Source organism: Pecten maximus, chromosome 11 (genome assembly GCF_902652985.1).
Source record: "Pecten maximus chromosome 11, xPecMax1.1, whole genome shotgun sequence".
Taxonomy (NCBI): Eukaryota; Metazoa; Mollusca; class Bivalvia; order Pectinida; family Pectinidae; genus Pecten; species Pecten maximus.
The window spans coordinates 3910861-4041629 of NC_047025.1; the positions used below are offsets into that span (position 1 = coordinate 3910861).

At 37.4% G+C, this 130769-nt stretch overlaps 5 protein-coding genes, 2 long non-coding RNA genes and 1 other non-coding gene across 10 annotated transcripts in view; 2 read left to right on the forward strand and 6 right to left on the reverse strand.

Moving 5' to 3' along the window:
* Positions 1 to 1663, reverse strand: part of LOC117337237 — a 2688-nt gene extending 1025 nt beyond the window's left edge. The window contains exons 1-2 of the long non-coding RNA XR_004534773.1: positions 918 to 1663; positions 1 to 165 (exon numbers count right to left, since the gene is read on the reverse strand). The exon at positions 1 to 165 is cut by the window's left edge and continues 1025 nt beyond it. This is a non-coding gene — a long non-coding RNA (uncharacterized LOC117337237). The remainder of the gene's footprint in view (positions 166 to 917) is intronic.
* A 2782-nt stretch (positions 1664 to 4445) lies between these two features.
* Positions 4446 to 56952, reverse strand: LOC117337236 (enhancer of mRNA-decapping protein 4-like). 2 transcript variants are annotated; one of them, XM_033898110.1, is made up of 29 exons: positions 56708 to 56952; positions 55970 to 56015; positions 54913 to 55011; positions 54404 to 54539; positions 52759 to 52864; positions 52088 to 52274; positions 51449 to 51614; positions 49401 to 49505; positions 48287 to 48396; positions 47168 to 47251; positions 44770 to 44865; positions 43455 to 43563; positions 42963 to 43140; positions 41818 to 41917; positions 40215 to 40309; positions 38753 to 38770; positions 35930 to 36068; positions 34703 to 35482; positions 33462 to 33656; positions 33012 to 33068; positions 32478 to 32553; positions 29826 to 30078; positions 29148 to 29303; positions 28405 to 28520; positions 27533 to 27698; positions 26716 to 26902; positions 24533 to 24749; positions 23066 to 23229; positions 4446 to 7316 (listed from the first exon to the last, which is right to left on the reverse strand). In XM_033898110.1, the coding sequence occupies exons 1-29, from the start codon at positions 56799 to 56801 to the stop codon at positions 7136 to 7138; spliced, it is 4416 nt and encodes a 1471-aa protein (XP_033754001.1). In that variant the 5' UTR covers positions 56802 to 56952; the 3' UTR covers positions 4446 to 7135. The 2 variants fall into 2 exon arrangements, with proteins under 2 accessions (XP_033754001.1, XP_033754002.1); XM_033898111.1 differs by lacking the exon at positions 38753 to 38770.
* Positions 56953 to 57134: 182 nt separating this feature from the next.
* Positions 57135 to 77484, forward strand: LOC117338213 (DNA repair-scaffolding protein-like). Of its 2 annotated transcripts, none has more exons than XM_033899469.1 (19): positions 57135 to 57231; positions 58267 to 58471; positions 59410 to 59663; positions 59865 to 59954; positions 60824 to 61020; positions 61509 to 61609; positions 62773 to 62962; positions 65346 to 65518; positions 66296 to 66366; positions 66982 to 67199; positions 67391 to 67543; positions 70845 to 71343; positions 72136 to 72189; positions 72588 to 72786; positions 73112 to 73291; positions 74843 to 74930; positions 75668 to 75776; positions 76409 to 76459; positions 77256 to 77484. In XM_033899469.1, the coding sequence occupies exons 1-19, from the start codon at positions 57205 to 57207 to the stop codon at positions 77376 to 77378; spliced, it is 2982 nt and encodes a 993-aa protein (XP_033755360.1). In that variant the 5' UTR covers positions 57135 to 57204; the 3' UTR covers positions 77379 to 77484. The 2 variants fall into 2 exon arrangements, with proteins under 2 accessions (XP_033755360.1, XP_033755362.1); XM_033899471.1 differs by having other exon boundaries at positions 62776 to 62962.
* On the forward strand, positions 61102 to 61173 carry Trnas-aga. Its single transcript has one exon. It is a non-coding gene; the product is annotated as a tRNA-Ser (tRNA).
* Positions 77485 to 80805: 3321 nt separating the features above from the next.
* LOC117337613 (ankyrin and armadillo repeat-containing protein-like) lies at positions 80806 to 111885 on the reverse strand. The gene is made up of 7 exons (XM_033898677.1): positions 111687 to 111885; positions 106537 to 108178; positions 92799 to 93043; positions 91846 to 92002; positions 85724 to 85871; positions 85058 to 85177; positions 80806 to 83933 (listed from the first exon to the last, which is right to left on the reverse strand). The coding sequence occupies exons 2-7, from the start codon at positions 108119 to 108121 to the stop codon at positions 83636 to 83638; spliced, it is 2553 nt and encodes an 850-aa protein (XP_033754568.1). The 5' UTR covers positions 108122 to 108178; positions 111687 to 111885; the 3' UTR covers positions 80806 to 83635.
* On the reverse strand, positions 95281 to 96971 carry LOC117337614. The gene is made up of 2 exons (XR_004534875.1): positions 96050 to 96971; positions 95281 to 95435 (listed from the first exon to the last, which is right to left on the reverse strand). It is a non-coding gene; the product is annotated as an uncharacterized LOC117337614 (long non-coding RNA).
* A 13270-nt stretch (positions 111886 to 125155) lies between the features above and the next one.
* LOC117337750 lies at positions 125156 to 126679 on the reverse strand (the record flags this gene model as incomplete). The annotated part of the gene is made up of 1 exon (XM_033898856.1): positions 125156 to 126679. A coding segment is annotated over one exon (1497 nt), but the record flags the coding sequence as incomplete, so codon positions are not given.
* A 3547-nt stretch (positions 126680 to 130226) lies between these two features.
* Positions 130227 to 130769, reverse strand: part of LOC117337652 — an 8381-nt gene continuing 7838 nt past the window's right edge. The window contains exon 2 of the mRNA XM_033898742.1: positions 130227 to 130769. This exon is cut by the window's right edge and continues 4530 nt beyond it. The gene's annotated coding sequence lies outside the window, so the exon portion shown is untranslated.

Consider the following 130769-nt stretch of genomic DNA (forward strand, 5'->3'; position numbering starts at 1 on the left):
ATTTTATTACAACGTGTTACAAAGGCTTCAACATCTATCAACAGTTGTACATTGAATTGTCGAGAAAGGCAGTAAGTTGGGAAAGCAGTAAGCCAATAGATATCTTGACCCTTAACTTCCGACCAAAGTGTGAACAAATATCTGTGTCAGCCACTGCAGTCCAGCCTGAGTGCCACCAACATTACTCTCTCTGAGTAACACAGCGGTCAAGCCAGAGTGGCACCGACATTACTCTCTCTGAGTAACACAGCGGTCCGGTTAGAGTGCCACCTACATGACTCTCTCTGAGTAACACAGCGGTCAAGCCAGAGTGGCACTGACATTACTCTCTCTGAGTAACACAGCGGTCAAGCCAGAGTGGCACTGACATTACTCTCTCTGAGTAACACAGCGGTCAAGCCAGAGTGGCACTGACATTACTCTCTCTGAGTAATACAGCGGTCAAGCCAGAGTGCCACCAACATTACTCTCTCTGAGTAACACAGCAGTCCGGTTAGAGTGCCACCTACATGACTCTCTCTGAGTAACACAGCGGTCAAGCCAGAGTGCCACCAACGTTACTCTCTCTGAGTACCACAGCGGTCCAACCAGAGTGGCACTGACATTACTCTCTCTGAGTAACACAGCGGTCCAACCAGAGTGCCACCTACATTACTCTCTCTGAGTAACACAGCGGTCAAGCCAGAGTGCCACCAACATTACTCTCTCTGAGTAACACAGCGGTCCGGCCAGAGTGGCACTGACATTACTCTCTCTGAGTAACACAGCGGTCCGGCCAGAGTGCCACCAACATTACTCTCTCTGAGTAACACAGCGGTCCAACCAGAGTGCCACTAACATTACTCTCTCTGAGTAACACAGCGGTCAAGCCAGAGTGCCACCAACATTACTCTCTCCGAGTAACACAGTGGTCCAACCAGAGTGCCACCAACATTACTCTCTCTGAGTAACACAGCGGTCCGGCCAGAGTGCCACTGACATTACTCTCTCTGAGTAACACAGCGGTCCGGCCAGAGTGGCACCAACATTACTCTCTCTGAGTAACACAGCGGTCAAGCCAGAGTGCCACCGACATTACTCTCTCTGAGTAACACAGCGGTCAAGCCAGAGTGCCACCGACATTACTCTCTCTGAGTAACACAGCGGTCAAGCCAGAGTGCCACCAACATTACTCTCTCTGAGTAACACAGCGGTCCGGCCAGAGTGGCACTGACATTACTCTCTCTGAGTAACACAGCGGTCCGGCCAGATTGGCACCTACATTACTCTCTCTGAGTAACACAGCGGTCCAACCAGAGTGCCACCAACATTACTCTCTCTGAGTAACACAGCGGTTCAACCAGAGTGCCACCGACATTACTCTCTCTGAGTAACACAGCGGTCCGGCCAGAGTGGCACCTACATTACTCTCTCCGAGTAACACAGCGGTCCGGCCAGAGTGGCACCGACATTACTCTCTCTGAGTAACACAGCGGTTCAACCAGAGTGCCACCAACATTACTCTCTCTGAGTAACACAGCGGTCCGGCCAGAGTGCCACCGACATTACTCTCTCTGAGTAACACAGCGGTCAAACCAGAGTGCCACCGACATTACTCTCTCTGAGTAACACAGCGGTCCGGCCAGAGTGCCACTGACATTACTCTCTCTGAGTAACACAGCAGTCAAGCCAGAGTGCCACCAACATTACTCTCTCCGAGTAACACAGCAGTCAAGCCAGAGTGCCACCGACATTACTCTCTCTGAGTAACACAGCGGTCAAGCCAGAGTGCCACCGACATCACTCTCTCTGAGTAACACAGCGGTCCAACCAGAGTGGCACCGACATTACTCTCTCTGAGTAACACAGCGGTCAAGCCAGAGTGCCACCAACATTACTCTCTGAGTAACACAGCGGTCCAACCAGAGTGCCACCGACATTACTCTCTCTGAGTAACACAGCGGTCCAACCAGAGTGGCACCAACATTACTCTCTCTGAGTAACACAGCGGTCCAACCAGAGTGGCACCTACATTACTCTCTCTGAGTAACACAGCGGTTCAACCAGAGTGCCACCAACATTACTCTCCCTGAGTAACACAGCGGTCCGGCCAGAGTGCCACCAACATTACTCTCTCTGAGTAACACAGCGGTCCGGCCAGAGTGCCACCAACATTACTCTCTCCGAGTAACACAGCGGTCCGGCCAGAGTGCCACCAACATTACTCTCTCTGAGTAACACAGCGGTCAAGCCAGAGTGCCACCGACATTACTCTCTCTGAGTAACACAGCGGTCCAACCAGAGTGCCACCAACATTACTCTCTCTGAGTAACACAGCGGTCAAGCCAGAGTGGCACCGACATTACTCTCTCTGAGTAACACAGCGGTCCAACCAGAGTGCCACCAACATTACTCTCTCTGAGTAACACAGCGGTCAAGCCAGAGTGCCACCGACATTACTCTCTCTGAGTAACACAGCGGTCAAGCCAGAGTGCCACCGACATTACTCTCTCTGAGTAACACAGCGGTCAAGCCAGAGTGCCACCGACATTACTCTCTCTGAGTAACACAGCGGTCCGGCCAGAGTGCCACCGACATTACTCTCTCTGAGTAACACAGCGGTCCAACCAGAGTGCCACCAACATTACTCTCTCTGAGTAACACAGCGGTCAAGCCAGAGTGCCACCGACATTACTCTTTCTGAGTAACACAGCGGTCCGGCCAGAGTGGCACTGACATTACTCTCTCTGAGTAACACAGCGGTCAAACCAGAGTGCCACCAACATTACTCTCTCTGAGTAACACAGCGGTCAAGCCAGAGTGGCACTGACATTACTCTCTCTGAGTAACACAGCGGTCCAACCAGAGTGTCACCTACATTACTCTCTCTGAGTAACACAGCGGTCCGGCCAGAGTGCCACCAACATTACTCTCTCTGAGTAATACAGCGGTCCGGCCAGAGTGGCACCTACATTACTCTCTCTGAGTAACACAGCGGTCCGGCCAGAGTGGCACCGACATGACTCTCTCTGAGTAACACAGCGGTCAAGCCAGAGTGCCACCTACATTACTCTCTGATCATGAGTAACACAGCGGTCCAACCAGAGTGCCACCTACATTACTCTCTCTGAGTAACACAGCGGTCAAACCAGAGTGCCACCAACATTACTCTCTCTGAGTAACACAGCGGTCAAACCAGAGTGCCACCAACATTACTCTCTCTGAGTAACACAGCGGTCCGGCCAGAGTGCCACTGACATTACTCTCTCTTAGTAACACAGCGGTCCAACCAGAGTGCCACCAACATTACTCTCTCCGAGTAACACAGCAGTCAAGCCAGAGTGCCACTGACATTACTCTCTCTGAGTAACACAGCGGTCCGGCCAGAGTGCCACCAACATAACTCTCTCCGAGTAACACAGCAGTCAAGCCAGAGTGCCACCGACATTACTCTCTCTGAGTAACACAGCGGTCAAGCCAGAGTGCCACCTACATTACTCTCTCTGAGTAACACAGCGGTCAAGCCAGAGTGGCACCGACATGACTCTCTCTGAGTAACACAGCGGTCAAGCCAGAGTGCCACCGACATTACTCTCTCTGAGTAACACAGCGGTCAAGCCAGAGTGCCACCAACATTACTCTCTCTGAGTAACACAGTGGTCCGGCCAGAGTGGCACCTACATTACTCTCTCTGAGTAACACAGCGGTCCGGCCAGAGTGCCACCAACATTACTCTCTCTGAGTAACACAGCGGTCCGGCCAGAGTGGCACCTACATTACTCTCTCTGAGTAACACAGTGGTCCGGCCAGAGTGGCACTGACATTACTCTCTCTGAGTAACACAGCGGTTCAACCAGAGTGCCACCAACATTACTCTCTCTGAGTAACACAGCGGTCCAAACAGAGTGGCACCAACATTACTCTCTCTGAGTAACACAGCGGTCCAACCAGAGTGGCACCAACATTACTCTCTCCGAGTAACACAGCGGTCCAACCAGAGTGGCACCAACATTACTCTCTCTGAGTAACACAGCGGTCCAAACAGAGTGGCACCAACATTACTCTCTCTGAGTAACACAGCGGTCCAACCAGAGTGGCACCAACATTACTCTCTCTGAGTAACACAGCGGTCCAACCAGAGTGCCACCAACATTACTCTCTCTGAGTAACACAGCGGTCCGGCCAGAGTGCCACCGACATCACTCTCTGAGTAACACAATGTATACAATTCAAAGCATCAATTAAAAGTGGGTTTGATTCGAATTCTCTCCTCTGATTTCCAAACAGCAACAAAATTGCAAGAACCAGTAGATTACATATGTGACATGAAAAATGGTCCTCGTGACGAGATCTAACAAATGAATCCAACTATATTTTGTTATTTATATAGTAGCAAGCTTAAGGAAATAGAGTCTGATCCAACTCTGTGATACTAGACAATATTTGTTTTTCCTTTCCAAATTAAATTTTTTTTTTTTTTTTTTTCAAAGAATATAATTTTTAGGATCGTGATATATACATCAACTTATATCAAACTTTACGGAGCTTACAACAAAAACATTTGCCATGAAGATCAGGTTTGCACTTAAATTTCTTTTTGCTTTGAATTCCTGGCAATCACACATTTAGTTTTCCTTTGCCATATGAAGGACACCCCCCTCCCCTTCCCAGGTTTCATGGCCTACAAACACATGCCCAATAACTGTCTCATAACTTCTTGTACATATCAATCAAAATTCCTATACAACAAGCTCATTGCTTATGGACGTTGTATCAAGATGGTACTACTCGTGTAATAACTCAATAATGATCTTCGTCATGCAATTATCAAAAGTGCACAGAGTTTAATTATGTATTTGAAACCTAATTTCTTATTTGAAAGCCTATGAAACACTTAAGTTACTACATTTTGTATCTTTCGGCTTCTTGTAAGCAACAGAGAAACCTAGCAGGGATTCGCTTTAGAGCAGTATTTTCTACATAATGAATATTAACATGTTACTGAAGTCGAGATATTGTTGTATGGTAATCATGAGTCATATATATAGTATATTAGAGTGCAACATGCTCATGTTTGAATTTTGAGTGCTGGAATTTGTAGTGCATTACCTAATTTGAATGGATATGAGCAATAACGAATTAGCACACATAAAAATATCTGCCACAGAAATCAATATTGTAGAAAGTTTAATTTTTTAGCACCATTAGAATTAAGCGTGATGCCTTCAGCAAAAAAAATAAGATTACCACTAAAAATATCTGTTTACAGTATTCTGGTACAATGATCAAATCTATTTTAGGACTAATCTGTATGTTTTATGATAGAAAATGCACATGCTGAAATTCCAGTGAATCACAAAATCAGATTTTTTTTTGTGTAGCTCGAATTGTGGTTTTCATGAAAAATCCATTTTGTGTATATTTGGCTTCTATTTGATACATGGATGTAACTAAAATCCCCATATCATTCTAAAGCACTTTAGCATGAAATCCTAACTCATAGTATACAATAGATTAAACCTATCATTTTACATGTGTTTATTATTGATATTTTAATATTTTCTATTCTAAATGCCATTATCAGGACTTGTGCATATTACAATTATGAAAACAATGCTTTAATGTTAAATCTTCAACATATTTTAGAGTATAACTCATGAAAAAATGAAAATAAAGGTCCCCTTCCCCTAAAAAATAAAAAAATAAATGCCCCCTTCCCCTAAAAATGAATATAAATGCCACCTTTTAAGCTTCCCCTAAAAAAAGTTATTTCACACTTCTCTTCTCTTTCATCTTGTACATCAATCTTTACAAAGATGACTCAAAACCTGTTAAAAAAGTTGGCAAAAAATTAAATAAATTTTTCTGTGCCAGGTGAAGAAAACTCAGTATAACTTTACTTTTGTTTTCAATATACAGTGTATATATATACAAGCTGTTCAGATATGTGACAATTTTCATAATTGTGACGAAATGATGTGATTTTACATTATAACATGGGGTAGCTATATATGGCAACTAGTTTACACATTTTCCGGTGGAATTAATTAACTCTTGATTAATCCACCCAATATCTGACAGCATTATATAATCTACAATACATAAAATTGCTGTCAATTTGACACATTTTGCAACCTCTATAAGCAGTGGAAAGTTAATAGGAAACTTATATATAGCAGCATTGTTGGATTTGTAACAGGATTTGATCGAGCCAAGGTTCAAATCACACCGATGGAGCACGATTTTTACAGGTGGTAAGCTAATAGCTGTAATGAAAACAGAGGTCATGAACTGGGTGTACATTATATAAGTCCGCTCTACTGACAAATAACCGTACATAGATACATGGTGGGCTTAAAATCAGACTTAACCTAAAACAGTTCAAAACTCGATAATTTGTTTAGAAATAGACAAATCTATAAACAGACTTGTTTTGAGTCTGTCACCACCAGGGGTTGTGTTAATGGTGTTATCAACGAGGCACCCGGCTGTGCTGGTATTTGATTCTCCATAAATAATTACAATAACATCTTATCATCGAGACATGGAGAGGGTGTGATTTATACTGTATCCAGTTAGGGAGACAACCCCATTTCTGTGTATATGTTCTTATTTGAAGACAATCCCTAGTCTACATCTCAGATGACCGAGTACACACATTTCAATGGGAGGTGAGCACACTATGTGATGACATGATACACACATTTTCAGTGATCACCATGTGATGACAAAGTGTATGCACACACTTCCCAGTGAGAGGACAACACCTTTCGATGACATAGTCCACACATCTCCAAATGAGAGGACCACACCTTTTGATGACATAGTCCACACATCTCCAAATGAGAGGACCACACATTTTGATGACATAGTCCACACATCTTCCAGTGAGAGGACTACACATTTTTTTATGACAAATTCCACACAGCTCCAAGTGAGAGGACCACACATTTTGATGACATAGTCCACACATCTTCCAAGTGAGAGGACCACACATTTTGATGACATAGTCCACACATCTCCCAGCAGTGAGAGACCACACATGACAAATTCCACACCACCAAGGTGGATGACCATACTGTGAGAAGACTTTCCTAATTAGAGTTGATCATATTTGTTACAACCCAGACACATTTCTTATCCCTAACAATGTCTTCTATTTCAACAGAGATTCTGAAGCCATCTGCAGCATCTTGAGTGAGCGAGTAGTTTTTGCGTTTGGGTGACTGGCGATGTAGGTCTTGAGTTTTTGTATCAGTCCATATAACACTCCCTTCAGATGCTCCCTGGTGACATTGTTGGACATGTCCAAGTTCATCACTGCTTCCTCTAGGTACCTGAAACATTACAAATATACATGACCGTTATATATATAACCAGCTCATGGAGATTTTCCATCTGTCCAATCAAAACCATCCGGCAACCACTTTAAGGAATCTGTCGTTTAATAAGGATATACACCATAAACATGTACCTTAATTAAATTTTTCTTTTTTTCTAATAGTATGTTTTAATTTTTAAAAAAGAGGATCTGCTCACATGCTTGGCTACGTTAGGATGACATTATAAAAAGAGTTGCCAGAAGACAACATAGCTTGCCAAGTGGGTTGAAATTCAGTATTAGTTGTTTAAAAGTAGGTCAAAGGTCACAGTCAAAGTCAGCAGGTCTGTAAATTAAATACACCAATAGAAAGGTCTTGCCACAAGGAACACAAATATGAAAGCCCTACCTCATACAGATAACATACTTATGGTGACCAAAGTTAAGTTGTTGTTTTTTTTTAAACAAGGTCAAAGGTCACAGTCACAAGGTCAGCAGATTTGCAAATGTAAAGCTAATGGAAAGTCCTTGTATGACACAAGGAAAAAATATGTCAAATATCTAAGCTGTGTCCTCATTAGTATTGACACAACACTGCTCTATAAATACTTTAATCTTATAAGAGCTGTCTATGGATGTCTATAAAATCTGTGTTCACAATCTTAAAAAGTAAAATATGACATCACTCAGGTTATATTTCAATCTATCTCTAAAGCATGCTGGAGTTAAATTTGGAATTGATATGAATGGCATATTATAAGGAATTTTACCAGAATTTGCAGAAAGGAAAAATCCAAGATGGCTGACTATAAGCCATATTGAATTTTTAATCCAAACGGAAAATGACGAAATCTAGACATGGTCTGATAGAAAATATTCATTTTTAAAAAATACTCTGGCAGTCGCATAGATGAAAAAATAATCCATCTCACAAGAGTAATAACTTTGTATTTCTGCTGTTTTGATTTTATGACAAGTTAATTTTCATTTAACTTTTCTGTCATTCAAACAAATCACTTTAACAAATCAGATTCTTTTTCCATAATCGTGATAATTACATCTGTAAATTCGATCCTCTTTCCGTAATTGTAGCAATTTCATCAGAGCCAGTAACTTATACATCACATGATAACCTTTCTCTCAAGGTCTGTTCATATTTACTGGTGAAATTTTAAGCAATAATCAAGCTGAAAAAAAACAAAAATTTACTTGTAAAATAATATAAGACATTCCATACTTAAGGTCATGTCATTTCAAGGTCATTTCACATCTCATTTCCTCTTTAACGTCTCACCCCTTACTAGACTACTGTAAAAACTTAAGACAAATGAACTGCCTCATATTATTCCTGAAATAGGATTTCATCAAATTACTGGTAATTTTTAATACCCTGACTACAAATTTATTATATTTCCTGATTTTCTGCAGAGAAAACGCATGGTTAAAACAAATGTCTCTGTATTTCTACTTTTGAAGATGTCCCGCCAGTAATCTTCTGAGAGAAATCATTTAATATAGACTTTTCCAGGCCAACACGACTAATAAGGAGTTAAACGTGACATTTCCTGATTGAAATAATTCTTAAATGAAACATGACATTTCCTGATTGAAATAATTCTTAAATATGATATTTCCTGAATGAAATATTTCTTAAATATGACATTTCTTGAATGAAATATTTCTTACAACATGACATTTCCTGAATGAAATATTTCTTAAACATGACATTTCTTGAATGAAATATTTCTAACAACATGACATTTCCTGAATGAAATATTTCTTAAACATGACATTTCCTGAATGAAATATTTCTTATGTATGACATTTCCTGAATAAAATATTTCTTAAATATGAAATTTCCTGAATGAAATATTTCTTAAAAATGACATTTCCTCAATGAAATATTTCTTAAATATGACATTTCCTGAAATTTCTTGATTTGGTTTATTCAGTTTAACGTGCTATTAACAGCCAGGGTCATTTAAGGACCACTGTACCTGGAGAAAAACCATCGACCTACGGTCAGTACCTGGTCAGTACCTGGCAACTGCCCCTTGATGGTTTCAAACTCACAACCCAGAGGTGGAGGGCTAGTGATTAAGTGTTGGGTTGGGACACCTTAACCACTCGGCCACTGCTGCCCACGACATTTCTCGAATACGATATTTCCTGAACAAAATATTTCTTGAATGACATTTCCTGAATGAAATATTTTTAAATTGAAAATTTCAATAAAACATTTTTAAATTGAAAAAAGGTAAGGTTTAACCTGTAATCCATTGTCATTTTCCACGTGATATGTATTCACATGCATGTAGCTTTGATTTATCCTGTGGGGGCACTGGCCTAAAGTCTTGTGTCTATGAATTATTTATGAACCAAATCGAGTAATCTGATTGGTTCCATAGAAAACGGTCACAGATAATCTGACCAATCAGAAACATGGTTTATATTTTCTTTGATTTGTTTGGCAAGATGTTGGATAACATGCATACCATTTCCATTTTCTAGTCGAAGAAGAGCTTCATCTATAACAATCATTTTGATTGGTTGATAAAAATATGAATATTCATGCCAAAACTAAGATTTTCAAGCCAACTTTTCTGATCAGTCAGATTTTCCCATAGCCATTATCTGATCCTGGCATATTGTTATGATAGAGAGCTTCATCAGAGCATAAAGTCGAAAGGTCTCTATCTATCTGTTATGTCAGTTAAAATAATACAATAGCACACTGTTTAGATTGTAAATGCTGCATCAGCAGAAACTGTTGCAAGGTTGTGCATATGCTGATTCTGAGGTAACGACATTCTCTCAATCATTGTTTTACTGATTATCTGCTTCTAATGCATAATACATTGGGGGAACTTAAGATTCCTTTTCTTCCACACTAATTAGACAAATCACTGAGAAAGCCCAGTAGCACTCCATTTCAACTTCCAAACAAAACTCAAACAACTGAAAACGGTCGCAATACTACTAGATACACCAACCATTTACCATGACACCACTAGGGAGCAACGTCCAAGGGTAATTATTGTATCCTACTAGATACACCAACCATTTACCATGACACCACTAGCTGGGGAGCAACGTCCAAGGGTAATTGTTGTATCCTACTAGATACACCAACTCTTTACCATGACACCACTAGGGAGCAATGTCCAAGGGTAATTGTTGTATATAACTAGATACACCAACTCTTTACCATGACACCACTAGGGAGCAATGTCCAAGGGTAACTGTTGTATCCTACTAGATACACCAACTCTTTACCATGACACCACTAGGGAGCAATGTCCAAGGGTAACTGTTGTATCCTACTAGATACACCAACCCTTTACCATGACACCACTAGGGAAAATGTCCAAGGGTAATTGTTGTATCCTACTAGATACACCCACTCTTTACCATGACACCACTAGGGAGCAATGTCCAAGGGTAATTGTTGTATCCTACTAGATACACCCACTCTTTACCATGACACCACTAGGGAGCAATGTCAAAGGGTAACTGTTGTATCCTACTAGATACACCAACTCTTTACCATGACACCACTAGGGAGCAATGTCCAAGGGTAATTGTTGTATCCTACTAGATACACCAACTCTTTACCATGACACCACTAGGGAGCAATATCAAAGGGTAATTGTTGTATCCTACTAGATACACCAACTCTTTACCATGACACCACTAGGGAGACATGTCCAAGGGTAATAGTATCCTACTAGATACACCAACTCTTTACCATGACACCACTAGGGAGCAATGTCCAAGGGTAATTGTTGTATATAACTAGATACACCAACTCTTTACCATGACACCACTAGGGAGCAATGTCCAAGGGTAATTGTTGTATCCTACTAGACACACCAACTCTTTACCATGACACCACCAGGGAGTAATGTCCAAGGGTAATTGTTGTATCCTACTAGATACACCAACTCTTTACCATGGCCATGACACCACTAGGGAGCAATGTCCAAGGGTAATTGTTGTATCCTACTAGATACACCGACCATTTACTATGACACCACTAGGGAGCAATGTCCAAGGGTAATTGTTGTATCCTACTAGATACACCAACTCTTTACCATGACACCACTAGGGAGCAATGTCCAAGGGTAATAGTATCCTACTAGATACACCAACTCTTTACCATGACACCACTAGGGAGACATGTCCAAGGGTAATTGTTGTATCCTACTAGATACACCAACTCTTTACCATGACACCACTAGGGAGCAATGTCCAAGGGTAATTGTTGTATCCTACTAGATACACCGACCATTTACCATGACACCACTAGGGAGCAATGTCCAAGGGTAATTGTTGTATCCTACTAGATACACCAACTCTTTACCATGACACCACTAGGGAGCAACGTCCAAGGGTAATTGTTGTATCCAAATAGATACACCAACTCTTTACCATGACACCACTAGGGAGCAATGTCCAAGGGTAATTTTTGTATCCTACTAGATACACCCACTCTTTACCATGACACCACTAGGGAGCAATGTCCAAGGGTAATTGTTGTATATAACTAGATACACCAACTCTTTACCATGACACCACTAGGGAGTAATGTCCAAGGGTAATTGTTGTATCCTACTAGATACACCAACTCTTTACCATGACACCACTAGGGAGCAATGTCCAAGGGTAATTGTTGTATCCTACTAGATACACCAACTCTTTACCATGACACCAATAGGGAGCCATGTCCAAGGGTAATTGTTGTATCCTAAGTCGGTCATATTATCATTTATTTATCCTATGCACATTTACCACTTGGACTGAACACTGCTAAGCACTCGTGAAAAAAATACTCGTGAAAAATATCAAAAAATTATCCTCATGCACTTGTGAAATACTTTTTGTATCACTGAAGACACTGTCAGATATATCCTCTATTTATCCCACCCCCTTACTATGTACAGGTATAATCATGCTTAATTCAAACAAGAAATATATATAATTTTATGTCTTGTGTGCTCCAGCTTCTCAAAGTCCAATAAACGATAAACTGTAGAGGAAATTCAGAGTCTGAAATGTGTATTGGGATATATATATATAAATCCATGTATAAAATATCAGTGTATTCCAGGCATGGTTATGACAGCACATGCACTTTAACAGAAATTAAGCCCAACCCCATCCAGCTAATTGGAAAATTTTGACACTGTACAATTAATTAACGAAGTCCAATTAACCATCGAGTGTGGGCTAAAATATTTTCAGAAACCCTATGCTGAGATGCTCTTATTTGTGACTTACACATATAACTAGAGAAAAGGTTTATTGATAAAAATACAAGCAATTATTGAACAACTTGGGAGTTTAACACAAATGTTGATGCTGCTGCTGCTGCTGGAAAAGGATACAAAAATAAAAGGCAATATATTGCCTGCTTATAACAGGTACCAACAACCCCGGATAACAGTTTAAAACTGCCATGCTATATCCATCAGAGACTCGATCTAGATCCATGTGGCCACCAAAGCTTCCTAATAGCCATTATATATATACAAAATCAAAACACATTTTATCCGACAGCTTTATCATTAAGGATTGTAGTAGTGGGTCCCCCTTATTGTAAGTTTATCCCGCTAATTACAACATTTTTTCCATGTACTAAATTTTCTCTACGTAAAATAAGTAAAAATATCCCAATAATTATGATATCTTTTTCTGTCCTGAATGATTTTTGTTAGCTGTAACCCCAGGTAAGCGGTTGTATTTGACGTCCCTAGCGTCCCTAATTATCGCAAAAAGATTACATGCCGAGGCCCAATCCCCAAATTTCACACCTCCCTAACAGAAAACAATACAGGTCAAGCCAACTTATTACGTGCTTGCAATTGTCATAGCTCGGGTGACAGCTAACAGCTTGTAGATGAAACTTATTAGTCCAGTTAGAATATGGAGTCAGTTTAAAATGTTTTTAGGACTAGAATCTGATGTTAGATGTGGCCTTTCTACAGTGAAGTACCAATATATTGAACATTTTTGAGGACCAAACATTACATTGACGGCTGTACTTTTCTCCATACGTATGTATTCGCCATAATGATGACTCCAGTTTAACGTAATTTCTGACAGATCTAGATTGAAAGTGAAAGTAGAAATATGCTGCAACATTGTGTCGAGGTTTTGATGACAATTGACATTATTTCTATATCCGTTGTTACATCAGTTTTGTATAATGTTATTTCTGTGTTTTTCATCTCTTTCTACGCTTAGCTGTATGTCTTACGATTGTAATGGGCCAAACTTCTGGTTCAGGGGGCTTATAATTGGTTTCTATAGCACTAGTACTTGTGTCTTGTGGTAAGGAAGGTCTGCATGAAGTTTGATTTTGAAAAGGCCTGAGGGAACTTGAGTTATAAATGCACAGAAAAAAATATTGCATTTTTAGTAACTGACCTTGACCCTTGACCTGCAGACCTGAAAAGCAATCCCTAGCAAGCACTTTTGGTAAAGAAGATCTGCAATATGTTTGAGCTTGATCTGTTGAACTGAACTTGAGTTATTGCAAGGAAACCTCTGTGTGGACATAGCCGCTGCCGCTAACATAGTGATACCAATTTAGGTCGCCATTTTGCAGGCGACATGTTAAAGATCAGCTGTTCAATTATGTCCGACCATCATCCCATCACTATACAGTAAACATTTCATTATTTTGCATTGATTTACTTTTTGAATATGTCTCAAAAATCACCGTTAGTAAAAATCACTGTTAGTAAAAGAATTTATTAGAATGAAATCTAGAAAATGTCTGCAAGACATAAATGTCTCTGCTGTAACTTGACACCCTGAAACAGTTTGGTGAGGATTGCATCAGCAGTTCATGAGATTAGCTAGTTATGTTGCATCAGGATGTGACGGGATGTGACGGGACGGGACGGGACGGACATTGATAACACTACATGTCCCCCTCCCTCATTTAATGGCGGGGACATAAAAAATAAGATTTAATTAAAAGTAACGACCACCACAATTTTTTTTTGTCAAGAATTTCGGGGTTACAATTCAATAAGGGAGGGTCAAATGATGACAGGAACCATAATCAAATACATGAACATTAAATTAGAAATAAAAAGATTTACTAGATTCTTGAAACATGGTCAAGCATTAACATCCTAACATCACCTTAAAATTAAATGACTGATTTCCCATTAAATGGGAATAAGAAAAACTAATAAGTTTTTTCCTAGCTTTATTTATTACTTGGTTGAATACGAAGAGCCGTACATTTGATGTTCACCAGTGAACTTGACCTACATCAATAACATTCCTAGATGAGTGAAGTCTATGAAAACTTCATCTGTAAACAGAATCCCCAGTTTATTTGTAACCCGAATCTGCAACCAACAAGTAATCTGAATTAATTTAAACTGGCTGGTTTTTATTACGTAATCTAAATCTGAGGCCAAGTTTTTCTGAAACATTTACTCAGCCAGGCAAGTTTTTATTCTGTATTAATCTAAATCTGAAGGTAAATTTTAACAGACAAGACTTTTTTTATAACCTAAATCTGATGCCCAGTTTTTCTGTTTATTCTGTAACCGTAATCTGAGGCCTGTAGTTTTTCTGAATCAATTTAAACAGCAAGTCTTTAATCTGTAACCTAAATCTGAGACCTTCAGTTTTTTCTGAATTAATTTAAATAGCCAAATTTTTTTTATTATGTAATCAAAATCTGAGGCCCAGTTTTTCTGAAACAATAAAAAACACATAATACACTATTACTTGATTTTGTAACCTTAATTTTAAGGCCCATTTTCCGAAAAATAAGTTATTAAAGCATTAGTTTGTACACTAAATCACGACCAGATCATGAACCAATGAACAGCATGAATTGTGTAATAATTACTAATCACCATTTTAGAATATCCAGTTACATATCAAAGTGCTGGAAGTACTTGAACCACAGTTTTTTCTTAATACAGTCAAACCTCGATGATTCGAACTTTGTTGATTCAAATTTCTCGCTGTATCGAACTTTTTGCTTGGTCCCGAATTTCCTTACTATATAACGCTATTAATGAACCTATGCGTGATTCAAATTTTTATAAATCGAAGTTTTCGATGTATCAAACTTTTTTCATGGCCCGTTAGCTATGATGTCATAGGTAATTGACATCTCATGATTCGAACAAAAATTTACCTCTACTGACCACTGGACAGGTGTTGGTCGTGACCCCCGCAACAAGATTTCACACTTCTCCCCTAGATGCCCTGACTGACAATAGGAATAACGATAGTGTGTGTTGTCACTCCCGATCATGGGGTTAATTAATAATCAGACCAAATTGATAGATAAAAGGTGTATTTAGAAGCCATGACATTTAATCACTCCGGTAAAACATTTCGGTAGCCGTCTCTGATAATCTTCGCCGCCATTGAAATCAGCGGTCGGTGAGCAAAATTTACGGAATTATAAAACAAGCGGACCAATTTTAAACACAAACAATTCTTCACTCATATTCAAAAAGTCACGTTTCAAACTTATACATAAATATCCAAGTTAATTGATTATTTGTCATTCAATCATGCATTCTCCAACCGATCGGCATTCCATATTTTATATGCACATAACATAAACGCATTGTACTTCTTTTGCTTTATCTGTTAAACGTGATATAAGTGTTTTGTAACCGATACATAGTTTGTTTAATTAATAAAATGCTTAGGTATAATTAATGAAATGTATTTTTATTTTGTTGTGTTTGAGGTATAAATTAACTAAACTTTTCGATGTGAGCCTGACAGGCGACGATCAACACAAAGACACCGAGGACATGTAACGTTAACATATATGGTCATTATCAAAAAAACATCGATCTATTGTCAACCATGAATAATTCGAAGTCCCGCTGTTTCAAAGTTTTTCTGTAAGTCCCTTGAACTTCGAAACATCAAAGTTTGACTGTATGTAGCAAAATAAGCAAGCTGGTAGTATCATTAAAGCAATAGAAGTCCCCTACCAGCCCCCACTAGAAATAGTAACAGTGACCTTGACCTTGACCCAAAAACCCTGAAACTCGACCTTGATCTGTAGCTACTCTCACGATTATACCTTGAAGCATGGCTGAGGAAAGTCTCATCGGTAGGGGTCTTAATAAAGACTTTTTTCTTGGAAGAACATGTCCATTAAGTAACATCTAGAGAATATAATTCAGAAAGTCTTTTAATATTTCCATGTTACTTAGAGTGGAGCTGACAGTTAAGCTATGTAAATCTGTAATTTTCACTTCTCACATGTTTTATATAGGAAACTGATTTTAGTTTGTAATAATTAGATATTGAAGCAATAAAACTTATTTGAATTGAAGTAACAAACAAAACTTTAAAATGTCCCAGTAAGACATAAATGTTGCTGCAGCCACTTGACATCCCGAAACACAGTTTGGTGAGGATTGGATAAGCAGTAACAGAGATTTAAGCTAGTTACATTGCATTGGGATGAGACCCCGGGACGGGATGGGACGGGATAAAATGGGATAGAATGGGATAGGATGGGACAGGACATTTTTTGGTTTATTTTGTTTAACGTCCTATTAACAGCCAGGGTCATTTAAGGACATGCCAGGTTTGGAGGTGGAGGAAAGCCGGAGTACCGGAGAAAAACCACCAGCCTACGGTCAGTACCTGGCAACTGCCCCACGTAGGTTTCGAACTCGCAAGCAACCCAGAGGTGGAGGGCTAGTGATAAAGTGTCGGACACCTTAACCACTCGGCCAACGCGGCCCCCTGGGACAGGACAAGACAGGACAGGAGAGGATGAGACATCGGTAACACTATATATCCCCAATTTCATGGCTCGAGCGTAAAAAAAATCTCCAGTTAAGAATTAGTCATTCAAAATTGTTTAACTGATAAAATGTGTCATCAAAACAAATTACAATGATGATCAAAGTCTATAGTTCGTAATTATGTACCAAAATACTGATGACGTACGAGTACCAACGCAGGTGTTTTTGATTTTAAACTCATGAGCACTAATGCAGGTGTTTTTGATCTTCAACTCATGAGTACTAACAACAGTGTTTTTGATTTCAAACTCATGAGTACTAACGCAGGTGTTTTTTTTATTTCAAACTCATGAGTACTAATCCAGGTGTTTTTTTTATTTCAAACTCATGAGTACTAATCCAGGTGTTTTTTTTATTTCAAACTCATGAGTACTAATCCAGGTGTTTTTTTTATTTCAAACTCATGAGTACTAATGCCAGTGTTTTTGATTTTAAACTCATGAGTACTAACGCAGGTGTTTTTTTTATTTCAAACTCATGAGTACTAATCCAGGTGTTTTTTTTATTTCAAACTCATGAGTACTAATGCCAGTGTTTTTTATTTTAAACTCATGAGTACTAACGCAGGTGTTTTTTTTATTTCAAACTCATGAGTACTAAATCCAGGTGTTTTTTTTATTTCAAACTCATGAGTACTAATCCAGGTGTTTTTTTTATTTTAAAATCATGAGTACTAATCCAGGTGTTTTTTTTATTTTAAACTCATGAGTACTAACACAGGTGTTTTTGATTTTAAACTCATCACATTTAGACAACACTTTGTTTAGTTCAGTGTTATGACACAACCATAGTGTATGGCACCCTAATAAGGACAAATTAATCAAACCAGCTCCAAGGAAAAGTCTCCATGTGAAATCAGGATCAGATAGAAAGGATGAAGATAATCGAGTGTTTTTCTGCTTTTCTCTGGATCACTGTATTTAGCTACACGGTATTAATCTAGTTCTCACATCGTATTTAATAAACAGATAAAGCAGGGTAGTGTTTCTTGGAAACAACATAAACAAACTAATTATTGGTACGCATGACCTCAGCCGAGTTGTTGCCCAGGTGTCAGATGAACTAACTAATTATTGGTACGCATGACCTCAGCCAAGTTGTTGCCCAGGTGTCAGATGAACTAACTAATTATTGGTACGCATGACCTCAGCCGAGTTGTTGCCCAGGTGTCAGATGAACTAACTAATTATTGGTACGCATGACCTCAGCCGAGTTGTTGACCGGGTGTCAGATGAACTGACTAATCATTGGTACGCATGACCTCAGCCAAGTTGTTGACGGATGTCAGATGAACTGACAAAGTATCCATGGTAACATGGCAGGTATTACTGTTGTTTGGCACAGCCTTTAATTAATTTTAACATATCAAATATCAGTATACATAGCTAGGTCCTGAGTTCCTCATTTATTGACTAGAAACTAACAGTATGTTAAATAACAAGAGATCCCAGAGGGATCTTGGCGCCCACCATTGAATGATCTTCATAGGTTCCATGTCAGATTGATCTTTTCTCTTTTTTTCCCTTCCTCTTACTAATCTGTATAAATTGAGAAACATCCCTCCAGTGCTTTTTAAACAAGGGAAACTTATATATGAAATTTGAGATTATGGTTGTCTGTCGACAATGTTTTCAGATTGGCAGTGATGGATACAGAAAATTGTGTAACTGAGGGCATGCCCCCATCAAATTGAAAAAAATGGGGGCTCTTGACTAACCTTATGGTAAAAGTTAAAATTTTGAAATTGGATCTGTTTTTAAGTTACTTCTTTACATGAATGACATAAAGTACTATTACATTTTAAGAATTGACTTATTGCATCATTTCCATTTAATAATTGCTATTCATAGCTGCTGAAAACAAATTATTTGGTACAATAAAACTTGGCAATAACAGTTTCTTTAAATGCAGAACATTTAAGACAAAGACTGAATATCATATGCTAACAGATTTTTTTTTTTTATTCTGAAAATGATCAAACAAAAATCAATGTTATTAAATGTATAATGAACATCAAACTAGATCTAGATTTTTTTCTGTATCAACATGGAAATCGTGTTTTCGCTTTTTTTTTTTTTTTTTTGCAGAATGTTCCTTATTTGTATCATTTCTTGTTGTGTCCGCTGCTGTGTCTTTATTAGGTTCGGTGTTTTCATCAGGCCTACTCTCTACATGATGATGATGATGACGAGTCCTAAAGAAACGCGACATTTTTTTTCTGTGTAGAGTTGGCTTCCGCCATGTTTGTTTGAGTCATTAAAGGTCACATAAGCGCTTGGATTTTCGTCAAATGTTAAAGCGTTCTTGCGACTCAAGGGGAGTAACTCTAATTACGACTTCCGCCTAAACCATGTTTGTTGTAAAGACGACACCAATACGGTATTGTACTTGCTATAATTTCGTTTGATTGATAAAAACATGTTTAAAAATAGTATTAAACACATCTTGTACCCGCGTTATGTTGATACATATGCGGGTCACACAAATATTTGTGCGTGAATTGGCCCCCACATATTTTCTGCAAGTGGGGGCAAAACGTAAATTTTGGGGGATTTTAACGATCCCGCGCCCTGGATCTTTCACTGGATTGGTCCAAAAATGCAATACGACGGACCAAGGAGAACCTACATATGAAAATTGACAAAGATCCCATCAGTACTTTCTCAGAAATAGCGATAACAAACTTCAATGGTCAAAATCCAAGATGGCTGCCTGTACTTTCAGTACTTTCTCAGAAATAGCGATAACAAAACTTCAATTGTCAAAATCCAAGATGGCTGCCTGTTGGCCATGTTGTTTTCTGATCGGTCCCAAAATGCAATATGCATAACTAGGGACCAAGGGCAACCTAAATATGAAATTTGAGAAGGATCCCTTCAATACTTTCTTAGAAATAGCGATAACAAACTTCAATTGTCAAAATCCAAGATGGCTGTCTGTCGGCCATGTTGTTTTCTGATCAGTCCCAAAATGCAATATGCATAACTAGGGACCAAGGAGAACCTACATATTGAATTTGAGAAAGATCCCTTCAGTACTTTCTCAGAAATAGCGATAACAAACTTCAATGGTCAAAATCCAAGATGGCTGCCTGTCGGCCATGTTGTTTTCCGATTGGTCCCAAAATGCAATATGCATAACTAGGCACCAAGGGGAACATTCATATGAAATTTGAGAAAGATCCCTTCAGTACTTTCTCAGAAATAGCGATAACAAGAATTGTTTACGGACGGAGGGACGGACGGAGGGACTGATGGACGGAAGGCGATTTGAATAGCCCACCATCTGCTAAAAACTGACTGGGAAAAGACACTAACGTGCTGTCCGTGTTGTGTAGGGAACCATGTCTTCCACTTCGTATAATACCTAACGGTTACGTTACTAAGGCGTAACTCATCAGAGGGTAAAATGGGCGGAGTCTGCAGTCCTTAATATAGAGTTGGATAGGGCGGCACAGAGTGGAGCAATATGTCTGAGGGTGGTGGAGGGTGGCGCAATATGTCTGAGGATGGTGGAGGGTGGCGCAATATGTCGGAGGGTGGAGGAGGGTGGCCCAATATGTCTGAGGCTGGTGTAGGGTGGCACAATATGTCTGAGGCTGGTGGATGGTGGCGCAATATGTCTGAGGGTGGTGTAGGGTGGCGCAATATGTCTGAGGGTGGTGGAGGGTGGCGCAATATGTCGGAGGGTGGTGCAATATGTCGGAGGGTGGTGGAGGGTGGCGCAATATGTCGGAGGGTGGTGTAGGGTGGCACAATATGTCGGAGGGTGGTGTAGTGTGGCGCAATATGTCTGAGGGTGGTGGAGGGTGGTGCAATATGTCGGAGGGTGGTGGAGGGTGGCGCAATATGTCGGAGGGTGGTGTAGGATGGTGGAGGGTGGCGCAATATGTCGGAGGGTGGTGTAGGATGGTGGAGGGTGGCGCAATATGTCGGAGGGTGGTGTAGGGTGGCACAATATGTCGGAGGGTGGTGTAGTGTGGCGCAATATGTCTGAGGGTGGTAGAGGGTGGCGCAATATGTCGGAGGGTGGTGGAGGGTGGCGCAATATGTCGGAGGGTGGTGTAGGATGGTGGAGGGTGGCGCAATATGTCGGAGGGTGGTGTAGGATGGTGGAGGGTGGCGCAATATGTCTGAGGGTGGTAGAGGGTGGCGCAATATGTCGGAGGGTGGAGGAGGGTGGCGCAATATGTCGGAGGGTGGTGTAGTGTGGCGCAATATGTCGGAGGGTGGTGTAGTGTGGCGCAATATGTCGGAGGGTGGTGTAGTGTGGCGCAATATGTCGGAGGGTGGTGGAGGGTGGCGCAATATGTCTGAGGGTGGTAGAGGGTGGCGCAATATGACAGAGGGTGGTGTAGTGTGGCGCAATATGTCTGAGGGTGGTGGAGGGTGGCGCAATATGTCGGAGGGTGGTGTAAGGTGGTGCTATATGTCCGAGGTGGTAAGCAGGAATCGACACTAACAGTAGTCCCTCAGCCCTGGGCTGTCTGCAATCTGGTCGGGAAGCCAGAATGTCTAGTTCAGTCAAATGTATAATGTCCAGCTTAAGTTTTCTTCATTTACTTCAATAACTTTATTTTCAAAACTTTTTTTTTATAAAACCGTTAGGGTGTAATATCTAACATTTTTATGCTCAGAATAAACTAAAATGCAGGAAACTGCATATAGTATTTTTATGTAAGGAGAGGACTTATATAGGCTCTGCCAGATGTCCAATCCTATATTGATATTACATCAGTCAAATAAATATGTTTAAATTGAAATCTAGTATTCAATTTTTTCCTCAGTGGTAGGGTTAGGGGCTGTAGGGATCCGGACATGCCCCCCCCATATCCCTCAAGAGGGGTTTCACCTTTGGCAGCCCGGGCTGCCTTATTTCAAAACCTGGCAGCCCGGCAGTCTGTCAAGGTGTTTACATTAGTGTCAACCCCTGGTAAGTCATTACTATCATCAGCTATGTATACAGCCTCCCGACTGTTTGTAATATAAACATAGTAAAGGGGAGACAACTCCCAGAAGAAATAAACTCCTCTTGATTTTTCTCCCTTTCTCTCTTCTGAAGAACTTGAAATAACCCCGGGTCTGTTTCATACAGTCTGATTAATTAGGAACCAATCATTTATCATCACAATTAAAAGCCATACTTTGACTTGGGTGATGGGGGCTTGGACACATCTTTTTGACCTTTTTTTCTGAGGGAGTAGGCCTGCCTTTACCTGACATGTACAGTCATTCTTGATCACTTTAATCATCTGATGATATTTACATATCACTGAAAAATATATTTTCCTGCCTGAAATTTTTTTGTAACAAATACACGTACGCCATTTTAGCAGACAAAACTAGCACAAGACAAGTCAGCAAGGGCCAGTTGTGTGGCTATATATTCCCCATAACCATCAACAGGTTCTCTGTGCATATCATTGATATTGACCTTTGGCATGTGGACTTCAAACACAATTGCCAGGAAGCAAAATTTATGTAGATTTCTCGTTTCATATTAAGTCCTCATAATTGTGTCTCTACATTTTTCCTACAATCTGAAAAATGTTAATTTTTAGTATAAGTTCTAAAAGCGTTCTCACTATGCCGTTCAAAATTTGTCCAGGACGTGGTCAGACGTAGTGGAAAAATGGCCGAGTGTGATGGGGTTTTTAGTTCCCACTAACTTTGCTTCATCAGGTCATAACAAATGTCAATCAGTGAAAAGATTCAAAGTTTTGGCCTTGACCTTTGGGACTAATGACCTTCACAAGGCTTGTGCTGGCAGTCAACATCAGCGCCAATGGCGAAAACAAAAAGCGTTCGGAGATTTTACAACTGCTTTGACAGGTGAGCAAAAAATAAAACATTTTCTACTTAGACATTTCGCAGTGGAAACACAATAATTTCTATTATTTTCTTTAGCCTTAAGATTAAGATCGAAGATTGTCGCTTATACTTACTTATGCTTGAGCTCTGTACTGTTGGCCAAGTCCGCTGACAACTGTTGTATGAGTGAGAGAAGGACGGGCTGCTGTAGAGGGCAGGGCGTCTGGTTGAATACTTGTTGGGGGTTTACTGTTTCACAAACAAACATTACTAGGTCCAGGTTGGATGCTGACAATGCCTGAAAATAATTAAAACAAGAAATAGTTTTGATGCTGGTGGTTATAATGTAAAACTGCTGGTGAAATAAATTAACAAACTAATGCGTTTCAGCACAAATAACAAAATTATATCAGTTTGAATCATTTTTGGTGATAATAAGACTGCATTTTAATCAGGAATATAATTTTATTAATGTGTCATTTGAAAAGATGCATCCACTTATTCAGCATGCATTCAATCTTAACTTTGTTTCGTTTTTAACTGCATATCTGCATTTTGTATTTACCGCTACATTAACCAATCACATACTTCATCTTGACCAGTTACGCCATCTGTCGCGTCATATCCGGGGCCAAAAGAATATTATACGCTTTGCCGAAAAACATAAGATTAAACTATGTTTGGCCTTAACTAATGATTTTATTTCTCAGCGCACTCCTAGATGCTTATTCTATTTTTACATTCATTTATCTATCTAATAAAACTATGGTGTGCATCAATAAAATTTTGATATCAAGACACAAACTCTTTATTTATTATTCTTAGAAATATTGAAATTCACTTTGGAGAGAGACACTCATTTCTAAATAAGATGATTTTTACTGATTTGGTAGAATGTCACTCTGGAGAGACATGGTAATTTCTCATTCCACAACAAGAAGATTTTTAGTGATTTGATAGGATATCATTTTGGAGAAAGACATTGATTTCTAAATAAGAAGATTTTTAGTGATTCGATAGGATAAGTCCAGAAGCATTCCTAAATACTGTAACAGTTAATATCTGTGCCAGATATAGGATGAGTCTAGAAACATTCCGAATTACAGCTAGTCTTATTTACATATAGATGAGATATATTAAGAATTCCTCCAGGATTATAGTATTAAGTGGACCTACTGTTATTAGTCCCCTAACAGGGAATCCAGTAGACCCCTGAGAATATGTTTTTGACTCCCCGAAATCAGATTTGACTCAAGTTTAAAGGGACATGTCTATCTAACAAATGTTTTGCCCCTTCAGATTTCTGACAAATAATTATTTGACTTCTGAAATTGCTGAAAGTCAAGGGTCAACTGGATGCCCTGTCCTACCAGTGAAACCAAACCGAGCGGACTACAGTTTTCTTCTCTGTCCGTCTTGTTCGTACATGTATGTAAGTAAAGCCAAAGTTTTTCAACAGTTTCATTCCTTGAGGGATTAAGGTTAAACTTTACACCACGATAAAGGACCATTATATCTCGGACACGAATCGTACATTAATTAATGATCAGCATGTAGTACATATATGTTCGTTTCAAAATCTATAATGTTGTATCCCTTACCTCTTGGAAAGCTGCGTTGAGTTGACCTTGACGAAGCAGCTGTAGAATCTGTGCCTGGGCCTGGTGGGGGTCAGGGGTCACCTGTATAGGGGTCACGGCGCCTGACCTCATTGCTGATAGCACACTATCGCTGATACTAGCACCCTGCTCTCGTACTGCTATACTGACCTCCTCTTTCACAGCCTGTCGTACGAACTGGACGACTCGATCCTGCAAACTGTATACAACATGGATTTGTGATTTAAATTCCAAAGCCACATCCAACCTCATAATTAGCAAAATATACACTGAACCATTTAAAGGTATGTTAACAAACTACTGTAATGTAACAGCAGATTCTTATAATTTTGGTATTCTGAACTCATATTAAACATATATATTCAAAGTATTGAGTAGGTTGATACAAATAAATCTGACAGTTATTACTAAACGACCATGATAAAAATTTAACAAGAGGCCCAGAGGGCCTGTATCGCTCACCTGGATTTCAAGAGATATGAAACAAGAATGATGATTAAGTATATTTGTCACTAGTATTGCTATGTCAATATATCATAGGCATTTTATATGGGTATGTGAGGTTTTTATGCCAAAAAATGCATTAATCCATGAAATGAAATTGACTTTTGGCACAACCCCATGCTACCACACAAATGTGAGTGATATCCATTGTTAAGTTTCAGAAAACAAGTTGTTTAAACCAATTGACCCCTTTTGACCCCGCCCTCTGCCCCCCGGGGGATCAATTCCTTCCTTATATAATTTTGAATCCTTACCCAAAAGGATGCTACAAGTCAAATATGAGCTGTTTCAGAGAAGAAGTTGTTCATATCCATTTAGTCAAATTGACCCCTTTTGGCCCCCCACCCTCAGCTCCCTGGTGGGGTCAACCCTAAAGTTTGTACAATTTTGAATCCCCTTCCCATGACCATGCTACCATACAAATGTGAGTGATATCCATTGCTTAGTTTCAGAGAAGAAGTTGTTTATATCAATTTAACCAAAATGACCCCTTTTGGCCCCGCCTCTCAACCCCAGGGGAGGTCGGCCCCACTATTTGTACAATTTTGAATCCTAACCCCAAAGGGATGCTCACAGTCAAATATGAGCAATATCTATTGCTTGGTTTCAGAGGAGAAGTTGTTCATATCAATTTGGCCAAATTGACCCCTCTTGGCCCCGCCCCTCAGGCCCCCATGGGGTCAGCCTCACCATTTGTACAATTTTGAATCCCCACCCCATAGTGATGCTACCAGGCAAATACAAGCGATATCCATTGCTCGGTTTCAGAGAAGAAGTCGTTTAAATCAATATAGCCTAATTGACCCCTCGTGGCCCCGCCCCTCAGGCCCTTGGGGGGTCAGCCTCATTATTTATACAATTTTGAATCCCCACACAATAGTGATGCTACCAGGCAAATATGAGCAATATCCATTGCTCGGTTTCAGAGAAGAAGTCGTTTATATCAATATAGCCCAATTGACCACATTTGGCCCCGCCCCTCAGGCCCTTGGGGGTCAGCCCCATCATTTGTACAATTTTGAATCCCCACCTAATAGTGATGCTACCAGGCAAATATGAGCAATATCCATTGCTCGGTTTCAGAGAAGAAGTCGTTTATATCAATATAGCCCAATTGACCACATTTGGCCCCGCCCCTCAGGCCCTTGGGGGTCAGCCCCATCATTTGTACAATTTTGAATCCCCACCTAATAGTGATGCTACCAGGCAAATATGAGCAATATCCATTGTTCAATTTCAGAGAAGAAGTCGTTTATATCAATATAGCCCAATTGACCACATTTGGCCCCGCCCCTCAAGCCCCTGGGGGGTCAGCCCCTTCATTTGTACAATTTTGAATCCCCACTCCATAGTAAAGCTACCAGGCAAATATGAGCGATATACATCGCTCGGTTTCAGAGAAGAAGTCGTTAATATTAATAGAGCCAAATTGACCCCTTTTGGCCCCACCCTGCAGACCCCTGGGGGGTCAGTCCCACCATTTGTACAATTTTGAGTCCCCACCCCACAGGGATGCTTCTGACCAAATTTGGTCAAATTCTGATCACTGGTTATGAAGAAGAAGTCAATTGTTGACGGAAGGACGGACGACGGACGGACGACGGACGCCACGGTATGGCATAAGCTTCGGACCAGGTGAGCTAATAAAATACAATCTATACCTAGTCATTGATTTTTCCATATCTGTGTGAATTTGACCCTGTAGAGTTGACATCACAGCAGTTTGCATGGAATCCGCGGACGTCCTGAACGAGTCTGTCAACTGTTTCAGCTGTCCCACCACGGGGTCCCGTGCCTCCAAGTGTTTCTGCTTAATCTGGTCTAAGTGTGTGTCCAAATGTTTGATGTCTGAAATAAAACCACATACCTATATCAATGCTGTTGTATGTGGTATCAGTTTTTGTCTAAATGTTTAATGTATGAAATAGAAACCAACAATCTTTATATCTAAACACTGCCAATCTAGGGAAGGTTAGTTTTGATATCAGATATTTTGCTAAATATACCTTTCTTTCAACTTAAACCTGTCACTGAATTACAGAATTGATCAAAAGTTCAAGAAACATATCTTAACTCTAGGAATGCAGACAGAAAAGGAAACCCTAAGTCTCCTTTAAGTTTCATCGTTACGAAACTTATCTAAGTTTCATTGTTACGGAACAAATTTAAGTTTCATCGTTATATAAAGTTATATAAATAACTAATTTAAGATTCATCGTTACGAAACTTATCTAAGTTTAATCGTTACGGAACAAATTTAAGTTTCATCGTTATAGAAATAACTAATTCAAGATTCATCGTTACGGAACTAATTTAAGTTTCATCATTACGGAACTAATTTAAGTTTCATCGTTACGGAACAAATTTAAGTTTCATCGTTATAGAAATAACTAATTCAAAATTCATCATTACGGAACTAATTTAAGATTCATCGTTACGGAACTAATTTAAGTTTCATCATTAGGAACGAAGACTTACATTCTCTCGATCCTTTCGTAAATGTTTCGTTTATCTGCTGGAACATGTTTTGTGTGCTACGCTCGAAGTTTGGTATTACGATATTTTGGAAAGCCTCTCTATAAGCCACTTGTATTGGAGTCTGTAGGGCGTTACCCGCTGCCATACCTATAGCATCCACAGTTTGCTGCAAGAAAAAAAAAATTAAAAAAATTAAAATTTGAAGATCTTACAAAAGTTTCATATGAGATTCATATGACACAAACCTTTTTGCTATTTTTGCACGTCTGACAAGTTCATTTAACGAGGAATATTTTGGAAAAACAGAACCGAATTCAAGATTTTCTCACGTATTAACTAGAAGCAAAATTTTTTTAAAGAACATCATTCAGTGAAAAAGCACTCTATCAACAGAAAACTTAAAATGGTGATATTTTCACAGCATTTCACTTTCTTTGGTGACATCATAATGCTAAGAACATCAGTCTGTTAAAACAGTATTCCAATGTCAATGTTCTCGACCTATGGCTCTGTCATCATTACAATGCATATGACACCATAAAGTTTTAACCACATCCAGACACTTACCCTAGATCGCACCATTTTTGCGCATGACGTCATAAATTCATGACCCCAGAAAGACACTTACCCTAGATCGCACCATCTTTGCATATGACGCCATAAATCTATGACCCCAGAAAGACACCTACCCTAGATTGCACCATCTTTGCATATGACGCCATAAATCTATGACCCCAGAAAGACACTTACCCTAGATTGCACCATCTTTGCATATGACGCCACAAATCTATGACCCCAGAAAGACATTTACCTTAGATTGCACCATCTTTGCATATGACGCCATAAAGTTGTGACCCAAGAGAGACACCTACCCTAGATCGCACCATCTTGCTGATGTTGTCCTTAAGAAGAGCATCGGTGGCCGTTAGTTTCTGAGCCATATCCTGGTGAAACTGATCCTTAATTGGTTCTAAGATTTTGCTCACATCTACAAGATATCAAAGAGTTGTAATAAAGATACTCTTAATTAACCTTAAGAGAGTATTGTGAAAATTATTAACTCCGTATATACATGGGCAGATTTGGATTTGAGAGAAATGCATGTACAGGAAGCAAAATTTAATGAAACAAAAAACCTTTCTTTTCTTGTTATCTTTTACAAGAACTTTTATTATTATTTTTTTATTTTCTTTAAATCTAAGCAAGCATTACAATTAAGTTTTAATCAAGATATCCTACTTATTTAAGCAAGTATTCAAATGGTAACAGATAAGTGCAATTTAATATGTTGATTGAACATGTGCACTCTAAACACTTACAGTAGAAACAGGGCTTTTTCAAAAGTTTTTTTCAGGTCATTAATGAGCCCCATTCCCAATTGAAATTATTTTATAAATTCAAGCCATATTCACAAAATTCAGTCTACTCCTGAAAAAAGCCTTCTCAATTCAACAATTTTCCTCCTAAAATGAAACAAAAAGGCCTGATCCAATTTTGGACTACCTTAGAAAAGTTCAAGTTTGCAACAATGTCCAGAACCTAAAATTTTCTGTAAATTTTTTTAATTTCTGGCAGGACCTCGAAAATAATTTGTTTATATACGAAGCAGTCTTACTAGGCACCACATTGTTCCTCATCTCGGCCTTGACCTGCTTTTCCAGGTTGTGTTGAACCGCTTGGTTGACCGTCTGTGTGATAGCTTGCTGTAACTTGTCCTGCCGATGCTGGTCGCGGCGTTCTGTCTGCTGTAATAAATCCTGTATCCGCTGGTCTAGCACACGATTAAGGATCGTAATGTCATGTAATCAATTCTGCAGCACTTTAATAATGCTGAATTACTGTAATTCACTTAGATTTTATGAGTACTTTATTTTGCGAACTTATTTCTTAAGACAAATTTACGAATGCATAATTTCGCAAATGCTTAACTGTTAGAGTCATTGACTATGCAAAACTGCTTTATCGGTAACCAATAGCTTTGCTTCCATGCAAAGTTATTATTTTTATACAGATAATCGCAAAGAATTTGAATTCATGATTGACTCTCTGTGCGTATTTTCACAAAAATAAATCCCATGCGAAATATAAGTGATTTACAGTATATGTCTTGTTGTTCCGGCTTTCGACCTAAAAAAATGTCAAACCCCGAAAATGCTGAAATTGACCCTATTCTAGATATAGTACTTATTTCACATTAAAACCGAATTCCCCAAAAAATTTGCAGATTATATAAATGAGTGAAAATACACAGAATATCATTACAAGATAGAATCTACATCGTCACAGAGGATACTTTCTTTCATGGCATGTTGACTGAACATTCGCTCCACGCGCGAGGTAACTATGGACTCAAGCTTGCCCAGATGTTCCTCTATGTTTGGCTGAGGCTGCTGTCTGTCTATCTGTCGGAGCTGTTCCATCTCGATCTGCTGTCGCTGTAACTCGGCCTGTTGTTCTTGCTGTTCTGCCAGCTGATCCTGTAACCGCTGTATCTGGCTGTTCTGAGCCTCCAGGGCCACCAGCACACTTTGTAGGTTGTCCTGCAGCTGTAGACATAGGTATATGTTAGTTACACAGGTAAAATAGCTATTCAGTATTAGGCCATTCTTAAAAACATCTTGGTTTGCTGTAACCCGACCAGGGTTTTTTACATATGGGTAGGTATAGGTAGTGTGGAACTTTTTTTTATTCAGTTCTGAAAACAGATTTTCAACCTTCAATACAAAAACAAACCAGGATATAAACTGTTTGGAAATCATTATTTATTTAGAAACACACACCAAGCTTATTTGGGTTTGCGAGACTTTTTTTTTTTTGCTTTGCAAGTTTTATTTTTCATTTGTTTCTTACCCCGATGAAACTAAAAAAAAATTGACATCAACGCTTATAATTAATTTTTGAAAATGATTTTCTAATCTAAGACATGTTTTATGTACAATTTTACTGGTTTTATATGGGATTCTTTTTCTCAAATCAATACGCAACGTCAATTGTCGTATTGTGACGTCACATTTTTCGCGCCATTCTCGGAATTTCTTTCATAGAAGAATGAAAAGAATTTTTCGACCATTTCTTTCATAGAAGAATGAAAAGAATTTTTCGACCAATCACATTTGAGTATTTACCATGAAAACAAAGTCTAAGAAAAATTAATTATAAAAAAATATTCTGAGTAGGCGCAATTTTTCTGGGTCGAGCAGGTTACGCCAAACCAACTATATTTTTATTTCAGCCTTACATAATTTAAAAATTACTACTGTTACAGTAAGCACAACTGTGTCACTGTTCGACTTTCCACAAGTAAGTACTGTAAACTTGACCTTGAATACATGTACTAAACCACTTATAGTCCAGGCTTTGACATGTGTCAGGGGTCATTTAAGGATCAACCCAGACCCCCGTCTTTCTTACTCTAGATTTACTGAAAAAGCTGGAGACATTTTCCCTTGCCGAGATTGTTTGTTTGTTTGTTTGTTTGTGTTTTACGGTTATTCGACAACTAGGGTCATTTAGGGCCAAACAATATACTACCGTTTTGATTTTTTACGTTAAAATAAGATAAAATAGGTCATTTTTAAAAGCATTTGTATGTTTTTTTTAGATCATTATGATAAAAAAAGTTGGTTAAAAATGGTAATATATATTTATATATATATACGAATCGATTATGTGAACTTTGTGATATATATAGAATGTCAAAGAGAGTAAGGTAAAAGACATCGAAGTCTATAGAATAGATCGATTTCTTTCAAGTAGCTAAATATTGTTTTTGAGTCCACAGAACTGAAAAGGGTTTTCATATCCGGGACTCGCCGAGTCAATAGGAGGCAGAGAGTATTCACTAGAGTTACATTGAACTTCAGTCTCGACTTTTCCATGAAATTTTGATAATCGAATCCCCCAAAAAACAAGAGAAGTGGGTAGAGTGGGGACACAATTTTAGGACAGAATGGCTATTGGTACCTATATATCCCTTCCCTCTACAAAAAATGACAGAGGTGTAAAGTTAATTTTGGTTTGGTTTATTTAAGGTCCTATTAACAGCCAGGGTCATTAAAGGACATGCCTGGCTTGGAGGTGGAGGAAAGCCGGAGTACACAGAGAAAAACCACCGGCCTACAGTCAGTACCTGGCAACTGCCCCACGTAGGTTTCGAACTCACAACCCAGAGGTGGAGGGCTAGTGATGAAGTGTCGAGACACATTAACCACTCGGCCACCACGTAAAGTTAATAAAAGCTGAAAGGCTATTCCATTAAATTTTGGAGGGGACTCCACAAAATCAAGAAATTCTATACATGGCAATTGTTTAGTAATTGCAGCTTATTGTATTTTTGGAGAAGTCGTTCATAATTTTGGTCCAAGTAATATAACATTATGAAATAAAATTGCTTTGTTTGAAATTCCTTCTATTTAAATTAAGGGACCTCCTTAACTTACAATTCTCCATAGGAAAGAATTATTATATATAAGGGGAAAAAATCTTAGCTAACAAAAGGAACTTTTCTTAAAGCTGACAGTGCAGATTAAAAAGCTTCCAATTAAAATTTTAAAAAATATATAGAAAGTTTCTGAATTCAGAAAAAGCGTTGAGATATTCTCCTATGATTACAGTATGTTCCAGCCATCATATCCACGGAAGTGCTGACATCTTAGTTTGTGCTCTGCTGTAAGATGCATACTCGGATCTGACCCCCATAAACGCATGTGAAATTGTTACACTTGCTTATTATCATTATATTATTGCTTGCTTACTGAAACTTTGTATTAAATTTTTTTTTTAAATCTCAATTTTAAACTTTTTATCTTGCATTGTCAGCTTTAAATTCTAAAATAAGGGGTTTCCTTATTGACAGATTCAAAAATATTGATGAAATGGACCTCAAATCCTCCCTACTATCTTACTGGTAGACTAGCCTGAAGATGTCCAGAACATTCAAGCTTACCTGGGACAAAGATTTCTTGTCGATGACTTCCCGGATAATCTCTCTGTGTATTTCTCGGACAGGTACAGGAACCTCTCTGGAATGATAACAAAGTAAGATATCGCATGACAAACAAATATTGTATATGTCTTTGTGGTTATTAGTCTACTCAAAGAACTTTGGTTTATCTTAAAAGTGAAACTGCCTTATTAATGTAAAGATTATAACTTTTACTACTTGGAAAAAATACATATCTTCCAGTAAGTTTAATTTTAACTACCTAAACTTTATTCAAACGAAGGAATGGCCCTTTATATTTGTGACCTATGTTATTGATATAGACCTTCTGAACAAACAAACATTTTTTTTGTTTTATTTTAACGTATGTGTTTTATGTGGTCCACAAATTTTTTACACTTCAAAATTTGTTACAAACAGTATCAACCAAACCACATCCAGAACATCAAAAATTATAAGCATGTTATAATTTGTCATTCGAATATGTTTGTGGCATAAAACAATTTAATTTTCAGCAAGAAATAACAATGATGTTACCTTGGAGATGAAATGCTATGTCTTTCTGCAGCTTTCAACACAGGAGCTTCCTTTGGACTACAAAAAATAAAATTCAAATCTCTATAACAACATTCTTAACATACTTCCATGTATAACATTTACGGATCACATAATTATACAAATTTTAAAATTCTTTTTAAAATTAAGTAATAACATACCTCATCTTAATTTTTGAACTTTTGAAACTTTGAACTTTAATAATAATTGTGAAACAAGATATAACAACTTCTATTAATCATGTTTGTTGTCCCAGATGGAAGTGAACAACGGCTCTCAGTGTGGGAGGAAACCAGAGTACATGGAGAAAACCCTCATGGTCGGGCAGGTGACTCAGTACCTTTCCAAGTTTGAAAATATTATCAGTGTCATCATACCAGTCTGGTACAATGATTGGATTGTAATAACTGTAATACAGACGTGGGTGGTTACCTGTTGTGTTCAGACTCTCCCGAATGTTCCTCTATCTGCTCCTCGATTTCCTCACTGCTCTCATCCTGCGTCTGGTTCTGTGCGTCCCCTTCTTTCTGCTCACGGTTTACAATGTCATCCTCTTCTTCCTCTTCCTCGCAGATTTCCTCTCCCTCCACCTGAACATCGTCATCGCCCTCCTCTTCATCTGCATAGCTACATTTAACACAAATACCAGATCTGTTAGCACATAGCTACAGTAAAAGAAAGACTGGAACCAAAATTAACACTAACCTTTAGTATATCCTGAACACTTAAGTGAAGAAAGTTTTAGGAAATGATATTACGGTTCTATAACATCAATTGCAATTGCTCATGAACATGATAATGACAAGCATACCGTTCTCTGATTTTAAATTTGGGTTACATCCAGATCCTTAGATCCTAAATCAGACAAACACTGATCCTATTCCTTACATCCTAAATCAGGCCAACACTGATTCTATTTCTTACATCCTAAATCAGGCCAACACTGATCCTATTTCTTACATCCTAAATCAGACAAACACTGATCCTATTCCTTATATCCTAAATCAGGTCTACAAAGATCCTATTCCTTATATCCTAAATCAGACCAACAATGATCCTACTTCTTACATCCTAAATCAGGTCTACAAAGATAATGTTCCTTATATCCTAAATCAGGCCAACAATGATCCTATTTATTATATCCTAAATCAGGCCAACAATGATCCTATTTATTATATCCTAAATCAGGCCAACAATGATCCTATTTATTATATCCTAAATCAGGTCTACAATGATCCTATTCCTTATATCCTAAATCAGGCCAACAATGATCCTATTTATTATATCCTAAATCAGGTCTACAATGATCCTATTCCTTATATCCTAAATCAGGCCAACAATGATCCTATTTATTATATCCTAAATCAGGTCTACAATGATCCTATTCCTTATATCCTAAATCAGGCCAACAATGATCCTATTTATTAGATCCTAAATCAGGTCTACAATGATCCTATTCCTTATATCCTAAATCAGGCCAACAATGATCCTATTTATTAGATCCTAAATCAGGTCTACAATGATCCTATTCCTTTGATCCTAAATCAGGCCAACAATGATCCTATTTATTAGATCCTAAATCAGGTCTACAATGATCCTATTCCTTTGATCCTAAATAGGACTAAGACTGATCCTAATAGACGTAACAGAGTCCCTGATGTAAAGGTTCCTACCTCTCCTGTGGGAGTGGCTGGCTCTCCGTGTTTACATCAGGTGGGCGTGGCCACGCCCTCAGTACCTGCTGACTTTCACCGTCACCCTGTGAGGACTGTGTACCCTGCTCTACGAACGGCTGTGTACCTTCCATTGTCATCTCCTTACCATCCTCCTCTTCCTCAATCGTCTCACCTAGAACCTCTGCCACCTCTTCATCGTCTTCATCGTACTCTTTAGAACTAGAGTGCTTGGGGCCCACGATGTCGTTCACATCAAAACCTGTCGTACTGCTGGTGCTGTCAAATGTTCTCCCAACTATAGGTCTACCATTACTATCCTGAGTATCAAACAGGTCATCAATACACACATTAGCTAGTCTGTTTTCAGCCTTTGGAGTTACCTCCCCTGAAGAATTGAGCGACTCTTTTGACTTTGGAGTTTGTAGTTCTCGCTCCTCTGCGTTGGTAATCGGTGGCAGCGGGACCGAGCCGGGTGTGAGCTCTGCATTGACTAGTCCAGGTGTGAGTTCGGCGTTGACTCGTCCAGGTGTGAGTTCGGCATTGACTCGTCCAGGTGTGAGTTCACCGTTGACTCGTCCAGGTGTGAGTTCGGCATTGACTCGTCCGGGTGTAATATCCTTAGGGGTCTGGGTTGGTGTGATATCGGACTGATCTCCAGAGCTACGAGGCGACATGAAGTCTTCGTTAAGTCCAGTGACATGAGTGAAGCTACTTGTACTGGACCCGGCACTCACTCGGACAGGTTCCAGGATACTGCTGTCAGACGGGGTCACCTTCCTATAACAAAATCATTTAAACTCAGCCAAGAATTTCAATTATAAATTTAAAGCTACACTATCCTAATTAAAGAAATCACAGAAATTTCATTTCCTGTTTTAAGAAATGTCCAAGCACCACAACACATACAAATTAATTTAAGAGATCCCAGAGGGATCTTAGTGCCCACCATTGAATGATCTTTATCGATCCCAATTTTTCTCAAATTTTGCTTTCTTTTCCCTCCTCTTAATAATTTGATCAAAAGAAAGATCTAAGAATGTTCTGAATATTGTCAATAATTAAATTTTAGCAGTCAAAATCTTAAATGGCCACCTGTTGGCAATTTTGCTGGCCACCTGTTGGCCATTTTGCTTTTCTATCAGACCCTTTCCCATTTCAACGAGAAAATACTCTAGGCTTATTTGTTGTTACAAGGAAACAATTCTCAATGACACTGCGGTATACCTCGGACTCGCTTTGAAGACATCCGGGGTGAGGAGGACTGGAGCAGGCTGTCCTGATACAAGGCCTTCCTTACTGCTCTCAACGTCTGTCACGCTCATCTCCAGGCTGACGCTCATGTCCGACAGGCCGTCTTGTAGCCCTGAAACATGACCAGTTGACCGTACAGACAAACTTATACAGCAGAATCATAAAATAAGTATGTTAGATAAATATCTTAGTATATAATATATAAGTCTTATTCATGATTCATGATGAGTTATAGGTTTGAACAGAAATTTTAAGTGATGGAATGAATGATATTTCATCTATGATCATAAAATCCTCGATTATAAAAATACCTCCCATGTCTCAACCTCCACCAGAGATGAAAATTGCCTTATGGGCAAAAAGTTGAAAATTTTATCAATTGAACTGATTTTAGATAAATGTCAATTAAAATTTTTCAAATGGGAGAAAACTAAGCATATGAAGAGGACCAAGAAATCCCAGACTGGTTGAAGTATGTGCGATATAACACAAAACACCGACGGGAAAAGCACAACGATCTTAATTTTTCTTATACAAATAAAGCCAGCAAATTTCCTTACTCTGCATTGAAATAGTATTTATCTTCTAAACATCCTGCTAAAATTTGCATTAAACTTTTAAAAAATATTTTCCTTTTTTTTTTCTTCAATTTTTCAATTTTGCAAATACATTCATAAAGAATGTAAATAGCAATAAATTACTCTATGTTTTAAATATGATTTTACCAATTTTGTTCATCTACTAAATTATTAATAGCATGTAGAATTTTTCAAATGTACAAATTAACTGTTACTCTATTTACTGCTAACACTGCAGAAAGCCAGATAGTGTACCATGCACAATTTCTGTTAAAAGCAGAATTTCTTTTTTTCATTTTTTTTTCTCAAAATAAAACACAACCGCCAAGCAATTTTTACGATATTGTTAAATGCACAACTAAAAAATGGAAATGAGTCTGAGTTACTAGTCGAATACGGCATGGAAGTATTTTAATCAGTCAATCTTTATAATGAATATAGGATATTTGAGAGAAATTCATCATAACCCTCCTATTTATACCCGACGTTGGCTCCTTCACTTTGAAGTCTTAATAGATATTAATATCACATGTATAATACTTTGGGATGACAAACTTATTCACAACAGGGAATTAACTTTCGGGTTCGGTTTTAGATTATATGACATGTGAATTAACACTGAGGGTGATCCAATCAAACTGATTCAAGTGACAAAGGTGACCAATCAGGAATGGTTCGAGGAAACGTTAGTGGATAATTCTCCCATGATTTTACTAAGTAAACCGAGGCTCTAGAGCCATGCCTTAGGGAGATGAGATATTTGAAATTCTGCCTACATCACAGCAGATTATTCCCAAACAGTTGTATTATGTTTAGGAAAGGCACCATGTCAAGAAAATGCTGTGAATTTTAATATGTATCTGAAAAAAAAATGTGTTGATGCTTATGAAGCAAAAATATTTAATAATGACGATGTTTGATGAAAGAATTATAATGTGACATAATGTTGTTGAAAATGACAACATTTGAAGACATGATTTTGAAGTGTTGATGCGAGAATAAACTAGACACATATATGTGAGATGTCTCTAAGTGGAATTAAGAACATTTTGAGTTGTTGTAAATTCATCTCTAGGCTTCAGAGAATTTTAAAATGTATAGGAATTATATATATTAAATATATATGTGCAGACTTGTCTCCATAATCAAGTCAGAAACAGCTAAATTGAAAATTTCTTCTTTCCTAACAGCTAAATAAAATTTTCGTATAATCACGTCAATTACAGAAATATGAAATGGTTAAAAAATTAGTTTACTATTTTAGCCCTTAATATTTTGCTACTAGGAAGGGCCGTGTGCAAAGGAAGTAAGGGTCGTGTGCAAAGGGGGAGGGAAGACAAAGACAAAGTTATGTACATCAAAATCTGCTGCCTTGGAGTACCAGAGACGCTGTAGGGGGCAAAACAGGGCTTTTAGATTTTTTTTTTTTATAACTGGAACAAAATTAAGTGATGATGAAATGCTTGTATGGATACAAAATTATGACAAATGCAAAATACTAACACAAGGCAAAATGAAGGGATAGAGATTAATGAAAATACTTTTTACTTAAATCAAAATTTTGAAAGTTTATTGATTAAGTTACAAGTTTAAACATCACGATACAAGGGTTTGGGTGGGTGGGTGTGGTGACAAATCCACAATCTGATGAAAGGACCTATTTCCTATAAAAAATCCATCTTTTTTAAAAACTTATCGCTGCAATACTTCAGTCACACTATGCTTCCTTGAGACAGCCAATGTTAATGTTGACTCATGATGAGAAGACAGAAGCTCCGGTCATTTTTATGCGATGGCTAGAACTGTAGGCAACATACCAAAGACAGTGATGTACTTCCTAGACTACAAACACACACAGTCTACAATTTATTAGCGACAAATATCAGGGTATTTCCTGTCTGTTTTAGGAATTGCCATTTCTGAATTTCTGGAAAAATTCATCTCTTGCTTAAAACAGTAATTTTTGTAAAGAAAATTTCTGAAAAGACTACTGATATTTTATTTAGAGCTTTGATATTTCTAAATAATTAAAACTTAGAAATGAAAGATGATCTGGTTGAAATTAAACTTCAAACCTTTTACATTTTAGCATAAAATTTTGAGATTTATTTCTTTTAAAATCAATTTTATTTAGAAGAAAAATTATTAAAACTCATCCAAAATGGCACCTAATTAACACAAGACGGAAAAAACCCTGGATAGCTACGTGTGAGGTTACCCTTCATTCTACGCTTTCCTGTCAATGAAAATTTCACACAAAAACATGTTTACGATCTTGTGAGCCGTCAACATCAAATTCATCATCACACTTCACAAATGAAATCTGTTCCACACTCCACAACAAACTGTTCACGCAAACAAACTCAGATTCACAATGTGACATTTAACTAAAAGTTTTAATGGAATATAAAGACATTACAGGAATAATCTGAAACTAATTGATTATTGAAATAAAACTAGCTTGTCTTAGACAACAAAACTAATCATAATCAGTTGATGTATGGGAACCGCTGTAATTGTGGTACCACTGTAAATTTTGGATGAACTTTCTGAAAATAAATTGGGCAAAGATTTGGTTTTTAAATTGTTCAAAGAATTTTTGAAGCTAAAAGAATATTTATTTGTAGAAATTATTAAACATTCCATAATTTTCATTTTTGATTCAATTTGAAACAGACTATACTTTTTTATTTTTAATATTCAATCTGTTTTTGAAATAGACTATAATGATTTTTTTGGTAATTTTATCCTCCAAGTATACATCCATTTCATGATTAAGGAAATTTTAACCTCAAAAATAGTGAAAAAGAAAACTCCCTAAAATTACACTATTTTCAGGATGACAGTACAATAGATATGGGTACATCTCAGAGATCAGACAATGCTAATATAAGGATTTCACTAAAACAAGAATGTTCACATTAATTAGTACAGTAGATGGTGATTCTAATACATAACAGAATAGAGAATTATGCTAAATAGTATCTATACAAGAGTTGTTCCATCATGAATCGTATATAGGGGAGATGGGATAGGTTAGACTGTTCACCCATGGTTACTCTCCCCTACGATTAATAATGAAACAGTCCTTAGTGACTTGGAAAACAAAAGCTAGGATAGGAATGGATAATAAAGTTAAGGCTATATGCTACTTTTACGTAACTACTCATCTCAAGAAAAGTTCCATGCAAAAAACGGGTAAAATCACAAATTAATAATAAATCTATGATTTCCTAAGAAATAAATTATCTTGTGTACGGTAAAATCACAAATTAATCATAAATCTATGATTTCCTAAGAAATAAATTATCTTGTTGATAAGCCAGAGAGCTAAGGTTTTTATTTGTTTCGCAAATATTATTCATTATAAATAAATCCTCTTAATCCATTTGCAGAATATTGGTAAAAGCAAGTTATATACAGTCAAATTAATATACAACTTTAACGTTAACAAGATAATACTCCGAGGGAGATAACTCTCACACAAATCATTCCAAATATATGTGGAAGCAGCGTATAGCCTTAAAATCAAATCAAAAAGCAAGATTTCTATCTTAAAGTCACTAGCATCAAACATTCAGTTGAATAATAAGGATTCTGAATGATGACGTTAATCTAGTACCAGCTCTAGACTGGCCCTATAAAAGGTAGCTAGCTACAAAATCTGTTGCCATGGTTACCTGTGTCGTCATGAGAGATGGTGCTAACTGATGGGGTGGGTAAAGGCGGTGCCGACGACTCTGGACGGAAACGTATTTGTAACTCTTGTAGGGTTCTGGAAATAAGTACAAATAGCACATTTAACACATAACATTTCAAATCATTTGATAACACAAATAACTCATAAATAGCAAAATAATTCTCAAAATTTTTGATGGCAAAATAATTTTCAAAAATTTGTAACATTTATTATCAAGAGAAAACACTTCATATTTTTGATGTTTATATATATATTTTTTTCAAATCAAATGTGTGTTTGGATTGTTTAATCCAGATTCCAGCATTTCTTTTTTGTATACCTCAAGTGTTATTTCAGCAAAATCTCTTCCTAACTGGAGGACTCCATGTTTGTCAAACTGAGACCACCGAAGGAAGTGACCTACTTATAATCACACTATAAGACACATTTCCCCTGTATCTGCCATGCATAGAATTTCTTAACTTCTGAAGTCCTTCCATGGGATACTGGATCATATTGAATGTTAGGGTGTGTTTCTAGGTTTGAAAGGGCTATTCCATTAAAAGGACACACTCCATAACATTCATTATTGAGTGTCTCTAGGTTTGTAAGGGCTATTCCATTAAAAAGACACACTCCATAACGTTCATTATTGAGTGTCTCTAGGTTTGTAACGGCTATTCCATTAAAAGGACACACTCCATCACATTCAATATTGAGTGTCTCTAGGTTTGTAACGGCTATTCCATTAAAAGGACACACTCCATAACATTCGATATGGAGTGTCTCTAGGGTTGTAAGGGCTATTTCACAACCTGGGCTCAGTTGTATAAAAGGTGCTTAATCACTTGACTAGTGAAAATCTCATTTCTCCTTTACTTTAAAACCAGAGTGTGTGCATTCCTTAAAGTAGGCAACAAGAGACTGACAAGTGCTATAGTTTCATAAAATTTTGTCAAATTAGTTTTACCAGAAATGATTTTATCAGGATTTTAAAATTGTTGTTAAACTAAGATATAGAGGATATCTAACAGTGTCTTCAGTAATATCAAATATATTTCACGAGTGAGGCTAATATTTTGATACTTTTCACGAGTGCGCAGCACGAGTGAAAAATATCAAAATATTAGCCACACGGGTGAAATATATTTGGTATTACTTAAGACACTGTTAGATATTCTGTTTATTACATTTTTTATCAATAAAAACCCTACCCCGTATGCTAACTAGGACTACAGTGATAATTTGTAAACAAAAAAATAGTTTCCCCTGTCCAGGTGCTGACATATATGTCGGGCTTTCTGATTGGTCAATTATCTTGGTATTTTCTAATCATTGATTTGATTGGTCAAATCAGCAAAAGCGATATTTTTCACTAGTGAATAATATGATATTTGTCACTAGTGAAAAATATCACTTTTATAGAATGAATAATTTTTGATATTTCACAGGTAAAAATGTAATAAAAGCCTATAATCAGCCTTTGAACAACTGGGCCCTGGAGAAACTCCACAACGTTCGATATGAAGTGTCTTGTTACTATTCAAACCTATATCTTGTTGGGCAGTGTAAGTGTAAAGAAACTATAAGAAATCCTGACGTACTTAGGGTGTACAGTGTAAAGTTTAATCTGGACACCCGACGTTGTACTGCCGTCAACTTTGTTACAGTCACCCTCTTCGTTTTCCTCGCGCTCAAGTTCACCTAAAAATAGCAAAACAGAAAGATTTGTTTTAAGACTCACAATCTCATATAAAGATAGAAATAAATTTAACATTCTTTATGTCACAAAAAGACACTTTTAAAACATTTTAATTTTGTAAATAATATATATTTCATCAATATGAAATCAAGAGGGCTTTTTCTCAGTGGTTAAGGATGGGGCCTTCTTGTCTCATTTTGAGAAGAAAATTGGTGAATTGGGAAAGAATTTTTCAGAGGTAAAATTTGGCTTTAATATGAAATAATCCAATTGGGAATGGGGCCCATTACTGGCCTGTATATTAACATTCAATCTGACCGCTGGTTTGGAGTGGACTTGCTATTAAATAGGCTTCCGGCCAGCTGTGTCATCCAATTCAATTGCACATTTTTTATCAATAAAATTTATTAAAATGTAATACATTAAGAAGCTATGTCAAAATTGAAACCGACCAATCAGAGGCTCGCTTAGTGTTGTTGATAGTAGGAACTGCCAATCAATAACCATGATTGCCGTTGATTTCATTAAAATGACTTATCACATATCATTATTAGTATTTCATCAGTCTTATCCTCATTTTGGCCTACAGCTCAGAAAGCAGAAATATTCATTTCTATTAAATAATCATTAATAAATGTTACATAATCATCCTAAGCCTTCAGTAACAAACTGTCTATAGACACCGCTAAAAATGAGCATAAGTACCAAAAAAATTAGCGATCCCAAAAATAAACACAAAATTTTGATAAATTTTGATCCTGTATACAGACAGATAAACAAATAACATGCTTCCAGTATATCCCTCTAACTTCAATACTAGGGGCATGAAAAATCCAGAAACTTCATTACTATGGGCATGAAAAATCCAGAAACTTCATAACTAGGGGTATGAAAAATCCAGAAATTTCATTACTAGAGGTATGAAAAATCCCGAAACTTGACTACTAGGGGTATGAAAAATCCCGAAACTTCATAACTAGGGGTATGAAAAATCCAGAAACTTCATTACTAGGGGTATGAAAAATCCAGAAACCCCAAACGGAATACCTGTGGTGATGTCATCCAGGTGAGAATCGTCCTCTACAATAGATTTTTTGAACTTTTTCTTGCTGGCATCCATAATAGCAAAGCTAAGGCAAGGCTGGGCTAGCAGAAATTCGGAAATGGAGCTGATATGGGCTGCATTAGAGTCGCTCTCCTGATGTATTTGTAACACATACAGCACCTACCAGATACAGGAATAAACTTATCATGATATTAACTCGCAAAAATTTTTTCATATACTTCAAAAGAACACATTTTTAAATTAGTGGTTGTTATATTTTAGCAGGGTTTTTATTTTTCCGGAAAGCATTCTGCAAAATTATGTACTAATAAGATTTGTTATATTGTTTAATTTGCATTACTTATATTGTTGTGATCTAGAAGGTTTCTGATGTTTTTATCAGCCTTTTTAAAATCTGATATAGGCTGATTAACATCAGACTCCAGCCATAGTGAAAATGAGGGGAAAAGCCAACCCACAAATTGTAAATGTACCTTTCTCCTAATATCAGAAAGAACCAGATATTTTGCACTCAAATCTAATGATGCTTTCATGCAGGGATCCAGTTGGAAATTTGATGGTAAGCCTGGTGGACAAGAAAATCTGAAAAATATGAGAACACCATAATTAGAAAAACAGAAAAATATCCACGAAGTTTTCTAACATCAAATAACACCTGTCCAGCTTAAAATAACTTCATGATCAGATCACAAGCAACCAAATGCTCAACAACACGATGGGCTTTCAGAGGTTCAGATCAATTCACAGGTATCTTGTCATTCACAAAACAAAAATTAACTTCCATGGTTTACGTACCCAGGAATGTCATGTACAGTTCAACATGTCTTCAATACGATATGGTCATCTTAAGGGATGTCCATGACTCACACGTCCAAATCTTCAATATTATAAAACCTACACATCCAGAATATTCAAGAGTATACTGGGTAAACGTACCCAATACCTGATGGTCTGTAGACGACAATAACTCATGTGTCCAGATCTTCAACAGTATAAACTTACCTACTCATCAGTAGACATGATCTCGATTCACACGTCCAAATCTTCAATAGTATAAACTTACCTAGTATAAACTTACCTAGTATAAACTTACCTAATCGTCAGTACACATGTCTTCGATTCACACGTCCAAATCTTCAATAGTATAAACCTACTTAATTGTCAGTAGACATGTCCTCGATTCACACGTCCAAATCTTCACAGTAATAGTATAAACCGACCTAATTGCCAGTTGACATGTCCTCGATTCACACGTCTAGATCTTCAATTGTATAAACCTACCTGATCGTCAGTAGACATGTCCTCGATTCACACGTCCAAATCTTCAATAGTATAAACTTACCTAATCGTCAGTACACATGTCCTCGATTCACACGTCCAGATCTTCAATATTATACCGGGTAAACCTACCCATTACCGGACGGTCTGTAGACGACAATAACTCACACGTCTAGATCTTCAATATTATAAACCTAACTTATCGTCTTTAGACCTATCCACGACTCACATGTCCAGATCTTCAATATTATAAACCTACCCGATTCAGAAGTATACCGGGTAAACCTACCTCCTACATAATGGTCTGTAGACACAGAAATAACTTACATATCCAGATATTCAATATTTCAAACCTACCTGATCGTTTGTAGACATGTCCACGATTCACACGTCCAGATCTTCAATAGTATACCGGGTAAACCTAGCTACTACCTGATGGTCTGTAGACGACAATAACTAAAATGTCCAGATCTTCAATATTAAAAACCTACCTGATCGTTTTAAACCTACCTGATCGTCTGTAGACATGTCCACGATTCACACGTCCAGATCTTTAGTTCTTGATTATTCATAGCTCCTGTCACAGCAAACTTCCAGAACTGGGCACTGTAATTAATAATCAAAATAAATTAATTTAAATTAATTTGATACAAGGAGGGCTTTTTGAATCCTCACTGATGTTGAGTTTTGGAAGGAAGAATCGGAGTGTGGTGTAAAATTGGGTGTATAGGGTATAAATTAGATAAATCTTGACCAATTTTATCATTTTTCAACTTTTCATTAACTTTTTCATAAAAAATTCCAACCAAAAACGATGAAGAAGATGTTGGCCATTGATTTGGACTGACCCGAAATATAACAAAACTTGGTCAGAACCATCTCGGTATCATTCCAGGCATGTTTGAGCTGGAACGTGGGAAGAAGTATGAAATGTGAAAAGTTTATGCATTGCGGACGAAGCACAATGGAAGAAACATGATCGCTATAGGGTATTCCGACCCTGAAGGTCACTGATCAGAGGTCACATATGACCTAAAACACTTATTCAGCATCGATACAACAATGCAAACAGCACCTGTATCACATGGGCAAAATAAATCATTATCAGAGACAATAGTGGTTTGTATTACATACTTCGGTCAAATGAAATTGAAGTTTATATTAAAAAAAAAAAAATTCAACTATCGTAGTCTTCAAACAATTACATATTGTATATTCAAAATTCAATCCTGTGAATTGCATTTTGAAATTAAACTATTCTAGTTATTCCAATTCTTCAGAAAATTTACATGACATTGTTACCTGTGATATAGACGTCACAAAACAGACGTCACAAAACAATACATTCCAATAAGTTTGACAGTAGTAAGTGTTTAAAAATCTCTGTTGCAATGAAGAGATGGTATGGATTTTTTGTGTGATATTACGATGATTCGATTAACGGCACACACAGCAGTTAAGTTTAACGAAAGGTGGATGAAAGCTATCAGAGGCAAAAAATTAAATTAAATTCTTTTAAAATTAGATTATTCTGAAATTTTTTTTTAAAAATAATGATAAGATTATTTTAAATGTTTAAAAAGATGAAAATCTTAAATATATACTCCGACATTATTTATAAGATTTTTAAGCCATATAAGCAAAAATTAAAATATGATTTGAATTTTGATATTGGAATCATATATAAGTTGGAAACAGAATCAAATTTCCTCACCCTGTGCTATAGAAGAAAATTAATGTAAACACCAAGTCTAATGCTTTGAACTAATTTTTGTGTGAAAAATGCTACTGTCACTACAATTGCACTTAATAATATGAACACTGAAAAACAATTGTCTATAACCAAGGAAATTAAAACAGAAGAAAAATGGAATTTCAACACAACACACCAGTAGGTTGTACTTGATTGAAAACTAACTAATTAATTACTTGAAATAACATAAAAAAAACAACAACCATGTGACAATATATTCTACTATAAAAAATATTTGGGTAAAAATTTAGACAAGATTTAAAATCAAAATTAATCACGCTGATTCTGTATTGGTTACCGTTTAGATATTTTAATTGTTATATTACATTAACACTTTATCAGCAGGTTAGCTAAAGTATCTTAGAAAGCTGATTCCATGCCTATTTATCAAGTATACAGTAGTATGTATGCCATGTATTTCAATATTTAACTTTCGATTCATTTTTTTTTATCTAGCGAAAACATCCTACCAGCAATGCTGAATTAGAAAATTTTTGCAGTTTCTTTAAAACTATAATGAAACTAATAATTATGAAAATATTTCACTTTGATGAGAAAACATATTTTATGGCACCATACATGACATAGAACATAAATTGGAGGGAAAGGCATAGTGCACTGTGCAGATTACCAAGACTTCTTCAAGGGGTCAGTTCTGAAAAGTCAATCAAATTTGTCAAAATTGCTTGTTTTATCATATTATAACAAAATATGTCCTCGTATACACCTATTCAAGAATAATTTTGCAAGATAATGCAATATTTTTTAATGACAATTGTTCTGACAATTACATAAATATCAAAACATTAAAAAATTCTATAAGAGAATCTGCTTTAAAATAAAACCAGCATCAATGGTCTACAAAAATATAAAATATTTGATAAGATATTAAATATTGAAATTAAAAAAAAATTAAATGAAATAAAAATTTTATATAAAACAGATTGATTCAGAACATTAAACTTATTAAACTTTTAGTGGCTACAGATACTGAACTTCAAATTTAAATCAAATTAAAAAGAAATTATTATAATCTATTAATATTTTGCCATTAACTGTATACAGAAAGCAAAAAAAAAAAACATCATTTGAACTTCTAATCGGAAGTATTTGAACCAGAGGGATTCATTTCAGCATCCACATTGTCATACTTACTCGGCACTGAAGTACTTATGGTCGTCGAGGAAGAACAAACTAGAGAGGGGTTTACCGTCGTGTGGTTTCCACTGGTGTAGACACCTGTACAAACATGTGTAGTCAAGATATAATACAAACAATTGCTACACGATAAACTTACAGGGATTTCACCCCATATTTTCGGAAATTTACAGATTTCGCTCCGTATTTTTGGAAATTTACAGAGATTTCATCACATGTTTTTGGAATTTAACTCCATCTCAAGATATGCGATAAATAATAAATATGTCAGCTTTTTTTCCTAATCAAAGTTCAAATCTTCAGACCAATACCTAAAACTCTGGGCCCCAGGGTATTACATACACCCCTGTGTCAAAAATTGGAAAAATAGCACCTGACAAGTATTTTGACACTTATTTTACTAATTTCAAAATTACCATCATTACCAGAATCAAAACCACTCCTGGACCAGTGTAAAGAAACATTTAGGTAGAGCCTTTGCCAAGTGGCAGTGTACATTTCTTTCTGATTCATTTAGGTCAAATTTGGGGACAAAAAAAAAATAATTGGCTGATTTTCATTTGGGAAGACAGCCTAACACTGGACCATAAAGACACCTGGTATAACCTCTTAATTTATCATTATACCTAAACCTGAGAAGGTTATATCAGTCATTCCTTTTCATTGGATAAATAGAGGTTACACAACAAGTGGTTGTTGGATATGGAATATATTTCAACCGAGAAAGTTATTTTTTTTAAAGTTATAAAAGACACAAGATTCAGCAAGTGCCATTTGTAACTTTTAAGAAAATAACTTACGAGTGTGAAATAAATTCCATATCCAAAAATTTGTGTGACCTGTTTCTACCACAATTATATCCGATTGAATAAAAAGGGGAACGTGGCCAAGTCTAATTTCGCGTATTCAAATAAGGCGTACAAGTGACGGCCAGGACCCGGTGATGAGATGTGATTCGATTATTGATGACTTTAATAAAGTCAAGTTACACAGTTGTGAATGAAGCCTAATTTTCTCACACATTTTCTAACGCACTGATCTGGAGTTATGTGGTAAGAAATAATCCCCTTTTCTAGTCAAGTTTTGTTTGCAGAAGTTGAGATCCTCGACACTGACCTTGGTGATGTGTTTTCGCCCATATTGACCTGGAAGAACTTGACTTCTCCGTCCAAACTAGCTGTGGCCAGTGCAGTACCATCTGGTGAAAATGCAGCGTCCATGATAGGCTGTGTATAAAGACAAGCAAATCAAGCATTATTATATATACAGCACAGGAAAATTTCTATTTTACATATTTAATGCACATCAACATTTAAATCTGAATACGAAACACAGATATAAAGACTGAACATATGATTGGTTATGTAGCAGAACTGAAGAATTTACCTACAAGTTAGAGGCTGTTTGTCTAGGATACAGAGGCTGCAGAATGTCCAAATCCTGTTCTATGCGGTACATTTTCCCTCCCCTATTACATTTAATATGGCACCCAAGTAATATATCTATGGAAAGTGGTATGTGGTCCTCTGTGTGTCTATGGGGTTCAAGCATTGTTAAAGGAGGGAGGAGTGTCGGACAACTGGACTAGGCCAATTGTGGCCAGGTAGCTCAATTCTGTTAGGGTTATTTCAGGATTATCTATGTGGAAGATGTGGGCGGTACTGGTATCAAATTCTGATGGGTGGTGAGGGTAAAGTCCTATTTTCCTAGTATTCTTTATATTAAATGTTTAACTCTTGACGGGTGGTGAGGTCTCTAAAAACAATACACCCCCTCATCACCCCCACATGGATTATTTTGGAACAGCCCTTAATGTTTGCCTAAATCTCAGAGATCCAGGGTTTGAGCTCCAGGCCCTGTACATATGTTATAGCATTTTCCCTCTTTTGCATAATTATATACACAGCAGATGAAATTAATTTTATGAAGGGAGTAATGGACATCAGGCATCAGATTTTGGTTAGAATGTCCGTTTGAAAGTCCCAGGTTCGAATCCCAGTCTCGATGTTTCTTTTTTCTTATCCTATTAGCACACAATAACTATCATTTTAACAGGAAAATGAATTTATGTGAACACTAAGTGACAAGATAGTGAAAATTTGACTGTCATAATAATTATAAACTTACCTATAACTATATTAACCTGTTTGTGACTGTCTATATAGAAAGGCTGACCTTAACCTCACTGTAATTTATAAACTTACCTTTATATATATATGACAATATTTACCTGTTTGTGACTGTCTATTTGTATAAGGCCAAACTCCACATCTTCGGCCAACAGTGGACCACTTGAATATTCCTTGGTTACAAGATCCACATTCCAGATCTCTGCCTATTGATCAACAAAAAACAATCATAGTCCAATTAATGAGGCTTAACGATTCATTTGGTACATCAATAATATCTACTTTTTACATACATCATATCATTACCTTCCCTGCATGCATGATACTGTTTTGAAAATTGAGGTGTGATGCCTAGGAGCAACAAGTTATGTCCCTTGTGGAAAACAAGCATGGTGGTTTCAACAGAAGGAAGCAAGGAAGACAAAGTGATTATCAATATTGGCATATAATGCATCTATTTGCATGGAGTTTGTTGCTAATTGTTGTTTTTTATGTTGTTATTATTAAAGATTTAATCAAAACTTAAGGATTGTTGATTAAATTTTTATATCTTGTTTAAAATTTAAGATGTTTCGACTCTTATTATAACAAGAGGCCCATAGGGCCTGTATCGCTCACCTGGTTGGATTTGACCAAATGTCAAAATAATGTTCATGTTCAATTCCTTTGTTTGTTAACCTCAAACAATGCTATTTATGGTTATAGCGTGGGGATCCCAACTGCTTTAAAGAAATAATGAAGTCCAGACTCTCTGAGTTTACAACATGCATTTATAACTTTATGACTAGTAGTGATTTAAAGGAATTACCTCTATTTCCCATATGGGGCCCCGCCCCATTTGCCCCTCGGGGGTCAGAGTAACCATTTATGCAAAATCTGTTCCCCTTCCCCCAAGAATGTTTCTTACCAAATTGGGTTCAAATCCATTCATAACTTTATAACTAGTAGCGATTTTAAGGAATTACCTCTATTTCCCCCATTAGGCCCTGCCCCTTTGGCCCCTTTGGCCCCTTTGGGGTCAGAGTCACCATTTATGCAAAATCTGTTCCCCTTCCCCAAAGAATGTTTCTTACTAAATTGGGTTCAAATCCATTCATAAATTTATGACTAGTAGCGATTTAAAGGAATAACCTCTATTTCCCATATGGGCCCCGCCCCTTTGGCCCCTCGGGGGTCAGAGTCACCATTTATGCAAAATCTGTTCCCCTTCCCCAAAGGATGTTTCTGACCAAATTGGGTTCAAATCCATTCATAAATTTATGACTAGTAGCGATTTAAAGGAATAACCTCTATTTCCCATATGGGCCCCGCCCCTTTGGCCCCTCGGGGGTCAGAGTCACCATTTATGCAAAATCTGTTCCCCTTCCCCAAAGGATGTTTCTGACCAAATTGTGTTCAAATCCATTCATAACATTATGACAAGTAGCGATTTAAAGGAATTGCCTTAATTTCCCCTATTGGGCCCCGCCCCTCAGGCCCCTTGGGGGTCAGAGTCACCATTTATGCAAAATTTGTTCCCCTTCCCCAAAGGATGTTTCTGACCAAATTGGGTTCAAATCCATTCATAACTTTATGACTAGTAGCGATTTGAAGGAATTACCTCTATTTCCCCATTAGGCCCCGCCCCTTTGGACCCTTGGGGGTCAGAGTCACCATTTATGCAAAATCTGTTCCCCTTCCCCAAATGATGTTTCGGACAAAATTGGGTTCAAATCCATTCATAACTTTATGACTAGTAGCGATTTAAAGGAATTGCCTCAATTTCCCCTATTGGACCCCACCCCTCAGGCCCCTTGGGGGTCAGAGTCACCATTTATGCAAAATCTGATCCCCTTCTGCCAAGGATGTTTCTGACCAAATTTGGTCAAAATCCAATAAGAACTTTTTGACTAGTAGCGATTTGAAGCAAATGTTAACGGACGGACGACGGACACCGGACGACGGACGACGGACGCCGCACCATGGCATAAGCTCACCGGACCTTCGGTCCAGGTGAGCTAAAAATATCATGATATTTACTTTCGAAATGCGAGATATCCGATGATACTTAAGAGTTATGGGAGTTTAAGTATTGACAGTGTGTACTTAAGGCCGGTAAAACCTAATGTCTCGTTTCTAAGGATATTTCAACACAAACTGATATTAGTACCTTTTCCTTGTGGGTAAGAACAAGCACTCTCGAGGCATCTTGTGTGGACGATTCAGTTACACTGCTGTCGTCGGAGTCATCAGGGATGAACGGACACCAGATCAGGCGATGATACTCAGTCCGCGGTGTGTCTTTATCACGAAGGACATGAAGAACCAGATTAGTTCTGACAGAGTTAAGGCCTGGTAAAATGTCAGTATACAATTCCCCTTCCTTTAAACCAGACATCAGAAGTCACTTGCCTCTGATGAAACTTCTCAATTAATTACCTTCAACTGCACACAAGGTCTTATACAGCAACAAGATTATTGAGTATGATTGTAGCTCCTTCCTTCAACAACAACTTTTGTTAACAGGGTTTTAAAACAATTGAAAATAATATTTTCCACAAATTATGGAATTAAATTGGTGTTGGTACGTTGAGGTGCAGCAGCCATTTTGCTTTTCTGATTCATCTTTAGGAAACACTGTTCAAGCATTTTCTGAAAATAAATTATTTGATGAGGGAGGATATTACAAACAAATTTATTGAGTATTTTTCAACAAAGTCTCACAAAATTTCCAATTAATAATTCAAGTTTTCGCCAAAAGTAGATAGACGTGAAAATCTTTTGTTTCTATTTTGGATGTAAAGGATACATAAGCTTATCAAAGTCGTTTTCCTTGACACTGTATACGAAGAGATTGCCGACCTCATCCACGGCACCAAAAATGACATCGTCTGTGTGGGCGAAGGCTATGTCTATAACCTTGCCTGTAAAATCCTTCAACAGGACCCGTTCGGCTGTACGTCGATTTATGATCCGCACAATGCCGCCAGATTTACCTGGAAATAGAAATCATAGTTTTATGAGAACTTTATTATACTTTTTGTATAAACTTGATTTGCGCTCTTATCATTCTAGAATATAACTTCCGGTCACTCGATTTGCACTCTTCTCCTTCTAGAATATAACTTCCAGTCACTCGATTTGTAGCTCTTCTGCTGGAAGACTTATCTTCCAAGATGGCAGCAACCATGTTTAAGTGTGCGACATGCAGAGTGATGAGTTTCATTACAGAAGGATTTATGGCACATACATGCACAGGTTTGTGTTACAGTGTTTGAGAAAACTTGTTTGTTTTGAGAAAACTTTAAAACGTGTTTGGATCGAGAAAACTTAAAAAACTTGTTTGTTTTGGGTTATGTTCTTCCGGTTTACTCGATTTACATATATTGGAATGCGATTTTCTAAGAAGGCTTCTTTTTCAAGAAGGGTGCAAATCGAGTTGGCCTCGGGATAGAAGATAAAGGTAGAGATGGTCTTTACCTCTGAGTGTATACGCTGCATGTAAACTGTTCTTGTGTATTGCCACTAGGTTTCCTATGTAGTGGAGTTGTTCCCAATCATACTTCACCACCGGAGTTATCTTTACCTGTAGGAAAAACCAAGAAAATTAATTATATCTTTACATAAACGGTCTGTCACAAGTATTTACAATTATTGTCAGTAACATTTTTTTTTTGGTCTGTTTTGACTGGTCCTAAGATCAGATGACAGGAAAAAAATAACACACAAAGTGAACAACAGTTATATACTTGGTGTATCATTTTTTACTGTCATCTGTGTTTTTATCTTACATATGTCGTGGTCTGTGACGTACCTTATTACTGTCTGTCGTGGTCTGTGACGTACCTTATTACTGTTGTGGTCTGTGACATATCTTATTACTGTCTGTCGTGGTCTGTGACGTACCTTATTACTGTCTGTCGTGGTCTGTGACGTACCTTATTACTGTCTGTCGTGGTCTGTGACGTACCTTATTACTGTCTGTCGTGGTATGTGACGTACCTTATTACTGTCTGTCGTGGTCTGTGACGTACCTTATTACTGTCTGTCGTGGTCTGTGACATACCTTATTACTGTCTGTCATGGTATGTGACGTACCTTATTACTGTCTGTCGTGGTCTGTGACATACCTTATTACTGTCTGTCGTGGTCTGTGACGTACATTATTACTGTCTGTCGTGGTATGTGACGTACCTTATTACTGTCTGTTGTGGTCTGTGACGTACCTTATTACTGTCTGTCGTGGTCTGTGACGTACCTTATTACTGTCTGTCGTGGTCTGTGACATACCTTATTACTACCTGTCATGGTCTGTGACGTACCTTATTACTGTCTGTCGTGGTCTGTGACGTACCTTATTACTGTCTGTCGTGGTCTGTGACGTATCTTATTACTGCCTGTCGTGGTCTGTGACGTACCTTATTACTGCCTGTCGTGGTCTGTGACGTACCTTATTACTGCCTGTCGTGGTCTGTGACGTACCTTATTACTGCCTGTCGTGGTCTGTGACGTACCTTATTACTGTCTGTTGTGGTCTGTGACGTACCTTATTACTGCCTGTCGTGGTCTGTGACGTACCTTATTACTGTCTGTCGTGGTCTGTGACTTACCTTATTACTGTCTGTCGTGGTCTGTGACATACCTTATTACTGTCTGTCGTGGTGTGTGACGTACCTTATTACTGTCTGTAATGGTCTGTGACTTACCTTATTACTGACTGTCGTGGTGTGTGCGACGTACCTTATTACTGTCTGTCATGGTCTGTGACGTACCTTATTACTGTCTGTCGTGGTCTGTGACGTACCTTATTACTGTCTGTCCTGGTCTGTGACGTACCTTATTACTGTCTGTCATGGTCTGTGACGTACCTTATTACTGTATGTCGTGGTCTGTGACGTATCTTATTACTGTATGTCGTGGTCTGTGACGTACCTTATTACTGTCTGTCGTGGTCTGTGACGTACCTTATTACTGTCTGTCGTGGTCTGTGACGTACTTTATTACTGCCTGTCGTGGTCTGTGACGTACCTTATTACTGCCTGTCGTGGTCTGTGACATACCTTATTACTGTCTGTCATGGTCTGTGACGTACCTTATTACTGTCTGTAAATGGTCAGTGACATACCTTATTACTGCCCGTCGTGGTCTGTGACATCACTCCTGTACTAGATATAATACCACTGCTTCCCTTGCTGGCCATGATATCTACCTCTCTTCCGTACACACTGAAGCTGTTCACTGTATCAGAGCCTTGTAGTGTTCTGTGGAAGTCAAATAAAATTATTTTATAATATTATCTTCCAGAAGTCGCATACAACTACTTTATTATTTTTGTTTTCTTCCGGGAGTTACATACAATTGTCTGATTTTTTCCTTCAACAAGTTACATAAAATTTTCATCATATTTTTTTGACCAGAAGTTACATAAAATCATTTATCATATTTCTTCTACAAGAAGTTGTATAAAATTCTTTTATTACATTTTTTCTACCAAGAGTTACATAATATTATTTCATTTTATCCTCAAATGACCAATTGAGAAAAAAGTCTCGGAAAATGTAATTCAGAATACAAAGCTAACGTAAAACAAGGGAGATAAGTATCTGCTATATGTCATCTTAAACAGATATTTACATTAACTGGCGAGGAGCAGGACTATCATATATGGTCTTCATCAGCTCCGTCAGGGTAGGGTTTCCTGTGGTTCCATCTCCCGAGTTACCTGGATCCATACTGTAATAAAAACTACTACAGTACAACAAATCCTCTATCTATAATTAGAATAAATATTAAGATAATTAAAAGTAATTAAAATGAAAACGCCACAATCTGTCCAGTTTTGGAAAGAAAATCACAACTTTTTCAAGAGTATTCCATGTGTTGAGATTATTTCTATGACGGAAGCTGTTAATTAATCTCTCCCAATTCATTTTTGTATTTGTTTTTTATCTTTTTTTTATGGGGGTGGGGGAGAGAGATGTTCTTGTTGCCGACATCACGTCAATGATGGAACAGCCTGCCTTAAAATACTAGCCTTCCTCCTGCGTTGGTGCACTACCTCCCCCAACAAAACAGGGCTTAATTTCTGGGGTGATAATAATATAACTCCTGCAGAATGTTAAAGCCAGAACTCAAAAATTGCATAATATTCCAAAGAATTTTTCTATATATATATATACTGCTTCACAGTTTGAATGAGGCTCACTACAGTGCCTTCTAAAAGCAGAAAATGATCCCATTTTTCAGGAATTCCATTCATTAAAATTATACAGTGGAGCCAGTACCTTTTATCTGAAAAGGATCCTATTTATATAAAAAAAAAATGCCCAGCTCAGTTAGTTTGATTATTTCTTTTTCTTCAACATTATTGATTCAAGCATTCACTCCAGAAATTACCAAAGATTTTTTTTCCATTTTCTTTAATTAATTTTCTTTACATGAGATAAAGTGACATTCCAATGAGAGCTTCAAATTTTGGAAAAAACAATGAAATCTAAGCTTAAATGAAATGTTTATACATATGCACATCTACAAATTTGTTAATTACCAAAGATTATTTATCAAGAAGTTTAAATGTGTCATATCATTCACAAACAACACTATTTCAATATTTGACTCCAAACAAAAATATTTTAATTCGAAAGAAGGAACTTATAGGTAAAGTCCTGATCTTAGAGACATTTATTTTTACCTTTCACGTATTGGCAATGATCCTGTCACATTCCCAGAAGACATAACTGAAAGGAAAAGTGAAACTATATAGTTAGTCATTCCTGAAACATCCAATCAACACTACCACTACATACCAACCACATTCAATTAAGTCTACATATATGATTTGGTTGTAGTTGTTTTCATTTTTTGCAGATTTTCACTGAAATCAGTTTTTTGCTATCTAGTTTTGTGGTCTTCCGAGTCGACAGTATTTACATATCATCACACAGATCCATCAAACTTCAAAAAAAGCTTGTTACAGCGAGCTCTACTGTAAAAATGTTCACACACTGGAACTTTTTTATTATATACTGAATACACATTACTTGTATCGATTGTCACTAGAATCCATTGTCTAAATCATTAATTGTATTCATTGTCTAAAATAATCATTAATTGTATTCTTATGATCAGAAGAGAAAATGCATCTGGTGGAGTATGGAGGGGTCGGGGTTTGAATGTATTCATGTTTTCAGAACGAACCGCGTTTGTTTAAATTACACTTTCAATCAATGCAATGTTGCCGCGGGAAAGATTGCATTTTGAATTTGTTGGAAGTGAAACTGCAACATATTATTTATTCCCAATAATCAAAATCTAACTAACAGATGTCCACGCAACATACGCTTTCATGTCTAAAATGAATAAAGATAAGCGTTACATGACAAACAGTGTTGGAGAAATAGTGCAAAATGGCCATAACTTGAAAACAAACCGTGTGATTTTTGCAAGTTTATTAGCTCTTGCAAGAGGTGGCCTGTATCCCCAGTTGTCCCCAGCGAGGATGTTGTGCTATCCGAGGGATCCATTGCTTACAACTAGCTTTAAATGACGATTCTATATGACGCAATACCTAGCACCAGAATCAATATTGCATACGACGCTTAAATATTTCAGAATTCGGCGTTTCTTAGGTTGCCCCGAACGCGAACTAATGGTTGTCCATCCAAATATGGCGGCTGCCATGCGATAACGCAAGTTCGAGACTTTTTATTCGGCAAAATAAACAGGCTATGTCGTATGGGATTTATTAAATTTATAAAAAATGACACTTCTATGTTTTAATTTGTTAAATATGGTTTAAATAAAATAAATAAAAATATTTTGTTATATTTTGGAAATCTTTTGCGGATGAAGGTAAAGAATGCTCTATGTAAAACCCCGGGAATTTAGAAAACGGGAACTAATACAGCAGTCGCATTGCTTCCAAAGATGTCACAGTATTCTGGAAAACGAAAAGTACGAACAATCACATATATTTATTATTGAACAAACATATATACACAATTTAAATCGAATCATATGCAATACTACCTCCTGTTTTAGAGCTCTATATGCACCATCAGGCATCACCCAGTAACTTGACAAACTCCTCTCAAATAGGGTTGCAGATCTACTGGTATGTGAACACAGTGGCTCGGTTTCGGAATCTGAGTAACATATGACATCAGTTAACAACCACAACACTATAGATAAAGTATTCATATACATTCTGAAACATAAAAATCAGTGTTATCGATTTATAAAAACAGAGACATAATTATATTATGTCTGATAAAAAAAAAGGTTTCAGAATGTAGGCCTATATGAATACTTAATTGATTTATTCTGTGAGTTGTTGTTAACTGATATCATATATTACTTAGAATCCCGAAACCGAGCCCCTGCATGTGGTGCCGTCCTATACAGTATTGATTATAATGCTAACTTACTGATCATTGGAAGATATATGTCATAAATGACATTCTATTGGGAACATTAACATCAACTTAATCACTTAATGGCTTAATGTCTTCAGCCTTTACAACATTGAACACCAGTAAAGTTGCACCATTTTAGACAGTTGTGTGGGTCACGCCACACTTGCCTTTCAGTTAATTTTTTTTGGATTCCCAGACTTTAAGACCTGTGATGGTTCATTAATGCATTTCCAATAGCTAACTTTTGTGGTTGTGCGTAAAGCCGTTTGGGTGTCGTGTCGACGACTGTGTATCAAAGTTAAGCAACATCGAGCGTGGTCAGCTCTTGGATGGATGACCGCTCCGTTAACTCCTTGGTGCACATTACAGTATCATATGGATCAAGTTCATTATCACCTGCCCGACCACATGACCACATGATAATTCTTCCGACAATAAGTAAAAAAAATCTATCACAAACCAGTAAAGTCATGTAGATATATATACTTGCCCTTCTTAATGCCAGCTGTTGAATATGATAATATATTTTGGTGCTGTATGAAAAACTTTATGTTTCTATATTGTTTTTTTTTAGTTGATCTACAGTCCAGAGAAACAGGTGAGCTCCAATTCCCAAAAGAAAATTCGGGATGAAAGGAAATCCGTTGGTAAATGGCAAACCTTTGGGGAAGGATTTTCAGGATTTGGTGGAGTCAAACACCTCAATCCACCAAAACGCCAGAGAACGTCTCTAATTAGACAGAGTGAAGCCAACACATCGAGAAAGCTCCCTACTAAAGGTTGGTGTATGGTTGTAGCCATCCTAGATACTCCAGGGGTTTACGATCACCTGTTAGCTCTCTTCACAAGAAAGTGATCATAAGCAGCTGGAGTATTGAGGATAGCTAGTAATGACATGTTACAGGATTATGATGTCTCAACATTTCAGACTTCTTTTTGGGGTTGTTTCTGCCTTCATGTTTTATAAAGATAACTTCCTGGAGATGAAAACTGAGGTAGATTTATGATCTGAGTAAAATATCTGTTGTAGGCCTAACAAAATTTTGTAGTGTATATAGTCCTGGTAATCTGATCTTTTCATTTTGTCATTAAACATCACCATCCTATATACGACTGTTAAAAAAGTGTTTCTGAAAATATAATTTACACTATTATTTGCTGGTCTTAAATCAAAGCAGCTTTTTATTTTATAATTATGCCCCGGCATGAAATTGGGGGCATAGAATGTTACCCATGTCCATCCTGTCCCATGCCGTTAAGTCCAGTCCTATCACATCTCGTCCCCTACCGTCCTTATGTGATATAACTAGCTTATCTCAGGAACTGCTGATTCAATCCTAACGAAACTGTGTTTCGGAGTGGGAGTGGGGGCATTTATGTCGTACAGAAATTTTCTAGTTAAGAAAATAACGAGATAAATACTGACCTGAGCCATCTTGATGTTTGATTTCTGACACAGTATCAATATGTATCATACAATTATAGTTTACATTATATTATGATGTTTGTGCCATTAATCTTGTTTCTTTAGCCCTGATTTTACTGACAACCTGTCTTATCTGACTGCTTGTTTTACTCCCTCTAAATGTCGATAAAGATAGGGTTTACGGACACAATGACAGCAACACTGTAATCTGTCAATAAGACTTTTCTTTGTACTTTCATATTTAGTCATGCATATTCATTAGATTAATACCAGAGGTTATTTGTTTTAAAGGAGTTGATGAATCTATTGCCTGGAGTTCTAGTGATGAAGAGGATTCTACACAACATGATCGAGATAATTCACCTGTGGTCAGGAGACCAGGTCCTAGGTACAAAGCTAGTATACAAAAGGATTATGAGAATGCTGATTCAGAAGTACTCATTGCTGATGAAGAGTCATCCTCCGAACCGTGGTGTCTGTCCAGTGTAAACAATAAAGTTACGAAAGACAGATGTGATTCAGAAAATGAAGGACAACATTCTCAGGTAATAGTCTTACTAGATCAACAAAACTTTTCTTGTCAAAATAACATGCTAACTGCATTGTGAGAATCAGACCTATATTGAGCCCTGAATTCAATGCTGCCAATAATGCAGTTTATGTCCTAGATTTTGCTAAAGTATTGATATGAATTAAGTCTAGAATAGCAACCAGTATCTGATATGTCTGACTTTGATGTTTTGTAGGTGTCTGAAGTAGCAGCTAGCATTTTCAGTTATGAATCCGAAGGATCCAGGCATTCATTTTCGCAAAAGGAAACCGATGACAAACTACAGGTAGGTTTTACTTCATCTACAAGTTTACGGGTAAGTTGTGTTTGACTTACTGATAGGTAATTACAGGTAAGTTGTTCTTGACCTAATTACAGGTAAGTTGTCTTTAACTTAATAACAGGTAAGTTGTTGTTGACCTAATTATAGGTAAGTTGTACTTGACCTAAATACAGGTAAGTTGTACTTGACCTAATTACAGGTAAGTTCTACTTTACCAGATTACAGGTGTCAAAGTTGACCTTATCCTTATTACATGCAAAGGTGAGTGTGTGATAAGATTAAAAGATTTGTAACAATTAAAAGAGGTACCATCCAACATTGTAACATGCTTTTTAGCTGAAAATGTTATCATAATAGATAAAAGTTTTAGGGAATTGTTTCCAGTTATTGAGTTGCTCACTTTAACAGAAATACAAGATCATGAGTTCAATATCAATATCAGAATGGTTTTATATGTAGTGGAGCTGAACTGGGCTGGACCACTGTGGCCAGTTTAGCTCAAATGATTGCAATATTTGTCCAGAGGTCGGAGGTTCTTTGTTCAAATCGCTGCATTTTTCCTCTCCTTATGGCGGCTAGATAAATACCCTCAAAAGGTGTTATAGGTTCTCGTGTGTGTCTCCAGGGTCAACAACTTTGTTGAAGGAGGGAGGAATGTGTTGGAACTGGACTAGACTGAACGCCAGTGGTCAGGTGGCTCAAATGGTTGGAGCATCCTTCTAGAGTTCAGAGGTCCGGGGTTCGAGTCCTGGTCTGGTCGCTGTATTTTCCCTCTCCTGGCTCCTGGTACACATATGATTTTAGCACCCTCATCTTAAATTACATTGTTTATAGTAGAATTATTGTCAGTGATTAAACTTTGGATATTTCAGATTTCCCCCGAGACATCGCAGGATATAGAGAGCATGAAGAGTGAATCTCTGGCCCCTAGTCAGGCTTCCTCCAGTTCAAAGGTCAAGGCTAGTGATTGGGTGAAAACTTTGAACTTGAAAACACCTTCTAAGGACTCACAATCTAGTGATATTGACATTTTAGAGGATTCGGCAAAAAAGAAAAAGAAATTCAAAAGGTACATGATTCGAAATATTTGTGTTCATAAGATTATTTAATATTTCTAATGTAGCGGAACTGGACTGGGTCGATCATTGGCAACCAGGTAGCTCAGTGGTAGAGTGTCCGTCTAGAATTCGGAGGGTCCTGGGTTCGAATCCCGGTCTGGCTGCTATATTTTCTCCTCTCCCGTTACACTAATGCCTGCATTAATATATTTAATAGTGAAATTATACCTCTGCTAATGCATCTATTCCTAAACTAATACATATTTAGTGAAATGTTTTCTTCAAGGATGAGGGACTTGATTCAGGAATGGTGAAGCCAAGTGTTTGGAATTTTAACTTCTATTTCAGAAATAAGACCCTATGGATATACATGTAGGTGTAAATTAGCTTGGGATGAGAAAAATGTTGTCCATAATTTTAGTAATGATATGGTACAATGCAAGTTATTTCATATTGGAATGAAAATAAGTAATTATTTTTTTGTGTTAATTTTTGACAGAGGAGGATTTGCTGACCAACTCCACAAAGTTCAAATGAGAGAACGGTCATCATTGAGAATATGGTCCCATCAGCAGAACTCTGAGGAGACAGAATCTCACGGTAATACATACTCCGACAGTGACAATATCCACACCACTCAATTTTTGTCTTGCTGCAGCAAAGGAGCAAATGCAAGACTGACTGTTGTTATATTTCTGTTGAGGTTAATTGTTAAGCTGAGTTCCTCAGAAAGTATTATGTAGATCATACAGTTAAGAACTCTTATCAAACATATATAGATTTTGAAATACTTATCCAATTTTATGCCACTTTATATGTCACAAAGTCTCAAGTGACCTATTGTGATCGCCTTTTGTCCGATGTCATCCGTAGTCCTTCGTCTGCTGTGCGTCGCCCATCATCCACTGTAAACAATTTACATTTTCGAACGGGGCCGCGGTGGCCGAGTGGTTAAGGTGTCCCGACACTTTAACACTAGCCCTCCACCTCTGGGTTGCGAGTTCGAAACCTACGTGGGGCAGTTGCCAGGTACTGACCGTAGGCCGGTGGTTTTTCTCCGGGTACTCCGTCTTTCCTCCACCTCAAAAACCTGGCACGTCCTTAAATGACCCTGGCTGTTAATAGGACGTTAAACAAAAACAAACCAAACAAACCAAATTACATTTTCGACTTCCTCTGAATAATTGCCAATTGGTCCATGGCATAGTCATGATAGACCAGTAGCATACTGGGGTGAAGGCCTACCAAGTTTGTTGAAATTAATGACCTTGACCTTCTTTCAAGGCACAGGGCTTTGATATGTTAAAAGTTGGTTTAAAAACAAAACATCTATCAGTGTTCAGTGTACATCAGAACTCAGGTGACCATTAAGGCCCCTGGGCCTCTTGTTTTTCCTTGGAAGGGGGGGATGGTAGGGGTAGGATATGAAATGTTACAATCTCATCTATAATCCATGTCTTCTTTGTTCCTTTGCTTTCCAAAATATTAGGAAGCATCATGCTATGAGGATATGATGTATGCGAATGGCCTTTGTCAAGACTTTCTATTCAAGTGTATATATCTTAAAGATATTTAATTTTTGTAGCTAGGATTATCGATTAAATACTGCAATTTGTCTCCTTATTAAAAAAAAGACAAAATATAACTGTACCTAATATTTATATGGTGTAAAATGTCTTACATTAAGTGCTAAATTGATATAATTTGTAAGTTAGTATCTTTTATATTTTAAAGACATTCTTTTATTCTGTTTTCACTTGAAGCAGTGTCGACACCAAAGATCATTACTGTTGAAGTAGTCAGTTTCGAGCTGCTCTACTCACTCCAGTTGGCGCGCTGTGAGGTTTTGACGGGGCCGGTTGAGGCGGGCCAGATCCTTGTGCTATTTTCTACTGCATCAGTCCAACAACACAACATACAGGAAGGCAGCGTCGTCCTTATCCATCCGCCGTGGTAAATAATATTTATTATTATACCTCATGTTTATAACAGTGCCTGTGATTGGCTGAAACCCATCACATGGCCGGGAAATAAAACATCATATTTCCCTGAGCAGGTCTCATATTTCACTAGGGCAAGCCCTCAAGAAATATATCTTTGGGTAAACAAACATTCATATTACCCTGTGTCCAGGGCCATAAATGCAAATCATACCCCAGTCCAAAAAGTTAAGGAGCTATTTTAGTGGCCATGGCGCCTTAAATTCACCATTGGCGACCAGTTATTGACCTATAAGGCGCCTGCATGGCCACTAATAAAAATTGTGTAAATTTGCAATTTGGTTAATTTTTAGCTCACCTGGTCCGAAGGACCAAGGTGAGCTTATGCCATACCGTGGCGTCCGTCGTCCGTCGTCTGTCGTCCGTTGTCCGTCCGTCCGTCAACAATTGACTTCTTCTTCATAACCGCTGATCAGAATTTAATCAAATTTGGTCAGAAGCATCCCTATGGGTAGGGGACTCAAAATTGTACAAATGATGGGGCTGGCCCCCCAGGGACCTGAGGGGCGGGGCCAAAAGGGGTCAATTTGGCTATATTGATATAAACGACTTCTTCTCTGAAACCAAGCAATGGATATCACTCATATTTGCCTGGAAGCATCCCTATGGGGTGGGGATTCAAAATTGTACAAATGGTGGGGTTGACCCCCAAGGGGCCTGAGGGGCGGGGCCAAAATTGGTCAATTTGTTTAAACAACTTCTTCTCTGAAACTAAGCAATGGATATTACTCACATTTGTATGGTAGCATGGTTATTGGGTGGGGATTCAAAATTGTACGAATGTTGGGGTTGACCCAGGCTGCCAGGGGGCTGAGGGTAGGGGCCAAGTGGGGTCTATTTGGCTGAATTGATTTAAACAAATTATTTTCTGAAACTTAGCATTGGTTTGGCTGGTAGCATCCTATAGGGGTAGGGATTCAAAATTGTATAAAGGAAGGAGCTGACCCCCCCAGGGGGCAGAGGGCAGGGTCAAAAGGGTCAATTAGTCTTAACAAGATCTTCTCTGAAACTAAGTAATATGGATATCACTCACATTTGTGTGGTAGCATCCCTATGGGGTCGCGCCAAAAGTCAATTTCATTTCATGGATTAATGCACTTTTTGGCATTTTTAGCATTAAAATAAAACCAATGTACATGTACCCATATAAAATGCTTATGATATATATTGATATAGCAATACCAGCGACAAATATACTTCAGCATCATTCTTGTTTCATATCTCATGAAACCAGTTGAGCGATACAGGCCCTCTGGGCCTCTTGTTCAAAGGTTGCAGTCCATGCTAAATGACATTCACAATAATTTTGAAAATTACAGAGAGATATTATACTGATCTGAGAATGAAAATTTTTTTTTGTTTTAATTCAAGACAACTAGGCCGGGTGACTAACCTTTCCAATTGACACCTAGATTTTGATTGGACTATTTTGCAAAAGTTATTGCCCTTTGTTTATTGCACATATTTCATTTCAGTCCCACAATCTTCTTTATTCTTAAATGATTTCTTGTAACATATGCTTCATAGAATATTAGCCCACCATCATCAGATGGTGGGCTATTCAAATCGCCCTGCGTCCGTGGTCCGTCGTCCGTCCGTCCCTCCGTCCCTCCGTCCGTCCGTAAACAATTCTTGTTATCGCTAATCCTCAGAAAGTACTGAAGGGATCTTTCTCAAATTTCATATGTAGGTTCCCCTTGGTGCCTAGTTATGCATATTGCATTTTGAGACCAATCGGAAAACAACATGGCCGACAGGCAGCCATCTTGGATTTTGACAATTGAAGTTTGTTATCGCTATTTCTCAGAAAGTACTGAAGGGATCTTTCTCAAATTTCATATGTAGGTTCCCCTTGGTGCCTAGTTATGCATATTGCATTTTGAGACAAATCGGAAAACAACATGGCCGACAGGCAGCCATCTTGGATTTTGACAATTTAAGTTTGTTATCACTATTTCTGAGAAAGTACTGAAGGGATCTTTCTCAAATTTCATAAGTAGGTTCCCCTTGGTCCCTTGTATTGCATTTTTGGACCAGGCTGTCCTGAAAACAACCTGGCAAACAAACAGCCATTATCGTTAAATCTCAAATTTCTTATATAGCTTGGATTCCCTTGTTTGAAAAGTACTGGAGGGATGTCTCAATTTGCACAGATTAGTAAAATGAAGGGAAAAGTAGAGAAAAGATCAATCCGACATGGAACCTATGAAGATCATTCAATGGTGGGCGCCAAGATCCCTCTGGGATCTCTTGTTTTATAACATAATGTAGTTGGGTATTGCTGTTTATTTCAGTGTTTTAATTTTGTCCTCAGATCTCACCTTTTGTTTTGATAGGCAGCAGCTGGACCTGAAACAGACTCACCAGAAAGTGTTGTTGTGTACAAACTATTGCCAGGTGACTAACAAAAGTGACCTCCATAACCCAGGGTCACACAAGGTCAAGGTCACCCAACAGTCACAAGATGTAGTCAAGGTCATGGGTCAGTGGAACTGCCCTTGTGTTACAGGTATAACAACAGAATAGGAACAAGCAGTGTTGTACTCTTTAGAGAATGATTTTCTTCTCAAATTCAATAAAATCATATTTTCTCAAGTCCAGTTAAACTGTTTCACTGATATTTCTCCAGGCTATCACAGTACAATATAATGTATATATTAAAAGTTTATCAGTTTTCTAGTGGCTCAATCCTTGAGTTATTCGAATCAAACTTCACACAATGATAAAGAACTATGATATCTTGGACAAATTTAAGTTTCAGGGGTTTTGGGTCAAGGTCAAGGTCACTTACTACTTTAAGTAGGGCCAGTAGTAGCCCGAGTTTCCTCTGGCCCCGACACAATGTCTGGTGTAGGGCCAGGGTGCACTGCTATTTGAAAATGTGGAATTTGCTGATACCGTTTGGTGTCGCTAAAATGTTTGTGCAAACGCAATAAAATTAGGCATGCCATAACACCTACCTACATATATATGGATGAGTGAGATATTTTTTTACCCCCATTTAGTCCCATATCAGTGTAATATTCCATCCGTAGAGACCAGACATGGTGTCAGGGCCAGAGGAAACTCGGACTAGGCCAGCAGGGGACCTGTACTGCTGTAGCAATACCCAGGATGTTTGTTCCTCCAAATTCTATAAAAATGATTTATATCATATTATGATTTTATTCAGTTCAGTGAAATAATTTAATCCGGACCAGTAACTCACACCTCTACAGATCTAGTGCCTATACCATTCTAGTCGAATAATTCTATCACTCACTGGGATGATTTTCTTTCTCTACAGGTCTGGTGAGTTCCTACCAGTCCTGTCCAGCCTATCTCTATCCCTGTATACCGGCCGTGGCTGTTTCCATGGTAATATAATAATGTGTATTAATGCTTTCATACTGTAAATTATTGTACAAAATTTAGCATATTCAAATTTTAACAGATTAGCACAATTATGAAGTGGTGCATTCTATTATTAATATTTATATAGAATAGTTGAAAACTGTACTTAGTAATTAGGTATTATTATATTATTTAATGACTAAGTCTCATTAGTAATTAGGCATAATATCATTCAATAATTATGTGTAATTAGGTATAATTATGATAATATTATTCAATAATTTTGTGTTATTAGTAATTAGGTATAATATGGTTCAATAATTGTGTGCAATTAATAATAAGGTATTGATATTATTCAATAACTATGTGTAATTGGTCTTGATGTATTTTCATAAATATGTGTAATTAGTATTGATATTATTCAATAATTATGTGTAATTAGTATTGATGATATTCAATAACGATGTGTAATTAGTATTGACATTCAATAATTATGTTTAATTAGTATTGATATTGTTCAATAACAATGTGTAATTAGTATTGGTAGTATTCAATAACGATGTGTAATTATTATTGGTATTATTCAATAATGATGTGTAATTTGGTGTGATATTCAATAATTATATGACTAATTTGTAGGATGCTGCATGTTGTGATGACGAGAAAAGGGAGAGGTCAAGGTTGACAGTGGTGCAATCGACTCATTGCCAGCCTCCGCAGTCTTCGTCTGTGGGAACTCCAGCACATACAATACTGGAGAGTGTACATGATCAGGGCTCCACTCCAGGAGGTCAAGGTCACAGCTTCTCGGGTCTTGTACATAGGGTCATACAGAAACAGACACGACAGACACCCAGGTATGATGTATGTGAAGAATTGTGGTCCGAGACCCCATAACTGTAGTATGTCAATTTGAGCTACACTGGTAGAACATTTTTCATGACTACTCCTTCATTTTCAATGATTGTCATTATATACCAATATAGTAGTCTTGTTTTGGTGGTTATGTATCAAAAGAAAAATACAGGAACTGGTTTTATTTTTATAGATGGTGTGTGCTGGTGGAGGATGTCCAGGGAACTATGTGTGAAGTAGTCCTGCCAAAGGATCGACTCCCGATCTGGGACAGAGTCCTAAAGGGGGAAGGGGCGGTCTTCTCCTTCACCGGGCTCATGTTATACAGTAGGACACACCGGGAAAGGTAGGACATAGAGGGGGTGGGGACAGTCTTCTCCTTCACCGGGCTCACGTTATACAGTAGGACACGCTGGGAAAGGTAGGACATAGAGGGGGAGGGGACAGTCTTCTCCTTCACTGAGATCACGTTATACAGTAGGACACACAGGGAAAGGTAGGACATAGAGGGGAAGGGAACAGTCTTCTCCTTCACCGGGCTCACGTTATACAGTAGGACACACAGGGAATGGCAGGACATAGAGGGGACAGTCTTCTCCTTCACCGGGCTCACGTTATACAGTAGGACACACAGGGAAAGGTAGGACATAGAGGGGGAGGGGACAGTTTTCTCCTTCACTGGGCTCACGTTATACAGTAGGACAAACAGGGAAAGGTAGGACATAGAGGGGGAGGGGACAGTCTTCTCCTTCACCGGGCTCACGTTATACATTAGGACACACAGGGAAAGGTAGGACATAGAGGGGGAGGGGACAGTCTTCTCCTTCACCGGGCTCACGTTATACAGTAGGACACATCGGGAACGAGGACATAGAGGGGGAGGGGACAGTCTTCTCCTTCACCGGGCTCATGTTATACAGTAGGACACACAGGGAAAGGTAGGACATAGAGGGGGAGGGGACAGTCTTCTCCTTCACCGGGCTCACGTTATACAGTAGGACACACAGGGAATGGTAGGACATAGAGGGGACAGTCTTCTCCTTCACCGGGCTCACGTTATACAGTAGGACACACAGGGAAAGGTAGGACATAGAGGGGGAGGGGACAGTCTTCTCCTTCACCGGGCTCACGTTATACAGTAGGACACACAGGGAAAGGTAGGACATAGAGGGGGAGGGGACAGTCTTCTCCTTCACCGGGCTCACGTTATACAGTAGGACACACAGGGAAAGGTAGGACATAGAGGGGGAGGGGACAGTCTTCTCCTTCACCGGGCTCACGTTATACAGTAGGACACACAGGGAAAGGTAGGACATAGAGGGGGAGGGGACAGTCTTCTCCTTCACCGAGATCACGTTATACAGTAGGACACACAGGGAAAGGTAGGACATAGAGAGGGAGGGGACAGTCTTCTCCTTCACGGGCTCACGTTATACAGTAGGACACACAGGGAAAGGTAGGACATAGAGGGGAGGGGACAATCTTCTCCTTCACCGGGCTCACGTTATACAGTAGGACACACAGGGAAAGGTAGGACATAGAGGGGGAGGGGACAGTCGTCTCCTTCACCGGGCTCACGTTATACAGTAGGACACACAGGGAAAGGTAGGACATAGAGGGGGAGGGGACAGTCTTTTCCTTCACTGGGCTCACGTTATACAGTAGGACACACAGGGAAAGGTAGGACATAGAGGGGGAGGGGACAGTCTTCTCCTTCACCGGGCTCACGTTATACAGTAGGACACACAGGGAAAGGTAGGACATAGAGGGGGAGGGGAGAGTCTTCTCCTTCACTGGACTCACATTATACATTAGGACACACAGGGAAAGGTAGGACATAGAGGGGGAGGGGACAGTCTTCTCCTTCACCGGGCTCACGTTATACAGTAGGACACACAGGGAAAGTTAGGACATAGAGGGGGAGGGGACAGTCTTCTCCTTCACCGGGCTCACGTTATACAGTAGGACACACAGGGAAAGGTAGGACATAGAGGGGGAGGGGACAGTCTTCTCCTTCACCGGGCTCACGTTATACAGTAGGACACACAGGGAAAGTTAGGACATAGAGGGGGAGGGGACAGTCTTCTCCTTCACCGGGCTCACGTTATACAGTAGGACACACAGGGAAAGTTAGGACATAGAGGGGGAGGGGACAGTCTTCTCCTTCACCGGGCTCACGTTATACAGTAGGACACACAGGGAAAGTTAGGACATAGAGGGGGAGGGGACAGTCTTCTCCTTCACCGGGCTCACGTTATACAGTAGGACACACAGGGAAAGGTAGGACATAGAGGGGGAGGGGACAGTCTTCTCCGTCACTGGACTCACGTTATACAGTAGGACACACAGGGAAAGGTAGGACATAGAGGGGGAGGGGACAGTCTTCTCCTTCACTGGGCTCACGTTATACAGTAGGACACACAGGGAAAGGTAGGACATAGAGGGGGAGGGGACAGTCTTCTCCTTCACCGGGCTCACGTTATACAGTAGGACACACAGGGAAAGGTAGGACATAGAGGGGGAGGGGACAGTCTTCTCCTTCACCGGGCTCACGTTATACAGTAGGACACACAGGGAAAGGTAGGACATAGAGGGGGAGGGGACAGTCTTCTCCTTCACCGGGCTCACGTTATACAGTAGGACACACAGGGAAAGGTAGGACATAGAGGGGGAGGGGGCGGTCTTCTCCTTCACCGGGCTCACGTTATACAGTAGGACAAACAGGGAAAGGTAGGACATAGAGGGGGAGGGGACAGTCTTCTCCTTCACTGGGCTCACGTTATACAGTAGGACACACAGGGAAACGTAGGACATAGAGGGGGAGGGGACAGTCTTCTCCTTCACTGGGCTCACGTTATACAGTAGGACACACAGGGAAAGGTAGGACATAGAGGGGGAGGGGACAGTTTTCTCCTTCACCGGGCTCACGTTATACAGTAGGACACACAGGGAAAGGTAGGACATAGAGGGGGAGGGGGCGGTCTTCTCCTTCACTGGGCTGACGTTATACAGTAGGACACACCGGGAAAGGTAGGACATAGAGAGGGAGGGGACAGTCTTCTCCTTCACCGGGCTCACGTTATACAGTAGGACACACAGGGAAAGGTAGGACATAGAGGGGGAGGGGGCGGTCTTCTCCTTCACCGGGCTCACGTTATACAGTAGGACACACAGGGAAAGGTAGGACATAGAGGGGGAGGGGACAGTCTTCTCCTTCACCGGGCTCACGTTATACAGTAGGACACACCGGGAAAGGTAGGACATAGAGGGGGAGGGGACAGTCTTCTCCTTCACCGGGCTCACGTTATACAGTAGGACACACAGGGAAAGGTAGGACATAGAGGGGGAGGGGACAGTCTTCTCCTTCACCGGGCTCACGTTATACAGTAGGACACACAGGGAAAGGTAGGACATAGAGGGGGAGGGGACAGTCTTCTCCTTCACTGGACTCACATTATACAGTAGGACACATCGGGAAAGTTATTTCTATAATCAGTTTGGTGAGTAAACAGACAATCTGGAGTGTATGGCCTAAACTTTGCATCATCACTTGATTTTACTACTTAATGATGAAGTGTAAATAAATCATGATGCAGGCCCCTTTGATCTATTGTTTTTGGGACTAACAGATATCTTATTGTTTTCAGGGACTTTGGCTTATTCAGTTTAATTGATTCTGTTTGGTCTGGGGTTGTGTCAAGTACACTTAGCCAAGAGAGTGACAAAGCTCTGCCAGAACACAGCATCCTTAGCCAAGACAGCAATCAAACACTTCGAGGACCTAGCACAGTTAATGATGGCAGCATTCAAGCACTTCCAGGACCTAGCAAAGTTAATGATGGCAGCATTCAAACACTTTCAGGACCTAGCACAGTTAATGATGGCAGCATTCAAGAACTTTCAGGACCCAGCACAGTAAATGATGGCAGTAATCAAGCACTTCCAGGACCCAGCACAGTTATTGATGGCAGCATTCAAGCACTTCCAGGACCCAGCACTGCAGCATGGACTGTGGAGCCACCTGGATTTTGTTATGTGATGAAGGGAGATAACTCTACAGATATAGAAATATCTCCTGTCAATACCTCTGGCCTCCAGTCTCGGTATCATCCACTTACAATCACTGATCTATCAAAAGTCAGTAAGGTAAATTAAATGCATTATCATACTCATCTAGCAATAAGTTGAGGCTTATTGAATCCAATTTCACTATTCAGCCTCCTGTGCTTATTGCAGGATAAACATGTTTTGTTTTGTGTCCTGTTGACGTCATAAGATTGATATAATTCTGTTCTGGCAAAATATTTAGTTTTTGAGAAATATTCCTGTTGTACATATAATTGTATTTAGAACTGGAATGAAAATAGCTTACTGCTTAAGCCTACATGTTAGAACACAGAATGCAATTTGCAATTTGAATTTTCTTCCTCAAAATAAGATTTGAGTAGACATCTTGGCCAAATAATACCTTTATAAGCTCAAGGATATAAGGTCAAGAGGTCACATTGAATAAGAGCATGTGTTTCGGTACTCAAACAAAGTTGGGGGGGGGGGGGGTTGATTCTGTAGATGAAAATGTGTATCTACTATTTCAGCCAATTAATGAACTTATTAAACTTCCAGGTATAATTCTATTTTAAAGAAGCATTTCCTGGTTTGTAAACTGATATTGTCAGTAGTGTGTTTTATAGATGGAAAAAAAATACCCATGAAATTCAAAAATGAATTCATTTGTTGTTTTCTCTCAAGAAACCAACAAGAGATGAAAATGTGTATCTACTATTTTAACCAATTAATGGACTTGATAAAACATCCAGGTATAATTCTATTTTAAAGAAACATTTCCTGGGTTTATAAACTCAAATTGTCAGTATTGTGTATTTAAGAGATGGAAAAGCATGCCCATGAAAAATGAATTCTTTTGTTGTTTCCTTCCAGAAACCAACAATAGTGAAGCGTTTCTGTCTTGTTGCCAAAGTTTTAGCCATATTGGTAAGTGTGTACATAGGTACTGAAATCTAAACCTCACCAGGATTATTGATGATGTCATGTTAATTATACCCCAATATAGCCAAGGGCAGGAGGGGGCTACTAAAAATCAATTTGTCTCTGCAATGTGCAGCCAAGCATCCATTCATTGCTTTTCAACTGAACTTGCTGTTAATCATCTTTGGAAAAAGACAGCTAGATTAAGTTTCGGGAAAGTCTTGAATCTCCATGTATACATGTCACTGAGAGGGAAATCCCAAAGTGGGAAAATATTTCTAATATGAATTTAATGAGAGCGAATTGCCATGATCACCGATATATGCTCAGGTGAGCATTACAGCCCCTCTGGGCCTCCTAATGTGCCATAATTTTCTTTCCTGTAACTTTTTCCTGTTATACAGCCCTCGGATACCGGAGACGCTGATAGAAGTCATGAGACTACATCGCACAGAAGGCGTCCTCAGTGTTACTTATATGTGTGGACTGGTGAGGCTTTCTCTGACCAGCCTCCCCGGTACAGTATAGTCAGGGTTGCCTACGATGTCAAAAATGCTCTCTGTGGACGTGTCATGTTTTTTAAAGACATCTTTTATCACAAAGGTGAGTGCATCATTCTGGAGTTGCATAATGGTCCAATACTCAGCCAATTGAGCTATCCATTCCCTTTCAAATACAGAAACTTCAATCTTTGGAGTGTAATTCTTTAAAATACTAAAAGTTCTCTTGTCGGCTGCTAGTAGAGGTAGAGAATTTAGTCTGTGTAAAATGTTTTGCATTTGTCTTTATGACTTATCATACACCCTGCTGTTTTGTCCCTCTTTAACTTGATTGACAAGTGGGAATAAGGATGGATTTGGTAATGGGGAATGTTAAATCAGTCTTCCTGGCGACACTTCTGACAAAAGTCACATTTAATTTACCACAGAACAACTCTGCTGCGATGTCTTCTCTCAAATACTACCCATAGCAGCTGTACCAGAGAGGTGCATGTCTACCAACACTGAGTTAACGATAAAGGAGGCAGAGTGGAGAGCTCTTCAAGGGGAGATAATCATCCCAAGTGTATGCTATGAGCTTCCTGAACTCACCCTTTGTAAAGTTCAAGGTAAGTTTGCTTAATGTATTTGTTATTAGTCCCCTATTGGTGAAACCGGGAGGACTAGAGGTTTCCTCCCCGTCCTTCTGTCCATCTGTCTGTCCGTCCGTCTGTCAGTTCGTCCACTCAGTTTTCTGCACTTGTCTCAGCCATGCTTCAAGGTATATTAGTGAAAGATAGTATGTAACTTCAGTATGAGTACCTACAGATCAAGTTTGAGTTTCAGGGGTTTTGGGTCAATGTCAAGGTCGCTGTTACTATTTTTAGTAAGGGCTGATAGTGGACATATATTGCTTTAGTAAAACCCAGCATGCTTGTTGTTAAATAAAATCTTGTCGACCAATTTCACACTTCCTCATTACTCATTACTTATCATTATCACCGAGCTCTTCAATTAGGTTTGGGAGTCTGTCTGAACCGTTCGGTTGTTTTCTCTATCCGTTTCCTGTTTGTTATAGTCAGCTGAGAAGTTGTTAGGCAAGAACTTTATGGTCATTCCTTTAAGTGTTCTTTGATTTTAGATTTAAAGGAGTTTAGTGTTTCAGCAGACACAGTTTCTTTCGGTAACTTCACCATTGAAGGTGTATGTACCTAGGTCTACTAAGCGAGTTTGGAATCCTAACTGAAATGCCCTCTTCACATAGGCCAGTCTCAGCATACAGCAGAGGAAAGCAACACTTCACGTTTGGTTACCAAAATCAGATGGGTTGTCGTGTCGCCAAATGGTAGGATAAAGCACTGGCGGTTCCTCGACCATATATTACCTACAAATCAGGTTCCTTTCATCGGAGACTATGTCAGGATCGTTTGTGCTATATGTAACAAGTACCTACCACCACTTAGTGCTGCAAGCAAAGACACTGATCAGATCTAGGTTGAACTGAATTAAAAATGCCGGTCATTCCGATTTGACCATTTGTGGAGTCTGTCAATATCTTGTTGGACAGTATTTTGGTTGTTAGTAGATTGCTGCTGCTGAAATTTTGGTCTCATCAGCAAACATATAGATTGTACTTTTGACAAGGACTGGTTAGTCGTTATTGTAAAATAAGAATATTGTCGGTCCAAGAGCACTGCCTTGAGGAAGTCCACTTCTGACATTCAGGCTCATTCGGACAAATTGCTATTTATAGCTACCCTCTGTCTCCTGTTTGTTGGAAAAAATTTCACCCGGCAAAAAAGTTGTTCTTTGATTCCATAGCTTTCATGTGTTTTGAGTAATCTTTGATGTGGTATTGTGTCAAATGCTTTACAAAAGTCAAGGTATACAACATCAACGCCATGTTTGATGTCCAGTTCCTCCGTTCAGTTTTCAAATGCACTAATTATATAATTAGTTGTGTAACGAATGAATGACCTTTACAATACCCATGCTGGTGAACTGCGAATGTGGTATTTCATTCCATGTGGTCCATAATTCCTTCTCTACGATTTTCTCCGTTACTTTTGAAACTACAGCATTTAAACTTAAAGGTCTAATATAGCTTTCTGGTGTTTCTTTCGAGTCTTTGTAATAAATAGCTGCGACAACTGATAAAACTATGTTGTACTGTTTTGTAGGTACGGTCAGCGGAGTAGACGAAAGCTCTGCATACTCCTGGGATGTTTGTAGCTTCTGTGGTAGTGACAAACTCGTAAACCAACAAAGGTGATCTCAACAAAGTGCTCGTTTACATTTTATATTGTTTGCTTTGTTTCCTAACTACATTATTATGGTACATGACTATTCATTCCAAATTTTCTTTAGAATTATTTTATTGATATGGAGTATCCTAGCTGTATTGAAATCAGGTCTTCTGACCCCGTATTTGCAGAGTTATGGCCCTTTTCAATGGCATTATTTAATCATCTGCAACAGAACTTATACTTTTGTCATCTCAAACTGATAAAAGTGAGTACCACCTGAGGATTGTAGAATAAATTTCTTCTGAAAAAATTATTATCAAGATGTCTTGTGCCCTAATATATATAAATATATACAGAGTTGTGGCCCTTGCTAGTTGTTGCAGACTTTAAAAGAAAGGGTGTTTGCGAGGCAGGTCTCATATACCTGTGTAAGTTTTAGATAAGTAGCAATATTATTGGCTGAAAAAATTGTTCTTTGAAATGTAGACTTGTTATGCAACTGCCAAGGTAAGGATAGAAATTTAAATTAAATTGAAGGTCAAATGTGAAAGTTGAAGGTCATGCAATCATCTTTAAGTGGTCTCAAGAGATAGTGCTGTTATTTTGTATATTTCTCACAGATGATATAACCATTACAAAAGCAAACTGACTTTTCAGAATGTAAGTGCTTGTTTAACATTAGTCAAACATGTCGTTGAAATGAAATTATGGGATGTAGGGACAGCATTGTTATCATGATTTGTGTTCTCACCGATTCAGTGAACTGGTCTGTATGGAGTGTAACAAATCTATCCTGGAGCCAGTAAACAAGATGACCATGGAGGTCTGTGTGACATGTGATGGACTGGACGTTCCTGTCACAATCAGTGTAAGTAGTTATATCAGGGTCATAGCAAGGTCATGCGATTATATTAGGCACATATCAATACGGACCACATAGGCCATATCAGGGTCTGAGGCTCAGATAAAGGTTACAAAGGTTATATCAAGGTCATAAGAGTCATATTGGGGTCATAGGGGTGACATCAGAATTACATAGGTCATATTATTGCCACAAGGATCATATCATTGTCATAGGGTAATATTGGGGTCAGACAGGTCATCAAGGCCATAGAGGTCATATCAGGCAGAGGGTCAAAGGGTAATATTGGTGTCACGAGATTGTATCAGGGTCGCACTGGTCATAGGGTCATATCAGCGTCACACAGGTCATATAGCAGGGTCATATCAGGGTCACACAGGTCATATACCAGGGTCATATCAGAGTCACACAGGTCATATACCAGGGTCATATCAGGGTCACACAGGTCATATACCAGGGTCACCACTAGGGGTTATAATTATATCAGTGTCAGTGTCCAGTGACATGTATCAGGGTCAGAGGAGTTGTCATACGAGTTATATGACAGTCAAAATAACTGAATTTATTTCGTGGTCACTTTTTGTTATGCCAACTGATTTGCTGTTGAATCCCAAGGCATGATTTCTTGTTACTTTCAGCTCCTTCAGGATTGTATAGAAAAGTTACTACCAGAGGATACAGCTGAGGAGGTGAGTGTACATCATATCTCATCAGTTTGTATTTAACGCGGCTCCTTCAGGATTGTATAGAAAAGTTACTACTGGAGGGTACAGCTGAGGAGGTAGGTTTACGTCATATCTCATCAGTTTGTATTTAACACGACTCCTTCAGGATTGTATAGAAAAGTTACTAGTTGATCTCCATGAGGGTATAGCTGAGGATGTGAATGAACATAATCTTAACTTTTACCCTGGACAGGGATATCCACAATTTTACTTTTGTAAGATTTTCTTATCTCACCCTAGGGTTGTGAAAAACTACATGAGCTCATTCTCAACAGTTTTATGACATCACAGCAACAATATAATGACGTACGTTGACAAATTACATCATGTCAACATTGACTTCCATTGATGTAACGTCCATTTAGATACAAATGAGGGTAAACAGTGTAAGAAAAAAATAATTGTCCACTCCCTTGGGAGAGAGACGGGGAACTCAACCCTCAGGGTAAAATTCTTTAGCTACCAGTCACTCGGTAAACCTTGTGTTTGGCAACTAAGTGTCTCCTCCCTTGAGTTGAGATCCCCCTGTCTCATCCCCAAGGGTGGAAGATTATATTAATCTCATCAATTTGTATTTAATTCCAGCTCAGTATTTGATCCTCATCGATATACAGTATCTAGTGGTTCTGTAGTCACTACCCTGATTCTCATGTTAAAGGGGGAGGTACATTTTCCTCACAGGAAGGTAACATACCCCCTTAACTACATTTTGTGACATTATACTTTATCATGTTATGATGCACAGTTTTCTTCCTTTCAGGGATACGAGATCGAAAGTGTCCTTGGGAAAGACATTGGTACCATCTTCTGTGTTATTTGCTCAAAAGTTCAGAAAGGAAGTTCACAAAGTCTAAAACTACTGCAAGTCGCTGTGTCATTATGAATAAGTAATAATAGATATAATATGTTCAGCTATTCATTAACTTTGAATTTGTTGTGTTATTTCAAATCAATTATGATTATATATTAAAGATTGAAAATTCTAAATTTTCGTTTGCACAATTTGTTGAAAATCAGGTATGCTGTATTTAGCAAAGATTCTCACAATGTTGTTGACATTGTATTAAACAATATCAACGGCCATTCGACATTGCCAGATCGATCGATGTGACATTAACTGTTTGTGTTTCATTTCGGTACGTCAGATAAGATTCTCTTGGACTTTCGAAATTTCAGAAATGAAACTAAAGAAAACTTCCAGGTGTCATAAATGAAAACAAGTTAGTTCAAGAAAAGTTGCGGTTTCTGTTTTAATGATGTGGTACATGATTGTCAACAAGATACAGGCAAGTAAGATTTACACTGGAACAAGAGAACATCTTCACTTGTTTTTAAACTGGACACGAAAAGATATCCCAACTCTGTTGTATCAAACTCAACAGTCTATAATAACAAACTACAATAAATCACATAATTAGCCAGGCTTATTTTAGACAGGTAATTTTTGTAGTAGCTGGTGGCTACCTCGATGAACGTGGCCTGTCGTATGTCCTCCAAAGCAATTGGGATTTGCTCAAGAATACAACCATGAAAGCACATAAAGGTCAGTGAAGCTTCTTGAAAGCACATGATGGTTCGTGACTTTGGCTTACTGACAGCACGTAACGGTCCTTGCTTGACCTTGGTTTACTGACTGCACATTGTGGTCTGTGACCTCGGCTTTCTGAGAAACCCACATCACTCTGTGTTGGGATCAATAGTCTGAGGCTCCAACAACTGAGCTATCGCAGGCCCCAATCATGGTCAAGTACGTTTGACTCAATGGAGTCATGAGCGTTATTTATCGACAGGTGTTCCTATCAGGATCCTTATTGTAAATGAAATTATCCTACCTAAATAAAAAATATTTAAAGATATGAAACAAAGAAAGGGGAGGTAACAAATTAGGACAAATGTGATATAGCGATCTACAAGAGCAATCCCAACATAACACAATTAGTGTGCTGGTAACACTAAGATGGAAACAGGATTGCTTGATGATGAAGAAAAACATAAATCATTGAATTGCTTAAACAAGAGGCCCATGGGGCCTGTATCGCTCACCTGGTTGGATTTGACCAAATGTCAAAATAATGTTCATGTTCAATTCCTTTTGTTTGTTAACCTCAAACAATGCTTTTTATGGTTATAGCGTGGGGATCCCAACTGCTTTAAAGAAATAATGAAGTCCAGACTCTCTGAGTTTACAACATGCATTTATAACTTTATGATTAGTAGTGATTTAAAGGAATTACCTCTATTTCCTATATGGGGCCCCGCCCCTTTTGCCCCTCGGGGGTCAGAGTCACCATTTATGCAAAATCTGTTCCCCTTCCCCCAGTGATGTTTTTGACCAAATTCGGTTCAAATCTTTTCATAATTTTATGACAAGTAGCGATTTAAAGATATTACCTCTGTTTCCCCATTGGGCCCCGCCCCTTTGGTCCTTTGGGGGTCAGAGTAACCATTTATGCAAAATCTGTTCCCCTTCACATAAGAATGTTTCTGACCAAATTGGGTTCAAATCCATTCATACCTTTATGACTAGTAGCGATTTGAAGGAATTACCTCTATTTCCCCATTAGGCCCCGCCCCTTTGGCCCCTTAGGGGTCAGAGTCACCATTTATGCAAAATCTGTTCCCCTTCCCCAAAGGATGTTTCTTACTAAATTGGGTTCAAATCCATTCATAACTTGATGACTAGTAGCGATTTAAAGGAATTACCTCTATTTCCCATATGGGGCCCCGCCCCTTTGGCCCCTTGGGGGTCAAAGTCATCATTTATGCAAAATCTGTTCCCCTTCCCCAAAGAATGCTTCTGACTAAATTGGGTTCAAATCCATTCATAACTTTATGACAAGTAGCAATTTGAAGGAATTACCTCTATTTCCCCATTAGGCCCCGCCCCTTTGGCCCCTTGGGGGTCAGAGTCACCATTTATGCAAAATCTATTCCCCATCCCCAAAGGATGTTTCTGACCAAATTGGGTTCAAATCCATTCATAACTTTATGACTAGTAGCGATTTAAAGGAATTGCCTCAATTTCCCCTATTGGGCCCCGCCCCTCAGGCCCCTTGGGGGTCAGAGTAACCATTTATGCAAAATCTGTTCCCCTTTCCTAAAGGATGTTTCTGACCAAATTGGGTTCAAATCCATTCATAACTTTATGACTAGTAGCGATTTGAAGGAATTACCTCTATTTCCCCATTAGGCCCCGCCCCTTTGGCCCCTTGGGGGTCAGAGTCACCATTTATGCAAAATCTGTTCCCCTTCCCCAAAGGATGTTTCTTACTAAATTGGGTTCAAATCCATTCATAACTTGATGACTAGTAGCGATTTAAAGGAATTACCTCTATTTCCCATATGGGGCCCCGCCCCTTTGGCCCCTTGGGGGTCAAAGTCACCATTTATGCAAAATCTGTTCCCCTTCCCCAAAGAATGCTTCTGACTAAATTGGGTTCAAATCCATTCATAACTTTATGACAAGTAGCAATTTGAAGGAATTACCTCTATTTCCCCATTAGGCCCCGCCCCTTTGGCCCCTTGGGGGTCAGAGTCACCATTTATGCAAAATCTATTCCCCATCCCCAAAGGATGTTTCTGACCAAATTGGGTTCAAATCCATTCATAACTTTATGACTAGTAGCGATTTAAAGGAATTACCTCTATTTCCCCATTAGGCCCCGCCCCTTTGGCCCCTTAGGGGTAAGAGTAACCATTTATGCAAAATCTGTTCCCCTTCCCCAAAGGATGTTTCTGACCAAATTGGGTTCAAATCCATTCATAACTTTATGACTAGTAGCGATTTAAAGGAATTGCCTCAATTTCCCATATTGGGCCCCGCCCCTCAGGCCCCTTGGGGGTCAGAGCCACCATTTATGCAAAATCTGATCCCCTTCTGCCAAGGATGTTTCTGACCAAATTTGGTCAAAATCCAATAAGAACTTTTTGACTAGTAGCGATTTGAAGCAAATGTTGACGGACGGACGACGGACGCCGGACGACGGACGCTGCACCATGGCATAAGCTCACCGGACCTTCGGTCCAGGTGAGCTAAAAATGGAGAGAAAAAAAGAAAAAAAAGTTTTTTTAAATCAAGCAGATTACAGTCCACTGTTAAATATCATGTGTCATAATATCATATTGATTTAATTTTGTTGGTAAGGATTCAATGTAGAATATAAAACGAAGAGGTAAAAATCATTGTTTAATGATCGGAGGTTAAAAATGATATTACTTAAGGTTATATGCTACCTTATTGTGACATTGGATTTCGTTTCTGTTACCGAAGAAATATATATATATATATTGAGAACAGAATCTGATTTTAGACAATATATTTAAGTTGTTGGTTCTGAAAATACTCCACTAGAAATGTACGAGTGTTGAGATATTTCAGATGCACAGAGTCATTTGGATTTATTTGGACGGATGAAAAAGTTGTAAAATTTGACCTTCTTGCCTACAGGGATGTATACCAATAGTAGGTCCCTGATGCAGCTATCCTCCAGTCAATGAGTTTTACCTCAAAAAAGCCTTGGTATAAAAAAACAGACATATTCATATAAATATATATTAAAATGAATGATAAAAAATTAAAAAAAAATAGAAAAATTCAACTAAAAGATACAAATCTAATATCAAAAGAAATTAAAAATGAAATTAAACATTATCAAATAAAAGTGCAAATATATTTAGCACTCACCGATTGTATCACAGATTTGGTTTTAAACATTAAAGTCAATCAGTAATGTCATCTATTTATAGACATACAGGTAAAATTATTATGATTAATATCGTCTATTTATAGATGCATCGGTAAAATTACCATAATTGACACTGTCTATTTATAGACATATAGGTAAATTAACCATAATTATCATTGTATTTACATCATAAATACAGGTAGAATCTATCATCTTTTATAATATGTACACTTAAAGGTAAGATTATGAAAAATGTCAAAATATACATATTTTCATGATATAATATTTTTAATGAAAGCTTATCATAACTATAGGGAATACAATGTCTTGATGCACAGTTGATGGTGTAAATTCAGTTGGGTTTTTTTTTCAAATTATCACTTGCAAAAAAAATGTATTTTGATTTGTTTTCTTGTCGGTAGCACTTTACTGAATATTCAATGCTTTTTGCAAAATTCATTAGCTATATGATCATATAAATTAAAAGAGAGAGAGAATAAATTAACGACTAGTAGCATGGACGTTAAAAGCCACAACCAGAATAGGATATATAAGTTTAAAAAAAACTAAGAATCTACCTTTCATAACTTAAACATTATCATTGACAAGAGAATTTTTCTTAAATATAATGCTACAGAAAAATTACTGATTTTTTACATGTTCCACTGTATAACAAAAAAAAACAAAAAAATTAATAGGATTTAATGCTGCAAGAATTTATGGTATAATTCTACTACTAGTAAATTTAAGAGAGGACCAACACATTTTCTATTTAATGTGTTACAATTTAAGTTAACGAATATCAAATATCCATGATCTTTAATGATGTCCTGGGGCTGAGCTGTTTCAGTCCAGGCCAAAATCAAGTCCTGTGTCAATTTTGATCATGCATGCATTTCATTACTTGAACATCAATCATTTTTTAATTAAATTAGCACTAAAAGTCATTGTTCAGAGATTTAAAATGAAATAAAAAATATTTTTACAATTTTAAAATTGTCCATCTAATTAAGTTGACAGTTTGGCACAGTCGTCATGGTGAACAAAAACAAGTGGTTTTAAATTTTTACAAACTGTCCAACAGCAAGTCATCATTAGGTATTACACTGTTTGAAATTTTATCAAAAAAAACAACTTAACAATCCTACTTACCATTTACACAGCATCATAAATTATTTATGGAACTACATATAGAAGAATGGATTGCCATTTTGTTTAAAATTTCTTAGATATGAAAAATGAAGATTTACATCTTTTTTTAACATACATGAACATTTGTATATGATTTAGTTTAAAATGATAAGCAGGCAGCTATTTTTCAAAAAAATCTATAATAAATGCCCTGTTTTTTACAGGTGAACCCTGTATCTCCAGACAACTACAAATGCAGTTATAAATGTTTAAAAAAAAAACACTAGAAGTTGTCTCCCTTTAAACAAATATTATTCAATGAATTTTATTGCATTTGTTTTCTGAAAGATGACCTTGCATTTCGATCATGATTTTTTTCCCCTTTAAATATCATTATAATTATTTCATTAAGTTGAATCTAAAGTCTGATATTTTCCCTTTCAATAACATTTTAATTATTTCATAAAGTTTAATCTAAATTAAAAGGTCTTTATTTTTTCTGATAAAAAGTCATTATTATACAAAACACTTGTACAGGACTTTGGCACAAATTCACAACTAACTGCCCATGATAATACATATATATGAACCTGTTGGTTTGGAGTTTGTATTATGCCAAGTCCCTGTGATACAAGATACTGGTAATTAACCTTTAGGGAATGAAGTAGCTTATACAATTTTCAACATGATCGACAACTCGTGTTTGGCAGACTCAGTGGATGTCTGCCTTCATTAGAGTAAATAATTCATTCAGGTGATTATTGTATACCGTAAAAAAGAAATACACAATGATAACAGCAGATTCAAATTATCATAGTAAATAAACATTTAAAATAAACAGATTGACGGAATGTCAAAAACAATAGTTTCGGCCAAAAAAATGAATGAAAATGATTTTTCCTGGCAGAAACTCTGGGATCATAGTAAATTCTTCCAATATGCCACAAATAGATGTATATTATATCATAATGACCTTGACTTCATAGAATAACCAGATATATACGGTTTAGACAGAACATTTTCTTAAATAGTCTTGTTTGTATTTTTAGGAGTAAATAAACCGATTAACTGATCATGTCTTTGGTGACTGTAAGTTAATTAATTTCATTGATATAATGCAACTTTGTATCTTATAAAACATTAACACCCAAAATATTGATTTTTCACACACCATAACAGTTAAATTTAACACCGTATCATTCACGAATTACTTTACATGGAAATGAAATTTCTGTGGATATCGCAATTTTTTTATTTTCGAGATCTAGATAAAGTTCTTGACTAAAGATACTCATGAAAATGTTCTCCTATAAAAAAAAGATTATTATTCAGCAGCCAGCACTTCCTGTTGCATAAGAGAGTTACTGGATTTCTGGGAGTCAAGAGATATCTGACTGGCACTAAGGTTGGTGTCGATTGGCTGTAGGGGCGTGTTGGACATTCGCGGCGTGGCTGCAGTGTTGGTCATTCTTGACGAGCGCCCTGTGACTCCTCCATCGTCGGCCATTAGGTTCGATAAACTTCTCGTATTGGCGTTTGATTCGTCCAGGCTGAGCATTGTGATTGGACGGTTCTCGTTGATGCCTTCAGGCTTGAATCCAATAAGGCTTGGTCTACCCTCACTGGAAAAATAACAAAATCGCATGAACATTTAAAACATAAGTTGACAGGTTGGCATTTTAATTTCTCTGTTAATCATAGCTGCAAACCACTCTTTTGTCAAATATAAATCAAACTAATTATGGCGGCGTTATAAGTATATAGATATAGATTTATATTTTTTTCTGCTGTGGGAATGAAATATTTGTACTGTTAAAAAAAAAGAAATATCAAATATTCTAACATACTTCACAGGGTTATCCGGCGGTTGCTAGTAAAAAGATAAATCGATCTCACACAGGGGTAAAGACAGCCAGCACGTGCTATATGTCGCTGATCACAATAACGTAACGTCATCATTTTACGCTTAGTAACCAAGTCGTAAATGATGACATCATAAATTTTTATGCACATTCCAAGGAGCATTGAAGATGGCGCAATGAAAAACTTTCATCAAATCTTACATTTGGTTGCAAGTATAAGCGTGTAAGAGTTCGGCTGGCCAACACTTGACAAGCCTCGTGCTGACTGGCCAAACTCTTACACTCGGGTTGAGATATTCCTGTCAACGGAACAGACCTATGTAAGATTCTATTATTCTGCTATAAGCCATATACATAAATAGTAACAAAAATCTTGTCCTTGGCACCCTGAAACACACAAGACTTGTTCAAGGGAGTCTGTCTAAAATTAGGCCCCTCGGACTCTCCCTGTGCTGACAATGATTTTCTATACATTTTGTAAATAGTAACAGTGACCTTGTCCTTGACATTGTCACCCTGGAACACACGAGACTCGTTCAAGGGAACCTGATTACAGATTAAGTCACTTACAGTGCTGACAATGATTTTCTATAAATAGTAGCAGTGACCTTGACCTTGGCATGAGCCTAATTGCATGTCAGGACTGTATTTTTTATTGGTGTTGAAATTTCTGAGATTTGTGTTAGTTTTAATTACTGTCTACCTTAATTAACACGTATACATGTATAATTATCTACCAGCTGTCCACAAATAAGCCCCATTCTTCAATTTTGCAGAACCATCAATTTAAATAAACTGGGTGTTTTTGAGGATAAATACGGCAGGAGAAAGTATTCAGACAAGGTCGATTATACCTTCACATGTCGAAATAATTGATGACTTACGGGATTGATGGAAGGCCGATTTTCTTGTAGTGTTTCCAACTCTCCAGGAAGGCAGGGCTTATCTTGCTCTGTTTTGTATAATACAGAAGGACCCGGATCAGGTAGGGACTGGAGCGACACCTACAGGGAAAATAAAACGTGAAACAAAGTTGATCAACAGCGATTCAAAATACGAAATGTGAAACAAAGTTTATTTACAGTGATTCAAAACACAAAATGTGAAACAAAGTTTATCTACAGTGATTCAAAACACAAAATGTGAAATAAATATCTACAGTGATTCAAAACACGAAATGTGAAACAAAGTTTATCAATAGCAAAACAAACAAAATGTGAAACAAAGTTCATCTACAGCGATTCAAAATACGAAATGTGAAACAAACTTTATCTAGTGATTCAAAATACGAAATGTGAAACAAAGTTTATCTACAGTGATTCAAAACACGAAATGTGAAACAAAGTTCATCTATAGCGATGCGAAATACAAAATGTGAAACATAATTCATCTACTATTATACTGCAACATGAAACAGAGTTCACCATTAGGATTATTGACACAAGTTGCATTTAAATCTGAATAATTTGGAATATCATTTACAGAACAGGATATTAATTTACCATCAATATTTAATTTATAGTCTGTCGATTATATACGAGAAGACTTACCTGTTAAGGAGTTGCCTCTCAGCTGAGTGGTTGTACGAGAGATAACCAAGCGCGATGGCGGCGTTACCCCGGACCTGCTCGGCCTTGTGCTGCAGAAGGCTACACAAATGTTCTACAGCATGGATGGACACCATAGCCGAGGGGACACCTACAACAAGTTTTAAAGATTGAGGATGGACAGGCTAGAATCTTGATATTGTTTGAGACCTGAAGAGGCAGTACAGGTTTAAGACTGATCTCCACACAATTCTACCATATCCCACCTCGCCCCAAAAATAATTTCAGTTCTTATAATGTCCACTGAACAAACTCTCCCCCCCCCCCCCCCCCCCCCCCAGCTACCCCTAGCGCCCCCTTGCCACCCCTCCTCAAAGTTACAATTGCTTAAGCAACTGAATACACAAGAATTGCTCAATCTGAAAACCATCCATTGCAGACAAACTTTGACCCCTTTTACATTTATACAAACAGTTCATGTAAAATCTGTCACGCCGACTCTACTTTATCACACTGTACTATCATCTCTCCAATGATACCCAGTTTCTTCCTGCATTTTATAAGAGACACCTATAGTAAGGTCTCAAGCAGATTTACACGATTTTCTTCTGTATCGACTGTTACATACCACGCCAGACCTGTACATTTCCTATTGGATGACCACGTGTCCCTGTCAATGATGTCTCCATAGACAACGCTAGTTCATATGGGCCAAGCATTGGGGGGATGTGTAGTATTTATCACTTTTTGTTGGAATTTTATAAATTTGTGGGAAATCTTATCTCCCAATTTATATGTTCACAAAAATTATAGAAAATATTTTTCAAAATTGATTTCAGTTTTAATAAAGGGCGTTTTTGATGATGTATATGTACACGTGAAATCCATGCTTAGAGCAGGAACTCATTTTAAAGTGATATAATTAATTTTTCTTTGTTTTCATGGTAAATACTCAAATCTGATTGGTCGAAAAATTCTTTTCATTCTTCTATGAAAGAAATTCCGAGAATGGCGCGAAAAATGTGACGTCACAATACGACAATTGACGTTGCGTATTGATTTGAGAAAAAGAATCTCATTTAAAACCAGTAAAATTGTACATAAAACATGTTTTAAATTAGAAAATCATTTTCAAAAATTAATCATAAGCGTTGATGTCAATTAATTTTTAGTTTCACATGGGTATGAAACAAATTTTGTTTGCAAACTTCTGTAAGAATCCGCTACGCGGATTCATACAGTTTGCAAACAAAATTTGTTTCATACCCCAATGAAACTAAAAAAAAATGACATCAATGCTTAAATATTTTTGGAAAACCACAAAACCTGAGTCTCATTTCAACATCTTAAAGTACAAATTCTGGATCAAAATTTAAGTTCATGCATTCCAACCTGAAGAATTCAACAATTCAATGTTCAAGCAGAAAATTATTCCTTTCTTTCCAAGTTTGCTCAAAATCAATATTCTTTTTTTACAAAATCAATACACAAATGAAGTTCTGGTGAGAGACTTACATAAATATTTATAAAATGATCCTAATTAAATCTGAGCTTTAGAATTAATCATCAAAATATATTCCACAAGTCCGGTATTAATGAGCAGTGCATTCATTACATATTCCGTTAAACTACGTTGGTATGTAATTTTCTTTAAATAATGCGTAAACCTGTATCGATTATTGACAATAGCATTGTAAAACTGACAAATCATCCTGAGAATACCTTCTATCAATATTTTTTTTTTTTTTTTCTGAATTAATGTATTTAAATTAGATTGATTCCTGATGGGATCCCATTATAGACCACATAGACACATCACTTAACAGGGAGAATTATTCCTCCATGACCTCGGAACGTAGTCTCTGTACATGTATTACTTTGGACTCGCATACATGAGTTAGTAATTGCGATCTGTTTCTAAAGCAAGCTTGAAAATAAAGCTAAAAAGTTCAATGAACTAAGAAAGTACACATTTTCTGTATATTGCTGCACTAAGAAATTTCAGTTCTTTTGAGTCCCTTTCTCAATGTTTTTTTTTTTTTTCAGGAAAGAAATTCTTCCTAATCTTCAAATCCTTTAAAAAACAAAATAGTATTTCATGGTTTTAATAATGATGTTGTCATGTTGTTGTTTTCATTGTATATACAGTGTATATGGATAAAACATATTTGTCAGATTAACCTGTCTAATCTGACACCCTGTGGCCTACAACATATTTGCCAGATTAACCTGTCTAATATGACACCCTGTGACCTACAACATATTTGTCAGATTAACCTGTCTAATCTGACACCCTGTGAGACAAAACATATATGTCAGATTAACCTGTCTAATCTGACCCCATAGGACACAACATATTTGTCAGATTAAACTGTCTAATCTGACACCTTGTTGCCTACAGCATATTTGTCTGAATAACCTGTCTAATCTGACACCCTGTATGACACAATATATATTGATCATATATATATTAACCTCTCTAATCTGACACCCTGTATGACAACATATTTGTCAGATTAACCTGTCTAATCTGACACCCTGTGGCCTACAACATATTTGTCAGATTAACCTGTCTAATCTGACACCCTGTGGGACACAACATATTGGTCAGAATAACCTGTCTAATCTGACACCCTGTGGAACACAACATATTTGTCTGATTACCTGTCTAATCTGACTCTCTATAAGAAACGAACAGCATAATTTCAATATGAGTACAGTTTTGTGGTACAGTAAAAACTTGTATAATCTGACACCCTGTACCTGTAGAAAACATCATATTGGTACATTAGGAAACAATAGGCATCAATAGAGTAGTATAGTGGAGTTCATACAGAAATAAACAGTAGATGATCGGAGCCTGTGAGAAGCAACCATATGGAGCCATGGGGTCTCTCATGATAAAGATTTAACTGTATCTTTACCACCATCCTCCAATACTGGACAGGTGCCAGGTATCGTCACTACAACTGAACACTCGTTACAGGTGAATTCTACCCGAGGGACCACTCTTCCTCTCAATGGCATTGATTTTCACACTCCTTACGTGAAACCATTATCTTCTTCCTCAGTTAATGAGGCAAACACACACAACAGTTATACTGTTCTCATCGTTACCGTTCTACATCTACCGCAGCCGATATGAATAAGTAGGTAAAATAACCGTGGATGAAAACGAGACATATATATGTGTTTATATTGATGCAGGAACATTCTCTCCAGGTTCTGAACGAAAACAATACTGTAAAAGTCAATAGGTCTTTGATTTATGATGTATTATTCAGAAACTTCAGGATGGTAATCAATATACATTGTGCAATATCAGAAGAATAACTCTATAAAGAGCTCATGGTTATATTTGTAATATGTGTGCTCAGTATTCTTGTATATACTCAAAAAATAATTCATGGAAAGGATCGGTAGTCGGAAGGCCACACATAAAACATTCATACATTGTAACATCAGACCAAAATTCGATCTATCCGAGGAAAATCTCTACAGGGGATGTTTGTACAGTGAAACATACAGACACACTTATGGCGTAAATAACCCACGCAAAACAACATGAGGCTAAATGATGGCGGTACGCAACCAATTTTTTTTTATATATACAAAGCACAAAACACTTGAGGTATTATCTGGGATTTCAGCCAAAAAAAAATGAGTAAAGTATTCTTGACAACAAAAATCTCTATAGGGGATGTATGTACAACCCACGCACAACAACATGAGGCTAAATGATGGCGGTACGCAACCATTTTTTTTGTTTGCATATACAAAGCACAAAACACTTAAGGTATTATCTAGGATTTCAGCAAAAAAAAAAGTATGACCATGGTTTTCAGGGATCATGCACTGTGTGTGTGTGTGGGAAGGGGGATGGGGGGGGGGGGGGGGGGGGAGTTTTTACCCATGTATTTTTCTGAAAATCTCCTTGAAATTCTCAGAATGTGATATAATATAGAAAAATCCCACCCAGTCACAATAAAAATAGAAAACAGATGCTTTATTTCATCGCAATTTTATATAGTAAGGCTTCTCAAAACACCAAGCACGTTTTACTAGTGTTGAGGGGGACCCCTAGCTGAGTAGCATTACAGCATTTTACTGAAAATTAGAAAAATGTCAACAGTGTTACATATTGAAGGTTTTCAAATGATTTAAAAAAAAATATATTAATGTTTTAAATATTTTATTCAAGAACTGATTATGTCCCATAAAAGAACAAAGGATTATTTGAAATTAAATTGAAAAATTTATTTTAATGTAATTATGAAATTTAAAGCAATAGCCAATCGGGATTAAAAATTAAGTCTGAAATTGAGATAATATACGGTTAATTTCCAATAGGAAATCCGGCCATGGGGCCCAATACAGGAACACTACCATATGTAAAATCCGTAAAACAGTTTAATGGTAGACTATATGTAAAATCCGTAAAACAGTTTAATGGTAGACTGAGCTTTTAGAATTGTTTATAAAAGACTACCTTGATATTTCTATATTCATCACACAGAAGTCCTACCTTAAATAGCAGTTGTAATTCAATTTCCTTACATACGGTAAATGCTTGTTTAAATACCCCACCTGTCACCAATTATAAATTGATAGTTAAATCTTTGTAGACCTGTTATACTTTTAAATGATAGTATTATAGAAATAAATCTCACTTTAAATTCTTTTGAGAAATGTTTACTGTCTGAAAGGGTTCATTTAAATATTCAAGTATAGGTATACTTAAAGATATCTTGATTTAAAGTCGGTCAAGATTTTTTACGTTTCAAATCTCATTTTGATCATTTTAAGAAGTCTTCATGAGCAGTTAATCATGTTCTTACTATACACATTCATTTTTCACAAAATTAAGGAATAGGGGCACATTGGAATTTGTAATTGGACAAAACAAGATATGGATTGAATTAGTAATTAACTTTTGCTCATTGATTTCTGATTTTTTTTAAATTTCAGAATCCCCCCCCCCCCCCCCCCCCCCCTACAAACTACACCACCACACAAGAAATGCCCTGAGCTAAATTATTTTAACACGATAACTATGTATTATCCCTAATAATAATCCCCTCACGATTGACCGACTTTAAGTATATTAACATCATAATACCTGCACCCTGGTCTTTGAGACGTAACGTGATCTCTGGTAGCCCTAATACTGGTAGTATCAGGCCATGCATGTTTAAAAGGATTTTAAAAGGATTACAGTACTTTTCAAAATCAGGTAGTTATACTGTACTGTACATGATACTTCAAAACTAACTTTCAAGTCAGAAATGCTGGAAGGACATTTTAATAAAGAGATCCCAGATAGATCTTGACGCCCACTATTGTATAAAGCTGACAGGTTCTACATACGTTGGTACCTCTTGGTATTTCCTGTTCATAATCATCTGTTAATTTTATTTGTATGTGGTATTAATTTCAAATATTAAAATTCTGGCTATGTAACCAGTGTGTTGTTGTTTTTACTGACCAGTATTGACGAAGTTGAAAGGCAACCCAAAGACAAACAACTCAACAGTTTAAACACTGTTAAAAACTTGAAAGAACAACACACAACACAACAAAAACCTTTTTTTTTTCTTTTTTTTTTTCAACTCGAATATAAAAGATCGATTTTGGGGGGGGTTAATTACAGACATCCCCCCTGATCCTAGATAATTTGCCAAAGTGGTGGTGGTGGTGGGGGGGGGGGGGGGGGGGGGGGGGGGGGGCTTATTTGCGGGAGGGGCGCTTATTTGCGGTAAAATACGGTATTCACACAATTAGGACTGAACTTTTCTTCTTATCTGCAGTAGCAAAATTGAACATCCAGAAATCTAAGAGACAGTTCTGTACGAATCTTATATACAACCAAAGAAACTGTGATAATAAAATTCAATAATCAAAATCCAAGATGGGCACAGACCATTTTGTTATTCAAATTAGTCTCAAAACAGATCAAGCACAGCGTTCTAAAAGGATTCATTGAAAACCTACATAATTATAAACTTTGACAAATACCCTAGCTAGCTTCCAATGATTCTCAAGAAATCGCAACAACAGACTTCAACATTCAAAATCCAAGATGTCTGCCTGGCGCCCATAAGCACACTATCGAGTGTCAATCTTACCTGCCCGGGTGTGTCCTAGACGTGCTACACAGTCTGTAGCCAGAGCCAAAGTCTCGTTAGACGTAGAATCCTGTAGCAGGTCAATGAGCAGTTTGATTCCGGCTGCTGAGGATAAAGCTTGCTCCTCATCAGGAATAATTTTAGACAAAACGACAACCTATCAACAGAAAACATGGATATCAATTTTTGACAGAAACACAACCTTATAAACATTGATGATAATTTTGACATAATGACAACCTAAAAAAATAGAGAATGTTGGTCTTATGTAACCTTTAAAAAACAAAAGGAAAAGGCTCAAAAAGTGTTTTAATATGTCTGTTGAAATTAGGAGAAGAAAAAATCAGTCCATTTTCTGATTTGTATTTGCTTGTAGCACAAATAATTTGAAAATACTGGCTACATATACATATATATATATTATTATAATCGTTTATCAGAGCCTGTTGCACATGATATAAGTATAGTAAGTGTAGTTTTAAAGCATTGTTTTTGCTTATGAAAACCGAAGAATTATCACAACTTTGAAATCATTTTTCGTTCTTACAGATTTTAACTTTACCTACTGTCAGTTTTTAGACAAATATTTTTATTTAAATTAATAAAAACATATCTAATTTTTTTATATACTTATACATTACCATCCTCAACTAAGCCCCCCTCCGGTAGTATAAAAGTAAATAAGCATAAATTTTTGGGAAAGGCTTACTTGTGCACCATTCTTAGCTTACCAATTAAAAAGTGATAATTCTGCAAAGAATAAAGGGGCTTATTTGAGGAAAGGAGCTTAATCGTAGATAAATACGGTAATATATACTAACATAGATAGGAAAGTCCAAGTGCAAATAAATTGTATTTTTGATCGAAGTCTAGATAGTATGAGGTTCTATGGGTTAATGAAATTGTCCCTATTATATTGTTCAGAGATTTCAATAAATGCTTCAAATATTTACCTGGAAAGCTGCATTGCACCTGAAGAATTCATCATCTGATTGTAAAAATGGCACAAAACAGTTGAAGCGTACGCCCCCCTGGTCGGCTATGCGTTTTTGTTGGTTGATATTGTTATATGCGAAGGCAGCCAAGGCCGATCCAGCCAGCAGCCGGACCTCCGGTATACTAGAGTACATCATCTTCACAATTCTTACATAGCTAAAGTCTATGTTCTGGTAGATATCATCAAGCGCCGCCTGGTTACCTGTAAAAATATAAACAAATAAATAAACATTATTGACTAGTCCAACCTGGCTATACCTGTATAAGCATCCAAAAAATCAATAATTAAGTAAATATTTTTTGTCAATGTTTACCTGTAAAATAATTGTCATTCATTTGAACAAATTTGATAGTGCCATATTCTTTCATTTAGCATGCTACTAGGAAAATATGATATATTGGCACTGGCTTATTTAGAAGAAGTTGTTTAAACATTTTTAGTACATTTGACCTGGAAAGTGGGTCAAGGTCATTCATTTGAACAATCTTGGCAGTCCTTAATCTAAGAGTGCAATTAAGTTACACTGGCCAATTACCATGACTATGGGTCATCTGATCATATTTTAATTTACTTTAAAAGATTTAAAACATACTTAATCTGTGACCTTGAAAAAAGGTCAATGTAACGGTTACTATATGCTAATATTACTGTGTAGAAGCAACACCAGTTCTAAAGGTTTAAGACCTTGACCTTGGCCTTGACCCAAAACCCCTTAAACTTGAACTTGATCTGTAGCTACTCATACTGAAGTTACATGTATGCAAATTTTCACCCACTTAATTTGAAGCATGGCTGAGAAAAGTGTGGAAAATGAGTGAATTGACAGACAGAGAGACAGACAGACAGACGGAGAGGAAACCTATAGACGCCCATGTCTCACCGGTAGAGACTAAAAAAGGAAGTTTCAATCACAACATCACAACCCAAGTGTCACCAGAGAGTGATTATTTAATCATGCTGACTATATACAGATACACAATATTACATGTAATTTTGAAAAACATACTACCATTATTAAAAATACCAGCTATCTAAATTTTCCCCTTTTGTAATCTATTGATGTTACAAAATTGAAATAGATATTGAAAACGAACCATGCCCAAACATTGATTTTCTACCAGCTCGACACCACACCGCATGATGAATATAAGCCTTTGTGAAGTAGAGAGCCCACCATGTTTCATTTCAGATGTCAATGCCAGGTTACAAATCTGACTATAAAACATGTTCAATAAACCATTGACGATATCATAATGGCGGCCACAGTAGCTCAATCAATTGAAAAGGTTTTCACCTATCGGTTTGCCATCGTCAGGATTTCGATTGTGTCAGTCAGTCAACTTAAACCAAAATAAAATATAAACTTTTCTTCTGGATCTATTAAGGGTCTAGACTCAATAAATCTGGCCATGTTATACATGTCTCTCAATGGACTCAATGCATATCAATTATGGTCTTGGTACAATACTTTCCCAATTTTGATTCCAAAATTGCAATTACAACAAGTGTTTAGCATTATTGGAAAAATAGTTGAGGTTTGATTTCAATGGTATTTCTTAATTATATATTTTTGAATTACCACAGGTATGCCTCTAGTCTATATGGCAATAATCCGCCCAGCCCATGCCTGCATGGTCGTTAGGCCATGTCTGGTACTAACCACATATATTGTAATAAGCCCATGCATGGTAATAAGCTGATATCTGGTAATAAACCCATATCTGGTAATAAGCCCATGTCCTGTAATAAGCCTGTGTCTGGCAATAAGCTCATGCCAGACAATCTGCTCATATCTGGTAATACCCAAACAGAAATGGCAAGCTTCGCGATTCACTATTATTGCAAGCTTGCCGCAAGCTTAATCTGCGAGCTAGGAATTGGAACCTTGCAGCAAGCTAGTATTTGAAACCTCGCGGCAAGCTTGCGGCGAGCTAGTTTCTGCAAGCTTGCGGCGAGCTTGTTTCTGCAAGCTTGCGGCGGGCTAGTTTCTGCAAGCTTGCGGCGAGCTTGTTTCTGCAAGCTTGCGGCAAGCTAGTTTCTGCAAGCTTGGGGCGAGCTTGTTTCTGCAAGCTTGCGACGAGCTTGTTTATGCAAGCTTGCGGCGAGCTAGTTTCTGCAAGCTTGCGGTAAGCCACTTTATGCAAGCTTGCCGCAAGCTAAATAGTCTAGCTCTGAGGTAAAAATAAATTTAATGCAGCAAAAATAAAGCAAAAACATCAAATTAATGTAAAAGTCTGTATTTCTATCATTCAGAGCAGTACGGTATGCTGTTACAATAAAACACCTTATAGATACGAACTTTATATACAAACATCTATATTTTATTCCATATTCTTTTAAACTAAATCATTAATGCACACTTACATAACAATACCTCAAAGGTTATTTAATTTCTAGTTCATGAATGTTTTTCTTATCATTGTTAATCTCTGTTGTCACTGCAATAATGGCTTATAGTTTTTGTTGGCATTCGGTAGAATATTCATCATATGTTGATAATACCAGTTCTTTTTTCAGTACAGTTACAATATCTTTTAACTCTTCCTGTCATTTCCGTCCACTTCAGAGCTCACTGTATCTTTTTGCATTTGTGCTACAAAAAAATAAAACAAAGCAATATTACATAGAATATTGATCAATTGATGTTATTCTTTGTAAGCCAAAACAACTATATTAGATATTTGAAGACATCTTTAAATGTCAACAACTAAATCTGGCTTAATTACAATTTTTCTAATGTGACCACTCTAGATATTTCATGATAGAGAATCAAATATGTGACCTTCCAAGTTTAGGCATATATATCACAAGTTGACTATCCATAGAGTAAAATTTTGTATGATGCCTAGATCTAGAAGTGCTGTCTTATAAACAGAAGCTTGGTTAGCTTTATATACAGGTTTTATTGTCAGTTTGTCTTAAAACTATTTTTGTGCAATAATTGCAACATATCTAAAACACAAGAAATGAATGTAAAAATACACATTTCTCATATATAATGTTCAACTTTCCTAGGCTTTTCTGTTGTAAAAGATAAAATATACAAGAAGTTTTTGTTTTTGTTAGATGTGCTAGTGTTATAGCTCTGTTGTTTTTTTTCACCCCAAATTTCCAAAGATTATAGAATAATGTTTATTTTAGATCAGTAAATTATTCTTATATCACTTGAAACATTATCTGTATGTTATCATAAATCTCACCACTCACCATTTATTGTTGACCCTTGGAAATCTTCATCTGGATCACTTCACTGAGTCCATCTTCTGTTTGTTTATGTAACTTATTTACAGAATTTTCAACATGCAGATGTAGATAGGTTGCACATATCCTTACCATGTCCAGAATGACAGAAGTTGATTCTATTTCCAGAAGTGATTGATAGGACAATTTATACTGATTCACAGAGATGCAAAATGTCCACATGCAGCCACAGGAAACTCAATTCAAAGTGGGGACCTTGTTTTACATTGGTCAATCTTAAGTTGGGGCACAGGAAAGGTTTTTCATTCATACAGACTTAATAAAAATGAAGATTTGTGAGTTCAACAGATGCTTTTTAAAATACTATAAAATTGCATTGAAGTTACTTTTACAATATTGTTTCATTTTATGTATTTATTACTGAAATAAATCATCAAATAAGTCACAATACAGTCAGTTAGAAATGAACCTTATATCCCAGGGTTGGCCCCATGGTGTCTGGAGTCTGACTGGCATGGACTTCCTGTACTCATCAGCTTGAATTGGTATCATATTACCTTGGTCAAGCTGGGCCAGTCTACTGATAACATATGCTCTCCTTTTGTTTGTTTACACATATTGGTGTTGGAAAGGTTTTTGATAATAAGGCTTCAACATATATTTTGCTGAAATTTGCACTGATGGAAATTCAATTCACATAATTTGCAGGTTACCCTTAGAATGAATATCACTCCTAGAAACAACTGATTATACTAACAAAAATATATCATAATATATTCACTGATAACTTTAATAAAGAGGATTTTATAAATACATGTGTAAAATATATAAATGAAGCAATACTTTAAGCATTATTATAAATTGGTTGGATATCTAAATTTGAAAAGATATGAATGTCATGATTATTATTGAAGTTTTACAAACATGAATTGCAATTTAAACAGTAATGATTGATTACTAAAATCATCATTCAATTTTGATTCAAAAAGAGGTGTTTTAACTCTTAAGAAACTCACATTCACCTTTAGATAATCTGATATGAAATACTAAAAGTTACAGATTTTGAAATAGAAAATCCATGCTGCTGTGACTTAGAAGATTTTCACATCTCACAAGTAACATATCAGAGTAGAAAAATTTCTAAGTCCACAACATGCAGAATATTGTAAAGGACTGAAGGCTTGCAAGCTTGCAAAAAGAGAACCCTCCTGCAAGCTTGCAGAATGACTTGCAAGCTTGCAGAAGGGCTTGCAAGCTTGCAGATGAACTCGCAAGCTTGCAGAAGGACTCGCAAGCTTGCAACCATGATCTTGCGAGCTTGCAGAAGGACTTGCAAGCTTGCAGAAGGACTCGCAAGCTTGCAGAAGGACTCGCAAGCTTGCAGAAGTACTCGCAAGCTTGCAGAAGGACTCGCAACCATGATCTTGCGAGCTTGCGGATAGCTTAAGTTTTAGGACCTGCCTGCCTGCAAGCTTGCGCAAGCTTCTTACTAGCTTGCATATAGCTTGCGAAGAGTAAAATAAGCTTGCCGCAAGCTTGCCGCAAGCTTACTGCAAGCAAGTATTTTTGTTTGGGAAGGCCATATGTCTTGCAATAAGTCCAGGTCTGGCAATAAGCCCAGGTCTGACAATAAGCCAATGTCTTGTAATAAGCCCATATCTTTTAACAACCCCATGCCTGGTAATAAGCCCATAATTGGTAATAAACCCATGTCTGGTAATATGCCCGTGTCTGGTAATATGCTCATGCCTGGTAATAAGCCCATAATTGGTAATAAACCCATGTCTGGTAATAAGACCATGCCTGGTAATATGCTCATGAATGATAATAAGCCCATGTCTTGTAATAAACCAATGTCTGGCAATAAGCCCATGTCTTGTAATAAGCCCAGGTTTGTCAATATGCCCATGTCTTGTAATAAGCACAGATCTTGCAATATGCCCAGGTCTGGCAATAAGCTGATGTCTGACAATAAGCCCTGGTTTTGTAATAAGCCCATGTCTGGTAATATGCCTATGTTTCGTAATAACCCAATGTCTTGTAATGAACTGACCCATGCTTTCTGCAGATTTGTAAAAAAAAGGCTGCAGTTTGCAGTTTCATTAAAATGTTATTATACCTCACTTTTGTTAGAATTTTTTTCATTGGACGAAAACATATCACCTGACATTTTATAAATCGAATATCCCCCGACAAATGCCGTCGCCGGGGTATAACCTGTCGAATAACCATGTAACCATGGCAGCAGAGTATTATACCCCGGTGTATAACCCCTCCGCCCGATGAATAACCCTTCGTCATCGAACGCGCCTGCATCGGAAGTCGGGCAGTGGAACTCTTTTGCGTTTGTTGTCGTCTGGTTCCAAAAACACAAACAACAACACAGGCTTTTGAAATGGCAGTGTCATAACGATTTGGCCGATCAACAAAAGTAGAAATAACAGCGATATTGGACAGCAAGGATGCTTTAAACACCAAAAAGGCCAGAAAATATTACAATTTATTAAATTCAATTTATTGTGGGTTTTTTTTCGGTATAATAAAACTATTATGACCCTCTACGCCCTCGGGAAAATAACCCTTCCCAGGGACATAATTCTGGATATATCCCGACACAGAGGGCCATAATTGTATATTATTACATTGTCCTGTAATAGGCCAATTGCACCCTTTAATACGTTGTAACACAGACAGCACAAAAACCAACATGAAAGTGGTCCTGTATTCAAGGATATGGTTGCCAGAAGAGCAACTGAAGCACTTACAATAAATACATGTTACGGATCGTTTCTAAACAAATCTACATTATTTCCTGTCTGGAAGTACAGATATGGCAGAACAAAGTCGAATGTCACAGATAATTTAAGTACAAATCAGTATTGAGCGATTAGCCACTATGAAATACATGTTATTTCCACTCGCTGTGAACAAGTGGCCTGTAGTTATAAATCTACTCTACTTGATCAATGAGTTGGTATATGGAACCAGTGCAATTTATTATCAAACGGTTAAAGAGAGTCTGGTCAACTTAACATAATTTTTTATTGAAGTACAGTGTATTAATAATACTAATAATGTAAAAAAAATTCAAAAAATATATGTAAAAAAAAAAAAAAAACTACAGAAAATTTCTAGTTAATCTAAGCTAAATACATCTACAAAAAAAAGTGTTTAAATGTACTGAATTTTTTTAATACTTTTTAAAGTTTTTTAAATTTAAATCTGACAAAGCCTAGACTAGTTCCAAGGACTTATATCCTTGGGTTGTGATTTATCAATTTTGACAGGATTATTATTACAAACAAATCTTATTTTTGAAAGTCAACTTACAAACAAAGCTTAAGTTTTAGCCTAGATTTATTTGGTCATCCACTTCTCAAAACACACAACCTCCTGATTTATCGAGTCAACCTGAGTGCACAATGCTTTGGGAAGCATTAATATATTGGTTTTTAACTTTATAGCGACAGCCATCAACGGAGGAGATAAATGTACCTAGCTGTCCTTTAAATTTGTTATACTAAAGGGATTTAAATCTGTCACTTTATTTGTGAAAAAATTCTGCAAAGGATAAATCATATATACTTTTTATTGAAATTCCATTTTAGGTCTTACTCAGAGCTACCAAGTTCCTGTATCTGTAATATCAGACTGTGTCACCCAATCTCACTCAAATGACAATATCAACAAGCAAATGTACATCTCATTTTCTCTAAAAAATATATACTTCCTTGTGATTGCCATATAGTTTTCCAATTATTTATATACCAATATCAAATTTGACAGCACAGAGAAAATGATTTGAAAAATTTTGAATGGTATCTATACTTATATAATTCTCATCTTATTATAGATATGCCTGGTGTTTCGGCTGATTTTAGCACTACCCCAGTTCTCACTTAGGAAACATGACATTATATAAATTTTATCTAGATGTACACAGCAGTGCCACTGATGAAGCAGTAGACACTTATTCATTTAAACTTTTCTTTAATCCATATTTTGTCCTTGGTTTATCAATATTTTAGTTGTAATACTCATTTTCATTACACTATGGTATTAAATTGTTGTATTAACACAACATCATATTACAATTTAAACCTGATTGATATAGAAACACCTAGTAAAACAACTCATGTATAATTACTCAAACATAACTTTTGCCTTATACCAAACTTGATACATCATACTCTGAGAATAAGATTAATGAGACCAAAAAAATACCAGTCTCAGATTTTTTATTTATTTATCCTTTGATAAACCCAAGCTGCATATATTTGGTTTGGTCTGGTTTATTTTGTTTAACGTCCTATTAACAGCCAGGGTCATTTAAGGATGTGCCAGTATTTGGATGTGGAGGAAAACCGGAGTACCCGGAGAAAAACCACCGACCTACAGTCAGTACCAGGCAACTGCATCATGTGGGTTTCAAACTCGCAACCCAGAGGTGGAGGGCTAGTGATAAAGGCTGAATATATATAAACGTTGACTCAATATAGAGGGCACAATTATAGCATTAGGTAGCATTTTACTGAACAGCAGTAGATATGGGTGAGCATATCACCAGGTATGGGATTACATATTGTTGGATAAATGCATTAGTAATTTGACAGATTATAGGACATTTTTTATTTTACACATTTATAACATAGTTTAGGTTGGTAAGCACAACAAATTAAATATTTCATGAATGTGGTGGAAAAGCTACTGTAATTTAAAAATAAATTCAATTCAATTCAAATTTAAGCTCTATATATTTTACATCAAAAAAATCATGAGAAAGTAATGTTCACTCATTTAAACTATATAGTGAATTAAAAGCATTCAATAAAATGCCAATTTAATATTATATACGGTATAATATATGACCTGCCATAATTTGTTCAAAGAGAACAGGATTGTTTTATAAATAGGTATAGATCTTTAAATTAAATCATGCATATGATAAGAGGTTATAAATCGCATAATGTACGATACAAATACACAAAGAATGTGCGGTTCTCACGGAAAAAAACATTTTGAATGCCACTATTAAAAACAATTCTGAGCCCTTCATTGAATGTATAACCAAATACATTAGCCAATACACCCGGCCTCTTTAGTGACGTACGTGTAAATCGGTACGACTATAATGGTCACACTTCGTAAAACAATAAACTATTAACGGGATATTTAATTTTATTGTTTTTGAATTTATAGTCATGCTATGTGTGTACATTTCAGCCCTTTAAAAACATATAAACAATTCGATCAAATTGCTTCAGATTTGTATCAATAAATTAAATGTCATTCAATTTTCCTTGCCAGTCGAGAAACATTTAGAATTTGTCCGGTTTTATATTTGATAAAACAGCAGACATTCATTCAACTCAGCATGTGGCAAATTACAAAGTGATATTTATAGATATGGAGCTTGTATGTTGACTATTTTATGGGCCCCTTGGCCCAATCTGCTCCAAATCTTCCACCTTATGACTCCATTTTTTTTGGTATTGACATTGAACTGAGAATAATTGAATCATTACAAGGCACTGCGTAATTTCCAAATGCAATGTAATTTATATACCTTACGTAGTGCAGAATTAAAAATAAGCAGATTAATTTTATTATCACTGCAATGGTGAATTTATCATTTATCGTTTATTTATCACAATATTAAATAATTGTTAGCAAAAATAATTAATTAATATACGGAACTGTAATTAGTGAAATCATAATTTGGCGGAATGCTTTCAGTGTTTTTGAAGTACATGTATATTTTTTTTGATAAAAATTATTAAAAATATTTATGCATGAAGTAAAGGGACTGACTTGGAAGTTCATAATATGTTCAAACTTGATGTACATGTAAAAGGAAATGGTCAGTGTTGCTTTTTGTACATATTAAATACGGTTTCTGCCACTCAGCTGACGCGAGCCAAAGCTTTCCGTTGCGATATCACGACGGAGATCGCAGGCTCAGCGGGCGTTTTTTCCTGTTCTTTTACAAATGTAAATTTAAAATTTCTACAAATCATGTTTATAATGACATGTACTGCAAATGTAAACTTCACCAATAGCAACACTGCCTGTCCTTAATTTCAATTGTTATATTACTTAGCATGGACATTATTTAAAAGCGCAATAAACATGTCTTCTTTATCCAAACATGAAGTCCTGGCAGGCACTACAAAGTCGATCACCAAAGAATATAGGGAGAATTGAATTTCAAACTAATTAAAAACCTTGATTTTTTTTACCTCCACTACTTTCATTAATTCTAAAGAATTTCATAATAACACAAGTCCGATACTTTTAAATCCTGAATGGTGAAATCTACAAGTCACACTTCAAATGGTTGATTACAAGTTTATTATTACACCCATGTTTGAATGATTGACGTCCATTGAATATCCAAAGTCTATTACTGCATGTCTTGTTGATAAAACATCCAATTTTCTTATGCATACAAGCTAATCTTTTCATAGAGAAATCTTCCCTTAATTACCCTCCACAAATAATCTTTCTCAAAATATGTTTTGGAAACCATTTCACTTGAAAGGAGAGTATTTTGCTAATCGTTTAAACCTTAAAGTAAACATTACGACTTATGCCCCCTGGTACCTGATTGAGGACCCTGAGAACACTCGAGCCAATATTGACTCTTTGCTGAAAAAGTTTGAACGGGAGAATTAAATATGGAACAGGTTCATTTTCTTCTGCCTGACTCCATATAATAACACTATTACAGGGTGTTGCTATTCTAGAGTATTGACATGTTGCGTAAACACAATAAAACAGTCCGAAATTAAGTTCTCCGCATGAAGACTTATCACTTTGGTAAACGATCACAACAAACATGATCACAACGACCTAATTTGATAACCATAGTGCCAGCCCCTACGTATCATCAAATATCTTTCATTATATTTTTGACCTAAATTAGTAGTACAGTGTGCAGTTACAAATATAGAAGCGGCTGAGGGGTGTGCTTGATGAAAACATCTACAGGGAAATTATTTTGCTAAGAAACCATGGCCAGGATTGGAAAAACATATACAAAGGGCAATAACTCTGTATAATGTTGTCCATGTAATATTATTATTCCAAAATATTTAACAAAAAAATAAGCATATATATACCTTTCTATCTTATAAATTGTAACCTTTTATCCCCATACCTACATATATTTATAAACCTATACTACCAAACCAATTGAGTCCAGAAAGACAAAAATATATATTTCATTTTCAAATGTCAACAAAGATCAAACAAACATAAATCAACGAAACATCAATAGATAATAAGAACAATTATCCTGGTAATTGGGTCAACTTCTGAAGCTCTGTGGGGGAGTTAATATCGGTCAGATTTGTACAAACTAACAATCTAATAATCGTACAAAAAAAAACGCACTCTTTGATTTTTAAAACTAGACCTCCACAAATATTTATGCGGGATAACATACCATAGACAAATTGAGAATCAATATTTAGTATTTTTATCAATTACTAGAAACTGTTTACTGTTAATTCTATCCAAGCATGTGAGCCATTTCTAGTTGAGCAGAACATCAAAGACTTTCGGTTACCAAAATTTCCGCCTCCCCCAAGATAAAATTTTGATGTGACCAATTAATATTAATTAATCTATGTAATCGAATTTAGCTTTAAGGTTTAATTAATAAACTTAATATCCTGAGAAACCAACAACCAGGTGAAGTTTGGCTTAGCTGAAATCAGGAATAAATATACTTGTATTTGAGTACCTGTAAAAGTAGAGAGTATAAGGTCACCTTACTAGCTCAGACTAGCGGGCATTTCCCTTTAGCCTAGTGGTAGGATGTTTGCCTTGAGAGCGAGAGGTCGCTAATTTGAAGCCTGACACGGGCAGGGTAATTCCTATTACATAACAACAAGTAAAACAATAATTGAATCCTACAAATGTATCCTTCTCTGAACATATACAGGGTTTGGTTTGTTTTTTGGTTTGTTTTTGTTTAATGTCCTATTAACAGCCAGGGTCATTTATAATTAAGGACGTGCCAGGTTTTGGAGGTGGAGGAAAGCCGGAGTACCCGGAGGAAAACCACCGGCCTACAGTCAGTACCTGGCAACTGCCCCACGTAGGTTTCGAACTCGCAAACCCAGAGGTGGAGGGCTAGTGTGCATGTTAAAGTGTCGGGACACCTTAACTACTCGGCCACCGCGGCCCCTTTAACATACAGGGAAACAAAGGTTCAAGGAACAAACAGAAGAGTTCGGTATGTAAACAAAAACACATTGCTTACTCAAAAATGATAAAATTATGGCAAATTATGGACAAAATATTGAAAGACATGAAAACCCTCGAAAAAGAAATAAAGACAAGGTGTTTCAGAAGAGTGAGCTTCATCAAGTCATTTGCTTCACGATAACACTCTTGATGTAAATTGAGCCCAAGTCAAGATAATGCTACATTAATCTAAACGAGAACTGGGGTGTTGACAAAGGAACTACAATTAAGGCATACATAAGCATTGAAGAGGTCAAATGCCCTGTCACTCAAAGAAGTAATAAATATCCTTTATCAGACTGAGGGATGGATGTTCTTGTATGGACTAAAGGAAACTTACACATACATTTCACAAATATATACCAATTATAAAGAGACAATATCATAGGTTTCATCCAACTTCGCTAGCCAAGGGTGTTCAATACGATACCCTCCTTTTCAAAAGGAGAGTATCGTGAAAAGGAAAGTATCATATTGAACACCCTTGGCTAGCGAAGTTGGGGTTTCATCTTGTTTATCAATCATATATATATATAAAACACACAATATTTCCAGAACTATATGATACACTTTATTTTCAAAAAAAAAGAAAAAAAAGAAATACTCACTCGATCAGTATTATGTAATAATAAGAATCTAAACCCAATTTTAAAAAGATTTAATATAAGGGTGAGAAAAAACCCAAGCGAAAAAAAAATCTCAAAACTTTTACCTTTTTTCTTAGTGTGAGACTTCTAATTTAATTGGACCACATATGTTTTACCTTTGGGGAAGTGATTTTGAACCCAAAGGACCAATGATGCTGACATTTTCCCCCCACCCTGAATATATTTCAAATTTCTTGATTTTTCTACCATCAAGTTAGAAAGAAAACTGTAGAAAATGATCTTAGTTGGAATATACCCAAATATAAACACAGTAATACTGGGTAGAATTATTAATGGTAAAACCACACTCCCCATATCTGTTTTATTACATAGTTTTCTTGCATACATATTGAGCATTAATATCAAATTACCCCGACTAACAACCTATTCCACAACCATGGTACCTAACGAAGTTTCGATGACCAACTGTCTACCTATGTAAGTAAATATGATGATTGGTTTCAGTACAGTAAACTTTATAATGATTATCTCTAACGCTGTACCCTGGTTTATAGGTGTACTCTAGTTAATTGTTTCATGTCTGAAGGTTATAACACTGAAGCTGAAACAGGTCACTGAAAATTTTAGGCCAAGCAAAACCATACATTCGTTTATATAATATATATACAGTACATTCCAGTTAATCGGGTAACGCTTAATAGGGTATTTCGTTTATAGGGGTAAAAATTCTAAAACCAAAACAATTTTCTCTTGAATCATGTTTAAAAAAATCGTTTAATTGGGTTGTAAAAGTCGTATTTTTCGGTTATTTGACTACGATAATCTGACCCAAAAAATAGAAAAGTTCCAATTTTCATGAAAAGTCACGTAATATTACCTGTAAGTTTTAGACATTTATCAACAAATAGGGTAATTAAGATGGTTATAATGTCAAAAAACGGTAAAATATTACCTTAAACGATAATGTTATGTCTATATATGTATATCGGCAAATAGTCCCTGTTCACAACAAAATCCCTTCTTTATATTTTTGCAAAATCATCAATTTTCAAATGGTAAGCTTAAAGTGGTTCTCAAATATTTAGCCCAGATAGCAATCTCCCAACTTTGATACTGAAATTTTACACTATATGAGAGGGGGCTTATTTGAGGATATGTATGGTATTAACTTTTACACTAGGTAAGGGAGTTTATCCGAGGATAAATACGGTATTACACTTTTACACTAGGTAAGGGAGTATAGCTGAGGATATATAAATATGGTACAAAACTTAAACACTATGAGAGCAGGAGTTTGTTTCAGGATGAATACGTTACTTAACTTTTATACTGGGAGGGGACTTATTTGAGGATAGATACGGTACTAAACTTTAACACTGGAGAGGGGGAATATTTGAGGAAAAGTATGGTACCAAACTTTTACACTTTAAGAGGAGTTTATTTTAGGATAAATACGATATAAACTTTCACACTGGAGAGAGGGATTATTTCAGGATATATATGGTAAGCTTCATGTACATTTTATATCCATAACTAAGTTTGTTATATATTTCAAGGAAGGGTCATTTCCAAACATACTCAATAAGCTGACAAATTTTATAGACCTTATTTTGAAAGTGTTTTGATACTTACACATGGAGACACAGCCGAGGGTGAGAGCCGATTCCACCTGAATATTCTCATTCTCCGAATGCACCATGAGAGCCACGAGGTACTTAATGCCACGGAACTGAAGGATGGTATTTTGATTGGGTTTGTGTGGGACATAAGCAACGCCTACACAAAGATGTCGTATAGATCGTACAACACTTAAGATGATATACTCCTGGTTGCTCTGAATCAGCCGGCCAAGCGGAGCGATTCCGTTTAGCCGTGCAATCTCCGACTGGTAAGTCAGAGGACCTTGAGCTAAAACACTCAATCCCTCTGCTCCAATATACTGTAAGTTTTCCGACAATGAGTTAACAAATTCGATCATCAGATTGACTTCCATTCGTTCCGCCATATATCGCCTAATGTCAAAGTCTGAACCTGCTAGAGACCACAAGGCCAGTGCCGTTTTTTCTAATACTATTTTTGCCCGTGTATTTTTGAGGAGTCGGAGAAGGTGTTCCTGAACATTATCTGCCAGAATAGCCTTTTGTGTCTTTTTATTGTTGTCCGCCACTTTACTGATCGCCTCAACAGCAGAAACTTGGATCTCACGATTCCGTGTCGCAGTGAGAACAACAATATGAGGTGTGACTCCATTTTCCTGGAAGCTGTTTTGATTTACTTCATCCTTATCTGCTATCTTACCGACAACTCGAGCGAGAGAGTGAAGAAGGTTTCTGTCCTTTTGGTTTTCAAATAACCCCACGATAGTTGGAATACATCCCGGACATGTTCCGACCTGCGATTTTAATTTTGTATTCGCCTCTGCGATATTTCCAAGACATTCCAACACCTGGACAAGCACTTCCTCATCACGAACTGTCTGCATCACTTTCACCAGCGTCTGAATCGCGTTGTTCTGTGACTCAACATCAGCGTATTGCTTCTCTGTTGCCATTTCTTTGAGAATTTCGGCAGAAAGTTGAATAACATGATTGCATGGTGATTTGAGAAGTTTGATAAAAGTAGGAACACCGCCCGAGCTGATAACTTGCTCCTTCACTTCATGCTTTTCGATAACATTTAGCAGAGTCTGAAATGCTGGGATCTTTGCCTCATCAGCGATACTGCTTCCCTTGGCAACCTTAACAATAGTCGGTATTCCTCCGTGTTTATAGAACTGCTCCCAGTTCGGATTTATACCTCCTTCCTCACTTCCCTGGGTCAAAGTTCGCAGACATTTCCCTGCGGCTTCCGCCTCCTCATCGGCCTCTGATGACACGTACCGTAGTAGGTGTTTCCAAACCGGAATCCGTGGGTCATCAAGGTTCATGAAATATTCCAGAAGTTCGATGTAGAACTTGTTGGCACAGATTTCAATAGCACCATGGTTCAAAGCACTTAAAGCCTCCACATTGGCCCCTTGTTCCATTAAAAGTTTAATGGAATCTTCTTTCCCACCGTCTACCGCACACAGGAATGGTGTGAGGTGTAGTTCATCCGTCGTTTCCAGCTCCATCAGGCTGGCATCATCCGACAGGAAAAATGTGATGGATTTGGTGAAACCACGCTGAGCGGCATGGTGGATTTGCGCCCATCCAGCCGCATCAAACTCATCTGCCATTTTTGATGTTTTTATGTATCCTCCAAAAAATTATCTAAACTTCAAATCCCATCACATCTGAAATAGTGAAAGAAATTTAATAAAATATCAGTTGAAATTCCTTGTTAATTTTCTTAAAGAAGGGAAGTTATAAACAATAGCACGGACAAATTGAAATTCAAACAGTAATGATAAAACAAATTCCTACCCAGGGGGGTTTATAAACCCCAACTTTTTTTTATTTGCAACAAGAGAGAATTATGAAAATGTGTTCAACAATCAAACAAAATGACAAAATTTTGCTTATTTCATTTCAAAATGGTCTTTGGTTGAGAAAATATGTAGATTCCCAAATAACAGTCTGGGGTGAAATTTTGGGGGATACTCTGCCGAAGGGTTGGCAGTATGAACCTTATTGAGGAATTGGTTTTGAGTGACCTTAATGAATCAAAATGACTAAACTCTTTTAATCTTGCACTGAAGTAAAAATATTTAAATTTCAGATACATAAACAAAACTAAAAAAAAGATACCATTTTGAGATCCTGAAACTAAATTTGCACCAAAACCTCAACATTTAAGGCCAATTAAGGTATATAATAAAATATTATCCCCACAATTTTTCTTGCTCTTTATATATATTTGATCCAAAGGAACTTCAAAGCCAAGTATCAAAAATTGATATATTGTGTTTAATCTGAAAATAAGAACACATGTCAAGTTATAAGCCGGGCCCATATATCCTAGCAGATTTGTTAGCTAGAATTTATATGAAATAAATATTATTTCATTTTTCTGAAATAAGTTACCCACTCTTTTGTTGCTGTCTTTATTCTTCTTCTTTTTTTATGATATTGTGCATTTTGTATATTGGCATCCTGAGGGCATATTCAAGGATAAATATGGTTCTTAAGTTCAAACCAGAAAGCTAACCATCATTTACTGCTCATGTACCCATCAAAACAAGAATCATTCATAGAGTGCAGAAATGCAATACATATACATATTGTATCTATCTACCAAGGAATTTTTCAACTCATGAAATATTCTGTCAGCAAAATCTACTTCACCGACTACATGTGTATCCAATTCTCTGTCATGACAAATTCACCCACTTCACAGACGATGAAAGGGTGAAATAAACTTTGGCAAACAATGTCTCTGATCGAACACACTGAAACCCTGTGTGACTATGTCATCAATATAGTTTATATAAATATATGTATATATCTTGAAAGTTCAACTTAATTCACAAAAATGGAGGTAATATAAAATTCATGAGTAAAAATGTGCTAAAAAGGATCTTTGAACTTGATCATCAAATGGTAAAATATTGATCGTTCTGTTGGGATTTTTTAAACACCAAGTAATTATATTTTTTGGGATGTTGATGACGACTGAAATAAAAAGGCTAAGCTTGAAAAATGTCAATATTTTCAAGGGCACACTGTAAGATCCTGGAATTTTCCTAGGAGCATTATAAATTTTGTGATAGCTTACCATTAGAAGAACTGGATGGTAAATTAACCATTTTAAAGTGAAAAAAACAATAAAAACCAATTAATCAAAATCACCTTGAACATTTGAAGACTTTTGATCAATTTTGTCATTATAATTCTGATGTCAACCGTATCATGCTTTGTTTCCAAAATTATGATGGATTCAGAAATTGATTTTATCTATTTTTTTTTAAACACTATTAGTTTCCAATTCATTTGAAAGCTGACGCTGTTTGTTACAACATTTCTACTGAATTGTCTATTGTATTCATTTGAACTAAGAAAAATCAATAAATGATGTTGATAAATTGTGGATTGTTTATCAAGATCATGCAAATACATGTCTGCAGTTTATTATGAAGAAGTCACCTGAGTAACCATACATATTACACACACACTCATTTATAGGAAACATCATCAGTTTGATCATAATTGCTCCAAAAAAAACTTTTGTAAATAGAATCAGTCATAAATTAAGTTTGACTATGAACTATAGCTAGGACATTGCAAATGCTAAAATCTTTTGCCTATCATATCATTTTTACTACCCCCATTCCAATTAATGTCTAGAAGGCGTTTTCTATGTTTGAAAAAGTTTAAGGGTAGGTATAGGTGAATTAAGTAAAAAAAAAAAAAAAGGTTTTGACAACAGATATCTTTTTTTTCTTGCCAGAGTATTATTGATAATCAGGGCTAAACTTATAACAGTCAAAAAGTGTCTCCTTAAGAAATACCATTTTCACATCATTGGCCAAATAACTGACACAAAAAAAATAACAGAAACATATTTTGTGATGTCTTAATTAGACAAGAATTACAATTACGGTGTACATTGTATCATATTATAATCTTATTGTAGTAAGACTATCCCCTACGTGATGTTAAATTAAATGTCAAGAAAGTATAGATCTTAAATTATTATTTGAAACATAAATAAGGTGAATCCAGTTTTCTATGTATGAAATTCCAGTACTTATCAAGCAATGTAGGTTTGGTTTCTTTTTGTTTAACATCCTATTAACAGCCAGGGTCATTTAAGGACGTGCCAGGTTTGGAGGTGGAGGAAAGCCGGAGTACCCGGAGAAAAACCACCGGCCTACAGTCAGTATCTGGCAACTGCCCCACGTAGGTTTCGAACTCGCAACCCAGAGGTGGAAGGCCACTGCGGCCCCGTCAAGCAATGTAGTAGGCAAAGCCAGGGTAAGATATAATATCATGCAGGACGGATGACACAGTGCGAATTATCACAACTAGTTGCTATATTAAACATGCAACATGTATATATTCCAAATTAAAGATACACATTGTACAACATATCAATTATTGACTTAAATTAATTTCCATAACTTACCAACAGTGAGGAATTTTAAAAGACATTTAACTGAAACAAGTGTCAATATTAATGCACTTAGATGTATAATTCAAACAAAATTTATCACCAATCTCTTAAAAAGCTTATTAATTTTAAACCACATTAATAATTAAATCATTTCAAGTTATATCTACTCAATCTAAATTACAGCCACACTTTGTAATTGAAGGTGACAACTTCCTATGATATAATCAAATAACTTTTAAATGGCAAATTGTCACTGTCTAAACGTGTGTATTAAAAAACATTCTCTATGTAAAATACAACATCTGTATATGTTCGCCAACGTTTTTTACTGGGTGCCAGAATCAATGACCGAACCTGTACTCGAATACATATGACAACACATATTAACTAAGTCATCAAGGGACTTGATTAGTTTCTAAAGGCATTTAATTTAATTAAATAACGAGATATCAGATTTTAATAACGGTGTAACAATTTGCTAATCCATACACATGGCATGTAAACGTTGTACCACATTGTTAAGTTCTATTATCAGACCAGTCCGGCCAACACAACGACAACATAACATACAAAACAGGGGACATTCAAACAGGCTGGCTTTAAATAACAAATAAACTGTACTAGAACTGTCACTAAAAAAGTTTTGACAGATCGATGAATACACAGGGGAGGTAAGTTTGCGGTAAATCACTGCATGGTGTTTGGGAGAAACGGTGTGTAATTAAAATGTTCTCAGTGTCGGCACTTACCACGGAAGCATGCTGAAGAGTAGGCATCTGTTAGGTCCAAGATGTGTCCCCCCATCGCCATTAGTGGGGTCGAATACACAAAATATCCTTTTTACAGGGTCCCCGAGCACACAAGTTTGGTTCGTCACGCTTATGGTTAATTGAGGCCAGCAAGCTCCCCGCTGATTGGTTGCTAAGCGCGCACCTGCTGTGTATAGCGACACCTATCGTGTAAAAGGCTTTATTCCCCAGGGACAGTCACTCGAAATACTAGGGCAGTTTAAATGTTCACGTCAGTAAATTAAACCTATAAAGAATTTTAAATGGTATTTTACAATGTTGATTCCAGATTTCATGTAAGATGTTATTTTTTAAACAAAGCTAAATGAACTTAAATGTCAACAGAGCGATCAAAATGGTCCAAACCACACTATAAGTATAAACAGAGACCTATATACTAGTATAAACATCAATTTATGTAAAACACAACATCTTTACAGATAACAAACTTCAATTAATTTCCCATTTACATAGGATGACAAAGAAATTTTCGGAACTGGGATACCTTAATATAGAATGAATAACAACAAAGTTAAACATTTCATACATGCATAAATGTATGTGTGGTGTGGTGTTATAATAATGGATACAAAACTATCAAACCAAATCGCTTCCTTAGATGTGTATGCTTTTGAACTGTCTTGTCTTGGAATTCGAAAGAAGCATTCACGATGACAGCAAATGTGGCTATCTTCCTTGTTAGTCAAAAAACTGACACCCACTGATGATTCCCGCTAAAAAGTAATTCGTAGAAATCTGCCAGAGTGGTGTCCCTTTCATCGAGGAACGAAATGCCTGACTAGCGAAAATTTGATCTTTGTAAACTGGAGCATTGGCAGTAGAACGCCGTGAGAAATAACATTAATAAGGCACTAAGAATAATGATGTGACCGGCAACAAATAAACATGGGGATTTTTTTATCAACGAAATCAATTTTAGAATGTCGTGTGTAAACTGTGTTACGACAGCTGATTGACACCGTCGGCACTTTCGGTAAAGGAGCAAGTATTTTCAACGAGAAAGTATAATTTTCGTGTTTACGGAAAGTGCCGACGGTTCCCGATCGGTTACCAATGATGACATCTGATTAGCTTATGTCATGTTCCTATATACATGCAGTTACAATGGTGATAGTTGATTTTCTTTCGCTAAATAAAAGAAAGAAAACCAACGCATGGAAATTTCTTTCGCCTCGATCGAATCAAGGACGTCGTTGTACCTAATGATAGGTACTTATTATCGTTAAGATATAATGATGTAACAGGACGCATGATTAATTAAATTTAGACCATTGCCTCCGCTTGGGATCGAACCCTGGACCTCTGGCTTACTAGTCTTATACTCAACCGATCGAGCTAAAGAGAAGATCTCTCTAGCCGAGCGGTACATTGCGGCTATTATTTACCAGGGTTACATGCAGGCGCGGATCCCGGAATTTGAAAAGGGGGGGGGGGGGGGGTCCAGTAATTAAGTGGTAATGAGAGCGCCATAGGCGCGAGCCAAATCTTTTTCTGGGGGCCAAATTTTCGGAAAATGAAATCTTGGGGATAACATTGATTTCCGATAAGCGGGAGGGGGGAGGGGGGGGGGGGGGGGGGGGGGTGACATAGACGTTTTTTTAAGGCGCTATAAAAAAAAAATTCCTCGTCCGAAAAAGGGGGGGTCTGACCCCCACGACTCCCCCCGGATCCGCTAGTTAGATGAATTTTGCCGGAAACAATAGTCAATATTTTGATAGCGATAATAAAACAGTGTAATTAAGGCATTTTATCAGTTTGTGTATAAACCGTGTCTCCATGAAAATTGGACGTTTGAGTGAATCTCTATGAGTTTGTACACTTAGGCGTGATTTGATGTGTCCGATTAAAACGTTCTTTGTAAAGACACATTTTGGCGAAGAAACAAACAAATTCTCACGTAAACTCCTGCTTGAAATTATCTAACAAACGTTGTTGTACAATATATAAAATTACTAAATATTTATAATATGTTAAACCCAAATGTCTATCATACCTAATGAGCCAACCTCGTGTTTGACTTTTGCATCCGAGTTTTTACAATTCAGACTCGCCTCACAATCGTTGTACTTACAGTATATTCGCAACCACAGGGGCTTGGCACGATTTTCCAAATGATAGTCTATATATATATGTATATACTATATACATATATATGGACTATCATTTGGAAAATCGTGCCAAGCCCCTGTGTTCGCAACATGCCTTTAATATACAATTTTTTGTAGAGATTAGCTTACACCAGTATTTAAGTATTCTTAATTTGCGTAAGAGGGACACTTAGAACATCCCCAGTTCAAAGTATACCATGGTATTTGGTGTCGAACGTTTAACCCTAAGAGACCCTACGAAAATTTAATTGTATCTTCACAATAACGGGGGCCTGTATGGAAACCCTATACCTGTACTTCACGACTAGACGGTATAAGCCGCCACAATTCCTCCATACAAGGGCTGATTGATAAGTTGTGCTCCTCGTATTGAAGGAGGTACTGAAGGAGGTACTCAAGGAGTAACACTGGAATGTGATGTGAGAATAATAGCTGTAATATGATATATATAATAGATGTAATTGTAGGTAATTGTAATATGAAATGTCTCTTTACACTATATATGTTGTGAGTGTTGTGTCTGTATATAGTTTGTGTCGTTTTTTGTTTGCACTGTATATATATATATATATATGCACTGTACTGATGAACCGAATGGTTTAAAGTAATAAAGAACATGAACACGGGAAAAAAAGGAGGTACTCATGTGTCAAAGTGTCAAAGAGACTCAATAATGTTGAACAATTTAAAAACAAGAAAAAAGTGAAATGAAAATAACCTTAATTCACCATCGTTTACAAGCAACAAAACTAACGCGCCATCAGTTGTGAAGCAACGAACCCAACAGACATCATCCCTGTCGCCAGCGTGACTCGAACCCACTTCTAAGGGAGAGTGGTCTGAAGCTCACGCATGACTGCACTGACGACTGTTTGTTTGTTTATTTTTGTTTAGCGTCCTATTAACAGCCAGGGTCATTTAAGGACGTGCCAGGTTTTGGAGGTGGAGGAAAGCCGGAGTATCCGGAGAAAAAAAACACCTGCCTACGGTCAGTACCTGGCAACTGCCCCACGTAGGTTTCGAACTCGTAAACGCAGAGGTGGAGGGCTAGTGATAAAGTGTCAGGACACCTTTACCAAGCTTGAAATGAATTTGTTGAAATGTCGTCAAAACGCTTTTTGTAAAAATTCCTTATTGATAGCTACACGTTGCAATTTGATCTAACAAAGTCTATTCCAGATATATATCTTAAATTCATTTCGAAATTACGACTGTCATATCACCAGCTCTATGTAGAAGAAGGTAGGTATTGCAATATTCCAAGGGCGAATATAATTTGTCGTAATTGTGACCAAAACCAGGTAGAGGACGAGTTTCATTTTGTTTTGATATGTCCATTCTATAAAGATAATCGAAAGAAGTTCATTAAAATGTATTGTTGGAATCGCCCATCATCATATAAACTAGCTTATTCAGCTGTTGTCTGTACGTAACAGGAAAGAGCTTTGTAATTTAGGGAAGTACTTGAATTATGTTTTACAGCACGTTCTAGATATCAGCTGTAGCTTACATTGTTTTCACTCATATCAGTTTACCAACATTATAGCCGTCTATCCCCTGACTACACTATTGTATACTCCACTCACTTATCCATTCGATATTGCCGCTCAGAAATGTCAAACATCTGTAACCTTACTTTAATATCCATTTTCAATATGATATATTTTGATAGATCTATTGTATATGTAAAGTAATTATATCAATGCTGTCCATTTTTCGTTAATTTGTATTATATATTACGGATTGTAAATTATATGGTGTAATCTTTTAGTATGCTTATGAGCCGTAAGGCTTAAAGTGAATAAAACATTGAACATTGAACCACTCTTCCACCGCGGCCGACGACTGTAGGCGTAATAGCGATCACGGCGACCGAGGCCCTCTAATGACGGGCACTCTAATGGCATGGGTACACAAGTCTTTTTCGGCATAGCCGTCTAATATTCTTTTGGCCCCGGATATGACGCGACAGGTGGCGTTACTGGTGAAGATGTAGTATGTGATTGGTCAATGTAGCGGTAAATGCAAAATGCAGAAATGCAGTTAAATACGAAACAAAGATAAGATTGAATGCAAGCTGAATGAGTGGATGTATCTTTTCAAATGACCCATTAATACAATCATATTCCTGATTCAAATGCAGTCTTATTATCACGACATAGCCGTCTAATATTCTTTAGGCCCCGGATATGACGCGACAGGTGGCGTTACTGGTGAAGATGTAGTATGTGATTGGTCAATGTAGCGGTAAATGCAAAATGCAGAAATGCAGTAAAAAACGAAACAAAGATAAGATTGAATGCAAGCTGAATGAGTGGATGTATCTTTTCAAATGACCCATTAATACAATTATATTCCTGATTCAAATGCAGTCTTATTATCACCAAAAATGATTCAAACTGATATAATTTTGTTATCCGTGCTGAAACGCACAAGTTCGTTGATTTATTTCAGCAGCAGTTTTACATTATAACGACCAGCACTAAAACTATGCCGTTTATCTTTTTTAAAGATATTTCTTGTTAATGCAAATAATGCTTTTAAACACTGTGAAGTTAACTGTTTTTGCGATAAGTTAAATATCTACATTTTCAATGTATAATTATATGTACCATTAAAATACCATTTTCCATCCTGTAATATTCTAGCATGGAAAACAATAACGTTAGTTTTAGAGACATATATACCGCCAAGACCACTTTTCTGCATAATTTCTAATTTTGTCAAGCATTGAATGTAAACCACTGATACTTCAGAAAACAAAACCATGTGATCAACATACATTAATTAACATATGGACACGTCTAGTAAGTCAATGGGCTGTACACCGGCCCGTAAAAATCAGATTCACAATAATTAACAAACATGTTTAACATATTTGGGGTGATTATCTCCCCTTGTAAGACCCCAGTTTTTTTTAAATCTGATATTTTTCCGCCAAAAAGGGTGTTAATATGACTATATAATGATTTTATTATAGACATGATTTTATACCACAGACGCCAAGTTTAGCTAACTTATACCATTATTTACATCTTTCAATATTATTAAACGCGTTTTGATGGTCAACAAAGATTTATTACTTAAGTAGTTGTTTTCATTTCTGGTAACCTGAGTGTAACGCAAATATTGCGTCGACTGTTCCCATACCTGAACGAAAACCAAATCGGGCGTTCGATGATAGTACCTGGGGATCTTAGAACCTAATCCAACCATTGTCTCCTCATGATTATAATTAATTAAGGCAGAGATGTCTATATATCACCCGAATGATGACGTATATACTTAATCTTCAAACCCAGTGACGCATTTCTGAACCGATGAGTTGGCGTTTGACATTTGGCTTACATGGAATATCATTAATACATGGACACTTTAGCATTTAGGAAGTAACTAAAATACACTCTATAGCGTCACAAGCAAAATTAAAATATTACACCTCAAACATCAGAATTAATTTGAGGGGCCACAGAGTATGAAGGCTAAGGTTAGTGGCGCATGCGCACTCGTGAGGACACTGAACTCTGGCCACCCCCAGCCGTTTCCGAACATACTCATATATTATACACCAACACTCACATCACACACGCACCCCTCTCACCCACACCCATAATACACACACTCAGGTCACTCACACCAACTCACATCACACGCACCCCTCACACCCACACTCATAACACACACGCACCCCTCACACCCCTCACACGCACACTCATGACACACACGCACCTCTAACACCCACACTCATAACACACACGCACCCCTCACACCCACACTCATGACACACACGCACCCCTCACACCCATACTCATATCACATGCACCCATCACACCCACACTCATGACACACACGCACCCCTCACACCCACACTCATATCACACGCACCCCTCACACCCACACTCATAACACACACGCACCCCTCACACCCACACTCATAACACACACCCCTCACACCCACACTCATGACACACACGCACCCCTCACACCGATACTCATATCACACGCACCCCTCACACCCACACTCATGACACACACGCACCCCTCACACCCACACTCATATCACACGCACCCCTCACACCCACACTCACATCACACACACCCCTCACACCCACACTCATAACACACACGCACCTCTCACATCCCCACCCACCCCTCACACGCACCCCTCACACCCACACTCATAACACACACGCACCGCTAACACGCACACTCATAACACACACGCACCCCTCACACGCTCACTCATATCACACACGCACCCCTCACACGCACACTCATATCACACACGCACCCCTGACACCCACACTCACATCACACACGCACCACTAACACCCACACTCATAACACACACACCCCTCACACCCACACTCACAACACACACACACCCCTCACACCCACACTCATAACACACACACCCCTCACACGCACACTCACAACACACACACACCCCTCACACCCACACTCATAACACGCACCCCTCACACGCACACTCATAACACACACGCACCGCTAACACGCACTCATAACACACACGCACCCCTCACACGCACACTCATATCACACACGCACCCCTCACACGCACACTCATAACACACACGCACCCCTCACACCCACACTATGTAACAAAACCCATTAAACAAATATTTCCCGCTCATGTCAATATTATTGCAATATAGAGCTGCCTTCGGGATTTTCTTTTAAGCATGTTTGTTTCTGTTCTAAGTAATCTCGATCACTTATTCCTGATAGTCCGGCAGAATGGTGCATATATTATCAGTAGAATTGTGGGTTTTTTAGTGAAACTTTGCATATAGGTATGGCATCATGACTTCAGATATGGGGCCAAGCAATTTTTAGCCAAGATGACCGCCAAAACCAAGACGGCTGCCATATATATCTGATAAATTGAAGATTTCGTCAAATGTATGCATACTTTTTGCTTTTCTGACTACTAAATGAACAGAAATCAACAAACTTATTTCTTTACCAAACAATCATGTTAACAAGATGGCCACCAAATCCAAGATGGCCACCAAATTCAAGATGGCTGATATATACATATATGAGTGTAGATTGTTCTGAAGAAAGGGCGTTTCATAAGTTCTTAAAGTTCCTTAAATATTGTTACTGTTGTTTCTACCTGCTTAGATTCGTATACTCGCTCTCATGTCACCAAATCAACCACACGCAGTTAAAATGTGGTCACTCAAACTAGACAACAGACAGAAGTAGCGACGTAAATAGTTTAACCATTCGGGGTTGCTGAAATTTATAAATCGTAGACCTTGTAAAGATTTTTTTTTTGTTTTTTTTTGTTGTTTTTTTGTTCAGATACTACTTCAAATCAATTTTGTTATTAAATGTTACAAAACATCACATACAACAAATTTTAAGCGCATATGCGGTAATTTTATCATAATGTGATCCATGTAAATTAGTTAAAGATAATCTCATTTCCTTTATGAAAAGAAGAAAAAAAATTACGAAACGAAAAAATGACGTATAAAAATGAACGATGAAAAATTGTAATATATATATGTCTGTAGGATTTGGAATGATAATTGCCGGCTGGACCGAAACTTACTTTATTGCCGCTTAGGATTCCGACAAAAAATACCGTCGTTTACCATTACAGTTCGCGTATCTTACGGGATTTGTCATGAAGCATTTATCAAACTGTCGAGACACAATTTTTCTCAATAAACCACGAAATCGTATCAACTGAATACGATGATGTCCCAAAGGGTCCAAGACGGCTTATGTGTCTCGTGAACTATTCCTATCGCATCAACTTTGTCATCGAGTGCTGATGCTGCGAAATGCACTTTTTTTTAATGATAATTCTTTTCTTCTTCTTCTTCTTCTTTATCTGTTAAAAAATAATTTCAAAAGGAAAAGAAAAGAAAAAAAGCAAAAAAAAAATGTATTTTCCAATAAAGTCACAACTACTAAGTAAGTCGAATTAATTTCAAAATTGCCCCTCCCCCCTCCTCCTCCTCTTTTGTGACTCCTCCTCCTCTTACCACCACCACCACCACCACCACTGAGACACTCAATGACAGTGTCCCTCTCATCCAATCAGATTAAAGCATTCCCATGTGAGGTGTAATACAACTATTATACTGGCATTTCACAACAATCATGTCTGGTTATAAAATATATTTCCTATAGCAGACAGTCTAATGACAAGATAAGTGGCTTACCGCTTTTTAATACCCTGTTATATTTTACATACACAGATAGATACATAGATGTATTAGACAAAGGCTGATAACTTTTGTCGAGATCTTTGTCCTCCTCAAGGCCGACTCAAAGGGGCCCGCGATAACTCCGTCGGTTAGAGTGCCGGCCACGTAATCTCAGGTCAAGATCAGAGGTCCATGGTTCGAAGTCCCTCTTTGTGTCGGTTGTGTTTCTCGGGAAGCTGAGAAACGGGCAGGTCTGTGATGTCATGGTTGTGTCCATGGGCAAGACACTTTATCCTAATTGCACTGGATGGTATGCTACGGGTCATCAGTATGTTGTTCAGTGAGTTAGCCACCAACTACTACACATATACCCCCGCCTCAAAATGGCACTAGCTGTTCACGGGGCGATAAACCCAGCAAACAACCACACCATCAAGATTGAATGTGTGACGTCATTCCGGGTATAGTTTGAATACTCCTTGTTCGAAAGTTTGTGAGGTCGGTTCATTCCCGACCTTGTTTGGTATAAGGAGTTCCACACCTTGGGTAAATGACGACTTCCGGATAAAAAATGTATACACAATCTGCTACTCGTGTCCTCTCGACTTGTTATTTTATTGGAATTTAGTTATATAAAATGTTCTGTGACCTGCGACTCACACAGATTACGTGCTATTTTTGCTCATGGCGCGGGAAGTGTGTCATAATCAGTATTTTTGCATATGCAAAATTTGACTTTTGCATATGCATATGCAGAAATATTTGATTATGGTACCTTCCTGTACCATACTAGTTCTTATCATGTTCCATTTTCAGTCCTAAATAGAGCGAAATAGCATTATTTGTTTAAGAAACTGGATATATGTATCCCTTCGTTTTTCTGGTTTTCCGATTATGATGTACAGCTTATGAAGTTCCTGCATTGATCATGCTGTCATGATTCGTTACGTTAAATTTATTCCGACGGTTTCTGATATCAGGATTTTTTTATCGCATTTACTTGCAAATGCTCCATGCGGGTTCATTATTCATCGAATCAACTGCAGCTCCAATTTTGTTGTGAAATAGATATTGCAATATGTTCATTGCAGGCGAGGAATGAGATTTCTGAAGAACACGTGTACTTATTAAATCAGGTAAACTGTTAACCTAGATAAAATTGTCCATACATCACTGGTGATTGGGCTAACGAAGAAGAATGTCAGGAACTACAACAAGTTATCACCCCCTGATCGTAATCTCGGAACAAATAGGTGATATATCATGTCATTAGCGGCCTCGGTATGCCGTAGAACACCAACAAATTACACCTGGTCCATATGGCATACTATAAAACATGAACTGGTCTGGTCCCAAATTTTGTCCGATCTGATTTTGCCTGCTCAGGTCTTATTGGCCCTGTCCCAAATCTTGTCCGATCTGGTCTAATTTGACCTGTTCTGGTCTAATCGGTCTGGTCCCAGATTTTGGTTTTAAAATTCTAATTTCGCCTCTTTTTTTAGTTACTTGAAATGCAATAATTCAGCGAATAGTATGAAACAGGCATTCTTCAGGCTGGTAAACATATATGTGATATGTATGAGACTCGTACATGTATCTATTCTGCTCATGTTATCAACTGATTACTAGGTATATATATATATCAGTCCAGCTGTTGGTCAAACCCGAAGAATGATAGTATTTGAAGTAACACACAACTGGTAGAAATTCGAATTATGAGACTTAATTTGGTTATTTTTTACATTAAAAACTGTATTTCATTTTCAAATTTCCGTGTTTTATCGTGGCGAGATAAGACTAAACCAGCCCAAATTTTGAGACCAGACCAAGCTAGGCCATGTTTTATAGCACGCCGGTCAATATTCTTAGATTCGGTTTTATTAATCTTTATCAAGTTATACAGATCACGATATGACCTCCATAAAAAGACCACCTGTCTCAATAGACCACGTTTAATGTTTCCGATTTAGAGATTTTAGTCGAACCTCAGTGTAATACCCTGTATAAAGAGGCCAAAAATCTATGGCCACTCTGTAGTTCGCAGTAAGGTAATTAATGTGTTGACAGAAATGGTTTAGTTTTAGGTTTTTTTTATGAAAGTGGTCCATTCGATCAAACGCTTAATATCTTGCGATGTGCATACAAAGGACATTACTCGATAAACTTTAGGAGAAAAAAATCTGCGACAAAATTGCTTGATTTTAACAAGGACATATCGTATTAAGAAAGAGTGCATCCCACTGGTACCGTGATGACGTCATTGGCATTTTATACTGTTATCACCACCTGCATCAATCGAAACTCTGTTTTGTAAAAGTGGGGTTTCCATCAATGTTAATTTCCCATAGGGGTCGACTTAAAGGCCACATACTCACAAACAACCCAAAATTCTAGTTGCACACGTGTATTAATGACAATCCAGGATGCTCATTCACGCTCTCCTAACATTAAAATGACCGCTGGCCTGGACACTTGACCGGGGGAGTCCTTGAGACATCAGCGTATAAAAATATTCGCAAAATAACTGAACAAAATAAACATTGTTTACATTTAAATACTTAATTTCAAAATGTAGCAATATGCATACAACAAAACATCGATATAATTTTAGATCTAAGGAAATACTCGGGTTTTGCCGATTCCACTCACGTTTGCGTCTATTTTTGGCAGAATCTGTCTGCGTTTTCCTAGGTCCACGCTTTTGGCGTTCCGTCATTTGTATGGACTGTAAAACCAGCTGTTGCATTGTGGGACCAATTTTCAGAGAAACTTGGTCCGGCAGCCACAGTTAATATTTTGGGAATTCCCCGTATACTTTCATAAATTCGCATTTTCTTTCAGTTTCTGATTCACGATAGTCTGTTAGGTATGTATCAAGTCCGAAAACTGTAAAAAGCTCAAAATGTAAACATTGATATATGTTTCTCCGTGAGTATGTGGCTGTAAAGATTTTTTGACGCTACTTGACTATTGACAGGTGGGTGATCGGAGCTCCAGTGAAAGCAATATCAGGAAGGTTTGTTTTTTCATCTCCGTGAATGGTCTCAACAGTTGAGGTAATCTGTTCATATGCAGATTGAATTTATTTTAAAAATGTTGTCAAAGTTGAATATAAAGGCAATGTCTGAGAACAATAGCCGAGATACGTGTAGTGGTGAATCGGGCCGAGGAGCTCGTGCGGCACTCGTGTAAGATTCCTTAATTGAGTGTAGTGGAAATTTCAAGAATGGATCAGTGGAAGATACGGATACCATATCAGTAATTACTTCAGAATATCTTACACATGCACCATATTCCGCAGCAGTGGATGTAGGGACCAACAGTTACCGGATGGGTACGTTAAGGGGAAACCGGTATTTCTTAGTGAGAGGGACATATATGGTTCTGTTAAACCCACTAACAGTAAATGGATTGTTCATGATGAAATATTCATTACACTCATTAATGTTATTCATGGGGGAAATATCAAAGGCATTCAACGCAGTAGTAAATCTATGATAGAATTTCTCTTGACCAATGGCTGATATCACTGACATATTACATGCTACTTTGTTTCATCTACAACTAATACAACACTGGTATAATAATTTTTCATATAAACATCATCAGCTGATGTAACTGACATACCACATGCTACTTTGATTTTGTTTCATGAAAAACAATTGGCATTATAATACAGGTTTCATCATTACATCAACAGCTCATCAGCTAACGATGAAACCTGTATCATAATGCCAGTTGTATCAGTTGTAGATGAAACGAAGTAACATGCACTATGTATGAAACCTGCATTATAATATGTGCAGTTGTACAGGCATGCAAGGTTTATTAACATCTGATGAAACAGAGCTCAGACAGACTGATTTAATATTCATCAATACATTAAGATAATTGAAATAATTATAAAATCATATTTCAAATGAGTTAGAAAAAAGTACTAAATACACAACTATCGTTAGGCCTACTGTAGAGCTTAGCCTTACTGTGGTTTATGTTATAAGATCATTTACATTCCGAGCAAATATGAATTATAATCACTATAAACACACGTGATATATATATATATATATATATATATATATACATACATATGTATACTGTATATCTTGTAAAAAATATAAATATTTAAAAAAAACTTTTTATAACTTTTAAACTTTGCTTCATAATGTCATCACAAAAAGATCATCAGCGAAAAGATGCAAAATTGGACCTTGACATCTGACCCTGTGACTTTCACCTTTGGTCAGTTAACTTTTAATTCTAACAAACATTGCTTAAAAGTAACATCACAAAACTTTCATCAGTTAACAGCTACAAAACTTGACCTTTAACCCAGTATCCTTGAAGCAATGGTATTGCCCTTTGGTCAGTAGACTTCTTGTTTAATTCTGAACAATTTTGCTTGATCTTGACCTCTGACCTTGAGTCAAAGGACTTCTTGTTTGATATTGGATAACTTTGCTTCATCATTTCAAAACAAAATGTTTATTACATACTTTACTGATGCATTGTTGACGTAACTGAGCAGATTTGATGGAAACTAAACAAAGATAAAACCATCGCCGATTATAAAGTTTAACTTGATAAAGTTTTATATCTATAAACAAAACATAGGCTTTATTAACGACCGTAAATGTACTATCCTGTCCTTGGCAAGGTTTATACATAGATTAAACCTCTCAATAGTCCTGTTACTGTCCAATCTAATTAAAATCTAGATGGTCTAGATTCCCACTACGTTACGTTAACATGTAACAACATCTCATAAGGGGTCACATCGGGGTGACCTTTTGGATCAACCAATCAAATGACTACTTCCAGAATCTTGGAAGTAAATTTTATATGTCCGAATTAGCATGACTAGAGTGCATAGCTTGCATAATATGTCAATTTGTTTCAAGTCATTTCGTCCCACATAGCATATAGCTATATGCATGCTTTGTCGAAATGGTTTGCTTTAGATGCATGCTGTGACGAAATGTTTTGCTTCGATGACATCGACAAATTGACAAATTGACAATTCTCCCTGAAAGTGAAATACACACATTTAAAAGGTCATCAGAACGTGACACCTTATGGGATGTTGTTAGATGTTTATGTAACGTAGTGAGAATTACCATCTATATTTTAATTAGATTGGTTACTGTCTATTTAAATACGAATTTAAACGTTCTATCCTCTCCTTGGCAGGGTTTATATACTGATCAAACCTCTCAACTTTTAGAGAGTCTCTGTATTCCTCGAGTGCTTTCCGTGCGTCTCCAACCACCTCGTAGCAAACACCCAGCATATTGTGTACTATCCAGTTACTGTTGCCTCCCTGGTATTCGTCATATTTCACAGTTCGAAGGAGATTCAATGCTTTGTCACGTGTACTAGTGTCACCGAGTTCATGGTAACATAGGAAATACAGGAAAAGGGCATAGGGTACAGGAGGGATGAGGAGAACATCTCCACGTAGCTTTTTGAACTCATGATGTAAATGAGGTAGACAGAATTGTGCGGAAAATTCCGTAATTTTGATATCTGATGCAAATATCTGCTGTGCTTTATGTAGCAGAGTATGTCCATGACCGCAAATCTGATGTCGATACCTATCTGCGTCCTCCACTGTGATATGGCCACCGAAATAAATTTTGAATGGAGACATCAGTGTGAGTACACATATGTTCAGGGCTTTAGTGTAATTCCCGGTATTGTAGTAATATGTTGCTAATGTTAACTCTCCTGGACTTGAACACACTGTGGCAAGTGGTGTCATAAGTTTTTTCGATTTTCTCAGACATTTGTATTTCTCTTTATTTCCGCTGACAAACGTGTGTTCACCGTATGTTTCCATTGCTGTCTTTGAAAGTCCATGTGCTGCAATGACGTAAGATACAAATTCATCTACGTCGGACTTTGACTTGGACAGGAGTTCCAAAGGCACAGTAATTGCATCTGTATCATAGTTAATGGTAGAGAGTTCCATGAATAGTTTTAAGTCTCGTTCTCTCTCTGTTTCTGATGGCGGAGGTAGAACATATTCCCAGTCTCCATTCCTCACTCTATCAATACGTTCTCCTATGGATGGTTGTATGAATGTTCCAACTGAAAGACATCCCCATTTTTTATCATGGAGGTCAATGAGAAAACGGAGGAGTTTTTCCCGATTTTCGCCATAAACTTTTCCAAGAAACATATTGTTTCTTTTAATGAAGTAATTAGGACAATATCCTGCCTTCACCCAGGTTATCAGAATGTTTAAGCAAAGCATGAAACAGAGAAATGTGTGTTTCTCTTGCCAAAACGAATCAGGTGTACTTTCTATCGCATGAAATAAAACAGTTTTCATAATGTAGGATGACAGGATGTCTGTATCTCCTACTAACTGTTTCAACTTGCTGGATATCTGTTTGAGGAAGTACTTCAGAAGTCCGTACACTAAAAATTGTACATGAGTGAGAGAATACATGAGTTTCCTTTCCGCAGTTATGAACGAAATCCTCCATTGTAGGAATGTGTCATCAGATGTTTTATCGCCTACAGGGACAAGATGACAGCCATCATGTACTATCTTATCCCTCAAAGCTTTATCCGGCCATCCATGGGGGCGTGGCCTACTCACCCACTCATTTGCCTCTTTTGGCCAGTCAAGACATTTGAGGGAAATTACTGTATCTATATCAATTGCAACTCGACTCAAAATATATATATCCTATTTTATGGTTGTACAAATTTTATTATATGTCTGTTTATGACTTATAGAACGACATACGGTAAAATATATCATTTGAAGAATGTGTGGGGAAAAAGATTATGGTACCGGAATTTAAGAAACATATATGCTGTGACTCCCATATTTACATACATTTTCATTGTTAAAAGAGAAAGATGTTACCACTGCATCACCTTTAAATGATTTATGTCATGTATATTGAGACTGTGTCTATATCTGAGGATAGTATCTCTTAACCTTACATTACACTACAGGATGATAACATAGCTGAGCACGGGTACAGTCTAGCAACAAACAGAAGAAAGGTCACTGGATCTAAAAAAAGGGGCTGTCCTGCACACATTGTGATGCGAGAAGTTATTCACTTCCCACAATATCAGGTCATTGACAGTATAGTATTTATCAATATCTTTTTTATTCTTTTAGTTACGCAAACCATACACGCAAAATGCAACTGTATTGTATTCCTTTACACACAATTGCGATATCGATGTATCGATGTATGTTGTTCGCTCTATCTTTTGATAATAGATTTCATTTACGTAACTATCATTATCTTGCCATGGATATCTTTTACAACATGTTTTGCATTGCCTACTTTTTAAGTGCCATTGTAATTAATCAACTAATTTTAGAAATACAAGAAGGATGAATTTTTTGGTTAAACAATTTAAAGTGAAGATACTTACTAACTTATGTTATAATATTAGATTAATCTCATTGAAAATGAATGATTTCATGGTATTAGACCCACAAGATGGTACTTTTCTTTAATAGTGCCTTTTTCTTCGTCTATTATCAGGTTTCCCAAGACACTCAACATTGGCGTGAGAAAAAATCAGCCGAGTTAAGAAATGACCTCTTTTCACCAGTATATGAACAAGTGCACTACAAGAAGGTCATCTATGTTGATCTTCCCGCGACAGATGTCCACAAAAATCATATACTGGGCAAGGTATGTTGTGAACAGGTTATTACATTATGTTGTTGTGGTGTGTAAAAGCGTCTTGCTATGGCAACAATATTCCATCTAGGTCTATACCCCCTCCCACACCCCTATCTGGTTCTATCTGGTGACACATCACTACCACACCGGATACAACCAGATATGCCCCTCCCCCACCCCTATCTAGGTCTATACCCCATCCCACACCCCTATCTGGTTCTATCTGGTGAGGCATCAATACCACACCGGATCCAACCAGATATGCCCCGCCCCCACCCCTATCTAGGTCTATACCCCCTCCCACACCCCCTATCTGGTTCTATCTGGTGAGGCATCAATACCACACCGGATCCAACCAGATATGCCCCTCCCCCACCCCTATCTAGGTCTATACCCCATCCCACACCCCTATCTGGTTCTATCTGGTGAGGCATCAATACCACACCGGATCCAACCAGATATGCCCCGCCCCCACCCCTATCTAGGTCTATACCCCCTCCCACACCCCTATCTGGTTCTATCTGGTGAGACATCAATACCACACCGGATCCAACCAGATATGCCCCGCCCCCACCCCTATCTAGGTCTATACCCCCTCCCACACCCCTATCTGATTCTATGTTGAGAAGTATCAATACCACACCGGATACGACCAGATATGTCCCTCCCCGCCCCTATCTAGGTCTATACCCCCTCCTACACCCATATGTGATTCTATGTTGTGAAGTATCAATACCACACCGGATACGACCATATATGCCCCTCCCCACCCCTATCTAGGTCTATACCCCCTCCCACACCCATATCTGGTTCTATCTGGTGAGGTATCAATATCACACCTGATACGACCAGATATGCCCCTCCCTAACCCCTATCTAGGTCTATACCCCCTCCCAACCCCATATCTGGTTCTATCTGGTGAGGTATCAATATCACACCGGATACGACCAGATATGTCCCTCCCCCACCCCTATCTAGGTCTATACCCCCTCCCAACCCCATATCTGGTTCTTAAGTCTATATGAACGTTGTTAGAGATGATGCTATGTCTATATGAACGTTGTGAGAGATGATGTTATGTCTATATGAACGTTGTGAGAGGTGATGTTATATCACAAAACGAACGGTCTCACTAATTACCGACAAGAGTCGACAGGAACTAGATTTACCGACAAGAGCCGACAGGAAACTACAGTTGAGTGTAGACTAAAGGTTACACAAAGTGCACTCCGAGTGCACTCCGTTTGGACTCCAGGTAAACTTGGAGTGCACTCCGAGTGCACTCCAAGTTTACCTGGAGTCCTATCAGGCTCTGATCCTACCTGGGTCCACATGTATCACATGTACCTGTAACACATATATACATAGTGTTTATAGATAGATGTATACTCTTATACATTTAGACTCCTTAAACATGTAACAATAAGATGTGTGTTACTGTTTTATCTTTGTATACATTTTTAGTTGGTTGACAAACAGCATCCAATATACAAAATGCAATTGATTTTTTCTATTAGTAAACCCTATATAAAATGAATAGATCTGGCACTTCGTTGAAAAATGTATGATAGCATTCCTTTGATTTGAAGAGTTTTAACAAGCCACATAAATGAATAGAAATTGGTAATAAACATGTAGGCATTATTACCATGTATTAACAATAAAATAAATATTCCTAGTAGACTAAACAAATGTTAATAATAATATTAACAGAACAAAAGTAATTTGTAAAAATCTATTTATTTATATATAAATTATATTAAAAGCATCAAAGTATTAATAGATATATGATATAGTCTGATTATATAGACCTGGGGTACACATGGTGTCTTATTGGACTCCAGGTAGACTCGGAGTGCACTCCAAGTTTACCTGGAGTCCAAACCGACAAGAGCCGACAAGAAGTTAGAATTACAGGCACGAAGCCGACAAGAAAGAAAATGAACAACAAAAACGTTTTATTTGTTACAGTATAATCTCTATTTTAATATGATGTTTTATTTTTATTTTATGTTGTAATATCAATGTACAGAAGCATACAAAATCAACACTTCAGACAGCATGACGGAAGATGATGAAGAGATACTTGGCAGGTCCATTGGTGATGAGATAGATAACAAAGACACCCGGTCATCTTGTTTAGATATTATTAAATACACCTGTAGATATGGAGCGGTAAACGATTAGAGGTGAAAGTGTAACGAAGGGTGACGTCATTCTTTATCCCATTGACGCCCCTTAAGATTGGGTTTTATTTTGTTTAACGTCCTATTAACATCCAGGGTCATTTAAGGACGTGCCAGGTTTGGAGGTGGAGGAAAGCCGGATTACCCGGAGAAAAACCTGCGGCCAATACCTGGCAACTGTCCCACGTAGGTTTCGAACCCAGAGGTGAAGGGCTAGTGATAAAGTGTCGTGACTCCTTAACCACTCGGCCACCGCGGCCCTAGTCGGCATAAGAGACGAAACTTAATCCACACCAATGTCAAATTGAATTAAAAGTAAAAACATAATAATATATATTAATTGAAAATCTTCATTTAATTATCAATATTTGTTATAAATTATTATCTATCGGAAGGCCTTACCGCCTTGTGGATTTCTGAAAACATAAATTAAAGAACCTGTATAGAAAAAATGCATTTGTCAAATAAGTTCCACGAATCATCAAAATTGTGACATGATATGTTCGAACATAATTAAAACAAAATTAAATTACCATGAAATGAATTTTTTTATTGGGAACATTTTCAGGCATTGATGGACGAAGATGTTGATTTATTTGGTAAGATTTATTATTGTATATAAATAATGAATATTTTTATTTTGGGGGCTGGTATAGTAAGGGGGATCTAAGTAGGGATAGGGACACTTGGATATAGAGACCCAGCTAAGGACCGAGGAAGAGACCTTGCAAGCTAAGACCGATACAGAGATGGGCGGGAGAGGGATAGTCATTAGCTAGTCATGATACAAAATGCCCCACTTTCAGTCTGGCTAAAGATCTCCCTGGTAACCAAGATTTAATATATATTGTTTAAGAAACCATGCGGGGAATATCAG

Excerpts from the sequence above, each read along its gene's own strand:
- LOC117337236 (XM_033898110.1), bottom strand. The coding sequence starts at position 56,801 with ATGGATCCCTCGGATAGCACAACATCCTCGCTGGGGACAACTGGGGAT. Across the intron at positions 43,564-44,769 it reads ACATGTCTACAGACGATCAG|ATTTTCTTGTCCACCAGGCT; the intron begins GTAGGTTTAAAA and ends CATATTTTTCAG. Across the intron at positions 23,230-24,532 it reads TCAACGCAGCTTTCCAAGAG|GCATTGTCAGCATCCAACCT; the intron begins GTAAGGGATACA and ends AATTATTTTCAG.
- LOC117338213 (XM_033899469.1), top strand. The coding sequence starts at position 57,205 with ATGTCACAGTATTCTGGAAAACGAAAA. Across the intron at positions 57,232-58,266 it reads AGTATTCTGGAAAACGAAAA|TTGATCTACAGTCCAGAGAA; the intron begins GTACGAACAATC and ends GTTTTTTTTTAG. Across the intron at positions 65,519-66,295 it reads GAACTGCCCTTGTGTTACAG|GTCTGGTGAGTTCCTACCAG; the intron begins GTATAACAACAG and ends CTTTCTCTACAG.
- LOC117337613 (XM_033898677.1), bottom strand. The coding sequence starts at position 108,121 with ATGGCAGATGAGTTTGATGCGGCTGGATGGGCGCAAATCCACCATGCC. Across the intron at positions 93,044-106,536 it reads CCTCGGCTGTGTCTCCATGT|GTAACCAGGCGGCGCTTGAT; the intron begins GTAAGTATCAAA and ends ATATTTTTACAG. Across the intron at positions 85,872-91,845 it reads TCTAGGACACACCCGGGCAG|GTGTCCCCTCGGCTATGGTG; the intron begins GTAAGATTGACA and ends AACTTGTTGTAG.